This window comes from Mytilus trossulus, chromosome 1 (assembly GCF_036588685.1).
Source record: "Mytilus trossulus isolate FHL-02 chromosome 1, PNRI_Mtr1.1.1.hap1, whole genome shotgun sequence".
Classification (NCBI taxonomy): Eukaryota; Metazoa; Mollusca; class Bivalvia; order Mytilida; family Mytilidae; genus Mytilus; species Mytilus trossulus.
Window position 1 is genome coordinate 39,191,315 of NC_086373.1, and position 144,179 is coordinate 39,335,493.

At 31.4% G+C, this 144,179-nt stretch overlaps 5 protein-coding genes and 2 long non-coding RNA genes across 9 annotated transcripts; 6 read left to right on the top strand and 1 right to left on the bottom strand.

The window, feature by feature from the left end:
* Positions 1-3,596: 3,596 nt before the first annotated feature.
* On the bottom strand, positions 3,597-24,028 carry LOC134724059 (rho guanine nucleotide exchange factor 3-like). Of its 3 annotated transcripts, none has more exons than XM_063587431.1 (15): positions 23,892-24,028; positions 16,957-17,035; positions 16,279-16,347; positions 14,122-14,214; positions 10,648-10,827; positions 10,039-10,101; positions 9,514-9,610; positions 9,046-9,122; positions 8,388-8,544; positions 7,388-7,446; positions 7,058-7,102; positions 6,537-6,638; positions 6,020-6,088; positions 5,426-5,609; positions 3,597-4,704 (listed from the first exon to the last, which is right to left on the bottom strand). In XM_063587431.1, the coding sequence occupies exons 1-15, from the start codon at positions 23,927-23,929 to the stop codon at positions 4,490-4,492; spliced, it is 1,527 nt and encodes a 508-aa protein (XP_063443501.1). In that variant the 5' UTR covers positions 23,930-24,028; the 3' UTR covers positions 3,597-4,489. The 3 variants fall into 3 exon arrangements, with proteins under 3 accessions (XP_063443501.1, XP_063443500.1, XP_063443502.1); XM_063587430.1 differs by lacking the exon at positions 23,892-24,028 and adding an exon at positions 17,626-17,799; XM_063587432.1 differs by lacking the exons at positions 16,279-16,347; positions 16,957-17,035; positions 23,892-24,028 and adding an exon at positions 15,074-15,315.
* A 12,805-nt stretch (positions 24,029-36,833) lies between these two features.
* On the top strand, positions 36,834-45,501 carry LOC134715743 (uncharacterized). The gene is made up of 6 exons (XM_063578185.1): positions 36,834-36,988; positions 39,259-39,310; positions 42,310-42,504; positions 43,359-43,543; positions 44,639-44,816; positions 45,482-45,501. The coding sequence occupies exons 1-6, from the start codon at positions 36,845-36,847 to the stop codon at positions 45,499-45,501; spliced, it is 774 nt and encodes a 257-aa protein (XP_063434255.1). The 5' UTR covers positions 36,834-36,844.
* Positions 45,502-47,951: 2,450 nt separating this feature from the next.
* Positions 47,952-54,231, top strand: LOC134707758 (uncharacterized). Its single transcript, XR_010105761.1, has 4 exons — positions 47,952-48,089; positions 48,923-48,982; positions 49,595-49,661; positions 54,100-54,231. It is a non-coding gene; the product is annotated as an uncharacterized LOC134707758 (long non-coding RNA).
* Positions 54,232-74,783: 20,552 nt separating this feature from the next.
* Positions 74,784-84,822, top strand: LOC134715811 (uncharacterized). The gene is made up of 8 exons (XM_063578315.1): positions 74,784-74,798; positions 77,646-77,697; positions 78,640-78,852; positions 79,655-79,827; positions 80,882-81,059; positions 81,872-82,047; positions 83,658-83,717; positions 84,754-84,822. Exons 1-8 carry the CDS (start codon positions 74,784-74,786, stop codon positions 84,820-84,822), a joined length of 936 nt encoding a protein of 311 aa, XP_063434385.1.
* Positions 84,823-85,463: 641 nt separating this feature from the next.
* Positions 85,464-89,616, top strand: LOC134724095 (uncharacterized). The gene is made up of 2 exons (XM_063587433.1): positions 85,464-85,608; positions 88,567-89,616. The coding sequence occupies exons 1-2, from the start codon at positions 85,506-85,508 to the stop codon at positions 89,574-89,576; spliced, it is 1,113 nt and encodes a 370-aa protein (XP_063443503.1). The 5' UTR covers positions 85,464-85,505; the 3' UTR covers positions 89,577-89,616.
* Positions 89,617-96,164: 6,548 nt separating this feature from the next.
* LOC134707763 (heavy metal-binding protein HIP-like) lies at positions 96,165-100,096 on the top strand. The gene is made up of 2 exons (XM_063567799.1): positions 96,165-96,503; positions 99,529-100,096. The coding sequence occupies exons 1-2, from the start codon at positions 96,356-96,358 to the stop codon at positions 99,948-99,950; spliced, it is 570 nt and encodes a 189-aa protein (XP_063423869.1). The 5' UTR covers positions 96,165-96,355; the 3' UTR covers positions 99,951-100,096.
* Positions 100,097-104,875: 4,779 nt separating this feature from the next.
* On the top strand, positions 104,876-105,562 carry LOC134707768 (uncharacterized). Its single transcript, XR_010105762.1, has 2 exons — positions 104,876-105,025; positions 105,463-105,562. It is a non-coding gene; the product is annotated as an uncharacterized LOC134707768 (long non-coding RNA).
* The last annotated feature ends 38,617 nt before the right edge of the window (positions 105,563-144,179 follow it).

Genomic DNA, 144,179 nt, shown 5'->3' on the forward strand with positions numbered 1-144,179 from the left:
CCCGACTTGGGATAGGCGCAAAAATGCAGTGGGGTCAAAAATGTTTATTGAGATCTCAACCCCTCTTTACCTATACCAATGTAGAATAAAGAAACAAATAGCAAAATGCAAAGAAAAAAAAAAAGTTTAAAAGAAGTTAGAGTCTGAGGTCAGAATAGGTTACACAAGAATAATCAAAATGACAATGATACATAAATTAGCAGAAGTTAAATAGCAGTTGCTAATTTGCCAGCTCCAGATCTCAATTCATTGAAAAATTATATCTTCAACATATGAAAATGAAGCACAATCCCTACATTTTGGTGTTTAGTTATACATGTATACCATAAAAAAATATGAGAAGATCAAAACCTGTATCATGCCAACAACTTGTTTTAAAATTAATGTGTTAATTTCCAATGCAAAGTCCACTATGAGTGATTTAATATTAATACCAAAATATGTCATCCTTAATGACCTGTAACTAGATCCCTTATGAATGAGTGTTTAAAGGTTCAGTTAGCTTTTGACGTGAATGCCAACATTTTTGTAAAGAATATTACCATAAAGATTAAATGTGAAAAAACCTGTATGTATAAGATGTCTGCATGTTGATTTATATTTACGAATTATATCCTTGTATTGGTATTAATAAAATTTAGTAAATGTTTTGACTAGTTTGTGTTCTCCACAAACCCTGGTTATAATTTTTTGGTAATTTACAGATTTTTTTTCTTTCCAATCAAATACGTTGTTAGATACACTTACACCTTACACAGTAACTAAAATCTTTGTTTTGTTCACATAATATCAATGTGTACTTCAATCTCAGCATAATTGTTGTTATAAGAAATGATTTGGTCATAGGTTGATGATTAGAGAAGAGTCATTATTTTCCCAAAACAAGAACGATTACTAAAATCATGTTCAATACTTTTTAAAGAAGTTGGCCCTTGTCTCATCCGATTCTATATTCATTGCAACCCTTTTTCTGATAGAAGGCCACTGTGTGTTTAATAAGTATAGCTGTTTCAATAATTGGCATTCAAATCTTTCAGACACATCTTAATTTTTTATATTTTATTCTGAAAAGAAGCATTGTGTACGATGCAAAGCGGACCATATGAATCCTTCTGTATGGTGCATAGTTAAGTTGCTGTATACCGTACACAAAAAAAATATTTTCACACTTGTTTATTACCCAAAATGTTTCAGGGAATGAGTAATCACAGGTAGGTTTATGATTGGTAACTACAACTTTTGCCATGTATTAGCTTCCTTTCAGATAAAACATGTCAACAGACCAACAACTGTATTGAAATTGAAAGTTGGTGTTGATATTCACAACTATTTGCGCTAGTAAAAGTTAATTATTCTATCAGAATATCAAATTTGTCTTATGAATAGAAAATAAATAAACTGTTATCACAGAGATATGTCTCACCTTTTTGTAATTTTGGCAATGAATTGTGCCAATTAATGCTAATACAATTGCAAACCAAATATCAATGACCTACCACAAGTGGATCCCCATAAATTGACCTAATCACAAACTAATACATGTAATGTAAGCAAACCAATCAAAGTCAATAGACCATGACTGAGGAGGCGGAGCCAAATAATCTCCATGGCAATGAGATGTGACAATGCTAATACATCTGCATACCAATTATCATTGATGTACCACAAGTGGATCTCCATAAACTGACCTAATCACAAAGTAATACATGTAAAGTAAGCAAACCTTTCAAAGTCAATAGACCATGACTGAGGGGGCGGAGCCAAATAATCTCCATGGCAATGAGATGTGACAATGCTAATACATCTGCATACCAATTATCATTGATGTACCACAAGTGGATTTCCATAAACTGACCTAATCACAAAGTAATACATGTAAAGTAAGCAAACCATTCAAAGTCAATAGACCATGCCTGAGGGGGCGGAGCCAAATAATCTCCATGGCAATGAGATGTGGCAATGGTAATACATCTGCATACCAATTATCATTGACATACCACTAGTGGTTCCCCACAATACTGAGCTAATCACAAACTAATACATTGTTGACGCCGTCGCCGGAAACAGCATACCTATGTTTTGCTTTTTGACTCCGTCAAGGCGAGCCTAAAAATTGATTTGAATTATTTTGGAGCAGGAATAACAGATTTTGAGAAATGTACACTGAATGAAGATAAAACAAAATAAGATTTTCGTTACAGTGTCAGGTCAAAATTGTTCTTAAACACTTTTTTAGTACCTATATCCACTGTACCGATGATACATGGTGTCTACTGTTGTGAAGTAGTAAATATTTGGTATAATAAATTGTATTGAAGGATGAGGTGGCTCAGAACTTGACCTATACTTGATGTATGTGGTTGAAGACTATATTTTGACATCATATTTCAGCCCATTACATATTCTCAAATAACATTATTTTGTAGCCAAAATGGTACCAATACAGACTATCTCAATAATTCTTTATAGCAAAAGAATGCAAAAGAAGTGACAAGAGTTGTCAGTCAATATACATGTTTTCGTGAATGCTGCAAAAGACCCAAAAATACAATCTTTGACTCTCTGCCTTATTTTGCAGGTTAAAATAAAATACACAAAAGCCTAACTTTTCATAGCTAACAAGAATGAAGATTAACTCCATATCAATACATTTTTTTGTTGTTGTTAGAAATACTTACGGTGACCTATAGATGTTAACCCTTACCATGCGGAATTGTTTTTAGAAAATGTCTAATTTTGTTTATTTGCAAAAATATGCAAATTATATGCAAATGAGCTTAGCCCTGTTGCTATAGCATATTGATTTCTTTAAATCTAATATAGGTGATCACAGGGTGGGGTGGTAGGGTTGAGGAGGTGGAATTTTTTTTGGCGAGAATTTGCCCCAAAGTGGGTCAACAGGTGCAAAAAGCATCAATTTTGCCGATTTTTCACCCCTTCTCTTGACCCAGAAGAGCCAGGGTTGTTGGTTAAGGTATCCAGCTGTAGCCTGCGTGTAGAGTGGACCCTAGTGAACAAATTGACCCCAACAGTTGTTAGGTCGGAGTGAATCTGATCTTGATTCATCAGTCTACAGAAGTTCATTTGGATCCAAAATACCGAATTTCACGTTTTTTGCCGATTTTTGACTTTGAATGGACCCAAAACCGGAAGTAGTTGTTTCCTATGCGTTTTTCAATAATAATAATGATCAGTAGTTATATGGCTGTGGGTTTGCACTATCTTTGCCAGTTTTATGCCTCTGAACTTCTTGTGTAAGATACAGATGTGAAGCCTACCCCTCCAGAAAAGCCAATTTCAATTTTCCAAGTCCGTATTTGTGCTCAAAATGCTACTTATACATGAAAAACGTGAATATGGATAGCCTCAGGTTGACGGAACATGCATAACTTTTAAAATAAGCATCATAAAGTGGACTTCTAAAAGTATGGAACGCCATTAGAGCCAAATAACGGTTATTAGGGTCCGCCCGTCAAAAGACGGGTACCGCATGGTAAGGGTTAATGTTTGTGTCATTTTGTGGATAGTTGTCTCATAGGCAATCATACCACATTTTCTTTTTTTATATTTTCTGATAAGAGTTGGAACAAACACACTTAAGTTATTATATATTTATTATTCTATATACATTATTGTACATGTTCATATTTACATATCATCTTTAGCAACCATTCATTTTAAACACTAAGACATGTGATTTGCAAATTTGTAATTTTATAAATATTTTTTTTTTTACATAGAATTTTGAAAGTTTGTTCATAAATATGCTGGAATTTTATCAAATAATTATTAAATATACATCTTGTATGATTTGCTTGCTTTAACTTTTTTTTCAAATTAAACGAATTAAAATTTTAATGAATAGTCATTCTTTTCATATCCTAACTTCATACAAAATATTGTCGTACATGTGTTTCTTTAAGTCTTGTCTATCTTTTTTAATCATTGCTAAAAAACTACACACTCCTATGGCACTAAATTATAACAAAACAATGGTTAAAAAATATATAACAAGATGGAATTATGATCATTTGGATACAAATAAATGATTTTTACAGTACATAAAACTTACATGGCAGATGTGGACATGAAATAGAGCACCTTTAAAGGGGCTTGTCAATAATCAAACTGTACACTGTATTTTCATGAGGTAGCACACATTCAAAAATGCTGATTTTAAAAAAAATACATCTCAAAATACTTAATCCCTAAAAACTAAAAATTCAAAACAAAACATACTTAGTTCTAAAATATCTTAAAAAATTCCTAAACAAAATTCTTAACAACCCAATAAAACGACCAGTTAAACTGGACTTGCATTAAGGCAGAGTTTTTCCACAGCTTAAAAGATTTGTTTCTTTAACATTTTTATCTACATGACTATAATTTTAACAATCATTAACATATTTATGTAAAAACCATACATTAACAAAGAGTTATGAGTATTATATAGCACTAGGATATGTCCATTGAAAGACTAGTTGAACAACTAAGTTCCCTTCTTGGCATCTTTTGACTTTTCTGTACCGGGTGCCTTTAACTTGTCTTTACTTTCCCCAGTCTTGACAGCATCAGAGGAAACAATGTTAACTAATTTCTGGAAGCAGATTAACCACTGTCTTTTGTCATGCTCATCAGCTGCTATCAATGTGTGTGACTGGCCTTTATCATGTTCGCTGAATGACACTCGGAACACATTTTTTACTGTAAAAAAAAAAGAATCAAAATTTAAACATAAAATTTTAACAATTTTATCTATCTGACAAATCTACCAAGGAAGTAGTCTGAACTGTTATTTCATTCAAAATGGTATACATGTGTCTCATGGCAATGGTAAGCCTTAACTTACATAAAGATATTATCAGAATAATCAATAAAATTCTGAAATTTGATTATTGACCATTCAATTTCACATTGTTGTCTTTTATAGCTTATTATAACAGTATTGGTGATAAAATTGAAAATGAAAATGGGGAATATGCTCATTGTCAAAGAGCAATCCGGGGCCTGTAATGTTTACATCATTTCCTTTTGGTCATTTTGTCTCAAAGGCAATCAAACCACCTGTTGTTATTGAGGAGGTCTTCATCTTTTGTGGGTATGACAATTTTTGAAAACCTATCTACATCTCTCATGGAATGTTTTAAGGATTTTTTTATTGATTTTTTATCAAAAGTATTCCTTCCTTCTTTGCTTATTCTCCAATTGTAGCAATACATAGTTCTAACTTATTAAACTAATCAACAAACAAAGGCAATATAATATTCAAATTAAAGTTCAGGCATAAGTCACTTTACTTTTTTTTATGAAACATTTCTTGAAATTTTAAAAATAAATCTATCATTTTGAAGTCCTTGTTTACAAATTGTCATTATGAAAGAAAATAAAATATCTGAATATACAAAATATGAAATAGAAATCGTACCTGTTTGTCCTGATCCAAAAGCACTCCTGAATGAACCCATCTTGACTTCCCCATCTTTCAGGTCAGTAACGACCAACTGGTCTACAGGGATAGGCTGTCTGTACACTTGAAAAGTCTGTTGTCCACTCTGGCTATTGAGTCTTGTCACAACTAACACCTCATCAAACAGGAAAACATGTAGTTTCTGTAAGAAAAAATATAAAGAATGCAATAATCTGAAATTTTATTTATATGTAAAAAAAAACCAGACTTAATTACAAAATCTTAATTACTGGATCATTTGTCAGGTCAAGAATATGTACACCATTCAATGATTCCATATACCAAATACATTTATTTTCAAATAATCATGTTATTACTAAAAAAAAATAATCTCAATATGTTTTAAAGAAGTCACTGAACAAAGATAACGAGGTAAATGAAGCAGATGGTATGCGAGTTGTAAATTACCGACCAAACGTCACTGTGGTTGATATTTGATTTAAAAAGTGTATCCCTAACCACATCTTATTTTATTTATATCATATACTTTTTTTAAATTCCATGATAAACTAAATAAGACCATTATCATACAAAATAGCAATATCTACTTACACTGCCTTTGTTATTCTTCAGGGAACCACTACACACCAATGTCGTAGAATCTTCTAATGACTGACATGTCTGAAACACACAAAAAAATTGTTATACATACTTGTTTATTCATACAAATTATTTTTACAAGCACCTGATAATTAAATTTTAGAAATGTTGAACTTTCCTTTAATAGGAATTCTATTAAATTTTTTTCTTGAATCTAAATTCTTTAATTTACACAAGTACACAGAATGAATATTTTAAAAACAAGTCTTTAATAAAAACAAAATTATTCTTCAATCATAGTTGGTGTTTACTTTTGATCTTCCTTGAAAAAAAACCCACTTTTTACCAATGAAAAATTAGTCTTAGGAATTTACTTGATGTAACATGAATAAAACAGAATTTTTTGTCAAGGGTATATTTTAGAACAAAATCACATCAATTAATTACTATTTGTTATTCATCTGACAATATGCTTGTTGATTTCTTTTTATCAGAATATATTACATCATACAAATGTTATAATTATTACCTCTTCTTCATAAATGAAGTTGATTTTGGCTCTGAAGTAGTTACACTTGGCTTTACCCATCTCTCTGTCAGCTTCAGCAATCACATTCTCTGCCAACTTGATCTGAAACAAAAATAATAAATAAAATGCCATGCATTGAAAATGAATTATAACTTTTGCGTGTGAATCAAACAATTGGTTTCAAAGACAACTCATTTATTCTTCCAAGCACTGTGCAAAAACCCAATGTGTTAAATTTTCTGGAAATTTTGATACACAGTGAAACTGACCTAAAACAATCAATTGAAAGAAGCATTCTAGCTGAGATTTTCAACAAAAAAAAGTAAACATGTCTTTTTGTCTAGTCTATAATAGTTATAAGCACAGAGAACTAACATAAGGTGTGTGTTAATCATTGAATGGCATGGATCTTAAAACACAGTAATTTTGCCAACTTTTTTTTTTCCACCTGAAAATCAACTATTTTAATAAAACCCCAAAACAAAGAAGAAATTTAGAGACAATATATAAGTTCAACTTACAGCTTCTGCCAGATTCTTGTTGTCTTCTTCATCAAGAACTGTTACCTGTAGAAATAAAAGTATAAATTTAATAATTTAAATATTTTAATAATTGATTGCAATAAGATAATATTAAATTCAGGTTTACAATAATTTTCACTTTATATACACAGTATCTTTTGATAATTTTTATTTCAACTAAGCAAGTTAACTGTAATACAAAAATTCCAGTTTCCTTTTGTTTTGTTTGAAATCTACTGGATGCCCAAATTATCAAATTCAAAACTATTATTATATGAACTTTTTTAATACATTAAGTTTAAGCTAAAGATATGTTATTTAAATACTTACATATTTCTGAATAGTCTTCATTAGAAGTGGATATTTGACAAACTTCCCTCTAGCACCATCTGTAAAATAAGAATTGTTCTATTAGTTTATATAAACTAAAGCTATCTACAAGTGCCAAAATTAAGGCATAAAAACTCAGATTGTTGCCACCTAGCACATATTTCATTGTATAATTATAGACCAAAACTTGTTTCAATGTTGGGCAGAATACTTTTCTGTTACAAGGAGTGAGACTCAGTCTGACAGCATTAAGGCGTGAGTTTCACATTTTTTTTCTCACAAACCCAAACTTTTTCATCTAGAATGGAAAATTATTTTTCAAATTAGAAGTACAAAATCTAGGTTTTATGTTTGTATTCATAATACATAAAATATGTTTTGCTTCTAAAATTTCCACAATCAATAAATCTATTTCTGTAGACAATCACAACATAGAAAAACATTTATGTAACATTGAAAAATAAAAATAGGTTAGGAAATTCAGTCAGGAAAAAATCTTAGTAGGTCATTAAAAATATTCAATATGAAAAACAAGTCCAACGAAAATTGAACAAATTTGTCTAATACAATTTAACTAAACATGTGGGTTTTTTTCATTCATGGGATTATATTTCTATCTGTTCTAATTACACCAGTGAAATTCTGTTGAATGCAGCTGAACAAAATAGTGTCCATCAAATATCCATTATATAAGCAGATAGACATTTTGAGATTTGATTAAGGTGAAATATGAATGAAAATTTTATCATAGCAACTATAAAAACCTTTGTGTTATAGGTTAATTCAAATATAATTTAATTTAAATTAGCTCAAAATTTTTTGTGAAGGCTTCATATAACAAATGTATAAAGTTTTAGTATAGATCATACATAGTAATTTAACAATTTTTTTTCTTTTCCAAATTACAATTTTCATTTAAAATTATACACAATCCCTGTTAATCGTTTGCTTAAGCTTATAATTTTGATTTTTTTAATCTTATCTGAAATTGTTAATTTACCTAGTAAAGTCCATAGGTCAAGTTTCCTGCTGAATGGAGAGTCTTGACACCGTTGTAAGAAATCTTCTACTGCCTCGTCATTCTTCTTCTCGTCTAACAAGGCTTTCCCAAATACTTGATTGGCACAGAAGGATATATAGTGATGTAGATTTGGAACCTATAAACAAAAAACCAAAATATTTTTCATATAGTTCAATAATTTTTCAAACCATTTAATGCTTTTTATGTAAAATTGTGTTAAAAGCTTATGTAATAGTGACATCTACATTTTATTCATAGAAACATTGACATTTATTATATACAAGTAACTCTCATTATTATTATGATATTTCCCTAATGAATACCAACTTATATAAACACTGGATTTTTTTTCTCATATTTTGTGGTCAGAGATTGTAAATTCTATGCAATCTTTCAAATGTCAAGTAAATGATTCGTGTATTTCATATAGATTCTTTTGAAAAGGGAAATTGATATATTTTTACATTTGAACCTATCTGAATAAACTGTATTACAATAATGTATGATACTATTCATATAATTTAGCACTAGATGTTAAAATAGCACAAAATTAACTGCCATGCAAATACCAAATTTCTTGTAATGTTGATTTCTGTCTCTTTCTTATGATAATCTACTCTAATTATTCTAAACATACCCATTCTTTTAACAGCTCTCCAACACACTGTGTGGTACCATCTGGTAACCTCTGGTTCTGAAGTCTGTTACACAAATCTGAAAGAAAAAAAAGCCAATATGATAATATTTTTTTTCTTCTTCATTTTTCAAGATATACAACAGCCAGAAATTACAAACAAAACCAATACTATAACTATATAAAGTAAAGAGATTTCATATGTTAACAGAAAAGGTTAAAGTGTCATAATATACTGAAACTGTCTAGATAATAGGAGCTTTAGTAAGAGTACACTAAGACAGCCTGTATATTTACTGATTTGTGTACACCCTTAGATGATTTATACAAAGATACACACATCAAAATCAATAACTAATTGCTGAAGCAGTATGATACCCAGCTCATTCTTATGGGTCTTATTGAAATTGACCCCAAATTTCATTTCCCTTATTTTCAATCTCATACATCTTCAAAAATAATAATCCTTACCTTCGTGTATTGGAATCAGCTCATCAATGGGACCAAATATCTGCTTCAGTTCACCATCTGACAACAACTGTAACTTCTTCAGGGAATCATGATAAGTCTGTAAAGAATAAAACTGTTAGTTATCTAGAACAATGGGTCTATTTCACTTTAGATGCAGTATTGTAATAAATAAGTTTTTTGGTCGAAAGCCTCAATTTGACTTCAAGATTAAGCATTACAAAAGTTCTGAACCTTTGATTTTATTTTGTGAAAAATGTGTAAGATTTTGTGTCATACATTTGAACAACATATCACATTTTTACCTTATTGTTACATAATATTTTTTTATTCTTTTTTAATATTAATTAAAATGATCTTATTTCTTGAACTAGTCTTCTTAAAATCTCTCCTGATAGGTGTCATTTTCTATTTTGTATAACAAAAATTTAAAAAAAAAAAAGAACAGTTTTATATTTTGTCCTGTTCAACAAATTAATCACATAACATGTAATCTTTAATTGCATGTCATTTGTGATGTAATCTTACCTTCTTAACACAGATGAGGTCCTCTACCAGATCATTTTCACTTTGATATAGCTCGTAAATTGCCTAAAAAGAAGAAAAAGTTTGAATGATAACATTACCAAAACTGTTCACATGTTTCTCATTAAGATCTATCAAGTATTCACCATGTTCCTACAAATGATATGTCAATTTATTTCATCTTTACATTTTCACAGATAAATTACTACCTGTATACATACTGCGTGTGGTAAATTTGTAAAGGACATTAGTCTGCCTAAAAATTTCAGATTTGTATTCTCTGCTACCTGAATATTTATTAAAGTTTAATTCAAATTCTCATTGTCAATTTTCAAATGTTGTTAGTAGTTGCTGTCATATCAACAACCTTTGTGCAAAACCTTTAAACTGCACCAAAACAACTCAATTTTAGAAAGAAAAGAAAGTTCAAACAAAGATAATTACTGATTTCTATATACAAGCATCTGTCATTTGTTATGCAACTGACATTTAAATATTGTGATGTCATTCACACCAGTGAAAGCGTAAGAACATCTTTAGACAAAATAATCATGATATTTCATAACCCAATAAAACTTGTCTAAGTAATTAACAAATCTCTTTAATTCATACCTCTTGTCTTTTGATGTCTCTGTGACTAAGTTCTGTTGGGAGGGTGCCAACAGTTGTACATATCATGTCACTCCAGGTCCGACTAAGTCTTCTCTTCGCTGGGGAAGGTTGAGGTGCTTTGTAGGGCGTGACATTGACCTTGTTTGCTGGTGATGGTGGAACCTTGAAACTGATGGAACGCTGCAATAAAATAAAAAATATTATAAATAATTTGGGAATATGCTTATAAAAAAAAACACTCATCAGAGATACCAGATTTTTAATTGTGTATGCCAGGCACCTTAATGTATATAAAAGACTCATCTGTGAGACTTGAATCAAAACTTTAAATGATCAAATAAAGTATGAAGATAAACACTGAAAAAGATGATATTTAAAGTTTTTTTTCAAAATAAGACTTGTTCAATCTATATTGCTGATATTAGAATGTGATGATCGTTTGTTAATAGCAAATATATATTGTCTTCAACTTTGAAAATGAACAGTATAAAGTACTGGATTAGTCTATATGATTTTGATTAGCTATTATTAAAACAATAGAACTACAAAAAACTTCTCAAAATGAATCAAGCATAAAGTATTGGTTTAGTCAATAAAGTTTCCAGAATTTTATAGTACTACATGTACTATCAAAAACTCTCACACTGTGTTGTTGATCTATGAAGAATCAATAATAAACCACAAAAATGGCAGGGAAACTCATACATCAAAGTTAATCAAAATTATTCAAGTATTAGAAGGCCATGTCGACACATGTTGTACTTGTTCCCACAACCAATTTTTGAACACTTGATTGTGTGTTAAACATTATTAAGAATACAGGACAATCTTTTTGTGTTGTTTAAAAGAATTTTCAAGATAATGCCCCATGGATATACATGATATAATATTTTTCATTTAAGGTTACTTTCAGTTAAAACAATATGGCTCAAAAACAGATGCACAATATTTTTTGGTTAAATAACCATTTGGATTAGCATATTTTTAATATTTGAACATTTTGATACACATCAAAAACTTTATTCAACCAAATTTCTAAGAACTTGAGGATGTTGAGTGCATACACTAAAAAAAAATTTGGGAGGGTTTTGCACTAAGCCTTGAAAAAACAATGTTAAATTAATAAAATTTCTCCTAACAACTATTGTTTCCAATGAGTTAATCCTCAAGTGTTTATATTCAACTCTTAGTTTACTTAAATACAAAGAGAAACAAGAATAACAAGATATAAAACTTATGTATACAAAGTATGTTTTTTAAGAAAGTGTTGGCTTTAAATAAATGTTTACAAAAGTAAAGCCAACAAAAGAAAACAGTCTCTTATGCTAATGTCATTTCTGTATAATTAAAAGTCAATGTTTTGAAGTAAAAGTTGCTTTATCACATGTTTATGAATCATGCTTGATGAGATGAGAAATTCAACAGTTTCTATGATTATACACAGGGGTATGGTATGTACAAATGGCTTCATCAATTACATCACTAAAACAGATGCTTTATTTTCAAGTGTTTTCAAACACACAATGTTGTAACCCTCCAATATGCAATTTTTTTAGGTTCATGCGTGACTTTGCTTAAATGTATTGGATCCCTAAATTTCATTGTTTTTTTATAATTTCTTTATTCCTTTATGTCTAAGCAAGTTTAAATCATTGGGTTTTTTAAAATTTTATTTGTAAAAAAAACAACTTCCATATACAGATATATGAAGACGACAAGGGTTTCTTTATAATTCAATGCAACTTATTCTAGCAAAAAAAATTAAGCTCCATTTTCGCAAATGATATCAATTTTGCATAGATCTTGTAAAATTGAAAAAACTTTCAGATATCAATCAACAGGGTTAACAATGAAAGATTTGTTAGTACATGTATTCTAAAAAACCATGGTAACCATTTTACTCAATGTAGAATTTCTGTCAATTGATTGCTAACAATAGACCAATAAACTTTTATTTCAGCATTTAAAAATTTATTGCTACCTTGAACCTTCCCGATATCTGTTATAGTCTGAGAATATAATTCTTTTACATATGCTGTACACAATTAGTGTTATCTAAGAGCAGATTTGAAGAAGAAAAAATCTGATTTAATGCTGATGTGTTTTTAATTTCTTACATAATTTGCCAACTGAAATTTTATAGAGAATGTTGATCACCCAATATTATTATGTAATTATATAATGCATGTAATTTATTTTATATGCAATATCTTTATAATTACCAAATTATAAAATCGTGAAACTCAAGTTACCTTTATTTATTGTTATTTGCACTCTTAACAGGCTAAAAATAAATACCCTAACCAAAAACATACTGTCAAGGTCATTACCCCTTTTAGTGATTCAAATTTATAAGATGTATTACCAACCAGTAGTTACGTGTTACACATCTTATGCCAAGGGGTGTTTATTATTCAAACTTCTCCATGGGAAAGATATTCAATAGTCATACATGTAATTGTTTTTCAGCCAAAAAATATCTTAAAGTTATCACATCTCTGTCAAACTAAAAAGTTTTATGCATCCTTATTCCTGATCAGTTTCTATTTTAATCTTAATTTAAGCTCAATGAAATATTTTTTGTATTTCATCAATTTTGTAAGTTACAGTTTTAAACTGACTCTTAAAATCATGTTTTCTATATCTTATCTGGCATGTTTTTAAGTTTACTAAATGTTTAGATTAAATTTGATTTTTAGCGAAGCTGAAAACAGTTAAAACAAAGCAGAGACAGGATTTTAAAATTTAAATCTTTAAACATTCAATATTTCTTTTAATTTTGAAGCTATATATATCCATGATATCCAAGTATTAATTTTTACATTTCAAATGTAAACCTGAAATAGACATAGATTTCATGCCTTAAAAAGTCAGTAACAATAAAAAAAAATATATTGCACTCAAGCCACAAAGTACATTTTAATTACAATTGCTCGAAATTTGATTGTAATTCATATTAGTAAATAAGTTCATATAATTCATATAAGTAAATAAGTTATTTACTTATATGAAGTTAATTAATAATTGTTAACTTAAATTGATTACTCTCTTACTACATGTACTAAGAAATATAGGCTTTCAGCAAAGTATTTTCATGATTTTTTTTCTTTTGTGACCATACATCAAGCTTTTTTAGTAAATGTTAAGCCATTTTTATTCTTATTTGGACAAATACATATTGATATGCATTTTTGTTTGTTAGAACTCTCAAGTTTGTAAGGTATAAAAAAGATATTTTACACAAACTTGTGTTTATTCTTATCTTATTTATGTCACTCCCTAAACATGTTTTTATCATGACGATGTGATTTTTTTTCTACTAAACAGATTAGATAATATAAAACATATTGATAAGTATGTCAAACAAATGAGAGAGAGAAAAATAAGATACAAACTCTCAAAACACTAGTCTTTAATAAAGCTAAATGACCATGCACTACCCCCCCCCCTTTTATTAAATCAAAAACAACTTACCTGGAATGTTTCTGAACCCTTTTTGGCCGACTTGGAGGGAGAAAGCAGGTTGGCAATTGAAGATACCCTCAGTAACGATTTACGACTCTTTTTCTGCAAGACAATAAAACACATGTGAAAATGGTCATTTATCCATAACTAGGGCTAATTATAAATCTCATATGTACAACCAATCTGATCAGATGAAAGGATAACGATGTTATTAACATGTCATGTTCACTTTAATCCCCTGGTACTTGGTAAAACAGTTGTTATATATAACAGTGATGCAGTGCATTTCAGATCAATATCTATTTTATTAATACAGCACCATCAAGAATTTACAAGTATGCAGAGAAAAACCTTAAATATTGATTTGGCATTTATAATAGCAGTAATACTGCAAACTTATTTATTGATAATCAAAAGTCTGGGTCTGAACATTGATTTGTTACTCCGTAGGTCCCATTCAAGGAAACTGGCTGTGTGAATCACCAAGCAAATACTATTTTGTAGTAAAATAATTATTTGACCATGAATTTTAAACTTCATGCTATTAATAATAAGATATAAAGATCATTGATTATATGAATAAAGCAATACAATTTAAGATTTAGACATTTAAAATAATCATTTAATATTTACACTTATTTCAAATGTTCTTGTCCTGAATTTGTATGAGACATTTGCCACAGGACATTATACAAACAACTAATATTCTTACAATTAAGATTATTGATTAAGTAAATTAAGCAGTGAAATAAAGGATGTATATCAGTCATTTAGGCAATTTAAAATAATTTTAGGGAGTTTACACTGATTGCATGTGCTTGATAAGAATTTTAGTCAAATATTTGCCACTGGACATTCAACAAACAAATAATGTAAGCTAACACATTCTTTCTTAAAAGTTTTTAAACTTAACAGTTCTTACACAATAATAAATTTTTAAAAATAGTTAATAAACAATTACCTGGTAAGGATTAAAATCCAATAAACAATATTTTGCACTACAAGATGCTTGAACAACAAATTGTTTGCAGAAGTGTATTCTGTTTTTTAAATCGGTTGTTTCCATAACATATAGGCCCAAAAATCCTTCATATCTTTCACATGACTAAGACATTACAGAAGTAAGTAAATTAACATGAAGGTATACATGAGTCACATGTTTTACCTATAAATACAGGTATTTCAATCTTTATACCTACTATCAAAAAGTAATTTGTTTATTGTTTTTATCTTGTGGGAGGATTATACCTTTAAAATGATATTTATTCTAATTGTGTTGATAGGTGCAAACTAATACATTACATAAACAATTAACATCCTTTTCTTGTTAGTAGAAAACACTTAATAAGTATTACATAACAATTTCTGGCTTTAAACTAGCATTTAACAGTCAGACAAAAAAACTTAAATAAGTGTCTGTTCTGTGTAATTGAAAAATATTCTTTCTGACAAACAACAATTAATTAACTATTGAGTCTACAAGAAACATGTTGTTATTTAATTAGAAACATATTTATTTATTTACCAATGCAGGCAATGCAACACTTTTTTGTCAATGGTGTAATAAAAATCGACGTTTGTCTTTCCTCTTTACCAAGGTCTTTAATGCCCTTGTCATTATCAGTAACAGCTATAGGCATTTAGAAAACAATCAACCAAATTTTATCATTATAGATTACAGTGTATTATCTTTTTTTATACACTGATTACGTTGAGAGCATTTTATCATTTTATTTTCTAAAAAATATATTGTTAAAATTATTCTTTCCACTTTTCTTGTGTCATATGATAGAGCTACCCCTTATTTAAACTTGTTTAAAAGTCTATTATGGAAATATATAGACAAAATAATCCATGGACATTGACTTTGGGACTTTTATTTTACAATTTTCATAATTTTACTTTTATTTTTTTATTGCCTGATAGGTAAAACTTCATAAAATATTTTATTCTAACATGTAGCATTTGAAAAATACAGAAATAATCAATAACTCAATCTTAATAAGATTCTAATGAAGTTGAAACAGACATAGTTCAAAATGGTTATTTTCAAATTTATAAATTTTATGAGTTATCTCCCATTGTTCACAATTTTTTAAAATAAATCTATCAAATGAGCAAATTAACAGTTTTCAAACATGCTAAATAAATCAAATATATTCCTACCTTGACTGTTACATCTAAACTCTGTACACTTATAGTGTCTTCATCTGCATTCTTTCTCTTTCTTTTACGCTGTAAAAAATATTTAACTTATAAGAACCACAATAATCTAACCAAGCAGCAATGTTGGCCTCGGATGCATCTTTATAAAACAGGTAGTTGTTGAGTAAATCATGGTATATATATATTTATATAATTAAGTCTTACGTTACTGTCACCTTGCTCTAGTAATATTGAGCAACATTTATTTATGTGTCATGTTCTATTAATTACTACTAGATTTTTGGCACTGATAGTATCATGATCTTTGACATATAAACATACTTATTCCTACATTTTGTACTTTTAAAAAAAATACCACATTTCTTCCAAAAATTAACACAGTTAAAATATATAATAAGCATTTTTTGTTTTCCTCTTTGATATAATTGGACCAAAATATATGTGAATACCCATGTTAGGGATTATCTATTTTATCCTTTTTTAAGTCCAAAAAGGCTAATAAGACAAAGAGTATTCCCTGAATGAAGATCATACTATTTAGACATCTTCAATTCCAAGTTTACAAATATCAAAAATATGATCTGTGACAAACATAACATATATACAAAAATAAACAATACAATACTAAAATAGCAGTTAAAATTGTTTTGGAATATCCACAACTAAAAATATACTTACCAGTACAGGAAAGTCAAAGCTGGCTAAACCAATGATGGAATGTCTTCTGGAACTCTTCACATCTTTAATTTCTGGTATTCTGTAAGAAAACAAAAAAATCTTACATACAACTATATTTTATTATAATAAATGACAAAAAAAAATAAAATAGGAAATATGAGAAAAAGTTTAATTTTAATCAACTGAATTTCGTTTTTTTTTTTAATTTTATAAACACTTTAATTTTACTAATCCTGAAATAAAATAAGAATAGATGTTATTTGGATTTCATTTAAATGCACTGTTTTATGAAAGTTAAATATACCCCCCCCCTGATGGTAGTTGAACACAATCATAGATGGTGAAAATTAATGTCTTCATTAACATAAATATATATGTTATACATGTGTGTTAAACAATTACATTAATGGAAATACAAAAATAGTACTTCATATAATATCTCTTCTTTAAGAATTAATAGAAATTTGTCAAAATAGTCCATAATATATATCCTCTTTGACAATTAAAAGAAATAATTTAATAGCCACTGAATAACACATAATATTCCTTTAATAATATATCTGATTAAGATTTAAAACAAAATAGTCCATAATAACTTCTTTAAGAATGTATACAAAATAGTCCTCAATACCCTTATTATAAACCATAGATGATTGTAAAATAACCTACTCTTCCATATTGAAAGGATCTCTTTGTAAAATATCACATGTAAATATCTCTGGACTTTCAGGACTGAATGAGGAATAGAGTGGAGAAGAAGCCATTTTGAGTATATAATTGTTTTGACAGCTCTTTTACTCAAGCTGTCTTATATAAACTCTCTATTATCTTTTCACAAGATCAAAGTATTATTAAAATGCTTGTCACATCTGCTTGGGCTTGGACACACCCACTTTTGACAAACACTTCCCTAATTATGTGATGACATTTAACCTTTGGCAATAAGGATCAACACCTAATTATTTCTTATTTAATCAATTATAAATAATACTAACAAAAGAATAGATAATTGGCTTGGATAATTGTCACTTTTGTTCATAATTAAAAACTTTCAATAAAATAATATTATCTCAAAATCTGACAATAACAACTTAAGGCATACAATGATATGTCAACAAAAATTAAAGAAATAACAATAAACTATTAACATGTCTTTTATAATAATATTATTAGTAAATAAACAAAAAATAATAAACAAGCAAATTTAGATATGAGTGAGTTTGAAAAAATCACACAGAACTAAATAAAATCATTACAAATCTGTAAAGTGTACATTGTTCATGATGTTTGTAACAATAGACCTACTTTATTTTTCAATGAAGAAAAATAAACAAGAATGCACCCTGCTGCAACATAGTCTTTTTAGAATTCTTATAAGGATAATTTAATCACTCTTTGGATCAGGATGTTACTGTCATTGACTGTTGCAGATAAAAACAACAGATTCCTGATGAAACACTACTCCAGTAAAAAGTAAGTATAATTTGGTAAAGTATGTATAGAATGTTTATATATGTCATGTATATGTGATTCTCCAAAGTCAAAATAGAGAAAAAACTATTTTTTATATAAATAATTATATATAAACAGTCTTTTGATTTAAACATTGTTGCAGAAATCAAACTTTATCATAAAGCTGGAAATTTAAATAGTTGATCTTAAAGTTACACAATTTTTCTAGTAAATTTTAATCATCATAATCATGGCTTTTAAATGCAACGAAACCTGTATACCTCCAATCAATAGCCTCTGTCACACCTTACCGGATAAGACAAACAGACGCCTAATGGATGCAAATAAAAGTTGTCCGCACCCCCCCTTTATTTTGGCCGATCAATGCATTTGAATCGGGATAATTTTGCACCCCCCCCTGCACCCCCCCTTTGCCCTTTGCCCTGGGCTAGCACCCCCCCTTTCGAAAATTCCTGCATCCGCCACTGGAATTCAAGAAAAGAAGAAAGGTTGATTTTTTTACCTATACAAGTAAAAAAATCTGAATGCCGAAGGGAAATAACTCAGCCAATTTTTTTTTTACCTATACAAGTAAATAAAATTCACTTGTATAAGTATCCTACAAATTTACTTATATGTGTATATTTTTTTTTACTCCTTCAAGTAAATAAAATACACTTGTATAAGTAGTACCCCTAACTGTCAAGCTATCCGGTAAGGTGTGACTGAGGCTTATGGAAATAACTTGTAATCTAAAAATCATACTCTGGCTTTCAGTTTTAGAAGTTAAGTTTTCTAGATTGAGGGATTGAAGCTAAAATTTTGGCATGGTAGCCCATATTTTAAATTTTGTAGTCCACAAATAATTTCTTATACATTGTACAAGAAAAGCAGAAATTTAAGTAGCCCATTCCTAACTTAAGGGGCCATTCACGAATGGGCCTCTGCTAATTTCAAACCCTGTAGAAAGTTCTATACCCAGTCAGCTTAGTATGCAAGAAAATTTCAGCTGTTGTCATATTCATTGATTATACACTTGAATATTTGCACATGAAAAAAACAAAAAGCCTAAATTTCCCACATCATATGATATAGTTCAAAAATATTAAAATGCTGATGTATTCTCCAAAATTGAAATGTTACACAATTTATATAAGAATTCTTAACATAATAATTTTTTTTATTATACCAGACCAAAAAAAACAAGTGACATGTCTCATTAATTTATAGATAATTTATATGAAATAATTCAAAACATCCTTGTTTATCAGATATACTTGTAATGACTAAAAAAGTTTAAAAAAAAACTGTTTTCGTTAATTACTTAGACATGCATTCAAGATGACAAAAAAAATATAACTTTTACCTGAAATAACCTTGTTTTTGTGATAATCAAAATATAGACAAGTGTAACATTTATTGTACATAAGCTTGAGGGAATGTGATAAAGTATGTCAAACAGGATGATCATATAAACTGACTCTAGGCAATGCATTTGAAAATATACTGAGAGAAAATATATCAAAAGAAAGGAGACAGGAAAACAAATACTTTTAACAGTTATTGGAGTTTACCCAGTGTTGGGTCCAGGAAACAATATCTCCATTAAATTTAGGATGTCCTATGTATCTCATGTATCTTGTAACTGTAAAGAGTCGGACAAGTAAAAAGTTGAAGACCGTTAAGGACCTTGAAATTCAAAATAATTGTGGGCCTAATAAGGCTAATTATATAAGTTAATCTATAATCAAAATGACCAAAATTGTGTGAAAAATATTCTTGATTCTTGGTGCTAACCTTGACAAGTACATCTCCTAGGACTGTTTCATCTTATCACAGTATGGCTGATACATCCTACAGACTTCATGGCAGTATGGCCATACTGTCATGCATTATTTGAAGAACTAAAACCCTTGTTTTATAGACATGGAAATGATGTTACATAAAATGTTCAGGATGAAACCACACTTATTGAAGATTTCATGAAATTAATCCCAATATTATCCAATTAATGGTTTTATGAGATTAACAAAGTGAAGCCAAAGTCTTAGGCTAATAACTTTAAGTGCATGGATACATGTTTACCAGATGCAGAGTGCACTGCATACATTCTGTACATCTAGTATTTTATCTGGAACTGAATAAGGGCGTGGTATTCTTTTTTTACCAAAAGGGGAACTTTGTGTGCAAAAAGGGCACATATATAAATTAAATGCAGTAAGCTACACAATATTCAGTATTTCTCATTAAAAAGATATATAAATGATTTCACAAAGTTGAGCCAGTCATGCCAGTACATAATATAATGATAGTAGTATAACAGTCCCAGAGTTAAGCAACTTTAAAAAATATTAAAATTGAAACAAATGTTAACAGTGTGCATCAAAAACTTTTTCAACTAGTCCACTAGTCCGAAGACCAATATTCTAACATTTTTATTTTTGGTCCAAACAAAGATTTGGAATAACTTACTAGTTCATATGAAATTCACTAGTCTGGGGCATCTGACTAGTGGCGGACTGTGAAGACTGTGACGTTAAAAAAAAATTGAGAATGGAAATGGGGAATGTATCAAAGAGACAACAACCCGACCATAGAAAAAACAACAGCAGAAGGTCACCAACAGGTCTTCAATGCAACATGAAATTCCCGCACCCGGAGGCGTCCTTATTAACCCTTTCAACGCTATACACGGCATATGCCGCGATGACGTACGCCGTTCGCCACTGCTATTCGCGACATATGCCGCGATGAAAAAGGATTTTTCATTGGGACTCTTAAACCATTCGGTTTATATTCGGGTTCTCTCTAATTTTTCATCGTTTGAATCTAGGATATGCAAGGTCTCATTTGCGCTTGAAATCCCAGCAATTTTTATAGTAAAATCATGCAGTAGAAGGAAAATAGAAGGAAAATAAAAACAAATATTTTGACAAATGCAAATGGCGGAAATCGGAAACGAAGCTGTAAATATGGAAAAATTTCAGCATTTCTATGGCGAAACTAACAACGAGGATTAGTTAAAAGGTTTCTTGTTATCCCAATGTGTTTATTACATTTAATTTCGTGTGGGAAGTATGATTTGATCGATCATAACGAGACGTAGAAAAAGGGGGGAAAACGGAGTTTGACTGAATTTTTTTAGGACGGAGCTATTTATTCGTGCCACGATTACATAAAACGTTATGTATGGTACAATACCCTACGGAATCGGGCAATTGGTGTCTTCTTAATAATATGGCAGATAAAACAACAAAATAAATGAAGACTAAAAGTAGTTTTTATTCAAATTCAACACAAATGTAATAAATTACACCTTTTACCTGTTAATTACCTGAAAATGCAGGTAACCTGATAAAAATTTCACAAAAATAATTGCCTAACATTACAGTTCATGCTCTCCTGAGCATTTTTCATGCAATAACTTTCTCTGTATCTCATATAATAAAAAAGATACAGCAGTCTGAAAAGGAAAATACTGTTCTAATGAATGAACACAAAAAAAATGCAGCAGCAGCAGCCATTTTTCTATTTTTTTGTGTAGCGTTGAAAGGGTTAATGCATATACATTGCTGATGATTGAAGTATGTCCATTAATCAATTTGATCTTACCAATGTCTCACAGCTGTGCCATTCATAAATTATTTTTAGTCATTCTCATAAGAATCCTGATTTTGTTCGTAGCTGGTTTGTTTCCAAGACTATGAACCCTACTTTTTTACTTGTACAAATATTTCCAAGAAAGATAACAATGATGTTTGGCACACAATTCATAAAGTAATATGGTATTATGACGGTTTTAAGCCAATAAATAGATTAATAGTTTAATTCAGACAACTTTCATCACGTTCTAAATTAGAACTTCTAATGAAGTACAATGTTACAGAGTCACACTTATTTTCAATACCGAAATTAACAGATTAAGAATGATTGATGTATGCTCTTGAGTCTCATGTAAGTGATTACACTGTCTTCATGAAATAATAATATGCAAGCAACTTTAGTCAATGCTTTGCGCCTTCGATCACCTTAAAACATCGTACCGTGACATGATCTCAATCCAAATCTAAAGCCAGTAAAGGGCACACACATGCTGACATGGGCTTTGGCGTCAATTTTTTTTTGGCCTTGTTATATTTTTTTTTGGATAAAACGCTAACACTGCTTTTATTTACTTTGCTATTTATATTTACTTTGGAAAGACAATTTTGATTTAATCAATTCAATTCATCATTGATCGAGTTGATGGTTGCACATTGTGACAAGTTCAAAATTCTTACTGCTTGCAGTGTCAAGAGATTTCTAGATTTGCCCAAATTGTTCAGAGTTTCGGTATGCATTAACCGATGCAAGACGTAACGGCCATAGGATGAAACAGCCATACCCCGAAAAGATGAAACGGCCATAGTACAAAAACGGCCATACTTTGAAAAGACGTATCGTCCATGTTTTTTTTTTTTAGATGTTATAGATGAATTATTTTGATACTTATACATGGTTATTATAACTTTTAAATAAACTATACTGTTTTTACATTATGACAAATATAACTCGAACTTGATGAATTGCCTTCCTTACAGTTGACCTTTACACTGAGTCCTGTTTTTAATTTCACCAACACTGAGATTAAGAAGATTTTTATAGTTTAGAAAAATATATATTTTTTACAGATATAATAAAAAGATCTGTAACATGTGCTTGCATTTATATATCGACATTGACAGCAAAAGTCAACATTACTACAGTTTAAACTTCATATAAAATACGATGCCTTTATATCTCATTACAATAAAAATGATTCTTTAGAAAATGTTTACAACTGATAATGAAGAAATAATCAATATACTTACATAATATGGCCGTAACAAGTTGTAAACACGAGCGATGATGATCAAGCAAAGATAACTCTTACAAGAATAAATAAGATCGTATGTGCAGAAAAAACCTACTACACAATCATATTTATGTTATTATTATGAACAAATACTTATTTTTCGTATTATATTTTATATAATAAACTCAATAAAAAAAAAATAAAAGTGTGGACGATACGTCTTACAATGTGTGGCCGATATGTCACCATGGACGATATGACGGTATGGCCAACACATCCTAGGGCCGTCATGGAAGTATGGCCGTCGCGTCTCGAAAGCGCATTAACTGCCTTCAGGGCTGTGCTTTCAACTTTGTGTGTCACTGTACTAAAGGGTTAGGATTCTTTTAATAAAAGACATGACTGGAATTTAACATGGCTATAATTTTGATTTGAAAAGGGCCGAATCACAGGCACTTGTTTCTATCCATTGGAAGACCACTATCAACGTAAATATACGTTAATAATGGGTCTTCCAATGGATAGAAACAAGTGCCTGTGGGACGAATGAATAATTTTGGACCACTGGCACTGTAAAATTATAAAAAATATCGACACTGCCCAAGAGGAATAAATGGAGTTTGACACATGATTAGGTTGTAAAATTTACTTGAAAAGGTTTTCGTCTTTGTTTTCTTTCGCTGGCATTGTTGGATACAGGATTCATGCATTTACAAAGTAATAAAAATAATAAACAGTCTTTGAATATGGCGGCTTTGAACCGGAAACAGTTAAAGCCAATCAAATCGTACGATTTAAAATTTCTTCAGCTAATATTATTGCTAAAATTCGAATGACACGTTCGTGATCTGCCCTTTATTTCGTTAATCAGCAAAAATTCAAAAGTTGAACAGTTTAAATTGATTGAGCTAAAGTAAATTTCATGATTTTGTAACATAAAATTGACTTGAAATTTCAATGATAATCTGAAATTTTTATATACCACGATTACAGGCATTTTCTAAATTTAGGCATTTTATAAACTTGACTGAAAAATTTAGGCATTTTGGAAATGACTGCAAGTCTCATGCATTTTAAGTATTGACTGATATTTCAAAGTCATTTTGCAAAACAACTGGAAAAATTGAAAGGCATTTTACAAAACGCCTGAATTTTTTTTTAAGAAAGAAATGTTCATAGAAAATAAGCCATTGAAAGTATGGAATAACAGCTCTATTTTTCCTATAATGATAATTCTAGTAACGAATTTTAACGCTTATTAAATTTTTAAGGGTTTTTATAATTAAAAAAAATACTGAATTTACAATTTTTTTAAATTCCCACATGTTCTCGGCTCAAAAATGGTTGACAACCGGTAGCCTGGTATGGTGAAACGAATTCTATAGATGGGATAATTACTTTTTTATATATAAATTGGGACACTTAATATGGTTACTCGTGTAGGTAGAGTTTGGAACTCTTCAGTGGAAGATAAATTTAGAGTTCAGCAATTGTTAAATCTACAATGGAGTTGCTGAAAGGAGAAGGCCCGGTAAGACCCCTTTTTGACCAAAAATATAGCATTTTTACTAATTTGTTGTAATGTAAACTTTTTGCTATTTTTTAGAAAAAAGAATGTTTTAGTGCCATAAATATGGGCTGTTAGTGACAATGCATTGCACATGCATCAAATACTAGCAATTTTGACTATTTCAGCATTTTTACTTATTTTAAGACAAATTTTGTCTAAAATAGAGATGACCGCTTTTGTGTTCAGTCATAATATCTAAATAAATGTTGTATTTGATGATCATACACGACATATTTAAAGGTTGAGTCTAAACACGAACGTAACCACTATACACTTTACAGAAAAAGAACATCTACAAAGTGATGTTTTATGGCATATAAGATAGTTTTTTTCATAGCTAAGCTGTATGACCAAATCAGTTCAAACCTTTCTCATACACAAATGGAATCGACTGAAGTAGGCACCTAAGTGTTTAAAAAAAAAAACAACGCCATAAATATTTGATCAGATGTATTTCAAATTTGAGGCTCTTAGAGGACCTTCTCCTTTCGACAGAAGCTTGTTTATGACCAAAAACACAGTATCTATAGAGCAAACCTTTAAAGATTTATTTTTTTCCTTTCATTTTCCGATTCTTTAAGATAAATGAACATCAATTACTTTGTCAAACCTTTATATAATTTTATGAAACATTCGATTTGGCTGAAGATTTTAATTTATGATTAAGAGATAATATTATATATTAAGATTTGAATTTTCATTTTCATTTTACTTTTTAATAAATAGATGAACGATTTGTTTGAAACAGTTAACAATAAGATTCAGTCTAAACTAACCACATGGCGGGTCACTGATATATTATATAGTCGAGATATGAGATTTTCAACTTTGATTTTTTCTTTATAAGACACAGTTAAATAACCTGAGATTTTATTCAAATATATGTTTAGATAAGATTTCATTGCAACAAATGGATGTCCTATTTTTTTTTGTCTACACATTATGAATATTTTTTGTTGTTGTTAACTTTGACTGATAAATGCTTTTAAACGGTAACATGTGTCTCAAATGATGTAACTTTAGTTGTTTACTTATTCCATTACTGGTACATCAGTTAATAATTAAGTACCGGTTATTTACATAAAATAAGTAAAGAAAAAAAACCCATTCAAAACAGGTGTTTGATTCACAAGAAATTGCGAATACTACACACTTTTTTGTATATAACTATAAAAAAGATGACCTGATTGACGAAAGTCTATCATAAATTCAGAATAGGAAATTGAGAATTTTTGTCCGAAAATTTCCATTTACATGAAATGCAGGTTGCAAGTCCAAGTCACGAGTAAAATTGACCTCAAACGAGTAAGACAATTCTGTTTAAACCTCTTGTTTTTTATGCGCTCAAAATATTAGCATTTATGACTCTCTCTAAAAAAGTTAAACTTAAATTTGATTCGGCATATTTGACAAACATATACCGCAAAACTCTCACGAGCTTATGTTGTTTGTTTAATACCCAGCATAAGCAAAATGTGCAAGTTCCGATGTATTGTTATCGCCTAGATTTCCATTATGTAAATTAGGGTTTGGGTTTTTAGCCGATCTATAATCATGATAAATACGCGCAAATAAACGAGTGCAAAATAACATTCCTTATCGTGTGATATAAATACATCTCTTCAATGAACACTGAAAAAAATATTTTTGTTTACAACGAATTTTGTAAACGAAACAACGTGGCTGTACTGAATTATAGATTTTAAAAAAACCAACAGTAGTATACCGCTGTTCGAAATTCATAAATCGATTGAGAAAAAAACAAATCTGGGTTTAAAATCAAAACTGAGGGAAACATCAAATATAAGAGGAGACACAACAGAAACACAACATTAATTTAAAATTTTAATTTAAAAAACACACACAGAAACGAAATATAATATTACTGTAACAATGGTCATTTTCCTGACTTGGTATAGGACATTTAAGGAATACAATGGTGGGTTGAACCTGGTTGTGTGGCTAGCCAAAACTGCCGCTTTTATGGTAATGTAAAATATAACATTAAAATGACAACATTACATGACATGACTACAATACACATAAATGGGATAACATAAAAGACAGAAAAACACTCGAATAATAGGTGATACTCACTAGCGACATGTTTTTATGGTCTTAATTTTTTATATATTTATTTAGAAACTACACTTTACAATGGGGACATTTGCACGCTGGGTACCTACACATGCGTCTTAGAAATGAAGCAGAATCTGCTTACCCTTTCGAATCACCCCGTAGTGTTTGATGGGGTTTGTGTTGTTTATTCTTTAGATTTCTATGTTGTATCATGTGAACTATGGTTTGTCTGTTTGTCTTTTTCATTTTTAGCCATGGCGTTTTCAGTTTATTTTTGATTTATGAGTTTGACTGTCCCTCTTGTTTCTTTCGTCCCTCTTTTAGAAAATATAAAATAAAAACTTTACAATGAAATGATGTGCACACAACACCATATCATAGTTAAAAATTAATACCCTTCAAAACAAGCCACCTTTCATGAAAAACATTACTGTATTATATATATATAGATAAAATCTAAGAGATCACATCAATAAAAATGCACACGCAAATCACAGTAAGGTTATTTTTCTAAAATCGAAGACCTGTAAGATTACATTTCACTCAACATCTTTACAAACATTCCGATCAACCTGATAAAAATATTCACCTAGCAGTATGTTTATTTTTTAGTAGGACGGTAACTTTGTGAAGCAAATTAGTACTTAGGAAAATACTTGTTTCGTATAGGGGAATACTAAGAATAAACTCACCATATACATGTATACCAGGATTAAATTTTGTATATACGCCAGACGCGCGTTTCGTCTACCAAAATCTCATCAGTGACGCTCGAATCCATAAAAGTTAAAAAGGCCAAATAAAGTACGGAGAACTCGAAACGGAAAATCCCTTATCAAATGGTAAAATCAAAATCTCAAACACACAGAACGAATGAACAACAACTGTCATATTCCTGACTTTGTACAGTCATTTTCTATGTAGAAAATGGTGAATTAAACCTGGTTTTATAGCTAGCCAAACCTCTCACTTGTCTGAAAGTCATATAAAAACATTATATTGACAACGATGTGTGAACTAAAGTAACAGGATGTATAAGCACAAAGCAACGCCACATTTAAAAAAAGAAACACTAAAAGGTATCCAGACAAAGTACATTAGCAAAATCGAAAGACAATAAACGAAGTGTTCCACAAAGTCCTCAGATTTGCATGAACACATTTGACAGATGGGAGTCTAGCTCATATTCATTCTTTATAAAACTTGATTCATGGGTAAACGATTTGTTTGTGCTTACAATTTTAATCGTGTAGCTTAAAATCGAGAATGTTTGACAAATAAGGTTGTCTCCCAGGCGCAATGTTAAATTTGGAGAACGCATTTAGACTGCTTTTATTTACTTTAACTTGAAAATCTCTTTCACGAACAAACATTCAAATAAACGGTTTGAAAATATTCAGGTTAACATTTGCATTGTAAAAAAGTTTAAGACAATCCGTACTGAACACATTTCCCATATACTGGGGATATCATCATCCTCGATGTAGCGTTAAGTTATCTAGGTCACGAATTCTAGCAAAATAAGATATCGTTTGTCTATCAGGAAATCAGTTATTGACCAAACCTAAATCTACGGAAAGAGCCGATTTAGGGATATTCATTATAGTATGTCAATGAACAGGTAAAATATCTTTTGATACAAACAATAGTTGTCTGATCTGTAAGTTTACCAACCTTGTCCTTTTCCTGATGGTGATATTTTGACTTGGTATGGATTCAAAAGGTGGACAATGTATGTATAACAAGAGACAATCTTTTTTAATGAATTAATCAGGTTCGAACATGGATAATTCACTATTGCCTTTAATTTTCTTTTTATTTAAATATATTTTAAGGAAATCTAATCGAAATATATCCATACGACTTACATATTAATTCAATATCCAAGTCAAATATCAGTTTTAAGGAAAACAAATTAAAAATTGACAACGTTTTCTATATGATCTAATCTAACAAATTGACAATGAGGGCTACTAGTAATTAAGAACCAAACTTTACAACAACAGAAAATATTTCATTTTCCCATTGTGAGTTTTCTATTTCTGTGAAGTAACATTCCATAATCACCGATACATCTTCAAATTCATATAATATTCAATATTGAATTACTTATTCCCTCATTTTCTATGCATTTTCACATGCAGTTAACGTCTGCATCAAGTCAGGAAAATGACAGTTGTTGTCCCTTCGTTTGATGTGTTAAAGCTCTTGATATTGCCATTTGATTAGAGACTTTCCTTTTTTTAAATTTCCGTGGAGTTCAGTTTTTTAAGAATATTTTTTACTCAGATTTCGACATGATGAAGAACTTCCGATTTTGATTTTCCTTAGAGTTCGGTATTTTCGGTTAAAATAAAAAAAAATTAAAATGCCGAACACGCTAAAAAAATCCAGATCACGTCGAAAATGATAAGTATTACCTCGATCAAAAGAAAGCAAAAAGATAGAACACATGAAATCTTCCACATGTGGCGAAGGTGCTCTTAATAATGATAATAATATAACAATTAAGTGTATACTTGTGATGGCACTATGTGAATATTCATGTTTTCAGTTTCAACGACATGTATGCTTAATCTATTTGTGACTATGACAAGTGCTTTGGTATTCATGTCTTTTTTTTATTTTATTTTTTTATCTTGAATAGTATATAATTATATGCTTGATCATTTGAACACGAAAAAATATATATTCCTTTTTATAGTTATCCTTCGTTACATTGACTGAACTGTAAAAGACTACTGTTTATGTAATTCCTTAAAAATATCAGTGTAATCAAAATAAACAAATATACAAATATAAAAAAGAAGATTAGGTATGATTGCCAATGAGATAGCTGTTCACAAGAGACCAACGTGACACAAACATTAACAACTATAGGTCACCGTACGGCCTTCGCCAAGAACATCTACAAAGTGATGTTTTATGGCATATAAGATAGTTATTTTCATAGCTAAGCTGTATGACCAAATCAGTTCAAATCTTTCTCATACACAAATTGAATCGACTGAAGTAGGCACCTAAGTGTTTAAAAAAAAAACCAACGCCATAAATCTTTGATCAGATGTATTTCAAATTTGAGGCTCTTAGAGGACCTTCTCCTTTCGACAGAAGCTTGTTTATGACCAAAAACACAGTATCTATAGAGCAAACCTTTAAAGATTTATTTTTTCCTTTCATTTTCCGATTCTTTAAGATAAATGAACATCAATTACTTTGTCAAACCTTTATATAATTTTATGAAACATTCGATTTGGCTGAAGATTTTAATTTATGATTAAGAGATAATATTATATATTAAGATTTGAATTTGAATTTTCATTTTACTTTTACTTTTTTATAAATAGATGAACGATTTGTTTGAAACAGTTAACAATAAGATTCAGTCTAAACTAACCACATGGCGGGTCACTGATATATTATATAGTCGAGATATGAGATTTTCAACTTTGATTTTTTCTTTATAAGACACAGTTAAATAACCTGAGATTTTATTCAAATATATGTTTAGATAAGATTTCATTGCAACAAATGTATGTCCTATTTTTTTCATTTTTTTTTTGTCTACACATTATGAATATTTTTTTGTTGTTGTTAACTTTGACTGATAAATGCTTTTAAACGGTAACATACGTCTCAAATGATGTAACTTTAGTTGTTTACTTATTCCATTACTGGTACATCAGTTAATAATTAAGTACCGGTTATTTACATAAAATAAGTAAAGAAAAAAAAAACCCATTCAAAACAGGTGTTTGATTCACAAGAAATTGCGAATACTACACACTTTTTTGTATATACTTATAAAAAGATGACCTGATTGACGAAAGTCTATCATAAATTCAGAATAGGAAATTGAGAATTTTTGTCCGAAAATTTCCACTCACATGAAATGCAGGTTGGAATTACAAGTCACGAGTAAAATTGACCTCAGAGGAGTTAGACAATTCTGTTTAAACCCCTTGTTTTTATGCGTTCAAAAGATAAGCATTTATGACTCTCTCTAAATTCTTTTCGTAAGAAAGTAAGAAGTTAAACTTAAATTGGATTCGGCATATTTGACAAACATACCGCATAAACTCTAACGAGCTTATGTTGTTTATTTCATATCCAGCATACGGGAGCATTCGAGAAACACAAGTTTTGCCTTTAAGACAGCAAAAAAAAGCAAGCTCGTGGAGACTTAGAACTCGACATAAGAAACATAATTTTTTGTATTGGTAAAGACGTAAGAAAGGTTGGCCTGTTGCGGGTTTTTACGTTTCAAAGTGTTGTTTTATTGCTGTCTCCTTTCAAGAACATTCTCATAGTGATATAGAAACAAATTTATTTTACCCCGTGCTATCATAGCTGATAATTTAATTACAGAAATTTGGGTTGAAGATAAAAACATACTCAGTCTGGTGTACACGATTATCCGATTTCGACCAACAGCATTAACACATATGAAACATAATGAACCCAGTCATCTGTGTAGTTATTGAGAACATACCAAGTCAGTTTTATTATATTTCATGATTTTTGTTTGGAAAAACATCCAATTCTAAATACCTTACAACATGCATGTTTATCTAATTTCAAAGTACTAAAAACATCACCTATAAGGTGGGAAAGCAAGAACTTAGATAGATAAAATTAAAACCATATAAAATGCTCTTTTTTAACTCCTACTCATGATCGTAAAGTCTACTGATATACAGACTAATCCTGGTCCTATTGTAATGACATCACCAGATATTTTTGTAGCATTTGTGATTAGTCAGTAAACTGGGACTATACAAGGACATTGTATACAAGACGTGTGATCAGTGGTATCATATAAATTTCCTTTTTTTCTGTGTTTTTTCTTCTTCATATGACGTGGCTCTGTACTTCTATAACCCGTCATTGTATTTTTGTTCCATGATACATTTTGTATCCTCGTCTTGTTGTTTGCTGGTGAGCTTTGTCTGTATGACTTTTTGTGCTTCTTTATTACATGTGACGTGTCTCTGTACTTATACATCTTGTTATTTTGCCATGGTAAATGTGTGTATACATATTTTTTTTATTGATTAAGATAATAACACAATGTTGACTGCTGTACCCTTATTTAAACATTTTTACCTATTATTTCTGTTTGTTTTGATCACTGTGACATATCGTTGTCAATCTAGTGAAATTTTATGCAACTGTCGTACAAGTGAGAGGTTTAGCTATAGCAATAAAACCCGGTTTAATCCACCATTGTCCACATAAGAAAATGCCTGAACCAAGTCAGGGAATGCGAATGTGACAGTTGTTGTTCATTCGTTTGATGGGTCTGAGCTTTTGATTTTGGCATTTGATTTGGGACTTTCCGTTTTGAATTTACTCGAAGTCTATCAGTATTTAGGTAATTTTACTTTTTGTAATGGTATTTACTCAAAAAGTTATGAAGAACTAAATGACAGCATGATAAGCTAGCACACCAACACTACAGAAAGGTAATTTTTGATCAACATAGTATTGACTTAATAGATCCATTTGGAAGTTATATATGGATGACATCAATCGTCAAAATAGGGGAAAATCACATCCCACAAAAAAACCCATAATTGTAAGACAATCACACATGGACTACAATGGAAACGAAAAGACTCGTTAAAAGAAAGAGTTAACCTTTATAAAAAAATCCGGGAATCCAATATTTACTTAAAATACAAAGAGGATAATCACCAGGTACAAATATTTATATGGATATCATGATTTATTACGAATACATTAAAAGCATTATATATCGCAAACAAATTTAGATTTAACACTATGAACAATTGTGGACTTATATTAAAGGGGAATTAGCAACGAGATATGGAACCTATGTTCATGTGAACTTCAATTGAACCTCTGAGATAGAGATGGGCTACACACGGGTGAGGCGTGTCCGGCTATTAAACAGAAAAGAATTTCAACACTGAAAGTGAAACCGCTGAAGGTGAAACCATTTGAACGAATGATTCGATCTGCAAAAACTCATTCTTATACAGGTAAAAACGATTATTAACATATTTTTTAAACATACAAAATGAAATAAAACTGACCTAGAAAAATCTAATTGTACGAGTTTGCCATCTATTCATATCTATGTTTATGTTAATATCTGGTAATATTAACATCGACAATCTGCAAAGTTTACATCGATGGCTAATTCGATGGCGTCTGGACTAAAATACATGCTAAATGTTGATACATATTATCGAGTCGTTTTATTTTAGACTATTTTTTTGAATTTAGATATGCATTTTAGTATACGATAAAACAAATATACGAATTTTAATAAGATCGGTAAACATGAATTTGACAGCTGATGTCCATTTGATTATATAAAAACTGATTATAATGGTACATTGTATAACTGAAATTACACAAATCAAGATTGCAAACTCATAACTGATCCACTACAAACACCTTGTTCACTTAACACACAATTCCAGTCTGTATTCACACATAAAACACCAGCAGCCAATATCTTCCATACATAATTGCTCAAACAGTGCATCATGCCACAGATTACTCTTTTTCAACCAATGTCAACATTATTTATAATAGCGGATGGTACACACAATCTTTCACAAAATGTAAATCGAAACACAGCAGATCAGATCTAAATAGTTATAAAGCCAAACAAGTACAAAGTTGAAGAGCATTGAGGACATAAAATTCTAAAAACATTGTGCCAAATACGGCTAAGGTAATCTATTCCCGGGATAAGAAAATCCTTAGTATTTCGAAAAAGTCAAAGTTTCGTAGTAGGAAATTTATAAAATGACCATATAATTGATATAAGCATATACAATGAATAATTTAAAATGAAAGGAAATAAAATCCACATAAGATAATATCATTGTTAAAAAATAATACCCGTAAAAACAAGCCACCTTTCATGAAAGAAATTACAGCATTATATATGTAGATAAAATCTCAACATTTAGAGATCTTATTAGTTAAAAATCTCATCATAGTTACCAGGACTAAATTTTGTATATACGCCAGACGCACGTTTCGTCTACAAAAGACTCACCAGTGACGCTCGAATCCAAAACAGTTAAAAAGGCCAAATAAAGTACGAAGTTGAAGAGCATTGAGGACCAAAACTCCTAAAGGTTTTGTCAAATACATCTAAGGTAATCAATGCATGAGATAGAAGAGCCTTAGTATTTAAAAAATTTAAAATGTCAAAATTTGGTAAAAAGGTAATTTATAAATATGACCATATCAATGATAATTCATGTCAGCACAAAAAAGTGCTGACTACTGTGCTGGTGATACCCTCGGGGAAATAAATCTCCACCAGCAGTGGCATGCACACGCAAATCACAATCAGCTTACTCTAAAATCGAAGACATGTAAGTATGCATTTCACTCACCATCGTAACAAATATTTGGACCAACAAAATATTTACCTAGCAGTATGTTTATTTTTTCGTAGGACGGTAACTCTGTGAAGCAAAAGTCGGAAACATTAGTATTTAGGTACTCATTGATATATCGACAAAGTACGTGTTTCGTAAAGTATGAAAAAAGTAAAATAAAAAATACTGAACTCAGAGGAAAATTCAAAACGGAAAGTCCCTAATCAAAGGGCAAAATTAAAAGCTCAAACACATCAAACGAATGGCCAACAACTGTCATATTCCTGACTTGGTACAGGCATTTTCTAAAGAGCCACGCCACATTGACACAGCAAAATCGAAAGACAATAAATTGTTCAACTGACTCCTCAGATTTGCATGAAAACATTAACAAATAGGAGTCTAGCTCATATTCATTCAATACAAAAATTGATTCATGGGTAAACAATTTGTGTGTGTTAGCAAATCTAACCGTGTGGACTAAAGGTCCGACAAATAAGGCTGTCTCCAAGGTACATGGTTAAATCTAGAGAACGCATTAAGACTGTGGTTATTTCTTATAACTTCAAAATCTCTTTCACGAACAAACATTCCAAAAAGTTTGTTGAAAATATTCAGGTTAACATCTGAATTGTAAACAAGATCACACCTAGCCGTACTGAACACATTTCCCATATACTGGGGATATCCACATACTCGATGTAGCGTTGAGTTATCTAGGTCATGAATTCTAGCAAAATAAGACGCCATTTGCATATTAAGGAAATCATTTATTGGTTCCCAACCCAAATCTATGAAAAGAGCACTATTAGGGATATTCATATTAGTATGTGAATGAACGGATAAAATATCTTATGATACAAAAAATTGTTGTCTGATCTGTGAGTTTACCAACCATGTCCTTTTCCTGATGGTGACATTTTGACTTGACGTGGATTCAAAAGGGGAACAATGTATGCATAACACGAGACACACAACCTTTTTATATATGAATTAATCAGTTTTGAACAACGATAATTCACTGTTGCCTCTAATTTTCTTCTTATTTAAGAATTGAATGCTTCTTTTTGTAACTTCATTGGGGTGTAAAAGCGTTGGCCTAAGTACATTTGTTATGAAGCGCGGAAGCTCTTCGTTCTAAAAATATGCACACGGTCAATGCTTTTACAACCTATGAAGTTACAAAAAGAAGCATTCAATACTTATAATTACATTTTTTTAAGCTAGGATCATGAAAACACAAATGGTATCAAGTTTTTATTTAATTTATCTGTGCACTTTATTGTTGGACCTCGTGTCAGCATGATAGATAAATTTTATCGTGTAATAAAGTTGCTTAAGGAAAAACGCGAGATTGCAGAATAGCCAATCAGAATCACGTATTATAATAAAACATACATCTATTGTAATTATTTATATATATATTCAAGGAAATATAATCAAAATATATCAAGAACACTTACATATCAATCAATTAATTATCCAAGTGAAATATCCGTTTTAAGGAAAACAAATTAAACAAAATGACGTATTCATTTGATTAAGGACTTTCCGTTTTGATTTGGGACTTTCCGTTTTGAATTCAGTAGTTCGGAGTTCAGTATTTTTGTGATTGTACTTTTTTGGTATAATCTAATCTAACAAATTGACAATGAGGGTTACTAGTAACGTTCCATGTTCACTGGTATATGGAGTATTCATATATATACATCTCCGAGTTTACACAATATGCAATAATGAAAGGCTTAATCCACAATTTTCTACATAAAAAAAATGCCTGTACCAAGTCAGGAAAATGACAGTTGTTATCCATTCGTTTGATGTGTTTGAACTTTTGATATTGCCATTTGATAGTCCTTTTTTTATTTTACTTTTTACTAATACTTTGGCTTGATAAGGGACTTTCCGATTTGAATTTTCCTTGGATTTCGGCGGGTCCACACATGTTAAGAAAAAAAACAGCTGCTGCAGATGTCAATAAATAAGGTAACTAAGATGTAAAGTGTGGCAGCATCGTCATTATAAACACCAGCCTTATTTGGATTTAAGTAGCATAACTAAATTCGCTTGAACGTTAACAGGGTCGGATGACGACGATATGCCAGACCACAATGAGACCACAATTTAATACAATCGTATATAGTTTAAAGTTAATACAATGATGTATTGTGTTTTTAAATGTCCTGTACCAAGTCAGGTTTATGGCAGTTGGTTGTTAAAAAATGGTTTCCTCATATAGTTGATATGTTTCCCTCGGTTTAAATTTGTAACCTGGATTTGTTATCTCTCGGTGGATGTATGGCAAGTTAACAGCCGAATATCACTGTTGCCTTTATTATACACTCTTTTCGCTTATTTCACGTGTTTATACATTTTTTACTTTCAAATGTTCAGATTAAACATTCTTTTAAAGGTAAATTTATAAAATTCGTTCGGACCCACCGAACTTATTGTTTTTAAATATATTTTTTTATTCTCCAGTGGAACGTAGAAGTAAGAATTGTTTATTGAGAATTTAGAACTTCCTTGTCTATAATACTGTTTACCTGTATGTACTTATCAATAGCATACCTGGGGATATAAATGTCTACCAGCGAAATGCATTTGCTGGGTGTGTGTATTATCGCCTTTCTAGTTAACATTGTGGAAACGGCCATTTCATCATCTGTCTGTCCAGTGAGTCCTTTCAGTGGACGCCCACCATGTAATGAGACATGCTCGAGACTGGTGAGTTCTTATCTTCAAGTTTTTGACCTCTAAAGAAAATAAAGTATTTTTGTTTCTTTCTATTTTCAAGATTAAACATGTTAACATACTTCAAACTTTTAAATATTCGACTTTTTCAAATAAATAAGATTTTGAAAATTAAAATTGTTTTTAAAAGTTGTTTAAGCAATGTATAAGTTTTATTGTTGCTAAATTTATTTACAATTTGTCAATACTCCATGCCACTTAAATCTACCATGTAGTCTAAAATAAGTTAATGTCTACTTCTACTGTAAACTTATTTAGTCCCATAGGATTGAGATTGACCTATATATCAGTTCTTACAATCTTTGCCAATTTATACATTATTTTTAAATTGTTTGGCATACATTTTATTCTGAGTGCGTTGTTTGAAATCACGGTCGAAAGGAACAAAATCGTATAAACTTTCGTATCAAATTATTTCAAAGTGAGGATTTTTAAAAAGGACTCTCTTGTAATAGAAAGTTATACACAGACACACTGCTGTAATTGGAAGCTTGTAATGGGTCCTTTTAAGGGATGTAAAGTACATCAATGTAGTGCAATTTCACTGTTATTTTTTTTTTTAACAAAATGGATAACTTTGAAGTAAGATATCATGATAGCTAGTAAATATATGACCAAGCATTTTCTTATCAAATATATTTATGGGTTAGAATTTCGCAAAAAATATCAATATATGAATGGGAATGGGGAATTAAAACCGCAGTCGGATGTCTGTACACAAATTAGTTGATTGGTATCCACACTCACTACTACGATGAGAAGCTCTCGACATATTGAAGACCTTTGTCATGATTATCGTTGCGTAAAAGACTTAGGTTCAGTGGAAATAGCGTTATAATTATAGATTATTACATGGCTTTTTCCATATTGTCCTGGTATCAGCCCTAGACTCCCATATCAAGCCAGAGGACCATTTAGAAAATGTAATGTAATAATCTATTTATCACATATTTTCAAGCAGGAGAAAACAAATAGCTTACATCAAATTATGTTAAATATTTCATCAAAAATCAAAAAGATATTTAAGTTATAACGAAAAAAATAAATAAATGTATCACTGTGAGTTAAAAAAAAGTTCGTATCACAGTAAGTTAACAACGTTTTGTGAAAAGTTTCATAAATAATTAACAATAAATATATTAAGTCTAAGAATTGCAAATATTAAACGACTTTAAAGTGTTACATTACAAATGAGAAAAAAATGCTTAGGAAGATATTCTATATCGCTACTCATTCCAGTGTGGCGTCATATATTTTCTAAATTCTTCATGACGTCAAAATTTTACGGGAACTTTTGTGACTTTCACTGTTGATTTTTACTTTTTTCTTCTACAGCACATATTTGTAACTTTCTAAATTTCTTTTCATTGTTTTCAACTTGTTTACAAATAGCCTTTGATTGACAGGTTACCGGAAGTTAAACTCGGGGGCTTGATATGGATTTCGAGGGCTGATAACCAACGTTGACTTCAGGCTATTATTGGCCATGCAAAAACGTACATATCAGTACAAAATGTGTGATAAAATTCAATACGAATATCGTCTCCAAATACAACATGTGTTGATGATATATTTTAAGACTTTGTGACATACTTTTTCTTTTCCATGTTTCTGGTCAGGACAATTGTCAGACTTTCAAATGAAAACGCGTGCCTCTGTTTACCACTTTTTAAAATGAGAAGCGAGTTCGTATTTAATGAAAAAAAATCCATGGTTATGTATGTCATTATGTATATAGATGAAGGCTAAAGTGCCATACAAACGATTGAAACTATCGGAATTACATTAATGAATATTATATGTAAATTACATTACCGTTTGAAAATCAGAATTACTAATTATGATAAAATAATAACCTCAAATTTCTGGAAGTACAGTGGCTCTTGTTCATTGTAACCAGAGTTGTACAACTGACTGTGCACATAGAATATAGCTACGACCAAATGCGAATCAATAACCCTACATACTCAAATATAGTTGTTTTGTAGTCTGTTACAATTTCACATATTTGACTATTTAAAAAAAAAGATAGAGGCGTTAAAGCTTTCCTTATAGAGGTACTTTTAGGAAAAATTATTGGAAATAAAACTATATCAACTAAACACATGTTTCAATTATTTGCTTGGATCCTTGCATATATTGGAGCAGAAAATCATAATTTTTTGCTGTTCTTAACTATTTTTCTAAAATTACTCTAAAATTATAAAAAAAATGTTAATAGAATGTTCTTCTTTTGTTTGTAGTCCAGTTTCGCTGGTAGAAGACAATTCCTCTGTAAAATTGGATACAAAATAGGTTTGTGTTTTTTAATTAGAATATTGAAACTAGTCTAGTTTGTATTATTTAATAATTTTGCATACTAATATTATTTCATGATGGTCTTGATGTATAAACGCTGCGTACTGATGTCGTTTATTATCTTAACAACGTGTTATATTGTTCTTTCATTTGTCTTTGTTCTATTATTAATATTACTTTTACTGTTGGGTTGTTTTATGTGAAATCCTTTTGACGTAGCTCGGTACTTAAACATTCCGTCAATGTGTTTGTATTGTCTTTATTTTTTTTCTGGTGTGTTTTGTATATGCGACTTTTTGTGTTTCTTTGGTTCTTATAACGTGACTTTGTACTGTAAAAGATCCCGTCAGTATGATATTGTTCTATAATATGTCATTATAATATATTTCTATTATAAATTAGAAAATACTGTGAACCACAAACGTCAAAATTATTCAATCGAATAGTGGAATGAACTATTTGTGGATTCTTATAAAGTGTGTATAATTTTTGGACTATTTTAAGTCTAGGTCTATTTCTAAATTAATTCTAACATACTTTTGATTTTTCAACCCTGTATGTCTATGCAAAATAAAGGCAACAGTAGTATACCGCTATTCAAAACTCATAAATCCATGGACAAAAAACAAAATCGGGGTAAAACACTAAAACCGAGGGAAACGCATTAAACATAAGACGAGAACAACGACAAAACACTAAAATGTAACACACACAGAAACGGACCAAGGATCAGACAAAATTCCACGAAAATAACAAATATAACATCAAAACCAAATACATGAATTTGGGATAGACAAGTACCGTGACACGTCTCATCGCAATGCAAACATTGCCCATGTGAAATTTAAAAATTGGTCGTATTTACATTGAACGACAAATATATGTCACGTATAAAATTTTCTGAAGTCAGACATGCGAAACAATGAATGTGTTTGTAGATTTGTGTTTTTTGTGTTATGTTAAATTGTTCCTTTTAAAATTGTTACACTATGATGACTGCTGTACCCATATTTTGGCTATTTTATTTGTTATGTCTGTTTAGTTCACGCATAGTTGTAAATATAACGGAATTTGATGAGACTGTCATCAAAAGGACAGGTTTAGCGCTATAAAACCAGGTTTAATCCTCCATTTTCTACATTTGAAAACCCTGTACCAAGTCAGGAAAATGACTGTTCTTGTCCATTCGTTTTTAATGTGTTTTGTAATTTGATTTTGCCATGTGATTATGGACTTTTCGAATAGATTTTCCTCTGAGTTCAGTGTTTTTGTGATTTTACCTTTTCAGAATTATCAAACGAAATCTATGTAACTTAATCAAATAACCATGTTTAATTTGCAAGTTAATAGTATCGTTTCTAAGTTACGGAAACCCCATACTTTTCATGTATGTTTTTCTTAATGCAACACGAATGAAATGTTAAAACTGCATAGTGAATTCCGCCGAATTCACACAATACAGGCGAGTAAAGTGTTGTATCCAAAATCGCATTGTCCAGCTTTACAATAAAACTATTTGGTAATTTACTTACAAAAACATGTATTTATGTGCAAGGATTATGCTCTGTTTTCAAATGTGCATGAATTATTCAAGATATTTTCCGATTTTGAACGCTGCCGTCATCTACAATTTCAAGGCCGTAAAATTGAAAAATTGATATAAAACCAACAGTTTTTTTGGTTGTCATAAAAAAAATGATGAATTTCAATCCTTCCAAATTAAGACTATCTAATGTTTGTTAGATGTGTTTAAACTTTGATTTTGCCATTGATTATGGCCTTGACGTTTTCCACGGATTTTTTTTTAGTATTTTCCTTTTAACCATTTTTTAATCCATACTTTTTGTTAAGAAACATTCTTGTAGCATTCACTAAAAATGTCATTATGTCATAATAATTGTGTTAAGTTCAAAAGGAAAACTGACATCAAAAAACAATTGACGGCATTAAATTCATAATCTAAATTATTACAAAAAATGAGACAAAAACCTAACGACATAAGTAACAAACACTGCCTTGACAAATAGACAGGTGTCTTAACAATATGTTAAGATGAATTATTAGAACACTGAACACATTCAAAATTATATGATTAAAAATAGTCAAAACGTATTCTAAATTTGTCTTCTGTTGTATACACGTATTGTAATCACAATCATAATGTATACCTAGAGTAAAAAGCTTAAAATTTTGCCTGTATGATAATAGCATTAATTTACTGTGAATTCCATATTTCCTGAAGTGGTGTTTAGCGGGCTAATATGAAAAATCACATTCGTCCGGTTTTATAACATGCCTTTCCGCTATTACGTTATAGCATGTTACCACGGCGTTACTAGACAAAGTCCGGTAAATACACCTTTATAGTACGTTTTCAGTGAAAAACAACTAATGAGGGTGCAAAACATTTTTTTAGGAAACAACAACATTTAATTTATGTAAATTGCAACAAAAAAGTTAATACAATGAATGCATTTTTTCCAAGTTCCAGCATAATGTAGTAAGTTAATTACAAATGATGACTTTTCCAAACAATATACTTTGTGTTGTATTTTTTGGTATTGTGAATATGCAAAAAGATTAAACTGTTGTTTTTCTCCTCTGTTTAGACATATGACAAAAAGATTCATATTGGATGTATTACATTTGTCATCCGATCTCTGTAAACTTTTCATTTTAAGAAGTTCTACTTGAGAACCATCGAAAGGATAAATTTTTAAACTGTTATCCTTTCCATTGTTGAAGCATATGATGATAAATAATAACATGCCATTTTTTTCCATTTCAGATCTATTATCAGCACTTGGTCAATATCAGCCTTCCCCTCTTTGACAGATATTGAACATCAGGCTGATAATACATCTGATGATAAAAATGCCATGTACTAATTTGATAGTATTTTATGTCATGCCGAGTCGTTAGTTTAAATTAACACATAAGTTACAGCAAATTGTTGATTTACCTTAGATGCAATATTATTATTAAATTTCCTGTAGAATGGCAAGATTTTAGTGACAGATATGGATTAGATGTGGTATCAATTTTTAAAAATTCAGCTGAACAACTGCTTACAGCACCACTATTGGTAGGAATCGCGTTATATCCTTTGCCATACAGGCAAAACCAGGGATTCAGCCCAACACTGAACATATCTTTCAGGATTCCATTTATTGGAAGATCCAACTCACCAGGTACTTATACAAGATTCGGTTTTATATATGCTTATTAAATTTGCACTATACAATATGTGATGTTTTCTCACGATACAAATATTGACCTCTGATCTCCAATGCGAGTTAACACTCAATCAATCAGTAAAATAACACATTCAGTAAAATTACAGACTAGATGACTCTACTGTTATCTAAATATCTCTGAACGCCTAATTATATTATAAGGAAACATCACAAATGGTCAGTTTAAAAAAAACTTTATAAGAAAGAACGACTGAAATCAAACCCTCATTAGTTTAACGGTCACCATGACGAATGTGTTGACGATACAATGTGTCGATGTTTCAATTTATTAATGATTTATTTATACGCCAAGATATCTTCAGAGAACAAAACAGCATCTGATCCGCAATTTTACCTATTGTGAGTCTTTTCCCTATTGTGACAATTTGACTGATTTGGAATTAGCATGGAATGCTAATGCGGAATGCATAATGTAAGACGCTTAAATGGTTGATTCGTCCGATTTCGCTCCGTTAGAAGTTCATGCATCACAAGAGACTAAATGACACACACATTAACAATTATATAGGTCACCTCCGGCAAACAATGAACAAAGTCCATACCGTATAGTCAGCTATAAATGCCCCCGAAATGACAAATTAAGAAAAAATCAAACGAGAAAAAAAACGGTATAAAAAATGAATGAAAACCAAATATATTACACAGAGCAAACGACAATCACTGAATTACAGGGCTCCTGACTTCATGTTGATTCGGATCGGACACTTTTTTATATTAATTCCACATTGCCATAATCTATAGTTCATAGAATTAAGCAGCAACGATAATATGATCAACGTTTCTTTCAGAAACTAAAGCGGTACTTTTAAAATTTGGAAGTCCTGTATCCAAAAATCAAACGTTCAACAGATTTACCGACACAGCTTACAGTTTCCAGAGAAAAAGCGACAATAGTTTTGATAGGGACGGCAGGATATATCGATTATTTGATTTCTCATCATATACTCCAAACTCACTCGATTATCAGCATCATGTAAGTGTTCTCTAGATGATGTTCGTCATACATAATATTGCTGCCAATAATGTCTTCCAGTATGGTATCAGTTTTAGTTTGTGAAATTTGTAATTGTTCTTACATCAAAATACTTCTAGATAAAGTTCATAGTTGGACGTTATTTGGTGTTCTGTGGTTCGTATGAAGATTATTATCGGAACACATGTCTTTCGCAAACACATGATGGTTCTTTCTGGTGTATAGTATACCATATTATCCTATAGTATTCTTTTGTAAGATACAATTTAGGTAATCTCCTTATAAAAGAGGAGCGAATGATAACAGTTTGACATTCAAACTCAAAGATCCTATTGTTTCAGTTATCTCTTGTTCCATAGCTTTGTTTAATAGATAAAGGAAGAAGTGGTGTGAGTGCCAATGAGACAACTCTCCGTCCAAATAACAATTTAAAATAATAAACCATAATATGTCAATGTACGGCCTTCAACACGGAGCCTTAGCTCAAACTGAACAATAAGCTATAAAGGGCCCCAAAATTACTAGTGTAAAACCATTCAAACGGGAAAAACCAACGTTCTAATCTATATAAAAAAAACGAGAAACGAGAAACAAATGACAGCTATTGTATATCATATTTAAGCATGTTAGAGAAAATCTAATTACGAAATTACCGAACTCCATGGTAAATTTGAGAAAGGAAAGTCAACAATAACACACAAAACACTGGACTTTACTATTTTGTCGGGCAAGGACATCATTGACGAAACCCAAGTAGACAAATTTTGTTGTAGACCATAGGTTCAACATCTAATTTTGAACTGTTTTATCTTTCAAGTTTTAAATTCAATTCCTAGACTGTTAACAATACCAAGTAACATTATTCTTTTAATTTGATACGCCCACACACAAATCATCCTTGGCTATCCGATGAAATTAAATATACCAGAGGTTATTCAAAGTTAGCTTATAAAGGATTTTTTGTTGCGTTTTGGAAGACCATAGGTTACTTATACTATGGCCTAATCTATTTTTCGAACCAAATCATATCAGAAATAGTCCTTACATTATTTTCTAAAATATGAATCAATTACAGAATATCACATGTAATTTCAGGTTGTTAACAACTACCCATGTTTGTATGGTTTAGATGACTGCGGTTACAAAAAAAAGATATATACTATAACTCTTACTTCCATTGCAATGAATACATCTTCATATCAGAAATACTTCAAATGTGGTCCATCCAATTGCTGGATGAGTAGTTTGACATATACAGTCAGTGTAGTGCCAGGTAATATCAATCAAGACAAATGTACACCTAAAATATACATCACAGCATTACAGCTTTTTGTCACCATAGACTGTTCTCGCGTATCAACACACCTGAAGATCATAAACGTCTTTTTCTGAAAATTAAGTATATTAGCAGAGGTATTGATTTTATCAACTTATCTAGTATACTTAATGACTCTACCGTTCAAATCTTTACACCTCCCTATTTTGATAATTTAGAACCACCTATAATTTCATCCACATACAAAATACCCATCAGAAGTTTATTTTTTAATTGTACGTCGGTTACATCAGACATGAATATAGATATTAATACATGTACTCTCTTAACTTGAAACTGTGAATCGTCGAAGTGTAGATATGTTCTCTATGGCCATGTTATTACAGGGGACCTCAAAATCGTTCAGGACAGAGAGATTAAAAACTTTTTGAAAAAAGGACCAAAATATCGTCCTCCATTTAACATAGATTGGAAAGAGTGTCGCCATGTTACCAGAGATGCTCTTTCCCCGTTTTGTAAAAAATGGTGTAAACGGGAAAAATCTGATAAAAATCTTTTGATTCTTATTAAAATAAATGTATGAATGTGGCAGATAAAGGACTATCACATTTTGCAGATAATTTGGAAGTAAATAATAGAGTACATAATACACCTATTTCCAGAATTAGAAATAAACGTTTAGAACTTAATGAATTTAAGATGTGGTGGTGGTATGCCGTAAATATTACACGGACGTTCTTCAGAATGAAATTTTAAATTCATCTACATTCAAGTCCATCCGCTCCACAGAGAATCGCATAGTAAACAAACATATCCCAACCGCATCAAAGCTTAAGGCTTCTTCTGAACATTTGAAGGTCCCATTGATGAATTGGCTACATAAACTACACAAAAAAACACTTAGATATTATCTCGGCCTCTAGTAAGTGTTCTACAACTAATCTTTCAGTGCTCTTAACTAATTCATTAACTACTATTAAAGAGCTTATCATAAACTATTGTAATAAAATATATGAACATGGTAGTATAAACCATTTTTTGAGTGTAAAAAAATCTTTGGATGTTTTAGATAAATTAGGTGCTTTTGATGGTCCTTTTGATTTTTCTACTCTTTACACTACACTTCCACACTATCTTATTAAACACAAATGTTCTCATTTAACTAAATGGTCGTTTGGTAAAGCTGAATTTAAATATATTAGCTGCAACTCATTTAAACCCTTCTTCACTAACGAGAAAGGTAAATATGATAGATATACTAATGGAGGTGTGATGAGATGATTGAAGCTGTTAATTTTCTCCTTTATAAAATTTAGGTACGTTTCGGCATCGAAGTTTATCGACAGGTTGTAGGTATCACCATGACCACTAATTGTGACCCTTTAATAGCAGACTTGTTTTTGTATTGTTACGAATCACAGTTTATCACTAAACTCAGTAAAGACCCGTCGAAATTGCATAAATAATGTGGCGGGGTTTAACATGTTAGCCTTTTTCAAATGATTTTTATAGTTCGTTCTTATGTTGTACTGTTATACCACGGTCCAAGGTTAGGGGAGGGTTGGGACCTCGCTAACATGTTTAACCCCGCCACATTATTTATGTGTGAGCCTGTCCCAAGTCAAGAGCCTGTAATTGAGTGGTTGTCGTTTGTTTATGTGTTACATATTTGGTTTTCGTTCGTTTTTTTTATATAAATAAGGCCGTTCGTTTTATCGTTTGAATTGTTTGACATTGTCCAATCGAGGCCTTTTATAGCTGACTATGCGATATGGGCTTTGTTGAAGGCCGTACGGTGACCTATAGTTGTTAATGTCTGTGTCTTTTTGGTCTCTTGTGGACAGTTGTCTCATTGGCAATCATACCACATCTTCTTTTTGTGTTTCAATCGTTGTTTATTGTTATGTTTTTAATACGTGGATTCTTTTAAGACAACTTCCTGACCGAGTCTGTTTGTTATAAACACCAGAGATTCGTCCGACTTGTCGAACATTCAAACTCATAGATCTTAATCAAACTGGTTATCTGAGGTGCCCCGTATGTGACACTCGTCCTGTTAATCATGGTATTATAAACCCGGTAAATAGTATAATTCGGTAGGTCATATTCGTGAAAAGGATATAAGGAATATCCGATATCATCTGTGAAATGGATATTCCGTAACAGTTAACAAACTCGCGGTCGGTTGATGATTTCAATTTCACAATTTGGAACTGTTGGTTAGGAAATAAAAGCCCGGAAATATCTTATTTATTTGGAGATATATACTCCGTATACAGGCGCTTCTTGATTCGAAATTGGCTATGGACCATTTTTTAAACTGATGGTATGCCCCTTTTACTAGAAATAACTCTATACTACTTAGAACACTAAATGTGAAGTTTGTTCTATCACCCTTTGCTATTTATTTATATGTTTGTCTGAAAAGTGCATGACTACCAAGGATGTGTATACATTTATCACTTCTTTTAACTCTTCTGGGGAGGAATGAATAAATTTACTCTTTCATGTATCTAACGACTCGTAACTGACCAAGAGAAAAATATGACTTTTTAAAAAATAAAAAGATACCAAACTCGAATGCAAATTCAAAATGGGGAAGTCAAAAACAACCGGCAAAATTAACGCTATATATCAATTAATGAAACTAGCATGCAAATGTTTTCTTTTTTCTTCGAATTTAACAAATATTCTAATATTCAGTAGGAATAATATGTGTAAACGAGAAACAATAAAGTCTCTTTTTATATCATGTTTAAACAATCATTTAGACACGATATCCGCATTGACTCATTGTTGAAGACCTTATGTTGACCTATGCATTAGTAGTTGTTCATTTATATGTCCTTTGGTCTCTTGTGGAGAGTTGTCTCAATGGTGACTATATCGCATATTATTTTTTATGCATATATATATTAAATTGAATTGTCATAATATCAATGTTCTTTATATTGAAGAAATACCTTGAATAATTTATATTTTTGCAAAGTTAAAAATAACAAAACTTTCACATCTTATCAATAAAATGAATGCTTGAAAATTCATAATATTGTTTCTCAACTCTATGTGTATTCGCACATTGCTTGTTTTGTAGTACGGTATAATGCTTGGAATTCAAATCATTCTAAAAGATTTAACCCGGATTTTGAATACTGGAATGCAACAATAGCAACAACGTTGTTTCCATCAGCTAATGATATATATGTTGTATTTGAACATAGAAAAACTTGTCGAACGTATTTTGTGAGATATACAGGCGGAGATTACCAGGTATAATATCAGTGAATAGTAAACAAATCGTTCTTGTTTATTTTTCATTTATATATTTAAATCCATCTAGCACCTACAAAAAAAACAACTACAAACTAAAGTCAACCTATGTCTTAAAATTCAAAAAGGAAAGTCCCTGAGAAAATGGCAAAACCATCAAACGAATGTAGGATAACTGTCATTTTCACGACTTTGTACAAGCATTTTCTTTTCAGAGTTCCCCTTTCTTTTCAGTTTAAAGCGCTTCCTCTATTTCATAAAGATTTTAAAATATTTTGGCCTCGATTATGATTATTAGATTTTTATTGATAAGCGAGACGAAATTGCCAGAAAGAAAAACTTGTTCCATTTCAAGCAATGCTAAATTAAAGAAATAGTCAATATTTTCAAAAAAGAAACACTTTCAAAGAAAACACAATTATTTTTCTCCCGATTTAGGTTGTAGATTATGCGCGCGAGGGCCCAATTTATGAACATCCATAAACGTAGAATTATAGTAAATGATTGATTTTCCTCACATGTGTATTTCAATGAACTTTTCTGTTATCAGAGTAAATAAATTGGCAAACGAATATTCAAACCAGGATTTAAAAGCCATTTATTTTTAATCTGAATGTTATCACCAAAAACTGACAACCAGAACCATTTCGAAAGTTTCAACATGAAAAATAATTCGACAATTAAACACCAATCCAAGGTAAATATATCGATTAATAAAATTAACGGTACCAATTTTCTTGCACCAGTTAACTCTCATTGGAGATAGTTCGTATTATAAGCGACATATTTTAGTAATAATTATTTGTAAGTAATTATATTTGTATTATTTTTAGGAAACTTCATCACAAAACTATACCTTTAAGCGTCTTCCTCCAGGACAATATTGGATAGAGGTAATATAGGTTTTAATTTGATGTGTATTTTCCTATCTGTAAGGCAGAAAAATGTTTTAGTTCTTGATTATAAAATGTTCAATACCGTTCAATTTGTCGTCCATGCTGATTTGGAATCAAATTGAACGAATATGACCTGAGTTTATTTCTCCTATAAAAAAATAAAGCTTTCTTTTACTCAGATGAAGAAAAAAACATCAAAGATAAACATATTTTAAATGTTTTTAATTTTATGTAAAACATGTCGGAAAAGAATGAACTTCAAACGTAATGACAATGTCAGTATCTCCTATAAAAGAGGGCTCCACAAGAGATCAAATGACACAGAATAAATGCCAGTATCTCCTATGAATTATATGCATCTTCTACCATGCGATTGAGTTCATATGAGATTTGTAGAAACAGACTTCAGAATCTGCAACCGGACACTGGCAAGTAAAAAGAAAAAAAGATGATTAGGTAAAATTTCCAATGAGACAACTTTAAACAGAGATTTTACATAAACCAGCATGATAATTTCAGAATCTCTTTTCATTTTCCCAATTGCAAAAGTCCTTATATTTTATGTTTTAAACTTATAAACAACAGTGAAAATATTTTTACCATTTGAAGGTTAAGTGTTGTCGTGTTGACAATTTATGCTGTGTCTATAAAACCTTCCACGAAATCACAATAGGCGGTAAGTACCCGGTATAATAGTTTAAGGAGGCTCGAGAGTACAAATAATTCAGCAAGATTTGAATTTTTTTTTACCTCACCAGGCCTAAAGAGCCAAGTGAGCTTTTCCCATCACTTTGCGTCCGGCGTCCGTCGTCGTCCGTCGTTGTCCGTCGTCGTTAACTTTTACAAAAATCTTCTCCTCTGAAACTACTGGGCAAAATTAAACCAAACTTGGCCTCAATCATTATTGGGGTATCTAGTTTAAAAAATGTGTGGCGTGACCCGGCCAACCAACCAAGATGGCCGCCATGGCTAAAAATAGAACATAGGGGTAAAATGCAGTTTTTGGCTTATTACTCAAAAACCAAAGCATTTAGAGCAAATCTGACATGGGTAAAATTGATTATCAGATAAAGATCTATCTGCCCTGAAATTTTCAGATGAATAGGACAACCTGTTGTTGGGTTGCTGCCCCTGAATTGGTAGTTTTAGGGACATTTTGCTGTTTTTGGTTATTATCTTAATTATTATTATAGATAGAGATAAATTGTAACAGCAATAATGTTAAGCAAAGTAAGATTTACAAATAAGTCTACATGACCAAAATGGTCAGTTGACCCCTTTAGGAGTTATTGCCCTTTATAGTCCATTTTTTAACCATTTTTCGTAAATCTTAGTCATCTTTTACAAAAATCTTCTCCTCTGAAACTGCTGGGTCAAATTAATCCAAACTTAGCCACAATCATCTTTTGGGTATCTAGTTTAAAAATCTGTGGGGTGACCCCACCAACCAACCAAGATGGCTGCCACTGCTAAAAATAGATCATATGGGGAACATGTAGTTTTTGGCTAATAACTAAAAAAAAAACATTTAGAGCAAATCTGACTCTTATCAATTCTTTATCAGGTGAAGATCTGTCTGTCCTGAAATTTTCAGATGGATCCGACAACCTGTTGTTTGGTTGCTGCCCCTGAATTGGTTATTTTAAGGAAATTTTGCCGTTTTTTGTTATTATCTTGAATATTATTATAGATAGAGATAAACGGTAAACAGCAATAATGTACAACAAAGTAAGACCTAAAAATAAGTCAACATGACCAAAACGATCAATTGACCCCCTAAGGAGTTAATGTCCTTTATAGTCAATTTATAACAATTTTCAAAAAATGTAATTTAAACTAACATTTTCCACTGAAACTACTGAGCCAAGTTCATTATAGATGGAAATAATTGTAAGCTGCAAGAATTTTCAGTAAAGTAAGATGTACAAACACATCACCATCACAGAAACACAATTTTGTCATGAATTCATCCGCGTCCTTTCTTTAATATTCACATAGACCAAGGTGAGCGACACAGGCTCTTTAGAGCCTCTAGTTTTTTTTTCATTACACATTTTATTTATTACACTTTTAGTTGTTACTTTATAATATGGTACAAAAATCAACAAAATAATCATTTCGTTTTGGCTCCAGATGACGGTCAAAACGCTTATATCATTGAAAAAGCTCTAAATTATCTCCCTTTGGTGAAAACAATGCCATTTAATTGGCATTAAAATTGAAATAACCTTTTGAACTCATCAGTGACCTATCTTTTTATTAGGTTTTTCAAATTAACTGTACTTACACTAAACTATTGTAAAATTTAAGGGATTTCTGTAGTTTAGTTATTTTTTTATTTCGATATTACTTTCTTTCTCTCTTATTAGTTCAACAGAAAAGAAGTACCTTAATAGAAATGCATGCTTCCTTTGAAGGCAGATTGTGAGCTTAAATGGACTGTGATATCTAATTTTTATTTAATTTTTCCATAAAGTATAGGATAAAGTTTATTTATTTTACATTAAAAAAGAGGATGTATACCCATGAGCCCCCTTTAGTTATTATAATATATATGTAATATAAAGTATCCTGGATACTAGAATAAAAAAAAAGGCAATAATGTTTTGATATATTGCTGTTCAATGAACATGAATTGATTAACTGATACAAATCCGGGTCAAAAACAAAACTATAAGAAACACAGCAACTTTCATATTCCAGAATTGTTACAGAACATTTAAAGCAAAAATTGTGGGTAGAACCTGGTTTTGTGGCTAGTCAACTGTTTCTCTTATATGACAATGTTGAAAATACCACTAAGATGACAACATTACGTGACAGAACACAAAAAAACACTCAGCAGAATAGATTAATGAACTGTCCGTCACACGTTAGATTGTCTACAACATTCTGCTGCGATTAAATTTTCATATTTCATATAAATATAATAGACCACTTCCGAGTTCATCCGTCACCGGATAATAACATTAATGGTACCAATTTTCCTGCACCAGATGCGCATTTCGACAATACATGTCTCTTCATTGATGCTCGTGGCCAAAATACTTGAAATCCAACGCTTATATAAATGATGAAGAGCTATAATCCAAAAGATCCAAAAAGTATAGCCAAATCCGTGAAAGTAATCATAACTTGGCATGAGGGAGATACATTGCTTAATTTATAATAATTTCTAACATTTTGTAACAGCAAATTTTACACACCAAACAATCCGTATTTTCATGCCAGTGCCGAAGTACTGGCTACTGGGTTGGTGATACCATCGGGGATAACAGTTCACCAGTAGATGCATCGACCCAATGGTAGTAATAACATTAACGGTACTAATTTTCCTGCACCAGTTGCGCATTTCGACAAAACATGTCTCTTCAGTGATGCTCGTGGCCAAAATATTTGAAATCCAAAGCTCATATAAAAGATGAAGAGCTATAATTCAAAAGGTTTAAAAAAGTATAGCCAAATCCGTGAAAGTAATTAGAGCTTTGCATGAGGGAGATACATTCCTTAATTTTACTAGATATAAAGTTTGTTCAGTAGGTACTTTAACACAGTAACATAATGACAGCGGTGCTGATTGTCATTTTTGAGAATTTAATTTGCCGAATAATTCGTGCAATATAGCTTTATATTTTTCAACCACTCGCTCAACATTGGTATGGAAGTTACGACGCCCCTAAACACACGAGCGACGTTCACTAAATTAAAGTTTTTGACGGAAATGCATCGAAATCGAAAGTTATCTATTATCATTGAGTTAAAACTGTTGCTTGTGATCTTTGGTCCATATTTCAAGGAGACAGTGATAATTCCGAGTGCGGCATATTTTTCTCTCAAATTTTAAGCTTTTGAAGAATGAGAAATTCACATCAATTTCCAATAAAAATGTCGCATTCAGCGTAATGCAATAGATGAACAAAACAAGTCTTACAACATCTTAGTATATGAAGTCGTCGGACTTAATTCATATTTTGAAAAAAAAATGCTCTGCTTATATTATTGATCTTAAACACAAACTGGTCAACAGGTCATCCGATATTCAAACTGAATACAATAGTAAAAATATTCTCCGAGATTCCGTTTCGGTTTGGATGACAAATATTTCATATAATAACAATCCTTGAACAAATGTATTTGTATAGTTCTTATAATGCCTGCGAATCTGAAGAAGCTTGGTACATTGGTGTATATGAATAAAGATCCGGTTTACTTTATTTTCAAGGAATTTAATTTAAAGTCATAAGAAACCTCAAATTAAAAAAAAAATGCATATATTTTTATAACTAAATGGATTGTTTTCATTATACAACTTATGTACACATACTTTTTTCTGAGGAAAATTCTTTAATTTGTCCACATTTAGAAGAAGTTTACTTATTTTTAATTGCTTGCTGGAAGCAAGCAATTCGCCGACATATTTTCCGTATGCATAGTGACCCGAGCGTAACCCTCCTCGTAAAAATCCGGTGACCACAATACGCATGGATCTGTCATTTAAATAAACAAATATCTGATTATACAGGTTAAACACGTGCTAAATACCCATGCTTTTTGTGATTTGTTTACTATAAGGTGACAATCGGTAAAACTCGGCTTCAAAACACGACATTTAATGAGCAGCCATATTTGTTAAATCATAACAAACAGAGAGAAAAAAAATTGACGATTATATGATATATTTGCGAAAATAATGATAAAATCGTGCACAGAGGACTAAGTTTATGATGTATTCATGCATTGGTTCAAAAATTGAACAAACATTATTTTTCACCACTCACTCGTTTCATATGACTTTAACATTTTATTTCGAGTGATCATCATTTAAAAGACATACAACTCTTACTTATCTCTAGAAATATTCATTAAAAGATAAGGCTTAAAGCCAGGTAATTTGTATAATGCGGACACAATGTTTTCAATCAGAATACATAGATATATTTTAAATATATAAGCCCTCTTGTAGGGTGTCTGTGCACTTCGTATATTTATTAATAAACGACAGAATACTATAAATAGTCTTTGTAATTTAACCAAAAGACTTGTATTTTCAATTTCAAATTCCTACAGTATTAGGACTTTTGCTGTTTGAATCTTTCACCTGTGTTATCTTTCAGAGTCTAAGGAAATTATTCCTCCTCAAAATGAGCAGTTAACCAAAATATTATTAGTAGTGGGATTTTGTATATCTACTCTGTTGGTAATTGCCTTGGTATTATTGAAACGACGAAGAAAAAAGGCATTGACGGGTAAATATATTTAGTTAACCCTCAACACAAATTATGATATCATTCACGGTTTATATTTATAAAAATTGTTGTCAATATGTTTTTATATCCCTTCCTATCGAAGTGGGGGTATTTAGAGACCACGATGTACATATAAAAAAGATCATTTGGTATTATTGCAATTTATAAAATTCTCCACAAGAGACCAAAGACATTAACAACTATATGTCACCGTACGGCCTTCAAACAATGAGCAAGACCTGCACCGCTTAGTCTTGTCTTGAAATGACAAGTGTAAAACAATTCAAACGAAAAAAACTTACGGCCTAAATTTTGTTAAAAAAATGAACGAACAACAAATATTTTACATATCAACAAACGAAAATCCCTGAATTACAGGCTCCTGATTGGGACAGGCAGAATGTAGCAGGGTTAAACGGGTTAGCGGGATCACAACCTTACCCCTAATACGGGACAGTGATGTAACAGTACAACATAATAACGAACTATACATATCAGTTGAAAAAGGCTCAACTCATTAGATGATACAAAACGAAATACCAAAGACTGGACGTGGCCGGGTACTAACTTGTATATCCCAACAACATAAAAACAATAAGTACAGATATTAGAGTACTTGCATTTACTGACAGCTAGTTCAAAGCCACTAATTGCTCATAAAATTGACAGCGAGTCATCCCTACAGGTTGCATTTCTGTAAATATTGACAATGCAATTTTCCATAGAAACTCCTTTTACGGCTAAAACAGTACCACTTTTACGATGAAGCTTTGCCAAAAAATCATATCCTAGAATTAAAAGTTAATATGCTCTACTATTTTTTTCAAAGGTCAAAATATAGAGCTGTGCGGCATTTTTTTAACGTTTATATTCACCGAACTTCTCAAAGTTCAAACAAACACTAATTTTCTTAACTACCCATAACCCCTCTCGCTTGAATAGGAAGGACACCACTAATGCATTGCTTTCTATGTTAAATTTCTCCATGTCAAGCAGGCACACCTCCTTCATTTTAAGCTGAACAAAAAGGTGGCAATCATTGCATATCAAAGCAACACTTTATGGTGTCATGTACTGAAAATATCAAAATACCTTTTATGGCATGTAAGAAAAAACTGATTCTCGAAACTTCGGATGTACTAAAACACGTACTTCAGATCTAACAAACAGACAAAATGTAACTTCTTTTTAAAATTTGGTGCAGGTTTTTTAATATTCAAATGTATAAATCCAAAAGTGTTCTACAATGATCACCACTCCTTCAGCTTTCATTTGATGCCAAAAATACATAAATATCCTACATATTTTGAAAGTAACACTCATGCGTAGGAACTATTTAGTGTTAAATATGTACTGCCTCTTGGTATGTGCTCTCTGGCCGGGCCTGAGTTAGTGGTGTTACACCAATAGGTAACCATATATTTCATTATAATCAGTAAACACAACTATAATTACTGATAACATTTCCAAGTTGTGTCTCTGTGAGATGCAACAAAGAGAGCATAACTGGGAACAAGTATGTAAACACAATTAATTTTCTATGAATATTCTTGATTTTCCCTAAAAGAGGCGTGGTTTGTGAAACAGCTGTATTTACATAGTGCAACCTACCATGACTTCCATTTTTAAGATTGAATACATAAGGCGACGTAAGGGGGGGGGGGGGTTCACCAAGACAGAAACATATAAAAAAAAATTCGTCATGTAAGTTATCTAACCGACAAACTTGAATGAGAAACTTATTTAAATTTGTAAAATTGTGAAACACTAAAAGCTAAAACAATAACATGAACAACACTTTTATATCAAACTAAGGGTGAATTAAAGTACTCCAGAAAGGAAAACAGAAAATGTTTGACTTGTGGCACCTATCGTGCTGCTCATGCTAGTACAAATTCAGAGCTAAATCCCATGCGGCGATGTCATATTTGCGGAAAAAGGATAAGAGTGTGATATGATAATTTAATTTAAAAAAACAAACAGTGGTCATATGTGACATAGATCTTGATAGTTCCACAACGGTCGATCAGCGTCTGTAAAACTCATAACTGATTGATTGATTGATTCCGTCATTTAGAAACGAACACTCAAGTCAGGAATATGAGAGTTGTGTTCATTCGTATTTAGTGTGTTTTGTGATTTGATTTTGCCATGAGATGAGGGACTTTCCCATTTGATTTTCCTCGAGTTCAGTACTTTTGTGATTTTACTTTGTTCAAGCAATTGAAGAAAATCAAATAATCATTCAGTTTTAATTGATCTTATATTATCATTATAGAAGCAACTAAAGTTAAAGAAAATCCATACTATATACCAAAGGAATACAGGAATCATTTGCTTCAAAGAAAAAATAACGAATCATCTAAATTAGTCACTATTGTGTCAAATACGGATCAGGGTAGTTTAATGGTAGCAAATCAACTTGACATATCATTGACAGGAATAGGACTAGAAACTTTATTATTTCATTATGTGTCATATTTGGAGACTGAATTGTTAGATTATTTCATCGAAGCAATGAGAAACACTTCTCATCTATTACTGTTGTTTCCTGATGAAGACTTGATTCAAGAAACTGATTACGATCAAACTTTTGTAAAAATCATAAAAGCGTCAACAAAATTAAACAATCTTAACAGTCTTAAATTATATTTCACTTCTGACAAATACTTAACGAAGGTAAACATTAATGAAGCTAAAAAATCTGTTTTTCTACCTACAGAATTTCGCGAACTTATAAATTTTTTAAATGTAAAACCAAACAGGTATAATGGAAACACACTTCACAGAATCGAATGCGACTTGAATCATGTTATATGTGAGGCAGAAGATAGATTAGGAGACCGAGTTTCGATACCTTCATCGTTAGTGTCTTCATCAAGTATAGTAAGCATAGACAGCAACTGTCCGTTTCACGGAAAAATAAGTTTTATTGACGATTCTGTCAAAAATAGAGAGGATTATTCACACTTTGATAGTCCTCTGTTAGATGGTGTATATCATGCAATTGGGGAAGGTCAGATAAAAAATCAAAAACCTGCAGAATGCATTGGAAATCAAAAAGAACCATGCATGCTAAATAACAGTATGCAACGTTTAAGTAATATGAAAGAAAGAATTCATTTGTCCGACCAGTGGTCTGGCTTAATTCAAAATGAAGCATATACCAATGACCGATATCTTCATAAAACTTTGCATGAAAACAGAGACAGTCAGATGATTGAAGTGGAAGAAACAAAACGATGTCATGTAGATGGTAAGAAAAGAATTCGTATAATAGCAAATGATGATCAAATAAGTAATTCAATGGCCAACAAGATAATACAGACATTTATCCTATTCGGTGAAGACATATCTATTTTGAAAAAAAGAAACCAAAGGTCAAAACAAAACATTCATAACGAGATCAAAGATGCAACTCACATCATACTTCTAATTCCTGTTGAGAATACAGGTTTAAAGTTAAGACACAATCTTGACTTTATCAAAAGTACTATTTCTTCCTCCCTCGAAGTTTTAAAACTGAGAAATACATTAGTAGTGAACTTTCCATACACGGAGAACGCTAATTATGTAACTTGGAATTTTTTAAAGAAATTTAAAAGAAAAATCTGTTTGATGAAAGATTTTTATGAGTTTATGCAATTTTTGAATGTAACATGTGATAGTATCAAGAAGTGGGAGATAATAAAACTCAACCTCAGCAATGCGGTAGAAGAATCAGAAACATTATTGAGGAGTGAGAGGCATGTAAATGTTCATATTAGAGAATCGTGTTCAGATACAAGTATTGACTCATTATGTCCTATTCATGGCAAAAAGCAACAATTGAATTCATCTCAGATTTTTCCAATTTCATGTGACTCTTGTGAAATACCTGAACAATTCATTAACGATCCACTACTTGCAATAAACTTTGGTTCCGCAATTAATCTGAGCCAAACCTATACAAGCAAAGCAAACGGCTGGGAAAATATAAAGGTAGATGAAAGATTCGAAGAAATCAGTTTACAAAACCAGAATATTAACGACCCCCTTTTGCGTTTTAATTTCGGATGAACAATGGATTTTAATATTGCAAATTGAAGTCTTTAATTGCCTCTATATAGAATACTTGACTCTATGATTTGCCATAACACGTTACTTAAAAAAACTATTGTCTATTGTTATTGATTACTGTAAAAAGATAAACGAACAATTTGAAGAGGATCCCAGCAGCCGGAAATCCAAAACCTAGATTTAAATTGCTTATACTGAAAGGATGTCATAGCCATCAAAATCATCCATGTATATAACTTGAAAGAGGGACAAGCAATACCAGAGGGACAGTCAAACTCGTAGATCGAAAATAAACTGACAACGCCACGGCTAAAAATGAAAAAAAACAAACAGATGAATAATTGTATAATTGACACAACATAGACAACTGAAGAATAAGCATCACGAACCCCACCAAAAACTGGGAACGTCGCAGGTGCTTCGAAAGGGTAAAGAGATCCTGCCCCATATGTGGCACCAGTCGTGTTGCACATGTTATTAGTCTAAATCGGTAGGTCACATTCGTGAAAAGGGAAGGGGATTGTAGTTACGACGTAAGGAACATATCTTATATCATCTGTGAAACGGTTGTTCCATAACGATCAACCTTCTCGTGATGGCGTTCGTAAAATTTACCAGGGGATGATCTTAACTTCACCATTTGGGACTCTTGGTTTAATTCCTTGTGATGAAAATAGTTGTTCGGTATTAAATAAATTATTCCTTTTTTTATTCCATCATGCTATCTGTTCACTAAGCTAAAAAAAATAATACATGTATTTCCGCTAACCCTACCTACCCTAATTTTTTTAGTATCTGCCCTAACATATTTTATGCCAATTTTGAAAAAGCACTGTTAAGGTTTATGTACCCTTCTGTAGCCATTTTTGTACGAACTTTTCAAACTTCAATTGTATAAAAACTACAGATATAATGAATAATAGAGATAGACCATTTTGTACATATTCCAAGGGGAAGCTTGATGCAAAGCATTATTTTTTACTGTTTCATTGCATTTAATAGAAAAAGAGGACTTTGTGGCAAATAAATCAAGATTTTTATAGAAAATCCACAGCCTTTATCCTTGTACTCTCATATTTTGCAATTTGATGACTAGTAGAAATAGGATTATTGCATGCAGTGCTAGCATTGATTTCCTTTAAACAACTTTATAAATGTAGTTATTGGTTAAAACAAATATAATTATGGCCAACATCAAGTACACCTTTTAGGGTGCGCTCGACTTTAGTGACTCAGCACGAGGTGTTTTGGATTTTTACAGGTTGCTTAGAACTTTTTGTAAAAAATAAACACTAGCACATCATAGAAAATCAAGTGAGTAACTTATGTTTCAAATTTTATCACAAAAATCTCTGTATTAAAGGCTGTAGATTTTCTATAAAAATCTTGATTTATTTGCCACAAAGTCCCCTTTTTCTATCAAATGCAATGAAACAGTAAAAAATAATGCTTCGCATCAAGTTTCCCCTTGGAATATGTACTAAATGACCTATCTCTATTATTCATTATATCTGTAGTTTTGATACAATTGAGGTTTTAAAAATTCGTACAAAAATGGCTACAGAAGGGTACATGAACCTTAAAGTCATTCTGATCCCTATTAGTTACCTGCTAAAAATGATTTTACTATTGTATTGTTTTTTTTGTGTATTTCTCTGTCCTGAATTTTCATGCCTTTATTTGTACTGTATTCCTGTCATATAAAGGTGTCATTTTAGTGTTATATTTAACATTTGTAGAGGATCCCAGCAGCTGGAAATCCAAAAATGATTTAAATTGCTTATACTGAAAGGATGTCATAGCCATCAAAATCATCCATGTATATAACTTGAAAGAGGGACAAAAAAATGTGCGGGGTTTGGCTAGCAACAAAACCAGGTTCAACCCACATTTTTTTCTTAAAATGTCCTGTAGCAGGAAAATAGCAATTGGTACCTTATAGTTCGTTTCTGTGTGTGTTGTATTATCGTTTGCTTTTGTTTACCTCTGTATTTTTCTTGTTTCGTTGTTTTTCTCTTATAGTAGATATGTTCCTCTCGATTTTAGTTTGTAAAACCGGATTAGCTTTTGTCTGAATCGATTTATAAATTTCGATCAGCGGTATACAACTCTTTCTTTTATTTGTTAAATAAAATGACATTGCCTACCTATCTTCCCTTTTCTTTTTCATCACATAAGCGAGAACACATGTATTATTATATTTTGGTCTGAGATGATTTTTAGTACGATTCATCTGAAAGTTTTCCTGATTTTTTTAGGCAATTCAGTGATTACAGCCATATTTGTCAGGTGCATACATACTATTTTCCTATAGTCATTACCATAAATTCCAAGATGCTTGCTTAGTTGGACAATTTATAATATAGATACACTCATTATATACATAGACAAATTTTGAGACCATTTTTAACAAAACTTGGCCGCCATCTTTAACTCGGTTACTGACAAGGAGGAGTACAAGAGGTAATTTTGAAAGCGCTTGCTTATGTTCATATGATATTCTGTATGTGCATGTCCCCCCTAGTGTACGTCGATTGTTTATGTCTTTCATATTAAATTTAATTATTTTTCTAATGATTGAAACACATACGGTTTGGGAATAACACCAACTTCATTTGAACTTTTGATTGTTTGGTTGAAATTCGTGTAATGGTTTAAGTGGAGAATATCGTAAAGAATCAGCTATAATTAAATTATACCCAACCTTACTATATGTTGTTTTCTCATTGTTGATGACCTTACAATGCTTACATTCACTTTAGCTGAACTTTGTAAAGTTATCGCATTGGCAATATCACATCTCCATAATTTAGTAATATAGAAAAGTGATAAAAAGATAGACGACCAATCTTGGATGGAAATTGATGGTTTCAGTTACATAAAAGTGCAAGCAATTGTTGGTTGTTTTTTATGTTCTTTTGACATTATTGCAGATCGAAATCGTTTTGCTGATCAATTTGTTGGCTATTACAATGTTTTTTACCATCTTTAAAAGTTTAGAATACAAAAAAACTTAATTAAAAGTAAACATGGTAATTGAAGGACAGTGCATTCCCTAAACACCGACCATACTGAACTATTGACTATTCATCAGCTGTATGCTACTGTTCCCTTTAGACACACTTTGTTTATAATTGATCTTACTCTCAATAGAAATTTTGAAGGGACATATTTTTGTAAAACTTACCGGCCAGACCAACTGTTAAAGTGTTTATTCCTAATGAATAAAAGACCGTACTTTGACTTATGATGGTTTACTTTAACAAATTTTGACGTGGATGGAGAGTTATCTCATTGGCACTCATACCACATCGTCTTATTTCTTTATACTATTTTGTTGAAATCAAATTACTGAGGAATATACATATATCAATAGATTCCATGAATGAATTTAAACTCATAAGTTGAGAGAACTCATAAACCAAGGGTATCACCAGCCCAGTAGTCAGCACTTTGGTGTTGACATGAGTATCAATTATGTGGTCATATTTACAAACTTCATGTCTACAAAACTTAGAACTACAGGATCATGAATACCTTTTTCGTATTTGGAACAACTTTTGGGTCCTCAATGCTCTTCAACTTTTTACTTGTTTTGCTTTATAACTATTGTGATCTGAGCTTTACTGATGAGTTTTATGTAGACGAAACGCGCGTCTGGTATACTAAATTATAATTCTTGTACCTTTGATAACTATCGAGAGTACTCGTAAGTTGAGAGAACTGACAACAACAGCATGATGAAATAAATATTATATGTCGTCTTGCTCATGTTTTACCATTACTCAAAACTAGTGGACTAATTTGATATTTGGTTCGGGGAGGGGTATCGTTTTATAGAAGAATATTTATTTTCATTAATTGCGATGGACTTTTAGTTGATTTTAAATATTGATACATGCATAATTATTTTCATTAATCATAGAAAATTCCAACAGTAGTGGAATATGATATTTATTATTAAGCTGACAACGGTAGTATTATTCATTTTACCCTATTCAATGACAAAAAAAAATATTTTGAAACCCACCATCATTTCATTGTTTCTACTTAAACATAATTGTGTTGTACCGTATATCAATAATTGTAAGTCTTTATCATGTGTTAGTTAAATAGATTTTAGTATTTAAAAAGGAATAGTATAATCACATATATATAATGTATATACTGAATAAATTTGAAATAGAAATATTAATTTTATAAAGTCTATAAAGACAACTTATCAAAACAAATTGTACTTGTGTCCTATTAATGAAATGGTATTCAAATCAATGCATATTTTCTCTATTATATAGGTTAGTTCATAAAATTTCAGAAATTCGATCTCGATCTCGATCAAAGTAATATACATAGTAAAGCGAATTAGATAATGATACTCATTCAGTAATTACAAACTATTAAGAATATGAATGCCGATTTCAAATGTGGCACTTTCACTAAAACTAACAAAAAATGTAACATTCATACCTCACAGGATTTTATTTAAATTATCTTTTAAAATTTTATCTAAATTTTTGAACTACCTTGTTTAGTACATTATGTTAAAAGTGTTTTGTTTTCTTTATTCTTACACATTTCTTCAATTAAAATAAATATGTCACTTCGAAATTAAAATGAATTGATATAGCTTTGAAAACATTTCGCAATAATCATGTCTATTCTGAGAATCCATATTAAATTACGTAGAACCAAATAACACATGGTCATTAACCTGATATTTACTGATAAGATCAATATTAAAAAACAATATATTATTTCAAAACTAATTTATTTTGATTGGTCCCACTTTAACAATTGTATCATGCGCTCCATTTGTTTACAGGTAACTAGATCAAAAATACTTCCTGGTTTTAAAACCGAATTCACACAGGGTAGATGTGAAGAACATGTGTGCGAGGGGATAAAAATGTCCACGGGCAAAACACCTTTATTTTGGGTGTTTACCCTTGTTCTTCAACTGAACATTGTGGCTACCGCCATAGTGGCAGCGGGGTGTCCGGTAAGCCCCTTCAGCGGAAATCCCCCCTGTGACGAAACATGTTCGAAGCCGGTAAGTTGAATATATGATTAGTCGATTTTATTTTGATTCATACTTCATACCCAGACGTGTATTTAAATGTCAAACTATTTGTTTACCTTACACTTATATCTATAAAATATATTGGCACAATTCCTTCGTCATTTACATACACTTGGTCACATATGTTTATTGACATATCATTGTATACTATAAACATTACCAAAATTAAGTCCATTACTAGAATAGTACATTGACATTACGCATATCAATAGGATAACACATTTTTGTTCGGTCAAGTGTTCTACAGAAAGTAAATAAAATAAACGTGTGTGGGCAAACCTTTAAATAGTGTTTGCTGATTTCGATTAAATGTTATCTCTTTGAATATTAATTCTATTCACTAGCATAATACTGATTATGTACTTGAATATTTGTTTGTTGCATAATATAAGCGTTACGAAATAAAATAAAAAAGTCAACAAATAAAAACGTCAACAAAAAAATATATATAGATGTTCAAAATAATTAGTTTTTAACCTACTTATTAATTTATGTATGTATTTCAAATTATTTCTATTAGGACTAATCGATACTTCAAATATGTTCAATTAATAATACAACACAATAAAAAACAAATTTGTACTATTATTTTCCAATTTTTTTATGTGAATAATTTTTTTTATTGACATGCAAGTTTCTATCTAAAATTAAGGCAATTGTCTAATTTCCCTCTGGAGTGCTTGAGTTCATCCCCTGTTTTGGTGGGGTTTATATTGCTCGATATTAGGTTTTCTATGTAATGTTCGTTCTTCCATAGTGCTGTCTTTTTATTGAACATTATAATTTGGAATGCATTCTTCATTTCTTCTCTCACTTTTTTAAGTGATATATTAGGAAAATTTTATTTTATTATTTAAAATTGTAATGTCTATAGAAATAGAATGAAATTTGTAATATGAATTAAGTTGCGCATTTTGTCTGACAACGGTTTTATATAAAGTACAATTTGCCAAAACAAAAAATCCTCATTTCCCCGGTGTCCGTAAAAAAAAGCTCTAAAAAGAACCCATCTATGTCATCTCAAAGTTTACTTTTTAAATTGTTATTTGGATGGAGAGTTGTCTCATTGGCACTCACACCACATCTTCCTATATCTATATACTCAAGAAATATAAAAATACATTTTTTTCTTACCATCTGTAGTTTATTTATTTTTGTTTACTTAACGTCCAGTGCAAACAATGTATTGCACATTTAGGAAGAGGAAAAACAAGCAGTTGATCAGATAGATACAGCTAAAAGATCGACCATGATCAAACAAAATGTATTTCGATGGGAAGGTTGATCGCCATGTACTATTCAACGTCCGTTTTGCAACATGTAGTCTTCATGGCACATCACTACGTTGAAACTACGGTTTTTAAAACTCGAGAGTTCATGTGATTCCCAAAAACACGAGGCCCTGGATTTTAATTCCGATTCACACAGGACTCAAACTCATAATTATACATCCCACATCGCCAGACAGCTCTTGGTCTTACAGACGGACGACATAGGTCCAGGTAAAATCTACATATAAAGAGTTTGGTTACTTAACGTCATCAGATTAAATAAAATGTGACCAAAAGCATTATATTTCAAATAATTTTTTTAAACAAATGTGTCATTAGCTAATTGTTTGTTATAGTTTCTAGCTAGAATTGATCGAACCCAAGAAAAGGTAAAACAATAGTGTGAAATTTGGTGGCTCGGTCTTGTTTTTGTAATCATAGCTCACTTTTCTAATTCATATAGTTCACTATCTATATAAAATAAGTTATTACCGCATGATATTAACTAACAATGAAGAGATCAAGGTCATCGTATCAGAGGAAGTGGTATCTCAGATTTAGGTATTCAATTTTATTTAATATTTCCGGTTTTCCAGTGGATATTCCAATATGTTGTTTACTTTTTTTTATCTTTTAAAGTGTTTTACTATTTATCAAACTTTACTACGCATATTCATTTCTCTTTGTTGAAATTCATCTCATGATCATTTTATTACTCACTGGTAACGGTTTACTTCAAAGGGTGCATGACTTCAATGTAATGACATGTGTGAAAGAGGTTGGGATTTGTATCAATTTTTGATAAACATTATGCAAAATTGAAATCAAGCACATTAAAACAACTGCCTCTTAAAAGATGTTTACGGTCCAAATCGGTTCTTATAGGTAGCTTATATATTTTATATATAGTGTACAATATATCAAAAATACATCTAATCATTTGCGCTCTAAAAATAATCAATTGCTTTCTACAAACGTTTTTATAGCTGAATGTAGCAAACTATAAAATATGCATGTTTAAACAAGAACGTGTTGTACTTGTGTGTTTTTTTTCTTCTTCTTTGGTTTTGTTTTTATTTACTGTGTTTTGTTTGCATTAATTGAGAAATGATGTCATCTTGTAATATATGTTATTCGTATTAATTGTAATTATTGACAATGAAGTATGAATAGTGACTCGATCTTACTTTAAAAAATATATATATCAACAAGCTCCATGGTCATCACGCGCCTCAAAATGATAATTTCCCGATGATACATACTACCAGTGTGATTTTTTTTACTAAAATACATCAATCAAACATTGAACAACGATTTTTTTTACTAAAATACATCAATCAAACATTGAACAACGATTTTTTTTACTAAAATACATCAATCAAACATTGAACAACGATTTTTTTTACTAAAATACATCAATCAAACATTGAACAACAATTTTTTTTACTAAAATACATCAATCAAACATTCAAATCTTAACACTGAAATACAAGTTTGAATCATCTCTTAAATTATGGAAGGAAAACGTTTGCTTTCGTTTTCTGTCATTATTAAAATATTACAAAAGAGACATCGATATAAACTTGCAAGGTGAACTTTATATCAATTGAACTTCTAAACCAGGAAGAATTAGAGATTGAGAAAACAATATTCGTTGCCAGGTTACGGTTTATTTCGCAGTATTTATATTTAATATTTTGACTAAAATGTTTATCATCCAATTTTGTCTAAAGAGATTTGTTATTTGTTATTGTGCAACATACGTTTGTGTCAAATATACAATATGTTAGTCTGATTCAGTAAATGAGAACGATGTCAGACGCAATCCCACTTGCTTTAGTTATATACAAATATTTCAGACTAGAAATTTTCAAAATTAGAAAGAAAGAAAAAAGATTCTTATGCAGAAAATAAGTTTACACCCAAATCCTCCAATAACCTATAATAGTAATATTACTTAACACCATAATTCCTTTTTGCAAACGTTTGCACCTGACCTAAGTCAGGAATCTGAAGTACAGTAGTTGTCGTTTGCTTATGTAGTTCATACGTGTTTTGTATATAGATTATAAATTTGGTTTCCCCGTTTGAATTGTTTTACAATACTACTTTTTGGGGCCCTCTATAGCTTGCTCTACGGTGTGATCCAAGGCTGAAGGCCGTACCGTGACCTATAATGTTTACTTTTATAAATTGTTACTTGGATCGAGAGTTGTCTCATTGGCACTCGTACCTCATCTTCCTATATCTATATAAGAACAAACTTTAGAAACGAATTGAAAAGGGCTTAATTCTGACAGATCGATATAAAGCAAATAAAAATAAAAAATAAACAAATAACAATTACTTAAAGCTGGTTCATAGCAATATTAAGTCATGAAAACCATGTGTCTAAGACAGAAATTGCAATCGGTACACATCAAACACGCAATGGATGTAGTATAATGACGTCATTAAGCGTCAGAGAAAACACGACCTTGTTAACATATAAATATCCACCAAAATATCTATAATTCAGGGATGTGTACAAAAAATAAAGTAAAATTAAACATATTATGATGTAATAATCAATAATCTGATTGATAACTATTTATTCATATATTTCAAATAATTATTTCAAAACTTTAGTTTACGTTTAGGGTAAACATTCGATTTCATCTTAAAACTCTGTTAACAGTTCTAACTTTAAAATCGATTTTCTGTAATCTATTATGTGATGTGGCTTCCTGCTCCATAACACGAATTATATTTTTGTACCGAAAAAGTTCATTTACACTTCAACCAGGAAGACAATGCGATAATCGGGGTATGACACTCAGGTTACTAGCACTTATAAAACTATGCTTTATAATGCTTTTATTGAAATGCACTATATGTTAAATAAACAAAAAAAGCGTACATTCCAAAGATAATATTTAATACACGCGAATAAAGCGTACAAAATGTTCAGCCTAGTATGTATGATGAGTTTACATATAATCTATAATGAAAGAGTTCAAACAGAAATAAACCTCACAGAAGTTATCCGAATTTAATATGTAAATAACTAAAATTTGAAGTAAAAAAACAGTAATTTAGTGGTTGTCGTTTTTATTTTGATAACTAGCAAATTTGTTTTCGGTCTAAGCACACATTTTGTTATGCAGATAGTTGATTTTCAACATTACGGAAATTTATTTTTAAAAATTGAAATATTCCCTGCGGCTTTTACAATTTTGTATCTGTCAAAGGGCAAGAACTTAAATAAAGTAATAGCTAAAATCAATTTAACTACTTTTACTATAAATGTATTGTATTCAATGTAAGTTCACTTCAGTGTAAGCTCACTTGTGTAATGTGTCTTTTGATTGAGTTAAGCCATTTCAATTGATATTTTATAGTGTGTCTCTTATGATGGGATGTTTCGGGTAAGGGTGAATGTTGGTACCTATTAAAACGATTAAAACTGCTGATTTTGTCCGCACTTGTCCTAAGTCAGGAACCTGTTGTTCAGTAGATTGTTGATGTGATTTCTCGTTTCTTATATAGATTGTTTAAATGGTTTGACATGAATATCAATTATATGGTCATTTTTATAATTTTTCTGTTTACAAAACTGAATTTTTCGAAAAAACTAAGGATTTTCTTACCCCAGGAGTAGATTACCTTAGCCGTTTTTGGCACAACTTTTGGGAATTTTGGATCCTCAATGCTCTTCAACTTTGTATTTATTTGGCTTTTTAACTATTTCGATCTGAGCGTCACTGATGAGTCTTATGACGACGAAACGCGCGTCTGGCGTATAAAATTTTAATCCTGTTACTTTTGATAACTCTTTACACCACTGGGTCGATGCCACTGCTGGTGGACGTGTCGTCCCCGAGGGTATCACCAGCCCAGTAGTCAGCACTTCGGTGTTGACATGAATATCAATTATATTGTCATTTTTATAAATTTTCTGTTTACAAAACTGAATTTTTCGAAAAAACTAAGGATTTTCTTACCCCAGGAGTAGATTACCTTAGTCGTTTTTGGCACAACTTTTGGGAATTTTGGATCCTCAATGCTCTTCAACTTTGTATTTATTTGGCTTTTTAACTATTTTGATCTGAGCGTCACTGATGAGTCTAATGTAGACGAAACGCGCGTCTGGCGTATAAAATTATAATCCTGGTACTTTTGATAACTATTTATTCCACTGGGTCGATGCCACTGCTGGTGCACGTTTCGTCCCCGAGGGTATCACCAGCCCAGTAGTCAGCACTTCGGTGTTGACATGAATATCAAAAATATGGTCATTTTTATAAATTTTCTGCTTACAAAACTTTGAATTTTTCGAAAAACTAGGGATTTTCTTACCCCAGGAGTAGATTACCTTAGCCGTTTTTGGCACAACTTTTGGGAATTTTGGATCCTCAACGCTCTTCAACTTTGTATTTATTTGGCTTTTTAACTATTTCGATTTGAGTGTCACTGATGAGTCTTATGTAGACGAAACGCGCGTCTGGCGTATACAATTATAATCCTGTTACTTTTGATAACTATTAACACCACTGGGCCGATGCCACTGCTGGTGGACGTTTCGTCCCAGAGGGTATCACCAGCCCAGTAGTCAGCACTTCGGTGTTGACAAGAATATCAATAATATGGTCATTTTTATAAATTTTCTGTTTACAAAACTTTGAATTTTTCGAAAAACTAAGGATTTTCTTACCCCAGGAGTAGATTACCTTAGCCGTTTTTGGCACAACTTTTGGGAATTTTGGATCCTCAATGCTCTTCAACTTTGTATTTATTTGGCTTTTTAACTATTTCGATCTGAGCGTCACTGATGAGTCTTATGTAGACGAAACGCGCGTCTGGCGTATAAAATTATAATCCTGTTACTTTTGATAACTATTTACACCACTGGGTCGATGCCACTGCTGGTGGACGTTTCGTCCCAGAGGGTATCACCAGCCCAGTAGTCAGCACTTCGGTGTTGACATTAATATCAATTATATGGTCATTTTTATAAATTTTCTGTTTACAAAACTTTGAATTTTTCGAAAAACTAAGGATTTTCTTACCCCAGGAATAGATTACCTTAGCCGTTTTTGGTACAACTTTTGGGAATTTTGGATCCTCAATGCTCTTCAACTTTGTATTTATTTGGCTTTTTAACTATTTCGATCTGAGCGTCACTGATGAGTCTTATGTAGACGAAACGCGCGTCTGGCGTATAAAATTATAATCCTGGTACTTTTGATAACTATTAACACAAGTCCTTTTTAGAGCCCTTTTAAATAGCTTGCTGTTCAGTGTAAACCATGGCTCCATTTTGAAGATCGAACTTTGACCTATAATGGCTTTCCCTTCGCAAATTGTTACTTGGTTGTAGAGTTGTTTGATTGGCACTCGTACCACATCTTATATCTATTATATTATCCTTTGTTTCGTCATAAAAATGTTCTGACCATAACAAAGAAATTCTATACAATATCCCAATTGTATATAAACAAATGCTTGTTAAAAAAGACGACCCTTTTTTTATATCCATATTTTTATCTTCTTTGTAGTAATAACATTTAAGGTACCAATATGTCTGCACCAGATGCGAATTTGTCTGTTAAATACTGAAATTGAAAGTTCTAATTCCAGAGAATGACATTTTGGAGAGTGACAATATTTAACAATTTACATATACGTTAAACATTTTGTTAAAAGATTATTAGCTGTCAAATTCATCTTATTTCTAATATTTTATATTCTAGTAACATGTATCCAAGTTATAATAAAATCAGCAACAACAAAAAGGTAGCTTGAATGCGTATTTCAAATGAGGTTAAATTATTGACCTAAACATGTTAAAAGACATAAATATATCAGCAAGCTGTGCAATCTTAGTTGATCGGAATTTAACCAAACAGTTAAATATAATTTTTCATTATGCTTTTAATCAATGTTTTTGGAAAAAATAAGAGAATATTTTTGTCTAATGTAATGCCCGTTTAAAGTTATCAAAAAGCTAGTTTGAATGACACTTGTAACGATTGTTTGATTGAGTGTACTTGTTATGTTTTCCCTCTTTTGAGGAAGTACAAGAAAAAACAAAATTGAATTATCATACGGTATATCATGATATCGGAGAATCATTCTCTTGAATGCACATAAAAATTTAAAGTTCTTAAAGGACTTTTTTCAATAAAAATATCGAGTTGTTTAAGAATTTGTTATGAGGAAGTGGATAATAATTTTAGAATTTGATCGTTTTAAACTGAAATTAGGTTAATGTAATGAAAATTGAATCGATGTTATCCAATACTTATTTTTTCCTTTTTCCTTTCTTATGGAATATTATATATTTTTTCAGTCATACCAAAAATGGAATTTTTAGATTTTGCAAAAATATGAATACTTTTTTACAATAGATATAGACATAGTTTTTAACTCAAGAAAATCAGTAAGAGATTAATAGTTACCAATAATTACTCACACAACTAGTAGTTTAGCGTACGGTGACCTATAGTTGTTAATGTCTATGTCATTTTGGTCTCTTCTGGACAGTTGTCTCATTGGCACTCATACCTCATCTTCCTTTTAACATTAGATACATTCTAGAAACTTTTTTGTCGTTTTTTCTTCTTTTGCTTTTCTGTTTGATATTTATTTATAAGGGAATGTCTTACATTACTGTTAATTTGGCAATGACGAAAAAAAGTAAAACATTATAGGTCAAGGTACGGCCTTCAACACAGAGCTTTTGCTCACACCGAACAGCAAGTTATACAGGAAGCCAACAAATACTAGTGTTAAACCATTCAAATGGGAGAACCAAAGGTCTTTTCTATATAAAACCTAAAAAAATAGACACGCTTATGAACCCCATAAGCAGACGACAACCACTGAACATAAGATTCCTTACTCGGGACAGGTGCAAACAATTGCAGCGGGATTAAACGTTTTAATGATACCAAACCTTCTCCCGTTTCTGAAACAATAGTAAATCATCACAGCAAAAAAAGACATGCATGCATGGTGAGATTTCTAATCACCAAATTCAATTGTCTTATATATAAATGTTTAATATCATGCTACATCTCAAAGGGAATTATATTTACACACTTGGTATGCATGTACCGACTAAGGTTCTAGGTTTCATTGTAGAGCAGTTGGCAACATCTAATGTTTACATAGCCGCTTAATATGATGATTCACATGCTGTCTTCTTTAAATGATAAAATTATAAATAGCCATAGCATCGATTTATGATAATCCAGTCTTTCGTTTTAGTCGCCTGTTTATCTAACGAATGTTTGTTCAAAATAAATTGACAACACAGATATTATGGATTGGCTATAAAATTATCTCGTGTTTTGATAAATTTCGTATATATTTAATGTTTAATTTATGTACTTCCTGCTAATGCGTATATGAACACGTTTTAGTTGATGGAGATAAAAAAAAGAAAAAGAAAAAGAGTTTCACTTGCGGAAGTATTTGTTGTTAACTAACTCCCATCTTATTTTCTCTCTACAATTTCAATATAAAAAAATATATAAAAGATTTTTCTGAAAAGTGTGTTGAATTAGGTTATTTTTATATCAGTTTTTTGCAAAATTTAAATCATTTTGATTGTTTCATAGCTATTTCGAAAATTCAGTATATCAAGGAAATTTGTCAATTTTTTTTAAAATGGCTATATAAGGTAAATTGTTTTCTGTAATAAGATCTTAAGAGTTCTGAGTATGTAATTCATTTTCTGTCAAATATTTTCTACCATGGCTTCCTGATCTTACAAAAATCTTTGTTTAAATCTATCCGAGGTAGTTCATTTATTTTTAACCAGGAAGAGCGAAACAATGGGATAGTAAGGATATGACTTTTGGCGCAATAGCAAAAATGCGTAATGCTTGATATATTCTTAAATTGACATTCACAGACAAACTACCATAATCGTAAAATATTTAAAATAAAATTGTAAAAAACTAATTATGCAACAGTCATTCACCTTCTCAAATTTTTTACCCAAAAAATCTTATGGTTCCGCGGAACCCAGTGTCTCGCCTACTTTTGCTGTTAATCGCAGGCGCAACAAAAAATGAGGGAAAAAAAGTAATAAAAATATTTCTATCGATACTAAAAATATTTCTATAGATACTATCTTCCGATTGTAAGAAACTTCTGTCCAATTTTGGTAAAAATCCAGGATAGTTTATCAATCTAATAAAATGTTTTAAATTTTAAACTACAGACTATATGAAATGTTCACTGGAAGAAAAACTATGTCTATTTATATGTAAAATACTGATAAACAGGTACAAAATTTTAACAAAATTTCCTTTTAAATTCTAGCGTTTGATCATAAACAAGCTTCTGTCCAAGTTTGGTACAAATCAAGGATAGTTTAAGAAAGTTATTAAAATTTTAAAACCTTTGACAACAGAGTGAATGTAATGTTTTCTGGAAAAAGAAAAACTAAGTTCATTTATATGATGAGTTTGGGTCGATGCCACTGCTGGTGGAGATTTATTTTCCCGATGGTATCACCAGCCAAGTAGTCAGCACTTTTGTGTTGACTTAATTTATCATTGATATGTTCATAATTATAAATTAACTGTTAACAAAATTTTGAAATTTTGAAATACTAAGTTTTTCTACCTCAGAAATAGATAACCTTTTGGTCCTCAATGCTCTTCAACTTCGTACTTTATTTGGCCTTTTAACATTTTTAGCTCACCTGGCCCAAAGGGCCAAGTGAGCTTTTCTCATCACTTTGCGTCCGTCGTCCGTCGTCGTCGTCCGTCGTCGTCGTCGTCCTGCGTCCGGCGTTAACTTTTACAAAAATCTTCTCCTCTGAAACTACTGAGCCAAATTAAACCAAACTTGGCCACAATCATCATTGGGGTATCTAGTTTAAAAATTGTGTCCGGTGACCCGGTCAACCAACCAAGATGGCCGCCATGGCTAAAAATAGAACATAGGGGTAAAATGCAGTTTTTGGCTTATAACTCAAAAACCAAAGCATTTAGAGCAATTCTGACATGGGGTTAAATTGTTTATCAGATCAAGATCTATCTGCCCTGAAAATTTCAGATGAATCGAACAACCTCTTGTTGGGTTGCTACCCCTAAATTGGTAATTTTAAGGAAATTTTGCTGTTTTTGGTTATTATCTTGAATAATATTATAGATAGAGATAAACTGTAAACAGCAATAATGTTCAGCAAAATAAGATTTACAAATAAGTCAACATGACCGAAATGGTCAAATGACCCCTTTAGGAGTTATTGCCCTTTATAGTCAATTTTTAACCATTATTCGTAAATCTTAGTAATCTTTTACAAAAATCTTCTCCTCTGAAACTACCGGGCCAAATTAAACCAAACTTAGCCACAATCATCATTGGGGTATCTAGTTTGAAAATTGTGTCTGGTGACCCGGTCAACCAATCAAGATGGCCACCATGGCTAAAAATAGAACATAGGGGTAAAATGCAGTTTTTGGCTTATAACTCGAAAACAAAAGCATTAAGAGCAAAACTGGTATGGGGTTAAATTGTTTATCAGGTCAAGATCTATCTGCCCTGAAAATTTCAGACAAACAGATTGTCAATTTTTAACAATTTTCATAAAATTTGTAAATTTTTACTAACATTTTCAACTGAAACTACTGGGCCAATCATTATAGATGGGGATATTTGTATGCAGCAAGAATGTTCAGTAAAGTTAGATCTACAAACACATCACCATCACCAAAACACAATTTTGTCACAAATCTATCTGTGTCCTTTGTTGAATATTCACATATACCAAGGTGAGCGACACAGGCTCTTTAGAGCCTCTAGTTTTATTCGAGCGTCACTGATGAGTCTTTTGTAGACGAAACGCACGTCTGGCGTATATATAAATATTTAATCCTGGTATCTATGATGAGTTCATTTATAAGTAAAATACGGAAAAATCTGGATACTATTTAATAAACAAGCTTCTGTACAAGTTTGGTAGAAAAACCCAGGTTAGATTAAGAAAGCTGTTAAAATTTCAAAAACTTTAACCACAGCGTGAATATGTGTTGACGCCGCCAACGCCGACAACGACTATGATGACAACGCCGACGACGGAATGTAGGATTGCTATGTCTCGCTTTTTCGACAAAGATTGAAGGCCCGACAAAAAGAGTATAATGGCAAGATTAAAGGTAAAAAATTAAAACAACACACAAATAATTTCATGATTCCAAAGCGTTTTTCTATATTCATATTCACCAGGAACACTCTAAGCTGAAAATTTGAAAAACAAAAATGCATAAGAACCGAAACCCTACAAAAATAATAGTCAAATCCATCTAAAGTCAACTCTGCCCAAAGTTTCTTTTTAATTTAAGAATTACAAAAAAAAAAGATTTTAAAAAGATTTATAAATGACGCATTGCTATCATTTGAAATTCCGAGATTCAAACACGAATGAGACATTGGGACACGATGGTATTTTAAAAAGAACTATGTTCGTACCAAATCCATTTTAATGCATTACATTTATTCGATATAAAAATTAAATGCTTCAATTTGTTTTATAATAATTGGAATCAAACTTTCTTTGAAATTTGAAAAGAATTGCACAATCCTGTAAGACTGTATATTCGATACATCTATTGTGTGACAAACACTTTTAAAGTTTTTAAAGAAATCATGTAAATGTAAATATTTTTAATACTGTGACATTACTAAGCATATCTATTGTAAGATATTACTGATTACACATCTATAATACTAAAATTACGAGGTCCAATTTGTCAGCCGTCATCACGTAAAAACGATGAATCAAAGAATTCAACTTTATATATAACTAATATAGTACAATAGTGTTGATTGAAAATTACACCACTCCAGGCCCATTTGTTTCCCACGTAATTAATTTTGCCAATAATTAAGAAGTTCCGAATCGAATCCGACACCGATACCAATAGTATATTCACAAGTTACCTATTACCTTATCTGTTCGTTCCGCATCTGACAGGCGCACCACCAAACGGTGTATTTAGAATTTTGCTGTATACTGTTGAGTAAACAATACTCCATTCCAGGCCCTTTTGTTTTCCAAATTATTAATTTTACCAATAATTGATAGGTTCCAGGTCGACGGTTTCAAACAGAAAGATTTTGAAAGCAGAGAAAACTGTGCATCTTATAATCGACGTGACCCTATCAGATGACAATACCAATACTAAAATAAGGCATACGCATAGTTATATACTTTAATTCAGCCACGGACCCGGGATATCACGGGTGTGTTCTAGTGTCTACTAATTATAGCTTGTTGGTCATTTCAACTATAGATTAATTTGACGAATTCATCTGCCTAACTCCTCTTACTTTTCAAAAGCAAATCCCTAAAAGCGGTTGTTCTATTCACAAATGTTAAACAGTAAATATAAAGATAAAGAATGCGTTGAGGTACTTATTCGAACATATAATTATTATCACAACTTGTAATATCGTTTTGTTAAAAAGACATGTAGAAGGTGTACAGATTTGTATAAAAAGGAGATGTGGTGTAACTGTTAATGAGAGCAACATTGTTCAAATGTCTTTTTTGAAAACTCACTTATTATGCCCCAAATCGAGGGTTGGGAAGTAAAATTTATGATAAAATGATATTAAGTGCACATGTGGAAACTCCAATCCAAAAAGAAAATCTATAGTTCAACACAAGGATCTTAACCATACGTTTTTAGATTGAACGTCAAATTTCCTATTTTCTGACTTGGTTCTATTATCACGTTCTTTATTTTAAACGCTTAAATATAGTTTTAGGCGGTTTTATTCGTAGTAATTAAACATTCATCGTAGTTATACTGTTGATCCCTTATTTTCTAATCTGATAAACTCAAATTTTTCGTCAAATATAAAGTGCATGATTTTCTGGCGAAATGTGTCTAATCCGGAAGAAAAGCAAAACATATTTTGCTTTTCAATGTATATAATATAAGAATTCTTTGACCATTAAAATTATCTACAAAAATTGTCCATGTGATCATACGATATCTATCACAAGACAAATGTACTATATAACATCTAAATTTTCCGTCATTTAAGGAAGTACAAGAATAATCAATTCAATAACTGGAACGTATGAAGATTTTTATTAAACTTGAAACGATTAGAATTCAATACTAATAAAGAAAATAGAATACAATATTCAATTAAACATATTGTTCAGGACCGGTTAATTGGCTGACAATTCTCATTGGCCAGTGAGGCTTCAAATTTAAAGATCTTTGTCATACATAATATGTTTGAGTGAGTTATAAATATAATTGCTTTGTTCTAAAATCATCCTGATTTCATTACGTGTGTGATCTTATTTTGTCGATTACTTAAAATAAGTGCTTGTCTAAGTGTGCCTTGTCTTTTGTTTCAATTATTATCAGGGAAATATATTCAATTGTAAACACAATTTATAAACCTTCTAATACTTGTCAGTGTCTTTTTTCATGTATTTTTTTACACTTATAAGATTACATAATTTATTTATACCTCAAGCACTGTTTCTTTCTTAAACATTTAGTTATCAGAGATTTTGCCATATTAGTGTGGATGGAAATTGTTTCATTGGTTACCTATTGCAAAAAAAAAACCCAATTGAAATCTTTAAACTATGTTGTACAAAAATTATTAAATTATAAATTTATTTCTATGCAGACCTTACACACAAATGATTTCCCCGTGTCCCTTAATAATGAATATAGATGCTTTATAACAATTTGTTTTTCAAAGCATTTCACGTCAATATAATACATTTCATATATTGAAACTTGTTTTACGGTTTCAAATATTTTATCATTTGCTGGATTTTTTTTTTCATACTTGATTTTGCATTATTTATATACTAAATGAGAACAGTCATACACTGTGCATTTAATCTAAAATCAATGTATTTAATCACAAAACATTTGAAAACAAATTCGTTTCTTTTCCCCCAAGAGCTTTTTGGATAATACTAATTGTAAAATATAATAATTACAATTTTGTTTTCTTTTATTTAGACTAGAATTCAATTTGGAGGACAGTTCAGATGTAAAGTTGGCTATAACACAGGTTTGTTATATGTTTATTTCATTAGTAAGCAAATACGGTTTTGACACCAACGCAATTTTAGTTCACATTCAGTCTGATTGACAGACTACCCTGTATAACTTGTGTTAATATACGAATCTCTTTAAAATCTATGAAAAATAGGTAAAACAACAAGTGTGTATGTTCTAAAAACATATATCTGATGGTATTAAATATTAAGAACACCACATTACAAAATAACTTTTGATCAGAGAGATCTGTATATTACAAATTTTCATATAACTGCCTTCGCTCTTTGTTTTCCCTAATGCTATTCATATATTTTATATCTACTCATTTCAGACAAGAACTTAATATTTGGTTTTGTAAAAAAAAACTTTAAACAAATATATATACAACGGGGAAAACATAATACAACAAAAACACAAAGAGACAAAATCAACATTACTTAATCATGCGTTCACTTTGCCATCAGCAGTAAAAAAGCACAATTAATAAACAATGGCGAGAATGGGTTGTTGACTGAACCTCTGTCTTTTGATTGGAAGTATTTTTCTAAATACAAACATTTTGGAGAGAACAAAAATACAAATACAAAAAAATTAATTACCATGACAGATTTTGTTAACAGAAAGTAGAGTAGGACTGAATCCCTAACAAATATTTTAGTTCTTTATTTGGCTTTTAAATAATTCACTATAAAAAAAAATCAACTGAAGTGTGCATATCGATTGTTCTTTGGTGTATTTGACAAGTCCTCATTGTCAGGTTATCTATTAACCAACAATATCGTAAGATGGTTCATACATTTTCAACCAACCAGTGAGAAGATCCCTACTTTATGGTGTTTAACAAATGAATACTATTTTATTCAGCAAAGTTATTTGATGTGTGTTTCTATTCGTTTGAGCAGCGTATGAGCAATATATGCGTTATTTACATATGTATGATTATTTTTTATAGTTTGTTTATTTATTGTAGAATGGCAAGATTTTAGTCAAACACATGGATTAGAATTTGCATCACGTTTGAATAACACAGCTTCCAAACTATTCAAACCACCAATTTTGACTAACATCGCCTTACAGCCACTTCGTTTCCCGAACAACATATCGTTCAGTCCTGCACTTAATATTTCTTTCAAAATTCAGTTTTTAGGAGAACCAAGTATGCCAGGTGAATTTAATGAACACTTCAATTATTCATATAAAAATACATTAATAGATAGAAGTAAAAAACAGTACATAATAGTATGCATAAAAAAAGAGTTATATCTATTGGAAGGGAACAAAAGTGTATCGCGAACGACTGAAAATACTTAATCGAAAGTCGTTTCTGAACAGCCATGGCGTTGTCAGTTTGTTTTAGATTTATGAGTTTGACTGTCCCTTTGGTATCTTTCGTCCCTCTTTTGTAGTAAAGAATAAATTGTATTTAAAACAAATAACAAAAAACAAACCCGACCACAAACCGGGAGTGATCTGAGGTGGCACATATCTTGTTTCTGATATGAGTATCACCCCGTTGTAAGTCTAATTGGCCGTTTCAGAATTTAAAGAATCATGGTTAATTTCATTGTTCGTACTACAAAATGAAAATAACGTTACCTCATTGGTTGAATTTCCATTGTTTAGAACGTTTTAAACCAATCACAACGTTTTGGTGTACGCTTTTGTAAATATTACCCAGAATGCATTAGATTCTGAAACAGCGAATTCAGAAGGTTACATTGGGCTGGAATGGTTTACGACAAGTATCGACAATGCTTTCATGTGATTGATACAATATAGAACTTAAAGGGTTTAAAAATCAATAATTCAATTGCAAACTTAACAGATTGAATACCAGTTCGAAATTCAGTTTGGAACTTCCCTCTTTGTTCAGAAGGATACATTTTCATAAATTAGTATGCATTCAATTCTATAAATATCTAATGTAACAACAATATTAATAAAATTAACATGAACTAAAATTTCAGAAACAAAAGCTATACTTCTGATATTTGAAAGTCCAGTTTTGCAAAACCAAGCTTATGGTAATTTTATCGACAAGGTGTATAGTTTTCAGAAGGATATAAATAAGGATGACAGGATTTACCGAATATTTAATTTTCCCCAATACAGGCCAGACTCGTATGATGTGGAGCGACCCGTAAGTATTTTCAGTTTCCTCATCTAAAAAACGTCCATGGTTTTATACTTGTTGATTTATGCTGATTTTTATGAAGTTGAACAAACTCATTTGCAAAAATCTTTTAGGAATTTTAGGTCCTCCATGCTCTTCAACTCGTACTCTTTTTGGCCTTTTTAAACATTTTTAATTCGAACGTCACTGATGAATCTTTTGGAGACGAAACGTGCGTCTGACGTATATATAAAATTTTAATCCTGGCATATATGATGAGTTCATTATGAAAACTATGTAAACGAAACGCACAATTGAGTTATCAGCATGATTGTTTACAAAATGTTTTACAACCAGAATATTGAAGCTATTCCCCAAGCTCAGTGATTGAATCTCTTGTGTTGACATGTATTGGAAATTTAGATCATTACTTTTTATAAAATATTGAATATTTCGGTACCATGTGGTTTTCTACATGCAGATATAGATAGCCGTAGTCTTTTTTAGAATAGTTTTGTTAATTTTGTTGTTTAATATGGTCTTCAGCGTCGTATTAGGTTTTCTCTTCCAGCAATTTTATCAAATTGCAGTAGAGATTAAAAAAATACAAAAACATTGTATCTTTGGACAGATTTTATAGACCCGTGTGATATGCTTTATGTTTGTTACTCTTTGTTATCCCTAAATTGTTTTTTTAATAGTATAAATTGCAAATTAGATGATTAAATCTTTGTTTATTTGCTGTTGATTTATTTATTTTGTGGGTACCTAATTTTTTGGATATTAAATTTCGTTGATTTGCTAAAGTCTACACACAAGCCTTTAGAATATTTGTCATTTATCGAACATTTAATTTCGTGGTTACCTTTACCAACTAAATCCACGCAAATTTGTATCCAACGAATATTAATGAGTCCAAATTATATATCTGTAAGATATCAAGCAACGGATGATTTTCTTATTGAATTGTTTTCTATAAATTTTTGAACAATATTTCAAATTAAGGAGTATATCCATCTCATGCATAGCTCTTGTTTTGCATTTTGAATAAGAATTAATACGAAATTTCATATCATTTCAGATTCCAATTTCTTACCCTTGTCTTTATGGATTGGATGACTGTGGTTATGATCGAAAGATTTACGCAATTACTCTTACTACTATAACTATGAATAGTTCTTCATATTCAAAGTACTTTAAATGCAGTAATGTCACGTGTTTACTGAGTAGTTTGACATATACAGTTAGTGTAGTTCCAGGTGATTTCTCTATAAATAAGCTCTATCTAATATATGTTCTAGAAAATCAAATCATAGTTTTCCGAAAGAATAATTAATAGATGTAAGAAAATGTGGTATCAGTGCCGATGAGACAACTCTCTATCCAAGTAACAATTCATAAAAGTAAACCATTATAGGTCAAAGTATGGTCTTTATCACGGAGCCTTGGTTCATATCGAACAGCAAGCCATAAAGGGCCCAAAAATGACCGTGCGCACATTTTTAGTATGAAGCGCTTCCGAGCTTCATACAAAATGTACTTCGGTCAACGCTTTTACACCCCCAATGAAGTTACAAAAAGAAGCATTCAATTCTTAAATAAAATTCTATATAAGCAGGTTAATCTATCTCAGCAACATGTAACACTCTTGAATAATATGTATTATACACCACTAGACGTTCAGCAGCCAATCACCAGTCGGTCCATATCTTTACTAACAAACAAAGACATTACGAGTGAACAAAAGACACATTTAAAAACACTTCAAGATTTCTTCCTTGTCATATGAAGATCAAATTGTGATGTGGTAATATGTTTTTTTATGCGATTCAAATGTCCATGTTGTATCTACTAATATAATTAACAATAAAAGAATCATCATAAATATCAAAATGCCGCTACTCATAATTCGACGAAGCAAACGAATAGATTATAGAATCATGTAGAATGGGCAAAACAATTCACGTTAATATTCAACATTATTAAGATCTATGGAATCATAACTTGTATACAATCATGGTATGTCTTTGACCTGGCTAAAATTTTATTTAAGTAACATTTTTTTTTTTAGTTCGTTATAATGATTGGAATACAGTTCCTGCAAAAGCTCGTAATCCGGATTTTGAGAAGTGGAATGCAACAATAGCGACAACTTTTTATCCTACAGCTAATGATATATATGTTGTTTTCGAACACAGGAATACTTTCAGTTCATATTTTGTAAAATATACAGGCGGAAATTACGAGGTAATATAAAAATTAAATATGTTAATAAACCGAACTCCAAGATAAGTTCAAAAATGCAATAAATGAAGGCAACATTAGTATACCGCTTTTCATAATCCGATTAAGTAAAAAACTAAATTATAGAAATAAATTTGAAACAATGGAAACACATCAACTGCAAGAGTAAAACAAGGGAACAACAGTGTAGCACTTCACAAAAAAAACATAAACTGCATGGCACTGACAAAGCCTGAAAAAAAACCACTCTACTATCATCGATCAATGGAACGTAATCATTATATTACTGAATTGGAATAGATGAATTTCCGAAAAAAATGCAGGGCTAAACCCTAAACTTGTAAAGGAACTGTCTGAAAATCCGTTAAATTAACAAATTGTGCGAGTTATCCAAACAGATATGATTGGTTACCATGACATCAATAAGGATCAAGCACTTAAAATGGAGTAAACACACATAAAAAATATGCTTCGAAACTGAGTTTAAAATACAAACATACAAATATATTTGACAAAGGCCTCAACAAAAAAGATTTAGTAGTTGATTGTACAGTATAGTAAAAGATGATGACATTAAATTATAAAGTACAAATTGAGGAGAATTTTTTTTTAATTACGATGGTATACAAAATGTAACATCACAATTTGTCCGCTGCATATTTCTGGACAACGTCGGTTTCTAGAATCTATAACTCAGGACCATCTTGTATTATGAGAGAAGTTGCTACTCATTATATATCTATAAGGTATTTGTACTTTGCCATTAACGTTTTGAAAACTGACTTAAAATCTTGCATCTAAAAAGAAAGTTATTCGCTAAATATAACAAATTAGTGTTTCGGAGTCTGAAAAGAAAAAAAAATATTATCAACTGTAAAGATTTAGAAATGTATTCAATAATCCGTTTTTTCGAATAAGTAATTCAACCTATCTGATTATCGAGTTCTTTCATTTGGCAAGGATCTCTTGGCAAACGTTATATTATGGGAATTTAGTCAATTTATAGAAACATACTTATCATTTCTAAAGTGAATGACAAAGAAAATCAGACACAATATTTAAATTTAGTTCCCACTTATACTAAGGTTCACTAAACTATTGACAAATTGTACACATTTTATGAAAACATAAACTTATATTGCGATATACAAACAACTAATAAGTGAAAAAGGCGTTTGATGCGAATCAAAAGAGGAAACAAAACAATTTTATACATGCCATATAACGTTAACTACCAACTGTTCTCAATGCAGTGCATTGTAACGTAATTTTGAAAACAGAAACTTAAAGAAAGCTTCAATTTGTTTAAGGATTAATTTTATTAAAAACAACTGTTTAACTGAACATCGAAACTTTTATTTTAATAAGTTTTCGATTTAACTGAGTTTTACAAATTGTGAATTACAAGATTCAAACGTACAGCGGCAAAATTAGATCCGTTATTTGAGATAGATAAAAGATATAGTAAAATACTCAAGCACGCATGCCCTTTTGATTCCCTTTTTACTAAAATAAAATCGTTCTAAAAAAAGAAGTCACCCTGCTGCTAATACATACGATAATAAATTCATATATTTAAAGCAACAGCTACAATATATCTCTCTTCTTTTCAGAAAACTGTCTCGCAAATCCACACCTTCCTAAATCTTCCACCTGGACAATATGAAATTCAGGTAAGAATGAGTTAACGTATAAAATTGTTTATTAAGCACTTCAATTCGCAAACTGAACATAAGAAAAGTTCATATGAAAATATCAAAAGCAACAATCATGCTCCAATCAATGATATCAATGACACACAAACGTAGGCTTAATATAACTCTAACTAAGTAGTACCGAACATTTTTATTCACTGCGTTTAAGGCAACATTCAATTCGATGCTTTAATTTATAAAGTATCAACGATTATTATATCCTTAAGTCGCCATTTTTTTATTATATAATGTTTGGAATGAAGGTATCCGTTTGGTTTTGCAGGTGTCAAAATGTACAGTCACACTCGGTAGAATTGAGAACACTTTAACTCCGATGCTATAAATATTTTTTTATATGTATCAACTTTTGTGATTCGTGTGCCTCTTATGAGTCTTATGTAGAGGATATAAACATACACCCGGCGTACCAAATTTAGAACAATGTTTCTTCTGTTCATTCTGGTGCATCAAATTTATTAAGTTTCATATAATCAATGTGTTGACGACTTGACAATAACAAAAAATACCAAGAAATTCTTTTTGCTTATTTTGTGTAGTTTTAACTCCAGTCCGATTACTGGAAGTTTTGCAGAGCATATATATTAACGTTTTGTAATAAGAATTTGCTTGTTGATAAATACAACTGTTTCAAGACCCTTATAACACACTGCTGTAACAAAATTAGTGCTGTGTCCACAATCGTTTTGTCTGAACACTGAACCAATTTTCTTTTATTGACACGCTGTCTCCGCCTCATGTCGGACTTGTGCATTTAATAGTTATCAAAGGTACCAGGATTTTAATTTAATACGCCAGACGCGCGTTTCGTCTACATAATAAACTGTATGAATCACCAGTGACGCTCAGATCAAAATAGTAATAAAGCCAAACAAGTTGAAGAGCATTGAGGATCTTAAATTTCAAAACGTTATGCCAAATACAGTCACTTATCCCAAGCTCGTCTTTTCTGTAAAAAAACTGATTAAATGTAAAACTATGTTTTTCTTTATTTAAGGTTAAGTGTTGTAGAGAGGACCATTCATGTATCGAGTACAAAAGTTTCCATGAAATTATAATAGGTTAGTAACTTGTTCGTTGCGGTGAGAGTAATAAAACACAATTTGACACTAACAAACAATAAAATTTAAATGATGAATGTCCCATTTCCATATGATATACGTAAGCAACAAATAAAGGCAATAGTTTTATACCGCTATACAATATCCACAAATCGATTTAACCCATGCAAATCCGGGTCACAACAAAAACTGAGGGATTAACATGAAAATTAAACGTTAGTATATGTGATCCGATTTTAACTCATTTTCTATTACTTACATGTTTAATATCGAAATTAACATTACAACAAATTATTGTTGAACGATTTACTCCGGCTTCTGGTTGGGGTCTTGTTACTCAGACATAAACTTTTCTCTGTACTCACTTCTATAGTGTATAATGGACTATTGTTTGAATTTTCGTCGTCGCTCATAAAAAAAAGAATAAATTAGCATTAATATAATCATCGATGGTAGCAGTGATTTTTTTGCCAAGAAGGACAATTTAAATCTCTTGTATTGATTCTATTGTGTAGCTATTTATGTGTATTTATTAAAAACAAACCGAATAATAAAAAATCCTGTTAACATCTCATATTTTTGTAAAATTTCGTCATAAAGGATATGTGAAAAAATTGTGTGTTTAAACATTTCTATATTTATTTTTTCAGAACCAAATGAAGATTTAAATAGCATTAATGAAAAAACAATGATACATACCATATTTGCAATTGTTTCCGGTTCTTGTATAGCAGTAATGTTATTACTTACTTTAGTTTGGTTAAAGAAAAGAAGAGGACAAAACTTATCTAGTGAGTATTTTATTATATCGATCTAGCTATCATCGTCAAATGGTTTTTTTCATGTTTCGACAGAATAGAACTTAATTTCAATAAAAATATCCCGTGCATCTGATATTTAAAATGAATGTTTACGTGCTCTTAATACAGATACATCACTAAAATACGCAAGCCCACACTAGCTTCTTTATAATATACAAGTACCATATAATAAATTTAATTATGATTAACTAGATTTGATTATAAACTCTTTCGCTTAATTGTGATAATTATTCTAAATATTAGGGATGTTCTGGTAAATAACAGAAAACCCTTGCCGTTTATGGTACAACTTTTTTGATCTTTTGGTCCTCGATGCTGTTCAACTTTGTACTTGTTTCGGCTTTCAAACTTTTGTACGTCACACGTAGGTCTTGTGTTGGCAAAATGCACTTCTGGCGTATTAAAATTTTGAACTTGTTGCCTTTTGTTGACTGTTGTTCGTGTAATTCTTTGTCTATTGTGTTCTCCAATTTATTTATATTGTAGTCCTGTGTTCCTTTTTAAAAAAATGCCCTGTACCAAGTCAGGAATATGACCATTATTATATTATAGTTTCTTTCTGTGTATATTACATTATAACGTTGTGTCGTTTGTTTTCTCGTATTTTTTAGTGTAAATTCACATTGCGATAAGACGTGTCACGGTACTTGTCTATCCCAAATTCATGTATTTGGTTTTGATGTTATATAAATGTTATATTTGTTATTCTCGTGGGATTTTGTCTATATGTGTTACTTTTAGTGTTGTGTCGTTGTTCTCTTATATTTAATGCATTTCCCTCGGTTTTAGTTTGTTACCCCGATTTTGGTTTTTGTCCATGGATTTATGAGTTTTAAACAGCGGAATACCTCAGGAATAGATAATCTATACTATAGCTGTATTTTGCAAGCTTTAATAATTTTGGTCTTCAATGCTCTTCAACTTCGTACTTTAGGCCTTTTCAACGTTTTTTAATTCGATCGTCACTGATGAGTCTTTTGTAGACGAAACGCGCGTCTGGCATAAATACAAAATTTATTCATGGTATCTCTGATTAATTTATTTTATACAACCACTGGGTCGATACAACTGCTGGTGGAGTTTTAATTCCCCGAGGGTATCTTCAGCCCAGTATTCAGCACGTATGTGTTGACATGAATGATCATTGATATAGTCATATTTATAAAATATCTGTTTACAAAACGTTTCAATTTGTGAAATTTTAATCTTTTTCTACCTCAGGAATATATTACCGTAGCTATATTTGGCAAAACATTTAAGAATTATAGTCCTCAGTGCTCTTCAACTTCGTACTTTATTTGGTCTTTTTATTTGTTTGGATTCGAACGTCGCTGATGAGTTGAAACACGCTGCGTCTGACGTAAATTCAAAATGTTATCCTGCAATCTATGATGAGTTTACATGTGTACATGTAAACGTGTATTTGCATGAGGTAGGTTTCTACACGATTCAGCTTAATCATTATCATTAAAAGCAATGTTAATCAGCAAATGCAAATGACCAAACCTGTTGTTACTAATCAGTTCAGGCTAATAAGCGCAAACAGTACTTTCTTTTCCATGGATAAGTTAATAAAATAAAATTAACGGTACTAATGTTCTTGCACCAGATGCGCATTTCGACATGTCTCTTCAGTGATGCTCGTGGCGAAAATATTTGAAATCCAAAGCTTATATAAAAGATGAAGAGCTATAATCCAAAAGGTCCAAAACGTATAGCCAAATCCGTGAAAGAAATCAGAGCTTTGCACGATGGAGATACATTCCTTAATTTATAATAATTTCTATCATTTTGTAACAGCAAATTTTGATAACACAAAAAAATCCGTATTTCCATGCCAGTACCGAAGTAATGTTCAACAAAAATCTTACACTTCTAATATACGGGTATGACAACTAAGTATTAATTACTTGTTACAAATGGTAATCTTTGTTATATAACTAACTCTGTGTTTTTTCAACGGACTTGACTGTCCTGACTTGGTACAGTACATTTAAAGAAAAAAACCCGGTTGGTTTTACCTTGTATTCTGCTAGCCAAACCTCACGCTTTTATGACAGCGTTAAATATAACATTAAAATGACAACATTACATGACAGGAATACAGTACAAATAAATGCAAGAACATTCAGGACAGAGAAATACACGAATAAACGTTACAATAGGACTTTTCGACATGCTAATAGTTATTAAACGTACTAGGCTTATAATTTAATACACCATACGTGCGATTCGTCTACATAAGACTCACAAGTGACATATCATAATAGTAAAGAAAGCCAAACAAGTACAAAGTTGAAGAAAACATTTATGACTCCAAATTCAGGTTTGTGCCAAATACGGCAAAGTTTATCTATGCCTGGGATAAGAAAAATCTAGGTATTAAGAATAATTCTTACTTAAGTTTTATTTATTCACAACAAATTAAACTGAAAACCGTCTTCTAAAAATAAAATTCACGATAACACTCTCTATCGAAATGTGAAGATATAAACATTACAGCAATATTGTATACTTATAGATTATCGTTGATTATCTCGCTTGAGCTGGTACAGCGAAAGTGAGAAAAGCAATCGAGTTGAGAAGACCACTGATAATCTGTTTATCGCTATTTTACCTGTGACGACGTTGTCAATTTCAATGCCAATTTCTTTAGCAACGCCACGTGGCCTCCTTAGTTTCTACTTCTAGCGATAATTTTTCCATCTCAAGCGAGAAGCATGATATGAAAATTATCACAAAAAAAGATCAAAGAAAAAATGCACAAAATAGCGATAATTATTGAATATTCTTGTATCTCCTTTTATCTTGGTTTAATTATTTGTACTTTCTTATTATATTATGCAGTGTAAATACGATTCTCTATTTTCCCTTTCTCTTTTCTTTTTTTTAGATCTTAACTATAAAATATACTTTTAATATTTGCAGATAATAATAGCGAACACATTGAACAGCACAAGTATGTAATTATATCAAACACCAATTATGCTGACGAAGTGTTATCGATACAGCTGGAAAAAACCATTGCAAAATTTGGGATTGAAAATGACTGCATTTTTCGCCGCAACAATTTAAAATGTGGTGATGACAATTCAACTGTTCTGATATTACTCCCTGTTGAACACGACTCGTTCAAAATGAGAACTTCAGGGGACATCAAATATAAAGAAATTATAGAATCGATTTCAAAAAGAAATATGAAAAATATCTTACTAGTTTATTTTCCTTACATTAAAGGTGCAAAGCGTGTTAGATGGTCATTTTTGCAAAAGTTCAAAACAATCCGTCTTTCACAAGATTTCAAAAAAATGATTAAATTTTTGAATATAAACTATAAAAACTTTAATCAAAATGTATTGTTTGGAATAAGATCTGAATTAGATGAAGAAGTAAAACGAATTCAACAAATGTTTCAAACACAAGTTTCAACTTCAGCTGGTACCCATGGTATTCATATTCGGAATTCTCCAGATCATTTTGATCATATAGAATCTTTCACTTCTCCAAAATCATTCGATCGTATATCGGAAAGTTATGAACAAGACTCATGCGAAATACATAAACCTATTACACAAAGGTGTCCGGTTCATAATCCGCGTTTTCATCATCAACCTTTTCCTGATAACACGATGTATACAACTAATTTAACAAATATTCATCAACATGAAAATATTCCGCTTTTAGAACACGTGATTCCTCCATCACCAGAGTCATCTGAGAGAAATCCAAAATATCATGAACCATTAAGAACTAATTCAGGAGATACTGGCTATGGACCATCTCGTATGAACTCATCTTCGGATGATGATTTGCGCAAAGAAGACGCCTTGGCCGATGATGATAGTTTAATTGACCAAATAATGTTGGTAAATAAAGATCACTTTCCATCCACACCTTCCGAGATTGATCCAATGTTAGCAATAAACTTCCAAATGTGAAAATATCAATTTAACATTTTTGCATTATATAAGCTTTAACATATAACATATACTTTACCTCAGTATGTTAACCAATGCAATTCATTTTACAGCCGATTGCAATGAGTGTGTAGGTAAAGGTCATTTCTTTGGTCAGCTTGCTTGCTAGCAGAACCGTAAAATCATTATCAAGGTAGGTAAACTCCTCTCTATCAAGAGTATACTAGTCCGACAGATAATAAGTCTATCTGTGTATGGGACTAAGCTTCTTCGAAACGAGGCCAGTATACCTTATCTAATAATGACTTCACGATTCAGCTAGCAAGCAAGATTTCCAAAAATAATACCAGTAATTTCACACTCAATGCAAACGGATGTAAGACCAATAGGAGGCTAGTGTACGTGATTAATTCAATAGCTCACACATAGCATGCTTATTATAATTAAATTAATTTCAATAGTAGCCACAACACTATGAATTATAAGAAAAACAATATACTGACATTGTCTTGAATTTAAAACCTTCTACTTGGAACTCCTTTTCGGAAATTCAAAGCATTGACGTATTAGGATCATACGGATTAATTGTAAGTGGTATCTATCCGTGATATTTTAACTATATGAAAGCGCAACCTGTATTTAAAACAATTGTTGTACACAAAAACTATAAGAGATGGTATTTTAACGTGAATCTCGTCTTCCATGATTTTTTTAGTAATCCTGTCGTAGTTTTTGTAAGACTCCATAGTTAAATAAGAGTTGGTTATGGGTTTTTGTTATATATAATTAGAATCATATTCAAAACAGTGTGATCCTGGCCATTGATTGACGACCTAAATTATCCCATTGAGTGGGACAGATTAGGAGAACGTTTGTCGGTAACAATCACTGCTGACCATGTACTTGTTAAAGACACTGAATCTATGGGGTCATCAAAGGATCTCACCAACTAAATAAAGCAATTCGAAAAACAAATCCGGAATAATACGATGTGTTGATTTATATCAATAATATAAATCAAAACATAAAGGTTATTCCTGAATAATTTTTCGAATTATCTTATTATTAAAGGCGTTAAGAACCTTTGGTGACCCCACAGTTTAAATTCTATAATAAGTAAGAAGTGAGCAATGGTCATTACAAACAAACGTTCACCTAATCTGTCCCAGTCAATAATTGCATAATTTAGGTCGTCAATCAATGGCCAGGACCACACTGTTTTGAATATGATTCTATTTAAGATCTGCCATATCATGTCAGTATTACTTCTAATTTGTGCTGTAAAATTTGCAATCGTTTATTAAAATTGTTTTTAATATTCCATGTATTTTTCTTTTCTTTATTATTCTTTTATGCCTTTTTGACATATTTAATTTACAGGTTATCAAATAGCGAGCTGTTAAATGCTATGAAAGCACTCCCAAGGAAGATACAAAAACGTCTCCGCAAAATCATATGTACATTTATATTGATGAATCTATAACTGTTTAGAATTATCTGTCAACAAAGAACGTGCATTTTAAATAATCACAACTTTCTATCATTATTTAAGATAAAACAGAAGTTTGTTTTTTTTATTAAGTAATTCTTTGAGAAGCTCGTGTCAAGTAGCATTGCTATTAAATATTAAATCAAATATATAGTTCCTCAATTATTCAAGTATTTATATATTCTTAGCCTGCGGAAGAAAGGGTGTTTAGCGTTCGTGCTGACGGTAACCATTTTCTAAACGCGCTTTGGAAACACTAAGTTAAATTTGTACATTAACATTTTTAGTTTATAGATCTTGCTCGTTACCGCTGAGTAAAGTTCAACGTCAATTTAAGGCCATAATGGGTTGTGGTACAGATTCACGTCAAATGCAAGAACCAGTGTCTAAGAAATAAAACAAGAAGCTCTCAAGAGCCTGAATCGCTCACCTTAATTTTTTTGGTTAAATCTCTCATCAATGATTATTTTGGCTTTTCAATTTATTTAAATGTTCTTTGAATCGTCCTATTTTCTTCAAAAGCAAAAAAAAATCATTTTCTCCTATGTTCTATTTTAGCCATAGGAGCTATGTTTCTTGACTAAAATATGATATTAAACTACATACTCTGAAACTCATTTAGCCTAAGTTTGGCTGAAATTGATACAGCAGTTTCAAAGCAGAAGATTTTTTAAAGTAAGTCAACATGATGAACAAATTGTGAAAAAAAAGTCTTTAAAGTGCAATAACTCCTTAAGGGGTCAATTGACAAGTTTGGTCAAATTGACTTATTTGTAGATCTTACTTTGCTTAACATTTATTCTATTAACAGTTTATCTGTATCTATAATAATATTCAAGATAATAACCAAAAACTGCAAAATTTCTTTAAAATCATCAATTCAGGGGCATTATACCTGAAAAAACAGTTACCCAATTCGGCTGAAAATTTCAGGACAGGTAGACCTTGACCTAATAAATACTTTAACTTCTTGTCTTATTTGCTCTAAATGCTAGAGATTTTGAGATATAAGCCAAAAACTGCATTTTACCCTGTGTTCTATTTTTAGCCATGACGGCCATGTTTTTGACGAAATAGAAAAACACATACTTTATTTTATACACCCTACTGATCGATCATTCAGTTGAAGTTTGGTTGAATTTGGTTGAGTAGTTTTAGAGGAGAAGAATTTTTAAAGTTAGCAAATATGATGAACAACCGTTGGTTTTCCCGTTTGAATGGTTTTACACTAGTAATTTTGGGGCCCTTTATAGCTTGTTGTTCGGTGTGAGCCAAGGCTCCGTGTTGAAGGCCGTACTTTAACCTATAATGGTTTAATTTTTAAATTGTTATTTGGATGGAGAGTTGTCTCATTGGCACTCACACCACATCTTCCTATATCTATAAATTGTGAAAAATTGTCATTAAAGGACAATAACCCCTTAAGGGGTCAATTGACAATTTTGGTCATATCAACTTATTTGTAGATCTTACTTTGCTGATCATATTTGCTGTTTATAGTTTATCTTTATCTATAATAATATTCAAGATAATGACCAAAAACTGCAAAATTTCCTTAAAATTACCAATTAAGTGGCAGCAACCCAACAATGGGTTGTTTGATTCATCTGAAAATTTCAGGGCTGATAGATCTTGACCTAAAAAAATTTTTTACCTCATGTTCGATTTGCTCTAAATGCTTTCGTTTTTGGTTATAAGCCAAAAACTGCATTTGACCCCTATGTTCTATTTTTAGCAATGGTGACCATGTTTGTTGATAGATCAAAACTTCGGAAACAATTTATAAACTAGATACCCTAAGGAACATTCAGTTAAAGTTTGGAAGTATTTGGCCTAGCAGTTTCAGATGAGAAGATACTTGAAATAGTTTACGACGACAGACGACGGACGACGACGGACGCCAAGTGATGGCATAAGCTCACTTGGCCCTTCGGGCCAGGTGATCTAAAAAAGGTTACAACAAGGTTTTAAAAGTAACATTTCTTAAAAACAGACATGTTTCCCTTCGTTGAAAGAAATACATAATATATTAAAATGAGGATTATATTTAACTTATTCATTTTCTATACATAGAAGGCACAAACATTAAAATGCCCAAGTTTGAGAATGAGAAACCTGAATGGTACAACTAGTATTCCTATTTGATTTCTACGCAGTTTACAATTTTGAGAAACGCGTTATTTAAGAAAAAAAACTATAAAAAAAGCAATACCATACTGAAAGTTGTTACCAGGTCTAACATGTTTTACAAGTTTTAACTGAATAGGATTAAATACAATTTTGTAGCTGTTTCATTATATGATTTTCTGTGAAAAGTTAATTTCAATTATATGATTTATACTTGTTACAAGATATTCATTCAACTATTCTCCACTTTATGCCTGCTATTTTGGCTGCAAAACATCTCGATTGATGTTTTCCTCTAATAATGCGAATCGTTGAAAATAAGACGTCTTAGTTTGCATAAACAAAAATAAATTGAGATACACTCTCAAAGGTTGGTTTAATAAAAAAATATTAAACTTTATTCATTTCAATAAAGTGTTCATATATATATTGTATGAGATTAATGTTTTAAATGTATGGTTCTTTTTACACCAGCATTATGATATGTATGTCATTCTAAGAATCTTGCAATTTATTAATTTTAGCTAATACAGAACTGTTTCTTAAGATCATAACTCAATGTTGACTGCTGTAACCCAATTTCTGACATTTTTACTTTTTATGTCTGTTTCACATATTATGGAATTCTGTGCGTCTGTTATACAAGTGAAATATGGTCGCTTGGTCTTCTCCCGACCGGCAGATAAACGCTTGCCGAAGTGGGGCGTCCATTTGGCTGTGCGGGATGTACCAAGTTTGCAGTCAAGTCCAGTCAGAATGGGGGCGTTGAATCCGATGTCTTGTGTGAAGAGAGTGACACGCTCTTTGCACGTTAAGAACCCTTGCAACAACTCTTTGAAGGGTCCTTAGGTGGCCTGTTGCGAGGCAAAATACTGTCCCAATCCAATATGCCCTCATTTTTCAGTTGCAGTCCAAATTTTCCTGACCATCAACCCAAATGGCCTCTATTATGACAAGACCTACCTATTGTATTTTTTGTAAACTTGTTCTCGTCCTGAATTTGCATGAAATATTTGCCACTGGACGTTAAGCAACCAACAATCAATCAATATCTTTCTGATACATTTGCTTAGTGTTCTAGTCAATAGACCATAAACGAAAAAGATGGCAAAAAAATCCTAATTTATGGTCGATAACTTCTGCAAGGTGTCAAAAAACGATATACAAAACATTTATTGAAATTTGAGATTTATTTAAGTTTTTATCTATATATAATACTTTCAAGAAATTAAGAAAAAAACGAATAAAATGTAAAAAAAAAAAGAAATCGTCATTTAAGTCATGACCATTTTTGCTACATACATAAAAAAAAAAAAAAAAAGAGGATGTGGTATGATTGCCAATGAGACAACTGTCCACAAGAGACCAAAATGACACAGACATTAACAACTCAAGGTCACCGTACAGCCTTCAACCTTGAGCAAAGCTTATACCGCATAGTCAGCTATAAAAGGACCGATAAGATAATGTAAAACAATTCAAACGAGAAAACTAACGGCCTTATTTATATGTCTATCCATTTTTTTTTCAAATAACAAGGCAAAAAAAGAAAACAAATTGAAAAAATCATTTTGAACATCTTTGTGCCTGTCAGACTACATTTTACACATAATCTATCATTAGCCACGTCAGTCATGTTTGTTTACATGGGTCAGCGAACACTGTTTTCTAGATACTGCAACGATGATTGTGAACCTGTTTGGTTGAATTTGCCCCAGATGTTTCAGAGGATGATCATTGTAAGAATTATTTGACGACGACAGCAATCTTATTAAACAGACGACCAATCGCCAAATAACGGCTGAAGCTCACACTGGTCCTTTGGCCCAGGTGAGCTAAGCAAAGCGTTGTTCCTTTTCATTTTTCATCTCATCGTAAATGAATATCTGAGTTTTATTGCAACAAATAATCCATCTTCTATTTTATCACGTTGTGTTTTTGTATAAAAGCTCAATCATTTCAGCAAGACAAAAGGGCACGATATATTCAGCTGGTCATAACTTCATTTACAATTGGAAATAAATAAAAACGAGTCACTCAGTCCAAAATTGAAAAAAAATAATATTTGCTCCGCGTTGCATATGTTTTCTCTGTCCAAGGGCAATAACTAGGAATTTGTTTTTTGGATTTTGCGTGTTTTCTTTTTATATATATCTTAAGAGAAATGAATATTTAATTGCAAATACAATGAAAATTCTGATATATTTGATATTTCCAAGGAGCTAAGATAGCTCTTACTAAAAAGGATATGATAGGCACCACGACATTGCTGATATAAACCTTTGATATAAATTTGTGAAAAAAAATGAGGAAAATTGTACATGTGATAGTTTTTAAAATGCATTTCCGCACAATTAATTTTTCCCCGGAGCATTTCTCTTTTTAGTAGATCAGCACGGAATTTCGAAAATATTCAAGACGTAGGTGATGTAAACCTTAGATATAAATTTGGAAAAAAATCTGGCAAAACAATGAACACGAAAGAATGCATAAAATGCAAATTTTCCCAGTAGCAGAACTCTTTTAAAAAAAAGGTTGATCGGCTCTAACCCTTCCGGAGCAGTCCTGAGATTACCCCAGTTTTTGTGGGGTTCGTTTTGTCTTCAGTTTTTTATGTTGTGTATTGTGTCCTATTGTTTGTCTTTTTCTTTATTAGCCATGGCGTTGTCAGTTTATTTTCGATTTGTGAGTTTGACTGTCCCTCTGGTATCTTCCTCCCCGATATATTTAGAATTTAGATACGATCTTTTTCTACCGTCTTGTCTGAAGACTGTCTGAAAATGAACTCTTTATAAAGGGCATTTCTTTTGATAAACGAGATATTCATTGATAACAGTTATTCAGCTGTTTCTACTGTAGATTTGAATAAAGATACTTTGTTTTGATACAAGAGCTGCTTTGTACTGTTTATTTGGAAGATAAGTTTGATTAAAGCCTGAAATAAATCATTTGCCTACTTACTTACTCTTCATATATTTTAAGTCGCAGATATATCATATTACTGCATCATCACTTCAAAACTGTTTTATTTCGGTCTGAGCAATCGTTTCAATAATTGAAATAAAATATCTTAGACGATTCTCTTCAATAGTTTCGTTGATATGGAGAATGAGACTTCAGTTTGATACCAATTTGATTTTCATTTGATATTTTACAGTACTGCTATTATTTTTAAATATTAGAAATGCATCGCTTAATCATTTTAGTTTTGATGTGTGCTACTGGACAAATATTCTCAAAGTCCATACAAAATACAACATCGTCGGATGAAGAATTAATGGAAAAACGAATGGAATTAATAGAGAATAAAATAGCTTCTCTAGAAAATGAAAGTAAGTGATAAGCTAATTTATTGCATGGATTAACTGTCAATGATAATTCAATTTTCGTAAGTCATATGAAAAAGTTTCATGCACTGTAGTTTAGCTCAAGTAGATAGATACCCTTGTCTTTCGAAACGTGTGTGCAAAACCAAGAAACAACTTTGTATTTGGTAAGATCATGTGAAAAGTTACAGTAAACTCTTTTATTTTCTTTATTTTTCTGGCTGCGCATGATCTTTACACAATGGAAATAACCATGGAAAACTGCAATATTTCTGGAGATTTCTTCGTATTTTTCTCAAATACGATGCACACTATGACGTAATTTCAAAAATAGTTCCCTTTTATTATTTTGAATACGCCGGGTATATTTTAAAAATCAATTAAAGACTATAGTTCTTTAATATCTAAACTTTGGGGTGTGAAATAAATATTAAAAAGAAAACACAAGTAGGAGCGGTTTGGATTGCAATAACGGCGATATTAGCAATGATAGGCCCCCGTACGGTTTAAACATATCGTATACAGTCGGCTATCACGGGCTCCAATTTTTTAAAAAAATGTGAAACAATTCTCATGAGAAAACTAAATGATATTAAACAAAACAATTTACAAAACACAACAAAAAAGACAACAAACATTGCACTATTGAATGAGGCGGGGTCAAACATGTTTGTGGTCGCTAAAATCCTTCCCTAACCTTGTACTCGTTTAAGAAACCGTATTTTATAGATCAAGATTTAAATAGCAATCTCAAACTGTTAGGAATTTTGTCGAAGACCGTTAAGACTCAAGACTTGCAATTGATGTCTCTATATTACAGATTTTCATTATTAGGTTGCGAGTAAGAATGAAACTAATACATTGGGAGTTTTGTCCACGTTAGTAGCATATATGGAGGGGGTTGTCAAAGTAAGTAGCTTATTTTGTGTGGCTGTGGAAAAGTTAAATAAATCATGACCAAAGATATTAAATGTGTTTGCAGTTCGATGTATTTCCTTTACTTTTTTTTTGGGAGGAGATATTTTATATTACATTTAATCGTAAACATCACAAAATATAACATAGTAATAATTCATTAATACAATTCAAACAATAGTATTCCAGTACCTATCCAAATACATACACTTGAACTCTAGTGGTTGTTGTTTTCTTCCTATCACTTGTTTTTCTTTCGATGTTGTTTCGTTTAATAAGAAAATTTGTTTTTACATGTTAATTTAATCTTCCAATTTGGTGCAAGATTTTGCTTCATGATGAAGGCGTCGCTATGAATTTTAAATAAAGAACAGCAATAAAAGCACTGATCTTTGGAGTCTTTTCAAGTTTGTGTAGGTATTTATTGTCCCGAATTAATACACTCTATATCATATCTCTTACAATCGGCGCATCTTTTGTATTTTTACATCTATTTAACCTAGTTGTTTTGTTACTTATCTTTACGATGTACTAGTATGCTAAGCATGGTAAATTATAGCTTTTTAGTCCTATATTGTAATGAATGTCAAATGACTTCTTGTTCTCTATCTAAATTTTGTAAGATTTGACGTCCGAACTATGAATTTGTTTCTCCATCATATTTTTACTTACAATTTATGTAATTTATATTTCAAACTGACTGTATTCATGTGTAAAGTATCTTGCCTGCTCATATCATTGTGGTAATTTTGACTTACATTTTAGTCAATTTTAAAGGGAAGTTACTTTTAACTTCGTAAATATACAAACAAATATATAAAACGGAGAGGAAATTTCATTTCTTAAAATGAAATAACGTTACTAGTACCTAACATTAAAAACATGGACCAAGTAGCTTTGAATTGTTTTGGGATTTTTGGGTTTTTTTTGTAGCTTGGAATTGAAAACTGAATGTCAAATGAGTGATGCATTTGTTTTATTTGATGACATAGTTTAATGAATTTATGATAGTATCAGAGTGTCAAATAACTTATATGACACCTTAGTGGAACCTATATTGACTTATAATTCTGAAATAACATATTTGGACTCATATATAACATATTTCAAACCTAAAAAAATAGCTTTGTTTTCTGGAAAAATTGTGGACCCATTTAATTTTATTGACAAGACTCTAATAGAAAACTTCCATCTTGGTTATGGCAAGTTTACCCTTAGCTCTAACAAGAGTGCCTCAAATTTTGGTAAAAAGAACGAATTGGAAAGACTGCCTATTGAATGTCATATGAAAACCCAAACTGTTATGTATTTAGCAAGGCTTTTCACCTCAAATTTTGAATCCCCTTATTACATGAATCTTTTCAATTAACTAAAACATCGAATTCTAGTGGCTCCTATTCATGGTTCACTTTTGCAAAAGATATTCTTTCTGAATCTAACATTGATATAGATAGACTAAAAACCTGTGATAATTTAAAACAATTAAAAAATATTAAAAGCTATATTAAACCCAAAATAAACTCATAATACAACAACCTGTTGATGATAAAAGTGAATTAATTTTTTATAAAGGACTTGAGCCAAATCAAACCTTATCTCTCTTACCCAAATTTTGAATTTAGAATATAATTACAAGACTTAGAACCATTTATTATTAATTGAAAAAGGGAGGAATTTTAAAATTCCTCGCGAAAAGAGACTTTGCAAAAAATGCAAAGTACTACATGATGAGAAACATTTCTTACACAATTCAAATATTAGATTAACATATTTCAATTGCATTAACAGAGAACGTAATTCTTTTGCTAATCTCACTGACAATGACAAAGTTATATATATACTTAACCCATCAACACCAACACAAGTGAATAAACTAGGATCCTTTATAAAAAAAAGTCAATGGAACTGAGGACAAGAGACCCTTTAATATTTACCTGAATTTGAGTATAAACATGTATATAGAAGCTATTGTCTTTTTTTGTTTTTGTTGTTTTTATATGTCACAAACTGTAAAGTTTATATGGCAATAATACTTTGAATTGAAATTGAATTGATATTTGGAATCAGAAACCTTTTTTTTGGAAATAATTTTAATGTAACTTTGTATGTTTTGTAGGAAAAACTAAACCAGTATTATTCTACGCAATTGTAAACGGAAGGCAATTCACTCTGAATACTGATTCTACGATTGTGTTCGAAACTGTCGTCATAAACGAAGGAGACCATTACAACAAAAATGACGGTGTATTTGTGGCTCCACAAGATGGTATTTATATGTTTTCATGGACAGTATCAACGATAGATGCAAACTGGTTAATGACCGAGTTACTAGTGGAAGACACAGTTATATCGTCTACAGGTGTAAGAGATGTTGACTCGGGTTCTCGTTCCTCTGCGTCAATGACAGCCTTTTGTCGGATGAAGAAGGACGAACACGCCTTCGTGAGAACAACTGGTTCAAGTGGCAGCAATTTTATCTACAGTTATGATAATCAACCACGAACATCCTTCCTTGGAATAATGATTAATGTAGATTGAAACACGAAATCCTTATGTGAATGCACTTCATACAAAATATAGAAACGGATATATAATATTAATGTGGAAAAAATTCGGACCGAAAACGTGCTTTGAATATGAATAACCAAATTTTGTCAATTGTACTGTAACATTAAATGCTATTAAAAAAAAATCAGCTTTTTTATTCATTCCCCTTCTTTTTCAGTGCAAAGGGTGAACGAATTTATAACTATTCATTTTATATGATAGTTTTCGAACGCTTCTTATATTATTAATAGAGTTACCATAAACACAATGATATTTCAACCGTTTTACGGTTATTGGTTCGTTGTCGGGTGAACTATTTGTCACAAGTGTTAGTTTGACAAATCATCCTTTTAGATTGTTATATCGATAATCAAGAAATGTGCTACTTTCGTTACCATTGATTACTTAAGACATTTACTAAATTTTTCCATAGATATAAAGATTTGGTTGAAGTTTGGTTGTACCTGTAGAAAACTTATTTCAAATGGGATAGCACATCCTCTTTTTTACAGAAATGTTGTTAACCGTGCCCGGAAATTAAGAAATGATCAATGTAAACTTATCGCTCCTTTAAAAAAAACCTTATTCTAACAGGTTACCAATTCAATACTGTAATAAGATCATTGAATATTGTTCTTATTGGTATAAATATTGAGTTTGTTATCAGTTTATTAAAAGCAAACTAAATAGTACTAGTATGTTATATACACATACACATTCATGGATCTACAATCTGTCGATACCTATAACTTGGCATTGTACAGCTGGTCATGTTTTTTTATTCTGGCTGTGTATGACGTCTTTACTCAAAATCCATTGGATGTTGGATGTGTACGGATTGATAGTCTAGTAGATGCAAGATTTTCATATTAGTTGTTAGTGGCTTTGACCTAGCTGTCAGATAACTGCGAATACTCTCAGACCTGTTCATAGTGTCTTTTAGTTGTCGGGATGTAAAAGTACCCGGCCACGTCAACTTGTATGTTTGTCAACTGAGTTTTATAGTTCGTTCTTATGTTGTACTGTTATACCACTGTCCCAGTTAAGGGGGAGGGTTGGGATCCCGCCTACATGTTTAACCCCGCCACATTATTTAAGTATGCGCCTGTCCAAAGTCTGGAGCCTGTAATTCATTGGTTGTCTTTGTTTCATGTGTTTGATATTTGTTTTTGTTCATTTTTTTTTATATATATTAGGCCGCGAGTTTTCTTGTTTGAATTGTTTTGCATGGTATTATCGGGGCCTTTTATAGCTGACTATACGGTATGGGCTTTGGTCATTGTTGAAGGCCGATCTATAGTTGTTCATGTATGTGTCATTTTGGTCTCTTGTGGACAGTTGTCTCATTGGCATTCATACCACATCTTCTTTTTAGCTCACCTGGCCCAAAGGGCCAAGTGAGCTTTTCTCATCACTTGGCGTCCGTCGTCAGTCGTCGTCGTCGTTCGGCGTTAGCTTTTACAAAAATCTTCTCCTCTGAAACTTCTGGGCCAAATTTATCAAAACTTGGCCACAATCATCATTGGGGTATCTTATTTAAAAAATGTGTCCGGTGACCCAGCCAACCAACCAAGATGGCCGCCATGGCTAAAAATAGAACATAGGGGTAAAATGCAGTTTTTGGCTTATAACTCTAAACCCAAAGCATTTAGAGCAAATCTGACATGGGGGAAAAATTGTCTATTAGGTTAAGAGCTATCTGCCCTGAAATTTTCAGATGAATCGGACAACCCCTTGTTGGGTTGCTGCCCCTAAATTGGTAATTTGAAGGGAATTTTACTGTTTTAGGTTATTATCTTGAATATTATTATAGATAGAGATAAACTGAAAACAGCAATAATGTTCAGCAAAGTAAGATCTACAAATAAGTCATCATCACCGAGGTGGTCAGTTGACCCCTTAAGGAGTTATTGTCCTTTTTAGTCAATTTTTAACCATTTTTCGTAAATCTTAGTAATCCGTTACAAAAATCTTCTCCTCTATAATTACTGGGCCAAATTAAACCAAACTTGGCCACAATCATCATTGGGGTATCTAGTTTAAAACATGTGTCCGGTGACCCGGCCAACCAATCAAGATGGCTGCCACAGCTAAAAATAGAACATAGGGGTAAAATGCAGTTTTGGGCTTATAACTCAAAAACCAAAGCATTTAGAGCAAATCTGACATGCAGTAAAATTGTTGACCAGGTTAAGAGGTATCTGCCCTGAAATTTTCAGATGAATCGGACAACCTTTTGTTGAACTGCTGCCCCTGAATTGCTTATTTGAAGGAAATTTTACTGTTTTTAGCTCACCTGGCCCGAAGGGCCAAGTGAGCTTTTCTCATCACTTGGCGTCCGTCGTCGTCGTTAACTTTTACAAAAATCTTCTCCTCTGAAACTACTGGGCCAAATTAAACCAAACTTGGCCACAATCATCATTGGAGTATCTAGTTTAAAAAATGTGTGGCGTGACCTGCCAAACCAACCAAGATGGCCGCCATGGCTAAAAATAGAACATAGGGTCAAAATGCAGTTTTTGGCTTATAACTCAAAAACCAAAGCTATTAGAGCAAATCTGACATGGGGTAAAATTGTTTATCAGGTCAAGATCTATCCGCCCTGAAATTTTCAGATGAATCAGAGAACCCATTGTTGGGTTGCTGCCCCTGAATTGGCAATTTTAAGGAAATTATGCTGTTTTTGGTTATTATCTTGAATATTATTATAGATAGAGATAAACTGTAAACAGCAATACTGTTCAGCAAAGTAAGATTTACAAATAAGTCAACATAACCAAAATGGTCAGTTGACCCCTTAAGGAGTTATTGCCCTTTGAAGTCAATGTTTAACCATTTTTTGTAAATTTCAAATATCTTTTACAAAAATCTTCTCCTTTGAAACTGCTGGGCCAAATAAATCCAAACTTGGCCACAATCATCTCTGGGGTATCTAGTTTAAAAAATGTGTGGCGTGACCCGCCAAACCAACCAAGATGGCCGCAATGGCTAAAAATAGAACGTAGGGGTGAAATGCAGCCTTTGGCTTACAACTCAAAAACCAAAGCGTTTAGAGCAAATCTGATGTGGGGTAAAATTGTTTATCAGGTCAAGATCTAACTGGCTTACAATTTTCAGATGAATCAGAGAACCGATTGTTGGGTTGCTGTCCCTGAATTGGTAATTTACGGAAATTTTGCTGTTTTTGGTTATTATCTTGAATATTATTATAGATAGAGATAAACTGTAAACAGCAATAATGTTCAGCAAAGTAAGATTTACAAATAAGTCAACATGACCAAAATGGTCAATTGACCCCCTAAGGAGTTATTGTTCTTTATGGTCAATTTTAAACAATTTCCATAAAATTTGTAAATTTTTACTACCGGTAACATTTTCCACAGATACTACTGGGCAATGTTCATTATAGATAGTGGTAATTGTTAGCAGCAAGAATGTTCAGTAAAGTAAGATGTACAAACATATCACCATCACCAAAGCACAATTTTGTCATGAATCCATCTGCTTCCTTTGTTTAATATTCACATAGACCAAGGTGAGCGACACAGGCTTTTTAGAGCCTCTAGTTTTGGTTATTATCTTGAATATTTTTTATAGATAGAGATAAACTGTAAACAGCATTAATGTTCAGCAAAGTAAGATTTATAAATAAGTCAACATGACCAAAATGGTCAACTGACCCCCTCAAGGAGTTATTGTCCTTTATAGTCAATTTTTAACAATTTTTGAGAAAAAAAAAAAATAATATTATTGTCCACTGAAACTACTGGGCCAAGTTCATTATAGATGAAGATAATTGAAAGCAGCAAGAATGTTCAGTAAAGTAAGATGTACACACATAAATATATTGTTTATATACCAATACACATAATTAACATAGTTAATATGGCTTTTACTAACGAAAGCTCCATTTGGAGTCAATGTGTTCAGAGAAAACTTGTCAGTATACCTTTCCTATATTGCCTAAGATGTACAAACACATCACCATCACCAAAACACAATGTTGTCATGAATCCATCTGCTTCCTTTGTTTGATATTCACAAAGACCAAGGTGAGCGACACAGGCTCTTTAGAGCCTCTAGTTTATATACTAGAAAAACTTAAGATAACAATAATTTAAACGGCTCGATCATTTCTTCATGCTGGAAAGCAAACACATAGAGTAAACGAATACAGAGGAGTCTAAAACAAATCAAAGAAAACCGACTGAAACAATCGAAAATCACGAGTCCGAAAAGCAATATTTCTATTTCTACAATGTGAATTTTATAAAAAAAAATATACTTTTACATTGAAACAAATGAAAGCAATACCTTTGTGGCTGAAGTTTATTGAGTACACAGCAGAATGATTTTTGGTCATCCAGTATTTAGTAGAAAATACTTATGATATGCGAGTGTAAATTAAACTGGTATAAACAAAATCTTATAATATCAATGGCGTTTTGCATTCGCACCGATCTGCATTTCAATTTTGCAGATTTTTTTCTTTCATATTACTTACTATGTATAGGTAGATTACAGGTGAATGTAATTTCTTATTTGTCATTTCATGTCTAAACACAAACACCTCTTCTGTTATAAGTAACGACCTGGATTTTTTGATGACACCCATAAAGTTGTATGTTAGGGTGGTGTGAATAGAACTGTTTCATAACATAAGTACAACTGGCTAACGGAAGATGTTTATATAGATAAATAAAAATGAATTCACCTATTATTTTGTCCACAATCTGCGCAAAAAGATTGAAACTTATTGAAATCAGCTTAAATGGCATACGCCCATTATCACAAAATGAATTTCACGTGAAAATATTCACAAGGGGGAGACATTTGCATGTTTAAATGTTGTGGCCTTTGTAGCTGACTATTAAACTGTGACTTTTTCTAACTTACATTTTATTCATTTGTTTATTTTAACTTTTGTAGGATCAATTAGACGTACCAAAATTTATGGTAGATTTTCTGAAATGCAGATTAAAATGGAGAATGGAAATGGGGATTTTAAAGAAGAATATAAGCTTAGAAATGACTACAACCATCCTGGAAGAGCAAATTTTATGAAGGTATTTATTATTTTAAATCCTTAATCTACATAACATGTATTTGCGCAAAAATATACAATAACCTTTACAATTTTTTTTTTCTTTGTAAGACCAAGAAAATGTTACAGGTTCTTCATGGCTGGCTACTCTTTATAGTTGAGAAAACTATAGTGTACAGTTTATATATATGTATATATGTCTTATTTTAAAAAGTGGTGAAATCTACCGTTACTCTTGTTTAATAATAAAAAAAAAACTCTAGATGTATAAAATAGCTACAATTGTTGCTTCACAATCAATTAACACTGATAAGTTGACACTTTTCAATATATTTTTGTAAAACCACTGGATTTAATGAAGAGAAATAGTTTATAGTGTAATTTTGATTAAATTAACCGAAGCTCCACTTGCTTAATCACAAAACTGGAGGACTAATTTGTTTACACTTTATTTTACAGAAGCCAGCAGATGTCAAAGGAAATAAAAAGAATGGAACAAAGGAAACTTTGAAAAAGAACAGTGATATGAAAATATTTAATAAATGTTTCGCATTTATAATTGTAGTTCTATCTTGTATAGTGTTGACTAATTATATATAACATGTATAAGGTAGCAGAGAAAACAGTTAAAAAACTATGCAGAAAAATGTCTGACGGTACCTATGATCAAACATGAGATCAAGAAATACTTTTAAAAAAAATGCGCAAAGATATTTGAAATTAGAAAAAAGAATACTTTCTGTAAGTAAAACCATGACAAACTATATAATATTATGTGTTCAATAAATACAAAAAATAGGGTTATGTCAATGAGATATCAATCTAAATCTGACAAAAGTATACAAAATATATGTTGATTCAACTGTAATCAACAAACAATTGTAAAAGGAGATGTGGGGTAAAGATCAGTATGACAGCAGTTGTTTTTCAGATGCAGATCTAGGATTATGAGAAAAGTGGCCACAGGCTCTAAACTAGACAAAGTTGAAGTGAAATAGTTGGAACCAGATAAACCATAATTATACCCAGGACCCCCCCCCCCCCCATAATTCAAACATGAACAACTGGTTTTTTTTAATATTTTATAAAACGTTTGAATAATGATATTCGAAAACATTTTTCTAATGATATTCATAAAATATTTAAATGATGTTTTGAGAATATGAACATTATTAAAACATTTTGTTTTTTGAACATTTTCACAACATTTTATCCTGCAAAACATTTTTGTTTTATGTTTTAAAAATGTTTCAAGGATATTTTAATATAAACAAACATTTATAAAACATTTTACAAACATTGTCAACAAAATTTAAGAAACGTTTTAATGATGTCTTAAAAATATTCTGGAAATGTTAAGGAAAATTTTTTGAAAATATTTGTGATACCATACAATGGCACGTTATTTAAATATTTTCTACGATATTTTCACAACATTTTTCAAAATGTTTTAAAAACATAAACAAAATATTTTTGTGTTAACTGGGTGAAAGTACGAAATTTTATTGTATCAAAATTTCATTTTACATTTTTTTTTTTACTTTACATTTAGGAATAACTCTCTTTACTGTCGTTTGGGCTTAGATCACTTTGTTATTGATATCAGCTTTGCATTATTTTTTAAAAACCTCAACTAATACATGTTTTCAAATCATGCATAGTTATACATTGATCATAAAACTTTTAAATGGCTCAGATCTTTTATCAAATATTTAATAACTTTTAAAAAATTACTAAAACTTGAGAGTAAAATTAAATATCTTTATCAAGAATTCAACATTTCTTTTATTTAACAGATATATAGAGAATATTTAGTTAACCTGAATAAATATAACAAAATAGGAAGGGACAAAAACATTGCATGATATTTCTGTGCCACATCAGAAAAGTTTGCTGGTGCGTTGCTGTTCTCCTGTCTTTCGGGGTTTGGTAATAAATGTGTATTTACGGGTTTACAAATACACACGTGTGTATTATATTTAAAGTATAAAAACAAAATTTCTTAAGTGAATGAATGAAACAGTAATTGATTATCTTTTATATCAATTTCTTAACGATTACAAAAATTGAATAATGCTATACACAAAAACATTTTCATATTTGAGAAAATTTTCTAAAAATGAAAATTCAACCAATTTTCATTTTTCAATATTTCAAGGCAAATTGAAAAATGCTCTAAGTTGGAGCATTTTTCATTTTTCAATTTTGAAAGACAAATTGAAAAATGCTCCACGTTGGAGCATTTTTCATTTTTCAATTTTTATAGACAAATTGAAAAATTCTCCACATTGGAGCATTTTTCATTTTTCAATATTTTAAGGCAAATTGAAAAATGATCAAGGTAAGCAGTTTCAATATTTTGTTCTTTAGAAGGAGATTGAAATTTGTTTTTGTTCTAAAACTATCAAGTTCAAATGTTTTAATTTATTCAAAATATTGATAAGATAAAGTGTTTTTAACACAAACTTATCATTTCTTTTTATATTATCCACTTGGAAATAAATAATGTAATATCATGAAAATTACAAATTTCAAATCTCATAACGAATTTGAATTTTAAGAAGTGACTCTAACAATTTTTTGTAACATTTATCAAACAAATTAACTTTAAAATTTGTAGAGTATTTTGCAAAATCTATATTTCAAATTAAAATGAAAAATGTTTGGCGTAAATATACACGGTCTAGATGAATAGAAACAATGTGCTGTCAATGTTGTTCTTTATTTAGGCCAAGACTTAAATGATTCTTTAACAAAGGGAGAAAAGTTGGAAATAAAAAATAATGTGTTAAATTTGACATTAAAGAAACGATGCACTGCAAAATATAAATTGAAAAGGACAGAGCTTTGTTCCCTTAAGAAAACAGTTTGTAATTCAAATAATAGAATAACAAGCCAAAGAACTGTGTTGAAACGTATAAGGTCACAAAATGTATATCTCCAAAAAGTAAATGATAAAAGCATTGCATAGTTAGATGATCTGAAGATTCAGAACAATGAATTAATAGCTCAGATGGCTAGTTTGCAAAATGAATTATCTTCTCTTAAGGAAAAGTTCAAAGATGAAAGAGAGGACAATGAATATTTAAGACTTTTAATATCTGATGATATAGCCAAACCGATCAAATTGTATGATGAACAATCCAGAAAATACACAAAAGAAGCACAAGAATGTGTTTACCAGTTGTTAAATAACAATGTGACTACTAGTCGTGTTGGTCCGGTTATTACTACAGTGTTGAAACTTGGTTGGTATGAGGCCAAATAAGTTGCCATTTGTCTCTACTGTTAACAATATAAAGGTTCGGAGACTTATTCTCGCCCAAACACAGTTAGCTGAAGAATAAAGTCAAAATAATTCAACTTGTTTACTTAGCGACGAGACATCAAAATATGGAACAAAATTTGAAGGTGATCATGTGTCTGACAATGAAGGGAGATTATGGGTATTAGGTTTAAGAAACATCTTGACCAAAGGGGCAAAGGACACTCTAAAAACATTCCAAGATATTCTTCAAGACATAAGTGAAGTGAAGTTAAGTTTGTGACCATGACGCTGGCAAAAAAGTATTGCTAAACATTGTTTCTACTATGTCAGACAGAGCATCAACCCAAATTAAATTCAACGAATTATTGGAAGAGTATAGGGCTCGAATGTTATAAGATCAGTTAGGTGAATCATGGGGTCAGATGAGTGACAATGAAAAATCATCAGTTACCAAACTTAACAATTTCTTTTGCAGTTTACATGTCCTTGTTCATGCGGCAGAGACTTCAACAGCATGTCTTCTTGAAGCAGAGGGAGGATTATTTGAAAATTGTCCACCAATTTATGATGCGACATTTAAGAAAGCAAGTGAACCTGGATGTCTTCGACTCATTATAACTGTATTGAAAGCTTTTAGCTGTGGAGGAGATGAAAAAAATGGAGTTTACGGTCCATTTAGTGTTTTTATCAGACCATTTTTAAAGGAAAATGGTATACATAGCATCCCAATCGACCGATTTAAGGGCAACCGCTTTAATAGTTTATTCACTAATGCAGCTGGTGTGTACTTTTTCAGTTTCAAAATTAAAGATTTTTTACAGTCAAATGACAGTAATAGATTGCTGAAATCGGTGAAGTTTGATGTCAATAATAATGTGTTTGTAGCAGGATGCAAGGCCCTTGGTTTGATTGCGTATCTCATCACAGGTCCCTTATGACAGGTAATTGAAGACAAAACAATTCACATTCTTGATATTTCCGTTTACTACAAAGAAATAATCGAGTATGTAGAATCATCAATTGGTGACATTGACAGTTTTATGTCTGGAATAACTTTGTTGTCTTTTTGTAATAGGGAGAGTTTGGCCAAAGACAGTATCTTCACTTCTGTGATTGATCCATCTGATTATGATGATAAGTTAGTGTGATTTTACGAGTGATTTTGCCTGGTATATGAAATCTGTTAAAACGATTATTTTCAGACTATCTTACTGGAGGAAAATGGGATATTGAGAGGAACAATCAGGAATTACGGGAAAATTTATCAAGTGCTCCAAAACATAATAAATTTTCTGAAACCATTTTTGGTCACTTGGACAGAATCCTTAAAGAGAAACCCAATATATCCTTAATCGAGAGCGAAGCATATATTATGTTTGTTCACAATAAAACTGATGATGGGCTTAATGGCAAAAATGAGCAAGAAAAGTCATTGTTGTTAAGTAAAGCAAGAAAAGATGTCAAGTCAACACGTCAAAAGTTGAAGAAACGTCTTCTAGAGATAGAAAGGTGTCGAAAAAATTAATAAAGCAGAGGAAACAGAAAGAGAAAGAATTAAAAAGTTAGAAGGGTTTACCAGTGCAATCTTAGATTGGGGATTGTGGCAAACAGTTGCACAAGTAGATTTACATATTGGGACAATCAGCAAATGCAAGAAGAATAAAATAGAAGCGTTAAAAGCCCAACTGAATTTTAGAAGACATGTTCTTATGCAAAAAACCAAGGAAAGAGCTAACTTTGTTATAACTTGTAATGTCAAAAAACTAGTAGAGCATGCTTTTACAATAACTTCTAGTACTGTGGACATTCAACAGGAGGGGGATGTTCCCATCTTAGTGGGAAAGGCAATTAAGATGTATTTTGAAGGAACAGATGGGTCGGTGAAGACTTCGTGTACAGGACATGTAATATCAACGATACACACAATTAGTATAATTCAAATAAAATTGAGAATGGAAATGGGGAATGTGTCAAAGAGACAACAACCCGACCAAATAAAAAACAACAGCAGAAGGTCACCAACAGGTCTTCAATGAAGCGAGAAATTCCCGCACCCGGAGGAGTCCCTCAGCTGGCCCCTAAACAAATATATACTAGTTCAGTGATAATGAACGCCATACTAAGTACACAATTTAACTAAAATTAAAATAATACAAGACTAACAAAGGCCAGAGGCTCCTGACTTGGGACAGGCGCAAAAATGCGGTGGGGTTAAACATGTTTGCTAGATCTCAACCCCACTCAACCAGTATTCAGGGATCAGTATTGAATTAGCAATGCATCAAATAAACCCTAAAATTGTTAAAATGGATAAATTATTTTCTTCTTTTTACAATCTTGATTGAATTTTACTTACAAAATTTTATTCACGATAAATACATTTTAAAATTAATAAGGCAGCTTATGGAAAACCGGTACTCAAACTTTGATAATCAAGACAAATATAGGCCATGTGCCATACATTTATAATATGAATAAAAAGATAACAGATATGGAGTTTATGTCAGGAAAGTCGATATTTTCAAAAAAATAAAATAATGTATGAATGAAAAAAAAAGGGGGGGACACTAAATTTCTGCATCATAAACTGTTTTGAAAATATTTCCCAGATTATATTGGACTATGTTCACTTTTATTCACCATTTGAGAAATTGAAAGTTTAGCCTTGTTTAATGTTGAATTGTCCTTTTCAGGTGCCAGGTTATTCACAATGGTTCAATGTCAAGTTTGAAGGAGACCATGCCATTTACACATACCGACTTATAGAGGACTATCGACGCGGAGACATTGAAATCATCATTCAAAACTGTGAGATATTGAGAATTTAGTACTATGAGTGATAGTAATGAGATATTCTATCAAAGCAATCAACCAGAAGGACCTTTGGGATGAATTATCCTGTCAAAACTATGTCATACTCCATGTTGATTGTATTCCGTCATAGCCGACAGAAAACACTTTAAATTCTGAAAAACGTTTTTGAATATAACTTTTTAATTATTAAAGATATCATGTTAATTCTCTTTGCATTGTATTTCTCTTGAAATTCCCGTTTAAATGATGTATACTATGGGTATATGAAGATATTTTTTGAATTTTCATTGTTATCGCTACCAGTAGTCAACATTTCGGTTTTGACATGAATAATATATGGTTATTTTAATAAATTTCCTGTTGACAAAAAACTTTATTTTTTTCGAAAAACTAAGGATTTTTTATCCCAGGAATAGATTACCTTAGCCCTATTTGACACAACTTTTTGAAATTTTTGGTTCCAATGCTCTTCAAATTTGTACTTGAATTGTTTGGCTTCATAATTTTTCGAAAACTGAGTGTCACTGATAGATTCTTATGAAGACAAAACGCGCGTCAGGCGTATTAAATTATAATCCGGGTGCCTTTGTAAAAATAAAATATAAAACGTATGCAATATCTGTATTACACATACATTACAAATAATTTCACAAAAAACAGATCGTGTTTAACTTTTGAAACAAAAAAGTTATGCGTTTCTATCGAAAGGAAAAATACATCCACAAATCCGTATTTTGAGGAAATATATGAAATTTGAAACTCAATTTACTCAAAATTTAGCACATGAAGGTATATTTTTTATTACATATTTGATTTAATCTGGTAAAAAAATAGCCTACATGCAAATGTTCATCAAATTCTAAATACGGGATCAAAACTGTATCGTATGCCCTTAAAATACAATAATTGTTTAATTTACAATTTAAAGATAGGCGAAAGTACGAATGGACATTCAAACCCAAAAGTCGAAAATAAACTGACAATGTCATGTCCAAAAATAAAAGAAAATCAGACAAAACGATAGTGCAAAATAAAAAAACACAGAAAAAGAAAGACTAAGCAACATGAAAAAGCACAAGTAAAGTCTAATAATGTTGTTGACAAATTAAGGGACAAGTCGTATCATAAATAATACCAACTCCTCAGGAGCAGATGATACATATTGTTTCTACTATGTCGGACTTTATATGCAAACGTTTTTTGATTTTATTGGAATTTGGTTCATGAACACGTACACAAACAATAATTGCTATTATGAAAGGTTATTTATTTGTAGAAACGGCGATAGATAATTCATTGTTTATTGACACAAAAAACAGAGGGTCAAGCTATTTTTGTAGCATGATTATCTTTCGCTCATATGTTTATGAAAGGTAATAAGAAAACACTGCATCTCACCTAAAATCTAAACTTTTCAATAGGCGTTTAAGATTCATCCGAGTACTCGAGTAGTATGACCGAGTATCCGAGTATTAAATTTCAGATCTTTTGACATCCCTAATATATATGATATCAATATCATCTTCTCTGGTACCAATCCCATTAGGAGGCCTATGTGGATTCTTATTATGGTGTCATCTTATTGTAAAATCACCCACCAGTGTATTCCTCAATAAAAAAGTTTAATGACTCTTGAAATAATTATTTTGAACTAGAATTGTCTTATTTAATTGTTGAAAGAAAAACAACATGTTTATTGCCTGTAAATATCAAATTCATTTGAACAAACCTCATCTTTGAGCAAAATGATATCTGCTTTAGTTTTACAGAAGAATGAAGGCTATATATACATAGTTGTCAAAGGTATATTTTAAACAAAATTAAACCATTTTTTAATAAAAAAAATCAAAAAAAAAAATCTTTATACTCAAAAAGTAGTAGACCTAGAACACCCATCTAGACCTTATGTTGCAAGGTTTCTGTCTGTTTCTTGACAGATGTACTTGACCGAACTTTCATGTTTGATGACTGTTAATTTTGCAACAAGTTTTCCCGAATAGGTGAGTTCCTAAGAACATTGAATACCATATTCAACTAAACCTTCACCTTGTTTTCATGGTTTACTGGCTGTGATAGATTGCAACTGATTAAGTTTATCGGTCACTTTATTATTCCATTGCCAACACACTTATAGGTTCTTTAACACCATTTTAAACACAATAGGATCAACATCCTTCAATAAGTGTTGACCAAACATGGTACAGTATACATACAAAGTAATGTATAGAACCTTATAATTTCTAGGTTAAAGGCCACAGACAGGGTTTCCGCTGGCGGTCGAAAAAATAATAATTGTGGCGATAAAATTCGTCATTTGCGAAAGAATTTGTGAAAAGAAATATATATAACGATTTAATTTCCTCCATCTTGTTTATTTACTTTTTACCCGATCAGACAATACTCGGAATTCACCTTGACCTCATTAAGATTTGGACAGAAAATCAATAATCAGCTGATTGCATTTTATAGCTATCGACAACAAAGGACAAATTACATCATGTAAATGTAACGGAATTTGATGAGACTGTTATTAAAGTGAGAGGGTTAGCGCTATAGAACCAGGTTTAATCCACCATTTTCTACATTTGAAAATGCCTGTACCAAGTCAGGAATATGACAGTTCTTGTCCATTCGTTTTTGATGCGTTTTGTTTTTTGATTTTGCCATGTGATTATGGACTTTCCAAATTGATTTTCCTCTGAGTTCAGTATTTTTGTGATTTTACTTTTTAATAAAGGTGTTGATTTAACTGTTTGACAAAATGATATGGATAAATGGCCTCCGCTAAATGTCACATACTGAATTTATTTACCACTTGTTTTAAGCAAACTTTTGACGTCTCCTCTTCTTTTAAAGATAGTTAAGAAAAGAAAGCTGTTGTTGTGGCGAAAAATGTTCAAAAGCCAGAAAAATCTCCGATTAAACTTTAATTATCCTTTGACTTTAATATAGGTAATTGATTAGGGAGACTACTTTACAGTCGTTTGAGTGACACACTTGTTTCAAGCACAGTTTTACGTCTCAACTTTTTAATTTACGATGGTCAAGAAAAGAAAACTGTTGTTAGGAAGAAACCTATCAAAAAGGTTGGGAACAACCCCTCGAATGTGAGTAACCCTTCAATGCAATGACTACAAATGAAATAAAGGATCAATTTCATGTGATAAAAGCTTTTGTCTTGTTGTAAAAACCACTTCTTAGTACTAAAGGGCACATCAGTATTATTCTTTTAAAGAAACTTTCCCTACAAACTATACTGGTATTATATGATCAAAACATGTCCATTAATTTTGTGATTTGCTAGGACCTATATCTTCTTTAATATTAATAATAGTGGCCCCCCTCATTTAGAAAAGTTGTTTAAGTACAATATTTTTCCCTTTTAAGTTAATAAAATTCTGTTGTTTTGAAGTAAATGTTTAGTGTTTATTTATTAAAATGTAGACTAAGATAAGTTTGAGAGAATAATTATAGACACAATGGGGCAAAATCATCTTATTTAAGGGGAAAAGGGGGGGGGAAGGTAAATTTTAAACGAAAAATATATTTATGTTTCTTGGAGATAAAAATAATAAAGTGGCGAAAAAATATTGTTATGGCGAAAGAGGTTGCGAATAAAAAAATTGACCCAGGGGAAAGCCTGGTCACAGAGTCGAACATTTTCACAGCCAGGGGATACCATGCTTTGCGTTGCCCTAGTTACCCTATCTTTTTCCATTGTGTCAACTGTAAACAAACTAAGCAGTTATGTTTCTTTTTTAATAGTTCAGGTTTAACATTGTTATAAAAAATTCCGTTTTAAATTAGAATAAACCATGGCCATAGGTTATAGATAATATGGATCCCCATTATTTCTATCTGTCAAAATGCATATATCATAGGTGTATTTTTAGGTTAAAGTTTTTCAAGTTAATTTATTAAGGAAAATATAAAATTATGTTATTTCACCTGGTGACACATATATGAATAATATTTCAGGTCAATGCAGCATCACTTTTGTTTCAAGGTCATCATACTAAAAAAGTAGCCAAGCAAATGGTCAAAAAGTTAAACAGACACAGAATTAATCAACTTCGAAAATTGAAAAAGAAGTCAGAATTCAATTCACAGATTAAAGAAGGAACCACGTATGATCATAAAAGTGAATGAAGTAATATCTGATATTCAGCAAATACCATGACCGTCTAACTATAAATGATTCTGAAAAATCTATTATCTTTGAGTTAGAAACAACAGGTTTATATCGAAATAGTGACATCACCCAGATTGCTGCATCAAATGGGTCAAATTTCAAAGATATATAATGCGAAGATAAAAAAATCACACACGAAGCCAGTAAAATCACATGGCCTATAATTAAAATGTACCTGAATGGACCCTTAGTCCTGACTTGTGCTATTCAATAAGCACTATTATATCTTATTGATTTTGAAAATTACATAACAAACCTGTTCTTGTAGGACATAATATAACCAATTTTGATATAATGGTTTTGGAAAAACAGATTAAGAGAATTCAATTTGTTTGCTAGATTTTTTAGACATGTGAAAGGTTTCATTGATACATGGAAACTTTCTCAAGCTAGTTTTTCATAAGAAAATATAAGGTTGCCATTTACAAACAGCAGGCACTTGTAAAGGACGTATTGGTCACAGAATATCATGTTCATAATGCTAAAGAAAATGTTCTATCTTTGAAGGAACTGTTTTACAAGAAACTACGTGAAAATTGTACTGATGATGATTTTCACCATGTTAACTTTTATCATTCTAGATTATCTTTGAAGCCTCTAGTTGATAAAAAAAAAACAACATCAATGCATCAATATGTTTCAAATTAGCTAGAAGTAGAATTACTTCATCTCACTCAAATTGCAAGGACAAAGTTATTTTGACAGAAACACAAAGTGAACTGTAATTATGTTGGTTCTATAATTCAACATTCAACGGAGGCATGGGAATAATAAGAGAACTTTGATAAAACTGAAATCAAAATAATGTTTCATTTTTATGTTTGTTGGTTGGTACAGTACAGTAAATGCCTTTAATTAGTTTAATAGTCTCCTTCCTATTTCTTATGTAAAAGAAAATCCACCTTAGCAAACATTTTAAACCAAGCTAAAATCATAACATGTTTCCATTGATTCTATCTCAGCTAAAGTAATTGTGTGTGTATGATTAATTTTTTTTTAAAACTCTGTGTGAATATGTTTGAAAGGGAAAAAAATATGATAATTTGTATGTTGCTCTGAAAGTATGCTATTTTGTCATAAATGTGTATATCTGACCAAATCATTGTGTGGTGCGTGGTGTCCCTCTTTTAATGTAAATGAAGTTTTTGTTATTCTAGAAATCTGATTTGACTGTTCATATATAAATATAATTAAGCACTATTGTCATAATATTATATCTTTTTTCAAAAATCATTTTGTGTTCTCTAACTTTTGGTGAAAAAATTAATTGTTCATGTGAAAAGGATGCAACCCTCTGGCACACTGTGAAAAGTTGTAAGGTTGTAAGCTACTGGCGTAGATGGAATAAACACGTAAACTTGACCTTCTGCAAATCAAATTTCGCTTTTGGTATATTTATTGTTATGAATTCATATGTCATTTGATAAGGTTCATCTTAAATATTGTTTGTTAATTCACCTCAGACTCATGTCATGGTTTATTATACCCCCACAAACAAAGTTTTTGGGGAGTATATAGGAATCACCCTTGTCCATCCGTCTGTTCGTCTGTCTGTCTATATTTCTAGTAAGCACACCTTCTTCTTAAAGAATAGACAAATACTGATGTAACTTTACAAAATTGCAGTACACAACCATAGAATGTACATGAAGGAAAATAATCCCGGTTTGAAATATTTCAAGGGAGATAATTGAATTTACTTAGTTTAATATTGCAATATGTGTAAACAGGTATTGTAACCGCAACTTCTCCTTAACAGCTTAATTGATATCGATGATATTTTACACACTTGCAGTACAAAACCTGTGAATGTACCTGAAGGGAAATATGACTGGTTTGAGGAATTTCAAGGGAGATAATCGAACTTACATAATTGGTAACCGGTTTGGAAATCAGGTCTTGTAAGCCCAACTCCTCCTTAACGGCTTAATAGATATTGAAACTTTACACACTTGAAATACACAACATAAGAAATAAACTTCCTGTTTGCCAATACTTGGTTGGTAAAATTTTATTGGCATGGATATGTTAGATATGGTATAAGAGGCAGAGGGCCTAGACACTGTTCTCGGTTGTTACAACAGCGACAAAATGTCGAGGGGTGTATTTATTGCACCTCTTCGTCTATCCGTTTTCGAATGTAACGCGTCTTCTGATTGGCTGATGTTATTTTGTTATCAGCCCATAGATATAATTCAGTCATGTGACCGTGACGTCATCAACGTTTGTCTATGCTTTTCCACGGTTTAAAATGGAAATTTAGAATTAAATTACAAAAATATGACTGTAATAATTTTTCTGTCTATTCGAAATAACATATAAAAAAATGTGGTGCACACGTTTAAATAACCCGCTATGCGCCTCATTCAGTGGGCACCAAATGTTTTATGTTATTTCTTCATAGACAAAAACTGCATCATTTGATTGTCCTGTGAAACTGTATTATTCTGTGTAAACAAAAAGGATATGACAACATGTGTCATACTTTGTACTCACGATTTTGAAAGATACACAGAAAACTGCTGTAGATCACTGTGTCATTAGGCGTCTCAAAAACTTTTTCAGGTCAAAAAATAGTAGTGATGATCTACATTTTTAAAAGCTCGTTGCTTTGACCATTTTATGTCAAATTTAAACAAAATATTCATTGGATATAGTGACCGACTTATTTCGGCTAGAAAGAGTGTGTTTTTGAACTGATTGAGGATTGCTTAGAATATCAACTTTGGATGCTGCAGTTCCTGTGCGTGCATTGGCTAAGGTTACCAGTGGATACATGCACCACTATTCTGTCTGTATCTCCTCAAGTCGTCTGTTTTTTGTGTCTGTATATGTTCTACCTCATCCTGTCATGTCAAGTCTAAAAAGATTCGTCCGAGACCATTCTTCATGTATGTGACAACTCCATTATGGATTTTTGAAGCTACCAGAATTCTAGTTTTTCATAGAAATCCACCCAAATTGGCAGCTGAAATGTAAAAACGTACAAAATATATAAAATCAATTAACAAAACAACATAGCCTCAAAAATCAAAATTACGAACGATTTTTGACTTTTCGTAATTTTTTGGTAGAATTTTTTTTTTTTTAGTTATATGAATATATAGAATTCAAGATGTATGTAGGCTTTTCATTTTGAAACATAACCTAAATAATTTTCTATACATGTTAGAATACTTCAGTACGTTTTGCGTGACCTGGTTTTATGGGTCTAGCAACCGAAATATAGACGCAACTTCGAACAGCACTCTATTTATATATCTGGCAGAGAGCAATTAAAAATTACATTTATCTAATCACACAAACACATATCCAGATAACAATAAGAAGTGTAAATTGTTATTTTACTATAACTACATCAGCTTTGTGACCAATAAAAAATACTGTCAAAACACTTCATGTGTGTGTAAAGGAAAGATATCAGAATTGTTTTGTATTATATGCAAGTTCCTCCTTCTAAGGAGCAATAAGTAAATGTTACTCTTTTAATGGTACCATCTGGTACACATGTCACAACGACCCATTCTAATAGATCATATATCATGCAAACCTCACAAATTCCATTACCTAAATCAACTTCAACATCCTCATCCTCTTTTGAAACCTTTTTGACAGACTTTTTTCTCCATTTTCTTAAGATTAAGTCTTTTTTGTAAGTTTTGATCTACTACTAGACGTTGTTCTATTAAGAGGTTGGCTAGAAGAAGACGGGATTAGCTCTTCATGTTTAATGTTGATGGTTTTTAAGGGATTATTCTTGGTCAGTTTGTTTATCTGCAGTAAAAAATCATGCACCTTTACATGTTGATCTTTTAGTTTTCGATTTCTCATTGCAGGGAAAACGTCAATTAAAGCTTCTGGAATAATTCTGATGTCGCTCAATATACTAGGATTTCCAACTTCCTTTCGACGCCTAAGTGCCTGTTTGCCACTATCTAGGACTATGGACCTATTGATTGGTATTATACCTACACGACAGAATGCAGTTATATAGTCGTGGCGACACATAGTATTTAAAGCAACTTTTGCATGTGGTACCTTTTTCCTTGAAATGCGTATGAATAAGTAACCAAGTTAGTTCATTTATTTACAGATTTCCACTTTACACTTGTGGAACACTACAACATATAATGAATGGAGAAGATGAGTAGGGTTTGGGTGTTAACAGAGCAGCTCTATCTTATTTCTATATCAGGCGAAAGATGCGAGGGACAATCAAACTCATGAATCGAAAATAAACTGACAACACCATGGCTTAAAATAAAAAAGATAAACAATAGTACACATGACACGCCATAGAAAACTAAAGAATAAACAACACGAACCCCACCAAAAACTAGGGGTAATCTCAGGTGCTCCGTAGGATGATCAGATCCTGCTCCACATGTGGCACCCGTCGTGTTGCTTATGAGATAACACATCAGGTAAATAGTCTAATTCGGTAGGTCACATTCATAAAAGGGAAGGGGATTGTAGTTACGAGGTAAAAAAATATCCGATATCATTTGTGAAACGGTTATTCCATAATGGTCAACCAACTCGTGACGGCGCCCGTAAAATGTAAGTGAGTGGTCTCCTTCTGTCTGCTTTATAATTGATGCAATTTATGATAAATTCGATCATAGATACCAGGATTAAAAATATGTATTTAGAGATTGTTCTTCCATTGTGAGTGAGATTTTCCTTCCGGGTTTTGTTGTACATCATCTTAGCCAACCTTTATTGTGATCATTCAATGTTGTTTAGGGGATGCCAGAGTCTAGCTGTGGCGGATAAACTGTTTCCTCTACTGATAGCCCTAACAGCTGCTACCGTAGATTTTGGGTCATGTTTTTTGTCCTCTTTTCTATGACATCTACAAAACGAAGGGAAAATAAGTTTTGCAATTACAACCTTAAAAAGTTGTTTCTGATTGGAAGTTTTGACGTTTTCTCTTACGTCATCGTTTGGGCAAAAATATATTAAGAAAATCCTTTGAACCGTCAACTACATTTTAAATTGACACCCTATGCATTGATTTGTCTGTTGAATGCAGGATGTGTATTTGATTTAATTGAAATAACAAGTCAAAATACTGCTGAATAAAGGCAACAGTAGTATACCGCTGTTCAAAACTCATAAATCCATAGACATAAAACGAAATCTGGGCAACAAACCAAAACCGAGGGAAACGCATTAAATATAAAAGAACAACGACACATCATTAAAATGTAACACACACAGAAACAGACTAGCCATTGAACAAAATCCTATGAGAATAACAAATATAACATCAACACCAAATACATGAATTTGGGATAGATAAGTACCGTAACACGTCTTATAGTAATGTGAATTCACACTCATAAATAAGAGAAAACAAACGATACAACGGTAAAATGTAACACACACAGAAACGAATTTAATATAACAATGGCCATACTCCTGACTTGGTACAGGACATTTAAGGAAAAAATGGTGGGTTGAACCTTGTTTTTGTGGCATGACAAACCTCCCTCTTGTATGGCCATGTGAAATATACCATTAAAATGACAACACAACATTACAGGACTACAATAAAAAAATGAATAGAACACAAGTGACAAAGAAACACACGAATAATAGCTAACAAAAGGCAAAAATTAAAATTTAAATAAGCCAGAAGTGCATTTTGTCCACACAAGACCTGCTAGTGACGCCCAGGTACAAAAGTTTGAAAGCCGAAACAAGTACAAAGTTTAACAGCATCGAGGACCACAAGTTCAAAAAAAGGTCCATAAACACCAGGGGTTTTTTTTAGGTAGAAGAACTTCACTATTATTTAGAATAATTTATACTTTTGCAAATAGTAAATCTTATAAAATGACTATACAAATGAATTTGTAAAACAGATCATCGAAAAATGAAAAATCTAATTTCATGTGCTTCTAAATACTAAAAAAAAACTAAGGGTGATCTCAGGTGCTTCGGAAGGGTAAGCAGATCCTGCTCCACATTCGGCACCCGTCGTGTTGCTTATGTGAAAACAAATCCGGTACAGCCATTATTATGTATAGCTCTGTGACCTTCCGAATTAGACTATTTACCGAATTTGTTATCACATAAGCAACACGACGGGTGCCACATGTGGAGCAGGATCTGCTTACCCTTCCGGAGCACCTGAGATCACCCCTAGTTTTTGGTGGGGTTCGTGTTTTTTTTATTCTTTAGTATTCTATGTTGTGTCATGTGTACTATTGTTTGCCTTTTTGTCTTTTTCACTTTAAGACATGGCGTTGTCAGTTTGTTTTAGAATTATGAGGTTGACTGTCCCTTTGGTATCTTTTGTCCCTCTTCTGAGTCTGCGCTAAGTATATTTTATCTAGAATTTTATCAGTGTTGTTTACAAAGCTAGAGAAGCACGTCAAATTGAAGTTTTCTTTGCAGTCAGATATAATCATACAAAAGAAATTGTCTTCAAACATTTCAAATAATTTCAAATGTGAAAATGTATTTAAATCAGATAAGTCTGTACGTTTTTACACTGGGACTCCATCTGTTGCCTCATTTAATGCCATGTTTCTAATTATTAAACCAAAAGTACAGACACTAAGATACTGGAAGGGACCTAAGCATTTTACATGCAATATCTTGAAAAATAAAATCAGTAACAAGCGTGGTCCTAAACAAAAGTTATCCGCTAAAGAAGAAATGACAATGGTTCTGATGAAGTTAAGGCTTAGTCTACTTAATCAAGACCTTGCAGACAGATTTGGAGTGTCTCAGTCGCATGTGTCATGCATTTTCAATACTTGGATAAAGGTTTTATCAAAGTTTTTGATTAGCTTGGTGTTCAATCCAACAAAGGATATTGTTCGGGAAAACCTCCCCCCAACATTTAGAAATAAAACCTATAGTTCAATGCGTCATATTATTGACTGTACAGAAGTCTATTAAGAAACACCGCATAATTTAGAAATGCAGAGTCAAACTTGGTCAGACTATAAACACCATCACACTGGCAAGTTTTTACTAAGCATCAATCCATCTGGTTTGATAAACTTTGTTTCTAAATGTTGCGGAGGTAGAACTAGTGATAAATATCATTGCGGATTCTTAGACATACTTTAACCACTGGATACAGTTATGGCGGACCGTGGTTTTCAAATTAGGGATGAGTTAACATTACACCAATCGTATCTTTTAGTTCCTCCAGGTAGGCGCGGGGCATGTCAAATGTCTAATCAGGAGGTCCAAAATACTAAACAAATTGCAAATAGAAGAATCTACATAGAACAGGCCATTAGAAGAGTAAAATGTTTCAGAATTCTAAAACATGAACTACCCATACCACTGGTACCACATTTAGATGACATTGTTCAAACTTGATGTGGCATTTGTAATATATACCCTCCATTACCAAGGTATGAAGGCAACAACAAATAAATGCTTTCAGCACATGGTTCATGGGAATAAATTTGAGAATTTTAAAAACTTTAAAAATGGTTAATACATGTATCATACAAAATGCTTTCCACATATAGAAAAAAAAGAAAAGAAAATATCGAACTTATATCTGATGAAGAAAATATTGAACTTATATCTGATGAAGAAAATATTGAACTTATATCTGATGAAGAAAATACTTTAGAAATGCATTTCAGTTAAATGCTGAATAATTAAATACTACTCTTGTAACCGAAAACTAATTTGATGTTGCATTTAATATTGATTATTTCAAATCTGGCAATCAACATGCAGTTTTAATGCCTAAAGATTTGACCCTTTCTTATTTCAAAATAAGTTAAGAATGATCTAGGGGAGATAACACTTATTATTTAATAATTTAAATTCAATTGCCAGATTTAAAAAAAAATCAACAAACCTATGAACTTAACTTGTTACTCTACATTGAGCAACTTTGAAAGAAGCTCAGTTTTCAAATAAAACTGTTTGAAATATAAATCATGTTTATTAAGTATTATTACAAATTCCTATTGAAAAAAGTAGTTAGTCTATATGACAATGAAGGTAATTCATTATTTTATAAAAAAATATTTGAAGCTTTTTCAGACAAAATTGGTTCTTAAATTAACAATTTATATTTATTACATGTACAATGTTTTATTTGCAAACACTGATTGACATGAGTAATAATCTATCTTTACTATAGTCTATTATATTGATTCAGTTATTTTTCAACCTGTTATTTTTGTAACTATTTTAAGATTAACAACTCTTTTGTGAGAAATTACATAGTAATATTCTCCTTTGGAATTTTTGCTTCTTTTATTGAACAGTTTCAGCATGGAACAATTTTCAAATATTGGTGAATCAAGCGGTCAACAAATATTATGAAAAAGAATGATAAAATTAAAATTGTATTAGCAATGATATATTTTCTTTAATGTTATGAACTTGCTTAAAATATTCACTTTTTAAACAAGAAAAACCTGTGTTGTAAAAAGCATGAATCATGTGATATGTAACAATCTATTTGCAAGTTACTGTGAATTCTGCATGTTCTGTTATAATAGTTTTTTTACTGAAGTTGTCTCCCTATACAAAATTAATACCTTAGATTTGGACCAAAGATTTAAAATGATAGAGCACCCCATTTGAAGAGATTCTTCACTGGTGAAAAAAAACATTCAATATGATTTATATATTAAAAACTGTATGCCAACACATTTTATTTTTTCTCAATTATATACCTTGTATTATATTATAGCTATTCAATATATGAACATTTGTTTAGAATGTTAATATATGAGCTACATAAGTTAGAAATAAAATTGAGATTGGAAATTGGGACAACAACCTGACAAACGAGTAGAATACATAACTTTTTGAAAGTTTAGTTGATATAAAAATACAATGAAAACATACCAAAAAAGGATCTTTTATTTTGTATTACCGGTAGATTGTTTAAACTAAGCTTTATATTCTATCTGGTGCTTCTCATACAGTACAATGTATTAATCACATAGATAGTTATTACCTCAATGTGAACCAATTTAAAATAGGGCCAAAAATACCCAAAATCATAAACAGTTTGGGCCATAACCCCAAAAATCAACCCCAACATTCCTTTTTTGCTTTGGATCTCATGTGGTACAATTTCATAAAGATCCATATATGTACACACAAGTTGTTGTCTAGAAACTAGAAAAATACTTATTAGGACCTCTTTTCGACATTTATTCCTAAACTGTTGGGACCATAAACCCCAAAATCTCAACTTTCTTCTGTAGTTTCAAACTTTGAGTTTTAATTTCATAGAGTTCACTTAAACTATACTTATTGTCTAGCATCAAGTGTCTCCTAAATTCTTAATGAAGCTGATGACGACGCGGAACATTGATGATGTGATAGCAATTTACTAGTTTTTGTGGTCATATAAAAAATTGGACACTTTGGACCACATTGCAAACCAATTAGAATCACAGGTCAAAAAGTAAAAAAAATCTAGTACACTATTTGAATGAACATATCGAAGAAACCCAAGAATCTAAGTTTTGTGCTTCAATATTTATGATATTCTTCAATAAAAATACAAATAACATGTTAATAATTAATGAAACTATCTATTATTTCTAATGCAGGATTAATTTAAGAAGATGTTAATGAACATCATACAGAAGAAATTACTGAAGATCATAAAGAAACAGAAGGTCCCACTGGACCTGAAACAGAAGATCCCACTGAACAGAAACAGAAGATCCCACTGGACCAGAAACAGTCTTTAGTCTTTAGTATGCGTCATCTTGACACTGATTTTCTCATATGTACTTTGGTCACTTGCGCGTTTGAATACATTAATCACGTTTGTATTTTCTCTTTGTACTTTCACTTTAATTTAGGTAGGCGCTGTTGATACTGATTTATAAAAACAAATGATCAAATCTTCGAGTATCGTCTATAAACTCGGAAACTGCATATTGTATGTCTGCACTGGCTTCGGTGTTAAGTAATTCTTCTAGATCTAGATTAAGTGTTCCTGTTTTGAAATATATTGACTGGCGGAGTTTTTCTCTATCCAAACTGTAATTGTCACAAGATAATAAAAAATGTTCTTCAGATTCTATTTCTCCGCAAGTACATTTGTTGTCTTCTACATGTCTGTTAATGAAATGTTGATACCCCTTTAGTTTGGAGTATCCTGATCTGAGACTGTTTAGTATATTGAAGTGTTTTTTTGATGGTAAGTCGAGTTTGATTCTTTTTGATGCATCTGGGTGATGATTAAAAAATCTTCTCCCAACCTCACTAGATTCCCATTGTGTCTTCCATTTTTTAATGACTGATGTTCTAGCCGCTTGTTTGATGTCTTGTTTTGTCGTGATTGAAGACATTTCCTCCCTATTATCTGCCTCTTTTGCCGCTACTTTTGCCAGACGGTCAGCCTGTTCATTTCCCTCTATATCAGAGAGCCCCGGTGTCCAAATGATGTTGATACTAAAACCCTTTTGTTCCAATTTTCTTTTCCTGTTTTTGATTTCTTGTATGGTTTTGTGATAGTTTTCTGATTTCCAATTTAAGGTTATAATGCCTATGGCGGATTGGCTGTCAGAGTATATGTTAAGTTGTTCAACATTGCGGTAATTATAATTACCAGAAACAGACGATCCCACTGAACCAGAAACAGAAGATCCCACTAGAAATGAAATAGATATTTTACATATTTCTAATTATACAGTGGATTTTATAACTTCTAAATTTCAATCACAGACATCATGTTATGATTTTTAATTTTTTTTTAACAAAACTAAATTGGTGGATCCATACGATGTGTTTCTAAATTTCATAAATTCAAATGTGGCGTAATGTTTGTGCCTTTTCGCCATCGTATGTGACGTCATTTATAGATTTATTGCGTTGAGGCCTGGACTGTGTCGGGTGTGTCTTTTCTGTTTTGGTCTTAGCATTATGTATTCGGGTTTAGTTTTCTGTAATTAGTTAATACATCAGTTTCATTATGTATATCTCTTTCATATTCATTTGATAAAATTTACTGTTTGAAATAGCATTAATTGTTCTAAATAATAAGAATGTTCTTATCCCAAGCATAAAAAAAACACCGTAGTTGGCACAACCTTTTTCAACTTTTGATCTTCAGTGCTGTAAAACTTTGTACTTTTTTTCACTTTCGATCTTTTATATCTGTACGTCACTGGTGAGTCTTTTGAGGACGAGGCGCGTTTTTGGCGTATTGAATTTTAAACCTGATGCTTTTTGTTAACTATTAATCATGTGTTTCTTTGTCTAATATGCTCTCCTTTTTATTTGTATTGTAGTCCTGTAATACTATGTTGTCATTTTAATGATATATTTAACTTTGCCATTAAAGTGCGAGGTTTGGCATGCCACAAAACCAGGTTCAACCCACCATTTTATTCCCCTTTTCAAATGTCCTGTACCAAGTCAGAAAGATGGCCATTGTCATATTAATATTATTGTTCGTTTCTGTGTGTGTTGCACTTTAATGTTGTGTCGTTTGTTTTCTCTTATTTTTGAGATATTAAGATAAGACGTGGCACGGTACTTGTCTACCTAAATTCATGTATTTGATTTTGATATTATATTTGTTATTCTCTTTATGCTTGGTCCGTTTCGGTGTTGTGTCGTTGTTCTCCTCTTATATTTAATGCGTTTCCCTCGGTTTTAGTTTGTTACCCCGATTTTGTTTTTTGACCATGGATTTATGAGTTTTGAACAGCGGTATACTACAGTTGCCTTTATTTGATCACACTATCTAAGGACTTTTTCACCACACGGTAGATTGTGGTTTGTCATTACTTCGACAATCTTTGTGACTGTTTTGCTGAGTATGAATTCGCATTACTATAAGACGTGTTACGGTACTTATTTATCCCAAATTCATGTATTTAGTTTAAATGTTTAGTTGAATGTTATATTTGTAATTCTCATCGGATTTTGTCAAATGTGTTAACGTCTTTTCTGTTATATTCTTGTTTTATGGCAAAGAAAAATAATCACCGCCTTCATTTATTAGATTTTGATTTTGATATTTTACGTTTAAAGTTAGATTCAAAACAAACCAGACTTTGATTTTGTTCAACGTAATTTGTACGATATTTTACGTTTAAAGTTAGATTCAAAACAAACCAGACATTGCTTTATAATATAGGTCATTGCTACCTTAGTTTGCTGTTAATAAGTATTGAAATGTGCATTGTTATTAAATGCAATATCAGTATTTAGTTCAAATATAATCTTAAATCAATCATAATTCTATCTTATTCATTCTTATGTGACGTCAATCTTCATTTTTTGATTTTCTGTTTTACAAATACAAATGACGTAATTTTTTTTTTTCATTTTTTTACAGTTTCAAGTATGACGTCACTTGGCCTCGAGGTTTAGACTTATTCGGATGTTCCTACTTTTTGTGTTGCAAATGAAACTAATCTACTCTTTACACAAGTATTCCACATTCCAAACTAAAAGACAAATTGTAAGAGTTGATATTACTTTGCTTCATAAAAAAGAATGGCTAACGTAGATACAAGTATCTTGTCTTAGGGAGGAATACATCTTACTTTGTAAAGAATCACTCTGATTCAAACAAAAAATTCTCTGAAACCGATATTATCAAGATGTTTGATATCTTGATTGACAACATATTTGTTACTTGCGGAGGACGTGTTTTTTAACAGACTGTCGGCAGTCCAATGGGAACAAACTATGCCCCTCTACTTGCCGACTTATTTCTTTATTATTATGAGGCTGACTTCATAGCGTGAATTGTTTTATATAATATGAATGTTCTTATCCTGGGCATACAAACAATGCCGTATTTGGCAAAACTTTTTCAACTTTTGATCTTCAGTGCTGTACAATTTTGTATTTTTTTCACTTTCGATCTTTTAAATCTGGGCGTCACTGGTGAGTCTCGTGTGGACTAGACGCGTTTTTGGCGTATTGAATTTAAACCTGATGCTTTTTGTTGTCTATTAATCATGCTTTTCTTTGTCTAATATGTTCTGCTTTTTATTTGTATTGTAGTCCTGTAATATTTTGTTTTCATTTCAATGTTATATTTAACTGTGCCATTAAAGTGCGAGGTTTGGCATGCCATAAAACCAGGTTCAACCCACCACTTTTATTCCCCTTTAAAAGTGTCCTGTACCAAGTCAGGAAGATGGCCATTGATATAATATTGTTCGTTTCTGTGTGTGTGTTGCATTTTAACGTTGAGTCGTTTGTGTTTTCTCTTATTTTTGAGATAAGACGTGGCACGGTACTTGTCTATCCCTAATTCATATATTTGGTTTTGATGTTATATTTGTTATTCTCGTAGTGTTTTGTCTGTTGCTTGGTCCGTTTCTGTGTTGTGTCGTTGTTCTCCTCTTATATTTAATGCGTTTCCCTCGGTTTTAGTTTGTTACCCCGATTTTGTTTTTTGACCATGGATTTATGAGTTTTGAACTGCGGTATACTACAGTTGCCTTTATTTGATCAAACTATCTAAGGACTTTTTCACCACACGGTAGATTGTGGTTTGTCATTACTTCGACAATCTTTTAATAACCAAACATGGCTTTTTCCCGATTGTGACTGTTTTGCTGAGTATGAATTCGCATTACTATAAGACGTGTTACGGTACTTATTTATCCCAAATTCATGTGTTTAGTTGAATGTTATATTTGTAATTCTCATCGGATTTTGTCAAATGTGTTAACGTCTTTTCTGTTATATTCTTGTTTTATGGCAAAGAAAAATAATCACCGCCTTCATTTATTAGATTTTGATTTTGATATTTTACGTTTAAAGTTAGATTCAAAACAAACCAGACTTTGATTTTGTTCAACGTAATTTGTACGATATTTTACGTTAAAAGTTAGATTCAAAACAAACCAGACATTGCTTTATAATATAGGTCATTGCTACCTTAGTTTGCTGTTAATAAGTATTGAAATGTGCATTGTTATTAAATGCAATATCAGTATTTAGTTCAAATATAATCTTAAATCAATCATAATTCTATCTTATTCATTCTTATGTGACGTCAATCTTCATTTTTTGATTTTCTGTTTTACAAATACAAATGACGTAATTTTTTTTTAAATTTTTTTACAGTTTCAAGTATGACGTCACTTGGCCTTGAGATTTAGACTTATTCGGATGTTCCTACTTTTTGTGTTGCAAATGAAACTAATCTACTCTTTACACAAGTATTACACATTCCAAACTAAAAGACAAATTGTAAGAGTTGATATTACTTTGCTTCATAAAAAAGAATTCCCTCGGTTTTAATTTGTTACCCCGGTTTTGTTTTTTGTCCATGGATTTATGAGTTTTGAACAGCGGTATACTACTGTTGCCTTTATTCATGTAGGAACTTCTTATGAAGAAAGATAAACAGCTAGCAATATCCTTTAACTCTACTTTCCGCTAATTTGGTGACTATGTGAAACGCATCTATCCCATCGAACCAGAGATAAAGGATACTACAGATACAGTTAAGTCGACTTCATATCTTGACTAACATCTAGAAATTGACAATCAGGGTCGGTTGAAAACAAAACTTTACGACAAAAGAGATTATTTTAGCTTTCCAATTGTGAACTTTCCATTTCTTAGTAACAACATTCAAGCAACACCTGCATACGGGGAATATATCTCCCAATTGATACGATATTCCCGTGCTTGCATTTCCTATCATGATTTTCTTGATAGAGGGTTACTGATCACAAGGAAGCTATTAAACCAAGAGTTCCAAATGGTGAAATTGAAATCATCTCTTCGTAAATTTTTCGGACGCCATCACGAGTTGGTTGACCGTTATGGAATAACCGTTTCACAAATGATATCGGATATGTTCCTTACGTCATAACTACAATCCCTTTCCCTTTCATGAATGTGCCCTACCTAATTAGACTATTTACCGGATTTGTAATCACATAAGCAACATCACGGGTGCCACATGTAGAGCAGGATCTGCTCACCCTTTTGGAGCACCTGAGATCATCCCTAAATTTTGGTGGGGTTCGTGTTGTTTATTCTTTAGATTTTATGTTGTGGCATGTGTACTATTGTTTTTCTGTTTGTCTTTTTCATTTTTAGCCCTGGCGTTGTCAGTTTGTTTTGGATTTATGAGTTTGACTGTCCCTTTGGTATCTTTCGTCCCTCTCTTGTAATTGTTTCGGCTTTCATACTTTTGGATCTGGGCGTCACTAGTAGGTCTTGTGTGAATTTTGATGTTGTTGCCTTTTATTGGCTGTTGTTCGTGTGATTCTTTGTCAATTGTGTTCTCCAATTTATTTCTAGTGTAGTCCTGTGGTGTTGTGTTGCCATTTTGATGTTAAATTTCACACGGCCATTAAAGTGCGAGATTTGGCATGCCATAAAACCAGAAATGACCTGTACTAAGTCAGGAATATGGCCATTGTTATATTATAGTTCGTTTCTGTGTGTGTGTTACATTTTAACGTTGCGTCGTTTGTTTTCTCTTATTTTTGCGTGTAAATTCACATTGCAATCAGACGTGTCACGGTACTTGTCTATCCCAAATTCATGTATTTGGTTTTGACGTTATTTTTGTTATTCTTGTGGGATTCTGTCTGATGTTCGGTCCGTTTCTGTATGTGTTTCATTTTAGTGGTATGTCGTTGTTCTCCTCTTATATTTAATGCGTTTCCCTCGGTTGTGGTTTGTTACCCAGATTTTGTTTTTTGTCCATGGATTATGAGTTTTAACAGCGGTATACTACTGTTGCCTTTATTTGTAAAACCGCTTCTTCGGGCCGGGTGACCTAGAAAGGCAAGTCTTATAATAGAGGACATCAGATGATGATCAGGAAATGTGTACCTATGCATTCATTTGACGTGGCTCTGTATCAATACATCACGTTATTATGCTTTGATCAATTTTTGTATCCTTGTCTTTCGTTTTTTGCTCTTGAGCTTTGTCTATAGGCCTTTTAGTGTTTCTTTGTTACGTATTTGTTTGTTTTATACAGGGGAAATTTGCTTCTCAACAGAGGACCATAGAGCATTCCCGATCCTTGCATAGTTCCAAATTCAGAATTGGTAAACGACCAGTATATTTGTCTTTAATAAATAAACTTGAATTTGGTCGGATGTGTTTGTACATCACTCCGGTCATGTTTAGTTAACCCTCTATAGAAGCTTAGAATCATATAGGTAGTTTCATCCCCAACACCCGCGTTTAGGCCTTTAATGAGAGAACGACCATTTAATTTGAAAAAGGGTTTAGACTCCAGCTTAACAGGTTTGGTAAGATCCTTATAAAAGAGTCTATTTTCCATTTATTGGTAGTATACCCCCCAACCAGAATCAATATTCAGTAGTAGAATTTTATGTTCCAGAAAGTTAAAAATGGTTTTGTAATTCCAATGATTATTCTGCTCTGTAATAAACCAACCGACATAATAGAATATCTTGTAATGCGCACTGTCATTTTATTATAGGAGCAGTTCTGCTATTTAACTTTTGGTAAGACTCTTTAAATCAAATTCTTTGAGAGGATATCAAACATTTAATAGCAGACTAATAATTTACTGAGTTAAACAAATGTTAAACTAGTATACCCGAATTTTTTTTGTCCATGGATTTGTGAGTTTTGAAAAGCGGTATATTACTGTTGCCTTTATACTTCATTGTTCGAAGGCCAGCTGCAACTTGACTCCGGATGCGGAATTTTCTGTCTGCTAAGAAAAATCGTTGGTGGCCTTAGGCTTTTTTCTGCTCTTTAGTGTGTTCGTGAACTCTTGTCACATTCCCCGTTATCATTCCCAATTGTATTAAACATTAAGTTACTGTACACACTATCAACATCTCTTTTGGATAATTTGCTCATTTGCAAACATACCACATCTTCTTTTTTATACAAAGTGTGATAAAAGAATCGTATGGAATAATCTTATCGGCGACTTGATATCTACACGAACTTTAAGCAGTTCCCGTGTGTAATAATACCAAACTCCAAGAAAAAATAGAAACAGAAAGTCTCTAATCAAATGGCAAAATCAAAATCTCACACACATTAAACGATTGGATAACAACTGACAAATCATGACTTGGCACAGGCATTTTCTTAAGTAGTGCATTAAACCTAGTTTTATAGCTAGCTAAGACTCTAACTTGTATGACATTCGCTTAAAATTTCATTATATTGACAACAAAACAAATTTTCATAAAAAGGTCAAACTGATTTCTTATGCCTTGATAGAGCGTTATTGTTACTGGCACGGAACGTCATCGTCATCATCAACACACAATCACAGAATCATATGACTTTTCAAACTTTCTTTTTCTCTCTCTCCTCTTTTTACCTATGAAAGCTTGTATCATATTCTATAAACTGTTTGCTTTATATGCATGTCCATTATATTATACTTTTTTTTTGTAATTTTATATTGTATCATGGAGAAGACTTCATAAGTATGATATACTTGTGTCTTATCCATTTTGCTTTAATTCAGCAAATAAGATATATTTAAACTAACAAAGTCATGTTAAATAAATATGTCAAAATAGGGGGAAAACAACGGCCAGCACTATGTTGTAATCTTTACCACTTGAAAAAAACACAAACAAATGCGTAACAAAGAAACACAAAAATGCATATAAATGAAGCACACAATTAAAAATTAAAGTGAAGAATAAAGAAGATGGGCGAGAGATATCCGAGGAACTGTCAACCTCATAGATCGAAAATAAACTTAGGGACCGGGCAAAATTTATCGTCACATAGGACCGGTGCAAAAAATATTTTTTTTTAATAAAAGTTAGAATCTTATGGCTTTCCGACTGAAAAAAAAATGATGTCCTATGCCAACTTTGTTGGTGTCCTATCTACTTTTCCAATGTATTGTAAATAAAAGTATACTTAATAGAGGCATTTAACATATGTTGTCTTTATAATATGATCAAAAGCAACAGTTTCATGTTTTATTTTGTTGATTCACAAAAAATTACAGGCATGGCATTATCATAAATTATACTATGAATATAGCATTGAAAAAAAACCAGACATTGCATAATGCAATCAAACCACAAATAGATGTTTGTTAAACTGAAACTACATGTATATTATATAGAATTCTATCAATACCTTTAAATATTATTTATAACAACAAGCTACAGGAGAAACATGAAACTCAATAGCATTTGGTTTAACTCTCTAGGTTGCCTTGGTATGTGTTTTTTTTTATTAGGAATGGTAATGATTGCTTTAACATTTTCCCATTTACAGAAAATGTACCTGATGTGACCCCCGAATGATTTTTGCTACTTTGGTTGATTTAATGTACATAATGTATGTTTGTTGCACTTCACCAAATACCTTCTTATTACTGATTTAAATAATTACATGTACATGTAGGTAACTCTGCAATAAGGGAGGTATATCATGTATAATGAAAGAACGAATAAACAAAAGGAGATATTCAAGCATGACTTTTTAGATGTCTTTACTGCAATTTCTAAATTTTAAAATGACCATTTTAATATCTTCATACTGTAATGTAGTCTTGGAAATTTTTTGGCAAACAAATACGTCTTGATCTCCGAGAACAAGTGTGCAAACTGATTTCACTTTGTAGGTCATTATTTTCCTCTTCATTTTCATCGCTTGAATCAGAATCATAAGCTTCAAAAATCAAATCGGAATCACTATCATCAGACTCATTTTCGCTTTCTTTTTCTGAATCATTTCCATCATCAACTTCTATGATGGATTCCTTGGCAATGTGGCGTTTCACAGCTTGCACCTTGTCAAGTTTGTATTCAATCTAATTGAAATGTTGATCTCTGATTACGTTATACTGCATATGAGATCTAACAACTATCAATAGAGGTTTCGCTTTTGTAACCTTTTTTTTACCCTAGAAAGTATTTATATTGACCAATCAAAATCGTCCTAATGAAAGGGCTTCAAAAGAATGTTTGAAGATGGCGACGAAGGATGAAAGACGATTTGGAAAACGAATAAACAGATATTTTGCCTCATCACAAAGTTTAAGGGCTAAATTGTGAGCAAAGTCAAAGTTTGCATGTATTTTGAAGCACAGAGATTGTATAGTCATGCTTCCTACGGGCAACGGAAAGAGTTTTTAAGTAAATTTTCTTACTTAATTTAACATTTTAAAAGTCACTTGAAACTGGAGATACACCTATAATTTTTCAGGAGTGGAAACATGCTAATGTAGCCCCAGACTTCAAAATGGTGGAAAAATACAAACCTGTAAACTACAGGCCAATATCTTTAACCTGCATACGTTGCAAGCTCATGGAGCATCCCAGACAAAGGTACAAGCCCCCACCCATTAAAATGCCAAAAATAACAATCACTGAAGCAGGTATTACTAAATTACATGCCAACATGATAATGTAGCCCCAGCTTTCAAAAAGGGGGGAAAATCCAAACCCGTAAACTACAGGCCAATATCTTTAACCTGCATATGTTGCAAGCTAATGGAACATATATTTATCAGAGGGGGGCAGGGGGCCAAGCCCCCCCCTTTTGGGGAAAAAATTTGGTTGCATATATAGGGATCACTGGAGCGGGCCCCCTCTTAAGTCAGTCAGTGGGCCACCACTAATGAAAATTTCTAGATCTGCCACTAATTATTACAAGTAACATCATGTCTCACCTTGAAAAACATCAAATATTATATGATCTTCAGTCTGGCTTCAGAAAATCAAGGTCATGTGAAACACAATTAATAGACTTCATTCACGAACTAGCACGATCAAAATCAAATAATAGTAACACACAAATTGACTTAATCATAATGGACTTCGCTAAAGCGTTCGACAAAGTTTCACATCGTCACCTCCTTTACAAACTCAAATTCTATGGTATTGAAAATAACACACTTAATTGGATTCAGGCATTTTTACAGGACAGAATACAAACAGTAGTCATTAATGGCATTTTCTTCACCTCTGTACCAGTAACATTTGGTGAACCACAAGGAACAGTATTGGGCCCAATACTGTTTTTTATCTTTATAAATGACTTACCGGAATATCTAGAACACAGTACACAGGCACATACACAAAGTATGTGGCGGGGTTAAACATGTTAGCTGGATCCCAACCCTCTCCTTAACCTGGGACAGTGGTATAACAGTCATGTGACAGTACAACATAAGATCAATCTATATAAATCAGTTGAAAAAGGCTTAACTCATCAGATAGATAAAAAATACAAGTAGAACAAGTAAAAATAGCTTAGTAACTAAATTCAGGTTTGTGTGCAGGTCCTGCTGACTTACCTATGGGGAGGGGGCTCCAGACATACTCAGTGATTTGCTATAAAAATATGATTGCCAATGAGACAACTCTCCACAAGAGCTAAAATTACATAGAAGTTAAAATCTCTCTCAATTCATATGTGTACATTGTAACTATATATACACTCCATTCTGAAAACTCAAATCAAGACTAAGGTTGGTAAATTTAACAAAGGTGGATGCAGAGAAGTTAAGAAAGGGGAATGATAAACACTGTTGTGTCAGTGCGCCATTAATGGCTTGTTATTGCACATATACTTGTACATCATGTACATGTAAACTTACAAATTTTATTTATTTTGGAAAAGGTTGAGTTGTCATGTTCCCATAAACAGCTTATTGTACAACTTGTTATGGAAATTTTTGCCTGTCATACATGTACATAGTCAACAATATAAATTACAAATTTTGGGATGATTATCAGCTTTTCAACAAATTATTTTTGGACATTTACATATAAAAATGTAACACAATTATATGGGATTAATGAAGACCAATTATAAAACTCTTTAATTTCAGGTTAGTGTCTGATCAAACAGTAGTTTGGACTCCAGTCTGAAAAACCCTAGATTCTGACAATGTTTCTTTCAATTTGTGACTGGGCCAAACAAATAACACGGTGGAGGAAACTCTTAAAACACACAGACAGTGACACAGAAAAAGCCACTACAAGCATCTGAAGATGAATCTGAGAATGGCACTACAGATATAGGTTGTGAACCAGCTCTAGAGTTTCAACATACAGATCTTAGCCTATGGTACATGTATTGTATGTATAATGTATGATATAATACTTTAAATTTATGATCATGATGATAAAGACAAAAAAAGTATCTGGATAGACTTTTAGTTTATTGTCTATTTATTTCATTTATATCTTAAGTTTGTTCTCAAATACATTTTTGATATATATATACCAAAAATTATGTATCACAATATCAACTGTCAATTTCATTAATGATTGAATGAATTAAATTTTCTGTCTTTTTTTGTTTTACAGAATTCTGTCATAAATTATTATTAGATGTGAATTGATGTGCTGAAAACATGGAAAATAAACTTGACCATAAATCATTCTCAAGATGGTTATTCAGTTGTCAAACTGCTTCTTAATAAACAGTTTGCAATTGTAATTAATTATTTTGAATGAGTTAATTTACATCATGTACTGCTGCTGAAAGTTGCTGGATCGTCATAGTCCTGAAGTATGGAAATGGAATAAAAATGTTATATTGCAGCTGGTCTGTTTTAGTCTTCAATAGGATCATGGTATGTTATATAAAAAAGAAGATGTGGTATGATTGCCAATGAGACAACTCTCCACAAGAGACCAAAATGACACAGAAATTAACAAATTATGACTATAGGACTAAGGTCACAGTACCGCCTTCAACAATGAGCAAAGCCCATGTATACATGGTATATATATATATAATACTTTCCAATATTATGATATCTAAAGAATGTTCCTAAACATGTAATTATTTTTTTTTAAGTCATTTGTAATTACACAATGTTACATGGCCATACATAACAAAATTTCTAATCATACATGGGGATTTACATTGAAGAATAGGTCCATCCAATGAAATGATCTGAAAAATAATTACTGTTATACTTTCATACATTTGACGTGAAACTGTACTTATGTATCCCGTCATACTTTGAACCACAGAATTATTTTATCTATTATTATTACTTCTACTGTTAAGTATGTTTTTTGTTATATCTACTTTACATGACTCTGCATTTATGTATGCCGTCAATTGAACGACAAAATTATTTTTATGATTACCTGTGTGAATTTCAAGCGCACAATTTTACACCAGAACTGAAAACCTTCTATCCTTCACGGGTAGACTTTACATAGATAAATTAAGTCGTATAAGAAAAGCAATATGAGTATGTTAAATTTGATTGCCTTTTTGTGCTTCTTCGTTACATTTGTTGTTTTTTACTATAGTGATATTAAGATGATAACACAATATTGACTGTTGTACCCCTATTTTTGACATTTTTACTCTTCGAGTATGTTTGTTTTGTTCATGCATTGTTGACAATGTAATGGAATTTAATGCGATTGTCATACAAGTAAGAGGTTTAGCTAGCTATAGAACCAGGTTCAATCCACCATTTTCTACATTAGAAAATGCCTGTACCAAGTCAGGAATATGACAGTTGTTATCCATTTGTTTGATGTGTTTGGACTTTTGATTTTTGATTTTCCTTTTTGAATTTTCCTCGGAGTTCAGTATTTTTGTGTTTTTACTTTTTTTCATACATTATTAATTACAAGGAGAAAGTACCTATGCTTATATATTCCAGACCATATAAGTATTTGGATTGTACGTGTACGGTCCAGTACGAGTATACTCATATGATCTAGTACGAGCTTGACCGTACATGTATTTGGAACATATGGGTTTATTTTAGACACATATTCATCAAAATACTTTTATTGAGTATTTCTTATTAATATAAGACAGTTAAAGGAATAAAGTGGAAAACATTACATCAATTGAAATTGAATAATTCTGTATTTAATTGTCTGTTTCAATCTTATTTTAGCATTCTCGTCCCTGGTGACACTTGCTGACGGAAGGAAAATCATATTTCTTACATTTACATGTTTTGTTCATGCCTGTTCCTTTGCATTTGCACCCATGCTTGTTTTGCAGCAGCATGCAATGAAATTCCTTTTGTTTTACAAATTACATTTTCAATTTTGTATGTCAAAAGTTCTATTGCACTCATAACCTAACAATATGCCAAATAATAGTTTGTATAAAATTGCATCCTTAATTATAATATCAGCAACCCTACATCCAGAGTTACTCTTCTCACAATAACAAATATAAAAAAGAAGATGTGGTATGATTGCCAATGAGACGACTATCTACAAAAACTTTTTCATTCTTTGCCTACTTTTTAACACTATTTTATTATAGTTTTTAGTTTTTTTGGAACAGATTTTTATATAATTTATGTCCATTTTCTTCCGTGATATACTGTACAGGAGATTAACTTTTAAATAACATTAATTTTTTGTTTCAATTACAATTGAACTTTTTATATTAATTTAAGATTTCGGTTATGTTGAACTGTGATGTTTATACTTTTAATGATATACATGTATATGTATCGAATAAACTTGACCAACGTCTTATAATCTGGCAGACTGTAAGTGTACATTCAGACCATATGCATATTTTGAAAAAGTATTCAAATATGGATCGGACCTAACTCTTTATTATTATTTAAATGATATATATGTAAGAGTGGGAAATTTAGATATTTGTGCAACTGATTAGTGGATAAGGTACATCCTACATTTGATTTGCAAGAATTTGGATTCATGGTTTGTCAACAACAATTCATAGTAATGAGAGAATTTTTTTTTTATTTCATTTGACTTTTTAATATTTTTTGTTGTTGTTATTTGTTTGAATCCTATTAAGTATCCTGAATTTTGGTCATTGCTTTATATATGGTATAGAGGCATTTACCACATGCACATCTAGGTTGCCCAAATTTCAAAAGTGTCATAGGTTTGATATATTGGTTTTGAGACGGAACTTTTTGCAGGTAGGGGTGTGTGTCACCGGATACATGTATCAATTTTGTTTCATTATTGAACATATTGTTTTATTTGTGTTATCAGTGTTATATGTTTCACATTCATATCATATTCATGTTTCTTGACGATTGATAACAAATAGTTTTGCGCTGCATATTTTGAAACAATTTATTGCTTTGTACATTATGTTTGGTTTTACGTACTGAATATTTAAATTAGTACAATAGAAAATTAAAGCAATTCTTTATTATTTAAATTTTATTTATATATATTCAAATGGCATGAGTTGTGCATGAACTCAAAGCGCATCATAATTAACCATATATACATGTATACTAATATAAGCACTTTTCGAGATAGTCACTGGTCCATATTATACACTCAGGAAGGTGGAAGACGAAAGTCACCGCTTCAGGTACAAAATGTACTTGTAACTTTATATATTCTTTTAGCCTTGTTTAAAATGTTTCAATTAAAGTAAAGTTACTTTAGGTTTTTCAAATATATAGAATTCAGTGTGGCTTGAAAGCCACATTTTGGTATGCAAGTTAATGACAGAATAGAGCACTGTTGCATGCAAATATTTTAGTCAAATATATTGTTCATATTTATTGGAACACAATTGTAAACTTAGTTTACAATTTTTATACTTTCAGATTAATATAATAGGGTATCTTAAAATTGGACAACTCGGTTAATGCAGAAAATGGCCCACACTTATCACCACGCCTAAAGTCTTTGTGCTTTATGGTGTCTTAATCTTCACCCTAGTCTGTGATATTGGTGTCCCATTTTTCCTGCAACAATAATTTGCCCTTAAGAAACTCCAATCTCCACCACAAAACATATGCATCAATTGAACTGCCCATCTTAATTCTATACTATAATAAATGCCACACTGAGCAAATCCTGAACAGTTGATACTGCCTGATTTTGGATTCAAGCAAATGTTGTCATAGTTCTTGAAAAAAAACCAAATATAAACTCCTTAAAGAAATTGGAGAGAAAAAACACCACCCCCTTGGAATAATTTCCTCCAAACTCAATGCCTGCCTTTCATTTGTAGTATGGAACCATGTTTTTTTTTCGGGGTTCGTAAACTCGGTAAATTGTAACAAAACCCTGCGATTGAAAGTTGGCCACGGGTTCGTTTTATCGAAAAAAAAAGGGGGGCTGAGCGGAACAAATGAAGATTATTCATGTCTGTTTAAGCTTCCCACTTAGAGAAACATCTCAATTGAATGTTATTTTGTAATGTTAATTCGATGTCAATGTCTACAAAACTGCTTTATTTATCGACTTTGTTTTTGAAGCGAGTAACAAACTGTCGGGCTTTATCTTTCGATGTTCTCTGGACATATCCTCATGATATACATAAGCCATATTATACATTTAGGTATCGAATGGACTGCACAGATTTGTTAAGATTGATTCTAATTGGTTTAAAAAGTCACGTGTGAAATCCTCAGAAGTGAAACTACATATTGATAGTTGTTAGATCTCATATGCAGTATAACGTAATCAGAGATCAACATTTCAATTAGATTGGTTTGTATTTAAATTGTCCTAGTTTGTGATACTTGATATATTTTTCCAAAGTGGAGGATGTTTTTCTATCAATCATATTGTTTTCAAACATTACATTCCATTTATACCCATAATAGTCTTTCGCTGTTTCATTTTGTCTCTTTGGGGTAGTTGCTACTGACCGTTTTTCCCTATCTAGTTTCAAGGTTTCCATATGCGAGATGTACTTCTTTGCTATTTCTTCAGAAATAATGAACTTATTGCTGAAATCAGAAATTGAATCATGATAATCACTTGCAATCTCACCTTGACTAAGTAGCTTTTTCAGATTGGCCCTTGGCTGAAAATCATCTAGTTCTCTGTCCTTCTGATCTACTTTAACAGGGGTTTCTACGTGTGATAAATAGTGAAAATGTGGTAATTTTGAATAGTCTGGATATGGTCTAGGAACAGCACTGACTATGTTTGAGCCATGCAAATCACACACCTGTTGAGTTAGAACAAAATTCACAAGATTCTGATATTTGTTTGCATTTAAATTTTCTGTATTCAAGGTACAATTCTCCACTTTATGTATGTCTTTCAATGAAATCTGTTATTTTCTTGAAATATCCGTGACCAGGTATTGTATGTTTTGTAGATTTACCACATTCCATATATTTCTTCAAGCGATCCCCATTTGAAAAAAATCTGTCCTCTGAAGAAAAAATATGATTGTTGAGGTTAACTATGGTTATAAAAAGTAAAATCACAAAAATACTGAACTCAGAGGAAAATCAATTTGGAAAGTCCATAATCACATGGCAAAATCAAATAACAAAACACATCAAAAACGAATGGACAAGAACTGTCGTATTCCTGACTTGGTACAGGCATTTTCAAATGTAGAAAATGGTCGATATTTTTACTTTTAATTGGTATATGTCCTTTTGTGTATTATGAGATCATTATTGGTAAATGTGCTAGCTCAATACTAAAAATGCTCTAGACAAACAAACTAAATATTTATTCTGAATGCTGTAGTTGACAGATGATATAATGAGTGATAAGTGTTTGAAATTATTCTTGCATGTTAAAGACAACTCATTTAGGCATTTAATGGAAACTAAACCTTCCTTTGATTATACACAAATATTACAGAAGACTTCCATCAAACAGTAAATTGCTTATTGACATTACACAGTACAACTGAACATAAAATAATTACATTATTAAGCATACTAAATATCAATTAATTCTGCTGCATAGAAGCTTCACATTGAGCCAAAAAATACATGTGTATTTACCTGGTCGTTCGGTGACATAAGCTTTTAGAAAGTCTCCTGCTGGGCCTTTTGCATCATCTATTCTAGATGATTTTAGATAATAAATACATATCTGTTTCTGGTTACAATTTGGTTGAAAAATTTGGTAGGGAGGTTTAGAAGTTATGTTTCTATATGCATTGTTGTAACATGTGTCATGTTACATTTTTATGATTTTTATTTACTAAAAAATAATTATTTTTATCTTACATGTTGTTTTTTTTTTATATATTTTGTTTGTTGTTTTATCAAATTTTTTTAATTTTTTTATATACAATATTTACATGAGAATTTAACTTTATTTTATGATTTTTCTTTTTATTGTCATTACATGTAGTTAAAAATGCATAACTTTATTGACATTATTTTTTTAATTCAATAGACCACTTTCGAGTTCATCCGTCACCGGAAAAAACTCGTCAATTATACGCGCCTTTATCATCGTCATTTGTGCGTTTAGGGGCGTCGTCACTTCCTTCCAATGTTGAGCGAGTGGTTGGAAAACTATAATTCTATATTGTACGAATTATTCGCCAAATTGAATTCTCAAAATTGACAATCAACACTGCTTTCATTAGGGAAATGTCAGTAAGTACCTACAGAGCAACCATTATTTCTAGTTTATCCTGCACAAAGACGATAACTAAGACGCTTGATGAACGTAAATAGTGCAGGGATACAGGCGAGCCCCTCTATCTGGCAAATGACGTCTTAAAGGCGTGTATAATTGACGAGTTTTTGCCGGTGACGGATGAACTCGAAAGTGGTCTATTTTATTAACACATTACTGTTTTCATGTACATAGAAAAATATTCCAATTATGTTAATAATTCTAATTTCATTAGATAGTTAATATATCTTCTTTTACATTTATATGTTATAGACTGTTATTTCTAGTTTTATTATAAATGTTAAAAAAAAATATTTCAAAGTAATCGTTTGAAAAAAACCTTGTGTCATATGGATATTATGTGTGAAAAAAGTGATGTCCCAACAAAAATGATTCCGGAAAAAAGTATCTGTCCTACTGCACTTTGTACCGGTCCTATGTGACGATAATTTTTGACCGGTCCCTTACAACGCCACGGTTAACAAAGAAAAAACAAACAGCTTATTATAGGACACAAGACACAATATAAGTAAAAACAACACGAACCCCACCACATATCCGATTTAATCTGTGAACAGTTATTTCGTAACGGTCAACCAACTAACTCGTCCGTAAAATTAACATTTGGAACTCTTGGTTTGAACCCTCATCAAGGAAATCATGATAAGAATTACAAGCCGGGGAATATCGTATCGATTGGGATATATATTCTTCGTATGCAGGCGCTGCTGGAATGTTGCTTTCACAATTGGAAATCGGGAATCGTCTCTATTGACGTAAAGTTTTGTTTTCAACCGACCCTCATTGTCAATTTCTGAGAAATGTATCATAGCGCGAATACACAATGAAGGGATGCATCAGTACCGGTCCTTGTCAAATGAAGTGTACGGTGCTTTGTAATCGATTAACTGTTGTTTATTTTATCATTTTTTAGTACAACCTTTTTCACTACACGGTCGGTTTCCGGTTAGGGTAATAGACGGGGTCTTGCTCTTTCTGTTATTTTCTACATTCATTATAAAAAAATAAGTCTAACGCAGCTGATTGCAACTTTTAACACATGTTCAATTTAGGCTATTTTCTCATTATTAAAAAGGTTATAAAATTATTGGGGTTTTCAGCGATAAACAATTAAAATAAGTTTTTTTAAAGGCGAAAATCTGGTACACGTACACTTGAACTATCAGCGCCAATGAACAATCAGTTTTCCTTTATAGTATCATGGTATCTGCCATTTCTATAGTGCCGTAAATATTTCGGGACTTTTGTCAGAGATATCTGTTTATGATGGACATTCAGTGATAGATCAATCATCATATTTAAAATTATTAGGACCATATAATGAATGGAATTGAAATATTAACTTAGTCATTTTTCATTTTGGATAGCAGAAATAATTGTAATGTATTAAAGTACATTAATTTAAACATTTTGAATATTGGTAAATTTTGAAATTGTATGAACTTGAAGATTACTACTTAGGAATATATCTGCGTCTTGCAGAACAAAAAGGTTGCAACTAAAACGGGTCAAGTGAAAATTGAAGTCATAGTTGATTTCGCTATTCAATTAAACAGAGAAAAGCTAGCCTGTATATAAATTAATAAGGAGGAAGGCGCTACCTTAGATGCCAGCTATA

Bases quoted from the DNA above. Each gene is read 5' to 3' on its own strand.
- LOC134724059 (XM_063587430.1), bottom strand. From the start codon at position 17,720: ATGGCTTCTTCTCCACTCTATTCCTCATTCAGTCCTGAAAGTCCAGAG. The intron at 17,036-17,625 runs GTAGGTTATTTT...GTTTTCTTACAG, and splicing joins GATCCTTTCAATATGGAAGA to AATACCAGAAATTAAAGATG. The intron at 6,089-6,536 runs GTAATAATTATA...TGTGTGTTTCAG, and splicing joins ACTTCATTTATGAAGAAGAG to ACATGTCAGTCATTAGAAGA.
- LOC134715743 (XM_063578185.1), top strand. From the start codon at position 36,845: ATGTCTACCAGCGAAATGCATTTGCTGGGTGTGTGTATTATCGCCTTT. The intron at 36,989-39,258 runs GTGAGTTCTTAT...TTTTGTTTGTAG, and splicing joins ATGAGACATGCTCGAGACTG to TCCAGTTTCGCTGGTAGAAG. The intron at 44,817-45,481 runs GTAATATCAATC...ACCTATTTCCAG, and splicing joins TACAGTCAGTGTAGTGCCAG to AATTAGAAATAAACGTTTAG.
- LOC134715811 (XM_063578315.1), top strand. The intron at 77,698-78,639 runs GTTTGTTATATG...TATTTTTTATAG, and splicing joins TAAAGTTGGCTATAACACAG to TTTGTTTATTTATTGTAGAA. The intron at 83,718-84,753 runs GTAAGAATGAGT...TCTTTATTTAAG, and splicing joins CTGGACAATATGAAATTCAG to GTTAAGTGTTGTAGAGAGGA.
- LOC134724095 (XM_063587433.1), top strand. From the start codon at position 85,506: ATGATACATACCATATTTGCAATTGTTTCCGGTTCTTGTATAGCAGTA. The intron at 85,609-88,566 runs GTGAGTATTTTA...TAATATTTGCAG, and splicing joins AAGAGGACAAAACTTATCTA to ATAATAATAGCGAACACATT.
- LOC134707763 (XM_063567799.1), top strand. From the start codon at position 96,356: ATGCATCGCTTAATCATTTTAGTTTTGATGTGTGCTACTGGACAAATA. The intron at 96,504-99,528 runs GTAAGTGATAAG...TATGTTTTGTAG, and splicing joins AGCTTCTCTAGAAAATGAAA to GAAAAACTAAACCAGTATTA.